Source organism: Mytilus trossulus, chromosome 14 (genome assembly GCF_036588685.1).
Source record: "Mytilus trossulus isolate FHL-02 chromosome 14, PNRI_Mtr1.1.1.hap1, whole genome shotgun sequence".
In the NCBI taxonomy this organism is placed as follows: domain Eukaryota; kingdom Metazoa; phylum Mollusca; class Bivalvia; order Mytilida; family Mytilidae; genus Mytilus; species Mytilus trossulus.
Genome location: NC_086386.1, coordinates 1,370,817 through 1,489,968, shown reverse-complemented (window position 1 = coordinate 1,489,968; position 119,152 = coordinate 1,370,817). Strand labels below are relative to the sequence as shown.

The window sequence follows — 119,152 nt, the reverse complement described above, 5'->3', positions numbered from 1 at the left end:
AGTAAGAATTGTAATCTCATAGTGTCAAGACTCCCCGTAGAAATGATATAAGTGCTGGAGAATCCCTAAAAGTTATAGAAGAGGACAATGAAAGTCTAATATGGGCAGCTCGTTCGTGTAGCAGTAAGAATTGTAATCTCATAGTGTCAAGACTCCCCGTAGAAATGGTATAAGTGCTGGAGAATCCCTAAAAGTTATAGAAGAGGACAATGAAATTTTAAACTGGGCAGCTCGTTCGTGTAGCAGTAACAATTGTAATCTCATAGTGTCAAAACTCCCCCAAGAAATGATGTAAATGTATACGGGACATAATCCTAGAAAAATTGTATAATTTGGCTTGGTTGGTTTTTATACAACAGTATGATATGTATATCAGTGATAGTTTCTTTATAGAGACATCATGTAGAGTTGGTGATGTATAATGACGATGACTAAGTTGAAATATGCATCACATTCACCACCGATCTACAGGAAGGACTAGATAGAATACCTATACCATCAATTTTGCTATTGCAACCATATGGTATCTCGTTCCAAGTTGTCGAATCCCATAGTCATCTTTATATAAAAAGTTAGTTTGATAATTCTAACAAAACATTCTTTGCAACTGATAGTTTCGAGTTACTTGGTAGACAACATATGTGTTACGATTTCGGACATGTTTTCCAACAAACAATGCGCATCCCACGAGAACTAACTTTACTCCCCTTCTTGCAGTCTTGTTCCTTTATTCAAATTAGGTTTTACATGATACAGGAACATTTAAGGAAGAAGTTAGCAGTATCTTTTAACTTCACGTTCTGCTTAAAGCTTTTTAGACGACGTTCTCTCACGAAACAGTTCAATTTGGGGGATATCTTGAATGCATCTATCCGTTCGAACTTGAGACAAAGAATACATCAGATACCGTTACGCCTGTCTCATATCTTTTCCTCTTCAATTTAGAAATTGACAATAATGTTCGGTTGAAAAGAAAATTTACAACAAAAGAGATGGTTTCGGCTTCCCAAGTTTCAACTTTCTATTTCTGTCTTAATTCATTCCAGCAGCGCCTGCAGACAGAGTATATTTCTCCTAGTTGATACGATATTCCAGGGCTTCATTTCCTTGGTAAAGGGTTGCTTCTCATTAGGAAGTTGGCAAACCAGGAGTGTTAAATGGAGAAGTCGAAATTATCACTTTGTAAGTTTTATGGACGTTATTACAAGTTGGTTGACCTTTATGTAATGTATGTTTCACGGATGATGATGGCTACGATTTCAATCGTCGTTACTACAATGCCCTGTCCCATTCCTCAAAATGACTCAAGAATTAGAATCATCACCGGGTTTGTACTTTTATAAGCAACAACACTAGTGTCGCGTGATGTGGAACAGAATATGCTTACCCTTCCGGTGAACCTGTGATCAGCCCGGTTTTAAGTGGGGTTCGAGTTGCTCAGTCTTTAGTTTTCTGTTTTGCGTTTTTTGTACTGATCTGTCTGTTGGCCTCTTTATTTTTAGCCATGGCATTGGCAGATTATTTTCGACTTCTGGGTTTAAATGTCCCTTTGCTATCCACCCCTATTAGTTAATTCCCTGTTGTTGCAATAACTCAAAAGTTAAAAAAAAATCCTGTTCGGACTTGGACGACTCACTTATTGGGTTAAACATTTTCTGAAATAATACTGGATCATATCATGTAAATTCTGAAATAGTACTGAAGCATATCCTGTCACATGATATTCTGGAATGGTAGTGAAGCATATTCTGTATATTCTGGAATGGTAGTGAAGCATATACTGTATATTCTGGAATGGTAGTGAAGCATATTCTGTATATTCTGGAATGGTAGTGAAGCATATACTGTATATTCTGGAATGGTAGTGAAGCATATTCTGTATATTCTGGAATGATAGTGAAGCATATCATGTCACAAGATATTCTGGAATGGTAGTGAAGCATATTCTGTATATTCTGGAATGGTAGTGAAGCATATACTGTATATTCTGGAATGGTAGTGAAGCATATTCTGTATATTCTGGAATGATAGTGAAGCATATCATGTCACAAGATATTCTGGAATGGTAGTGAAGCATATTCTGTATATTCTGGAATGGTAGTGAAGCATATACTGTATATTCTGGAATGGTAGTGAAGCATATTCTGTATATTCTGGAATGATAGTGAAGCATATCATGTCACATGATATTCTGGAATGGTAGTGAAGCATATTCTGTATATTCTGGAATGGTAGTGAAGCATATACTGTATATTCTGGAATGGTAGTGAAGCATATTCTGTATATTCTGGAATGATAGTGAAGCATATCATGTCACATGATATTCTGGAATGGTAGTGAAGCATATTCTGTATATTCTGGAATGGTAGTGAAGCATATAATGTATATTCTGGAATGGTAGTGAAGCATATACTGTATATTCTGGAATGGTAGTGAAGCATATCCTGTATATTCTGGAATATAGTAGTGAAGCATATACTACATAATCTGGAATGATAGTGAAGCATATCCTGTATATTCTGGAATGGCAGTGAAGCATATCCTGTATAATCTGGAATGGCAGTGAAGCATATACTGTATATTCTGGAATGATACTGAAGCATATACTGTATATTCTGGAATGGTAATGAAGCATATTCTGTATATTATGGAATGATACTGAAGCATATCCTGTATATTCTGGAATGATATAACGTGAAGCATATCCTGTATATTCTGGAAAGGTAGTGAAGCATATCCTGTATATTCTGGAATGATAGTGAAGCATATTCTGTATATTCTGGAATGGTAGTGAAGCATATCCTGTATATTCTGTAATGGTAGTGAAGCATATCCGGTATATACTGGAATGGTAGTGAAGCATATCCGGTATATTCTGGAATGGTAGTGAAGCATATCATGTATATTCTGTAATGGAAGTGAAGCATATCCGGTATATACTGGAATGGTAGTGAAGCATATCCTGTATATTCTGGTATGGTAGTGAAGCATATTCTGTATTTTCTGGAATGGTAGAGGCATATCCTGTATATTCTGGAATGGTAGTGACGCTTATTCTGTATTTTCTGGAATGGTAGAGGCATATCCTGTATATTCTGGAATGGTAGTGAAGCATATTCTGTATTTTCTGGAATGGTAGAGGCATATCCTGTATATTCTGGTATGGTAGTGAAGCATATTCTGTATTTTCTGGAATGGTAGAGGCATATCCTGTATATTCTGGAATGGTAGTGAAGCATATTCTGTATTTTCTGGAATGGTAGAGGCATATCCTGTATATTCTGGAATGGTAGTGAAGCATATTCTGTATTTTCTGGAATGGTAGTGAAGCATATCCTGTATTTTCTGGAATGGTAGAGGCATATCCTGTATATTCTGGAATGGTAGTGAAGCATATTCTGTATTTTCTGGAATGGTAGAGGCATATCCTGTATATTCTGGAATGGTAGAGGCATATCCTGTATATTCTGGAATGGTAGAGGCATATCCTGTATATTCTGGAATGATAGAGGCATATCCTGTATATTCTGGAATGGTAGTGAAGCATATCCTGTATATTCTGGAATGGTAGTGAAGTATATACTGTTTATCCTGGAATGATAGTGAAGCATATACTGTATATTCTGGAATGGTAGTGAAGCATATACTGTATATTCTGGAATGGTAGTGAAGCATATACTGTATGTCCTGGAATGGTAGTAAAGCATATCCTGTATATTCTGTAATAGAACTGAAGCATATTCTGTATATTCTGGAATGGTACCGAAGCATATACTGTATATCCTGGAATGGTAGTAAAGCATATCCTGTATATTCATGACTGGTAGTTAAACATATCATGTATATTCATGAATGGTAGTTAAACATATCCTGTATATTTTGGAATGATAGTGAAGCATATACGGTATATTCTGGAATGGTACCGAAGCATATACTGTATATTCTGGAATGGTTGTGAAGCATATCCTGTATATTCTGGAAAGGTAGTTAAGCATATCCTGTATATTCATGAATGGTAGTTAAACATATCCTGTATATTCTGGAATGGTAGTGAATCGTATCTTGTATATTCTGGAATGGTACCGAAGCATATACTGTATATTCTGGAATGGTAGTGAAGCATATCTTGTATATTCTGGAATGGTAGTGAAGCATATACTGTATATTCTGGAATGGTAGTGAAGCATATCCTGTATATTCTGGAATGGTAGTGAATCATATACTGTATATCCTGGAATGGTAGTGAAGCATATTCTGTATATTCTGGAATGGTAGTGAAGCATATCCTGTATATTCTGGAATGGTAGTGAAGCATATCCTGTATATTCTGTAATGGTAGTGAAGCATACTGTATATTCTGGAATGGTAGTAAAGCATATCCTGTATATTCTGGAATGGTAGTGAAGCATATCCTGTATATTCTGGAAAGGTAGTTAAGCATATCCTGTATATTCATGAATGGTAGTTTAACATATCCTGTATATTCTGGAATGGTAGTGAAGCATATCTTGTATATTCTGGAAGGGTAGTGAAGCATATCCTGTATATTCTGGAATGGTAGTGAAGCATAGTCTGTTTATGCTCAGTGGAATGATCCTGAAGCTTATCCTGTATTTTCTGGAAAGGTTGTGAAGCATATCCTGTATATTCTGGAAGGGTTCTGAAGCATAGTCTGTTTATGCTTAGTGGAATGATCCTGAAGCTTATCCTGTATTTTCTGGAAAGGTTATGAAGCATATACTTATATTCTGGAAAGGTAGTGAAGTGGGTCTTATTGTGGTCTAAGCGTGACGCGGGATTGACGATTTTTCGGAAACGTGAAACGTGAAAGTCAAATTATTGTGTCGTGAAAACGGAAACTGAGGTCTTCTGGGACCCGGGAAATGACCGTCAAAAATGAGAATTGCTTACGTACATAGTGTAAGCGGGATACGGGAATCTGACAAATCAGTAAGCGGGATCCGGGATCGGGAGCTCCTAATGAGACCCCCAGTGAAGCATGAAGCATATTTGTAAATTTAGGGGGGGGGGGGGGGCGGGTGGCTGAAGCATATAGAACAGAACATAACAGAACATATTTTATTTCCAATTAAGGGCCCACAAGGGGCATACAGAGCATACATGAATAAGGAAAAAGAATATTGATTTGCATAGATACATAGATGCAAACAATTTTTTACATACAGTTACAATACAATTACTAACTCATATTCACTTTAATAAATTTACTAACAGCATTAAGGACCTGATTGTCTTCACAGTTTAATAAATAAATAAATTTAGTAATGCTGATTATCAAGTATAGAAAAATTTGGAATTCTTTGGCAAACAAAGTCAGAGAGCATCTCTATCTGATTTAAAATGTTCACAGTTAGTTAAAAAATGGATTTCATCTTCAACACAGCCAGAGGAGCATTTTTTGCAAATTCTTTCATTTCGTTGAATATTTGAAAAACGACGGGCCAACTTCAATTAGTAATATTATCAGTTTCAGTTTTCATAGGAAAGCATAGCCTCTATATGCTGGAATGATTCTGAAGCATAGCCTGTATTCTGTAATGTTACTGGAGCATATCTTGTATATTGAATGATTGAAGGCTGCTTGGCTACTCAAGCATATTATTTATGACACCCCCCCCCCCCCCCCTTTTCTAAAGTTTATTTTTGATAGTTTTTTGGTAGAATTTTTGAATGATAGTTAATAAAAAAAAAGTAGGGCAATGGACTCGTATTCTTGCTTATGTTCGATTTTCCCACGAAAGACAGGTTATTCCGATTTATTCAGAGGAGCTGAGCAAAAAAAATGAAAAGATCGTTTCGACGTAAATCACATTTTTGGCGGGAACAGTAGCCTTCGGAAGTTACTTCCGATTGAACCACGTGATGAAGCTTCCCTGTTGTCAAGATACGCTTGAATGTTCATTAGGTGAAAAGATGTATATAAAGGTAAATTAATTGATCTATTATAACCGAGAATTGTTTGATTGCTGTTCCCACAAACAACTCTTACACTTGGAGATTGAATTAACGGAACATTTTGGCTGAATATTTTGACGGGCACCTGTTGTAAATGGAGGTTCGTTCGGCTCACGTCTATAAAGTGTTTTAACTTTTAGTCGGTAAAATTAAACTATATATACGATAACATATAACATATGATGAGTTTTTAATAACTGCATAAAAAGGTGCAATTTTAAACATGTATTTTGATTGACTTCCAATTGATATTTTATAGTGGGTTTTTCTATGTTGTGATTTAGAAAAAGGGAGAAGATTTGGTACCATTTAGAGGGGGGCCAGTTTTTTTTTTGGTTGCTTATATAGGGAACCACCTGAAGCATGACCAGAGCTGCCCCCTCTTTCATTGTCTTTGGCAGTCAATGATCAGCCCTGTTGAAGGCCGTACCTTAATTGATCTATAATGAATTACTTTTATAAATTGTATTTTGGATGGAGAGTTGTCTCATATCACATCTTCCTATATCTATAAACATATTCTAGTGTCAATTTGAGTACACATGCAACCATATGATTGATATTCAGCATGTTAGTTGGTACATAAATATATATATGTAGTCTGAGATTACCCTGAGGTCTCATCTAACGGCTGTTTTGCCAGAGATGCTCAAGGGTCGTACACCCCACCACCTCAGCTTGTCTTGCAAATCATTTTTGTTGAGCCTTCGACTAAGTGGAAAAACCAAGACAGTGGCAGATCCAGAAATGTTCATAAGTGGGGGCCCACTGGCTGCTTAAAGAGGGGCCCGAACAAGTCACACTTCAGTGATTCCCTATATATAAGCAACCAAATTTTTTTCTCAAAAGGGGTTTATGATCATAACATAGTATCCAGAAGTTAATTTTGTAAAAAAAAAAAAAACATTTTTTCCCTATTATACTTTTAAATGGCATGAATGGACTCTGATTTTCTGCCAGGAATCCTTACAAATTTTTCATTTATCACTTCATTTATGTAAGTTTCACTTCCTGCCACCCTTTATTTTCCTATATTTTGAAAATTATCACAGTGACCCATTGATTCCTGCATTTTAACTTTTATTTTCTAATAGTTGAATTGTCAAGTTAGGAGAGACTTATTGTGCAATTTTTATGCTAATTTCTGAATTAAATCTTTAGTAGCCAACCATGATAACAATCAGAATACATTTAGCTTATTTGCATTGTTTCAAAATGAACAAGGTGTTAGATTATGTATTAATATTGACCAAGGGTCATTTTCATAAATCAGCTCTGAGCTCCTATATTATTCAATTATAATGCAACATTGTTTGTAATGGTGAACTATGATTGGATAACATCACCTATTTTCATATGACATCAGTTAACAATTGATGCAATGAAACAGTACACTCAAGCACAAACAATGTAAGACAAATTTTAAATGTTTATGATTTGACATTGTTTTCTGTCAGTTTTTTAATAGAATGATATTGTATTTTAAAATCTTCTTTGTGACCATCAAATCACCAATTGATGTCGTTGGGATTAAATACCAAACAGTTAAAATTAAGTCATCTCTTAAGTCATAAAATTGAGAATGGAAATGGGGAATGTGCCAAAGAGACAACAACCCAACCATAGAGCAGACAACAGCAGAAGGTCACCAACAGGTCTTCAATGTAACGAGAAATTCCTGCACCCGGAGGCATCCTTCAGTTGGCCACTAAACAAATGTATACTTGTTCAGTGATAATGAACGCCATACTAAACTCCAAATTGTACACAAGAAACTAAAAGTTAAAATGATACAAGACTAACAAAGGCCAGAGGCTCTTGACTTGGGACAGGTGCAAAAATGTGAAGGGGTTAAACATGTTTGTGAGATATATTAGCAAATATTGGTACACATACATGTAGAACATTGTAGGATCTGAATATATTTGTCTTGTCAATTTATGGTTTGAATATTTAATTTCAGGATAGTGAATTGTAATCAATTTATTTGACAAAATGGGAACAATGATACTGCAATCCCAGATTGGGGCCCTGGAGAATGGACTGAAAGATTTACGTAAATCTAGGGTAAGGATATTTATGTATTAGTACATGTACATGTATTTCATGTATGAGATTTATAAGTCAAATATAATTGGAACACACATACTACATGTTCATTTCTGCTTAGTTAAAATTGGGTTATCCAAGTTCTGTAAAGTTGTCTATTGATTAACCCCTACACCATGGTTCTCCTATTGATTAACCCCTACACCATGGTTCTCCTTTGGTTATATTGGAAATGCATTGTATTTGCTCTGATTAAGCTTAATAGCTTTAATGTTACTATACTGGTATTACTTGTTTGAACTTGTACTCTGCTTTTAACATGTAGATAATCGTATAGAACTAAAAAATGGGTTTCACCATTAATACAACATCACCAATTGGTGGAAATACATTTTGTGTTACAATTTTATGATTTGTCTTGAAATGAATTATTTTTTAAGAAACTGACTATGAGAATTTTAAATCATTACAGCTGATGCAAATACGAGAATTTAAAGACATGTATGGTGCTATAGAATGTCATCACAGAGACTTAAGACTGGCTCATCTCACTGGTAAAGCCAAAGATCTCATGTAAGTTATATTTCATCTCACTTGTAAAGCTAAAGATCTCATGTAAGTTGTGTCATCTCACTGGTAAAGCTAAAGATCTCATGTAAGTTGTGTCATCTCACTGGTAAAGCTAAAGATCTCATGTAAGTTGTGTCATCTCACTGGTAAAGGTAAAGATCTCATATAAGTTGTGTCATCTCACTGGTAAAGTTAAAGATCTCATGTAAGTTGTGTCATCTTATTGGTAAAGCCAAAGATCTCATGTAAGTTGTGTCATCTCACTGGTAAAGCCAAAGATTTCATGTAAGTAGTGTCATCTCACTGTTAAAGCTAAAGATCTCATATAAGTTGTGTCATCTCACTGGTAAAGCTAAAGATCTCATGTAAGTTGTGTCATCTTATTGGTAAAGCCAAAGATCTCATGTAAGTTGTGTCATCTCAATGTTAAAGCTAAAGATCTCATATAAGTTGTGTCATCTCACTGGTAAAGCTAAAGATCACATGTAAGTTGTGTCATCTCACTGGTACAGCTAATGATCTTATGTAAGTTGTGTTATCTCACTTGTAATGTTAAAGATCACATGTTAGTTGTGTCATCTCACTGGTAAAGCTAATGATCTCATGTAAGTTGTGTCATCTCACTGGTAAAGCTAAAGATCACATGTAAGTTGTGTCATCTCACTGGTAAAGCTAAAGATCACATGTAAGTTGTGTAATCTCACTGGTAAAGCTAATGATCTCATGTAAGTTGTGTTATCTCACTTGTAATGTTAAAGATCTCATGTAAGTTGTGTCATCTCACTGGTAAAGCTTAAGATCCAGTGTAAGTTGTGTCATCTTACTGGTAGAGCTAAAGATCTCATGTAAGTTGTGTCATCTCACTGGTAAAGCTAATGATCTCATGTAAGTTGTGTCATCTCACTGGTAAAGCTAAAGATCACATGTAAGTTGTGTCATCTCACTGTTAAAGCTAAAGATCTCATATAAGTTGTGTCATCTCAATGTTAAAGCTAAAGATCTCATATAAGTTGTGTCATCTCACTGGTAAAGCTAAAGATCACATGTAAGTTGTGTCATCTCACTGGTACAGCTAATGATCTCATGTAAGTTGTGTTATCTCACTTGTAATGTTAAAGATCACATGTAAGTTGTGTCATCTCACTGGTAAAGCTAATGATCTCATGTAAGTTGTGTTAGCTCACTTGTAATGTTAAAGATCACATGTTAGTTGTGTCATCTCACTGGTAAAGCTAAAGATCACATGTAAGTTGTGTAATCTCACTGGTAAAGCTAATGATCTCATGTAAGTTGTGTTATCTCACTTGTAATGTTAAAGATCTCATGTAAGTTGTGTCATCTCACTGGTAAAGCTTAAGATCTAGTGTAAGTTGTGTCATCTTACTGGTAGAGCTAAAGATCTCATGTAAGTTGTGTCATCTCACTGGTAAAGCTAATGATCTCATGTAAGTTGTGTCATCTCACTGGTAAAGCTAAAGATCACATGTAAGTTGTGTCATCTCACTGGTAAAGCTAATGATCTCATGTAAGTTGTGTTATGTCACTTGTAATGTTAAAGATCACATGTAAGTTGTGTCATCTCACTGGTAAAGCTAAAGATCTCATGTTAGTTGTGTCATCTTACTGGTAGAGCTAAAGATCTCATGTAAGTTGTGTCATCTCACTGGTAAAGCTAATGATCTCATGTAAGTTGTGTCATCTCACTGGTAAAGCTAAAGATCACATGTAAGTTGTGTCATCTCACTGGTAAAGCTAATGATCTCATGTAAGTTGTGTTATGTCACTTGTAATGTTAAAGATCACATGTAAGTTGTGTCATCTCACTGGTAAAGCTAAAGATCTCATGTTAGTTGTGTCATCTCACTGGTAAAGCTAAAGATCACATGTAGGTCGTGTCATCTCACTGGTAAAGCTAAAGATCTCATGTAAGTTGTGTCATCTCACTGGTAAAGCTAAAGATCACATGTAAGTTGTGTCATCTCACTGGTAAAGCTAATGATTTCATGTAAGTTGTGTTATCTCACTTGTAATGTTAAAGATCACATGTAAGTTGTGTCATCTCACTGGTAAAGCTAAAGATCTCATGTAAGTTGTGTCATCTCACTGGTAAAGCTAAAGATCACATGTAAGTTGTGTCATCTCACTGGTAAAGCTAAAGATCTCATGTAAGTTATGATGCTATAGAATGTTATCAAAGAGATTTAAGATCTCACTGGTAAAGCTCAAGATCTCTGGTAAGTTGTATTTATGGCCCATCTCACTGGTAAAGCCAAAGATCTCATGTAAGTTGTTTTTATGGAACATCTCATGTAAGTTGTATTTATGGCCCATTACACTGGTAAAGCCAAGTCTCAGGCAAGTTGTATTTATGGCCCATCTCACTAGTAAAGCCAAAGATCCTATGTAAGTTATGTTCTTATTAGAACATTTACAATCAAAGCATAACAGATTTAAGATTGGCCCATCTCACTGGTAAAGCTAAAAACCTAATGGAAGTTGTATTTATAAGTATTAGAAAGATTTGTTTGCACTTGAATGTTTTCTGTAATAAACATGATGTTTTGAAGAATTGGATCAAGAGATTTTTAATTATGCTGATATGATATGGAAGTGTAATTGTGATTTAGAACAATAATGGCTGCTACACTTACAGATAGTGTTTGTGTACCTTTATTTTTTTATCAGGCTACTGAATTTTCTTTTCATTGTTGCAGATTTTAGTATCTTTAATTTTACTGTTAATATATTTATTTTAGGGTACAGGCCGAGCAAGACACAAGATTTTTTCATATTTTGATCAAAATGATGTGTGAAGTCAAACAGTAAGTATCAGTTAGAATATTAGATGAGCTTCATTGTTATCAACTAATTTTTTTTATGAAACTCTGCATATTTACTTTTTTTCGTAACATTTAAATCTTTGTTCTGAATGCACTTTAAAAAAAAATGCTAAAAAGGAAAATCACAAAAATACTGAAAGTCCCTAATCGCATGACAAAATCAAATGACAAAACACATCAAAAACGAACGGACAACAACTTATTAAAGTGGAGATAATTAAAATTCCTTTCTTCAATAAGTTAATAATCTTATTATGTTTGATTAATTGATTAGAGATTAGTGAATCCAATTTTCAAAAGACACTAATCAAGTCACGTTGGGTTTTTAACTTATTCAATTTCCACAAAAATTTGAGAGAGGACTGCACTTAGAGGTTGTTTTGAAGAAGGGGGAAACAATCAACTATTATTTTCTGTAGAAGTGTTTTTATGCAACTTGAATAGCTGGTTTTATTATTATTTTTCATTTTCAGGACTTCTTCAATGAAACAAAAAGACTCCTTGATTAAAGTTCATCATTGGTACACTTCCAACAAACATATTCTCCATACAGCCCCGGTAAGTATTGTAACATCTAAGGTACACAGAAACAAGATATTTTTTCTCTACTTCAAATAGATGCTTGAAGGTATTACAGCAATGTATTTGAAAAATATGATGTAATATTGTAAGTTTAGGAAATAAAGCTATCTAAATATATATATTAAATGCAAGTTTATATTTTCAGCAATAATGAAAACAATGCAAAAATTTTTGAATTAACAGACTGTTACAGTTTGCCATAATAAAAAGGCCTAGGGTGTTTTTGTTGTACGGAGATCAAAGTCAAATCATTGGGTTGACAAATTTGTATGAAGTGTTCCCTTGTAAGCTAGAATGTTAAAATATTTGGCTCATTCATTGGATGTAGCACAATGAATCAATAAGAAATTAGTATGTTGTGGTTCTACAACTATTGATGTTTTAAATACCTTGACTTGCTTAGAAGGTATCAATTGGTCAAAACCAGTATGTGTTGATAATGCAAATTTCATTCCTGTTATTGGGGCATTGTTTTGTCAAATCAAATTAATTAAAATCTAATGTCATTTTTCAGCGATTTGGGAAACAAAGAAAAGATTCCGCATCCAGTAAGACTGCTGCACCACGGGCAAAAACAGCCTCTGCTAAACGAACAAAAAGTACCAAGACACACGCCCCTACCAAACAACAGGAAGTGGAGACAACTACAGTCAGACTAGCATCAGCTGATGGATCTAAAAATAGAATCTTCTGTGAGACTCCATCTATAAGAACAGAATCTCCCTACAAAACAGGAACCTTTGACCTTGACCTTCTGCCATCTAATCAAGATTATGTAAATGATTATTTGTCAACAAATTACCTTCCTGATGGAGATAATAATAAGATGTCATCGCTACAACATTTCCTGAATGACCTACCTGGTCCCAGTGACACAGGTTCTCACCTTGCTGGACAACACTTTCAGGTAATTATTATTATTTCATTAATTTATTGCATCTGGTAAAATGTTTTTGACCTGTCTGTCCGTCCGTCAGTTCAGTACTTGTCATCGTAACTCCTCTGAAACCACACAAACAGAATTTCATGAAACTAAAATTTACTTTGTAGATAATAAAGACATACTATTAAAGTAGAAATGTTTGTACACAGGAAATTATGAGTATTTTTTTTTCAAGGAGTTATGCCACCTTGAACTTGTTGATCTCAATATGCTGCAGCAACAGTTTGTCACCACAACTCAACTGAAACCACACAACAGAATTTCATGAAACTTTGTTGATAATAAAGACATACTATGTAGATGTGCATATTGACAGGAAATTGTGTTATTTTTTTTTCTCCAGGAGTTATGCCCTCAATATGCTGCTGCAACAGTTAGTTATCACAACCCCTTTGAAACCACACAACATAATTTCATGAAACTTTGTAGATAATAAGGACATACTATGTAGATGTGCATATTGACAGGAAATTTGGATTCAATTTTTTCCCAAGGTGTTATGCCCCTTTGAACTTATTGACCTACATTCAGTCCTGTTATTGTCATCGCAACTCCTCTGAAACCACACAATAGAATTTCATGAAACTTTGTAGTTTATGAGGACGTAATATTTCAATGAGCATGTCCACCAAAAATTTTTTATCAGTTGACTTTTGTAGAGTTATGAGCCTTTAAATTTAGGTATCTGGTGATATTTTGTTTTTTGTAGAGTTATGAGTCTTTAAATTTAAGTATCTGGTGAGATTTTGTTTGTTCAGTGACACTGTGGGGCCGTTGGGTATGTAAGCATGCTTTTAAAGTTTCTTTAATTTGTCCTGTTATGTTTTAGAAAATATATGTAAACTTAATAACATGAAGTGCACCATGTATATACTGACGGTATGGCATTTTCAAGAGTAGCATATTTTGTTATTCTATACTTGATATTGTTGAGATTTATTGAAGTAATACCATGAAATTACTGGTCATCTGTTTCTAATGACAAAGAGAATGATAGGCAAAGTCAGTTGGCAATGGTTTTATTTATGTGTTCAGGTGGTTTTTATGCACAACCTACAAAAGTAGAAAGCATTATGTTTTCTGGTCTGTGCATCTGTTTGTTCATCTGTATGTCTGTCACGCTTCAGGTTAAAGTTTTTAGTCAAGGTAGTTTTTGATGAATTGGAAGTCTGAACAACTTGAAACTTAGTACACATGTTCCCTATGATATGATCTTTCTAATTTTAATGCCAAGTCATAGGCATTTTTACTTTTTGATGACATATCAGCTCTATTTTAATGCCCCACCTACGATAGTAGAGGGGCATTATGTTTTCTGGTCTGTGGCTCCGTTCCTTTGTCTGTCCGTCCGTCTGTTCAGGTTAAAGTTTTTGGTCAAGGTAGTTTTTGATGAAGCTGAAGTCCAATCAACTTGAAACTTAGTACACTTGTTGCTTATGATATGATCTTTCTAATTTTATAGCCAAATTAGACTTTTGACCCCAATTTCATGGTCCACTGAACATAGAAAATGAAAGTGGGAGTTACAGGTTAAAGTTTTTGGTCAAGGTAGTTTTTGATGAAGCTGAAGTCCAATCAACTTGAAACTTAGTACATATGTTCCCTATAGTATGATCTGTCTAATTTTAATGCCAAATTAGATTATTACCCAATTTCATGGTCCATCATCCGTGTACTTTGGACACATTCTTGTTCCCTTCTCTTACAGTTCTTGGTTTCAAAACAGACCATGTTCCGGGGGTGTCCCTACTAGAGTATTTGGCAATACTATGTTCCGGGGGTGTCCCTACTAGAGTATTTGGCAATACTATGTTCCGGGGGTGTCCCTTCTAGAGTATTTGGCAATACTATGTTCCGGGGGTGTCCCTACTAGAGTATTTGGCAATACTATGTTCCGGGGGTGTCCCTACTAGAGTATTTGGCAATACTATGTTGCATGGTTTTGTGTTGTCTACTAGAGTATTTGGCAATACTATGTTCTGGGGATGTCCCTACTAGAGTATTTGGCAATACTATGTTCCGGGGGTGTCCCTTCTAGAGTATTTGGCAATACTATGTTCCGGGGGTGTCCCTACTAGAGTATTTGGCAATACTATGTTCCGGGGGTGTCCCTACTAGAGTATTTGGCAATACTATGTTGCATGGTTTTGTGTTGTCTACTAGAGTATTTGGCAATACTATGTTCTGGGGGTGTCCCTACTAGAGTATTTGGCAATACTATGTTCTGGGGGTGTCCCTACTAGAGTATTTGGCAATACTATGTTCCGGGGGTGTCCCTACTAGAGTATTTGGCAATACTATGTTCTGGGGGTGTCCCTACTAGAGTATTTGGCAATACTATGTTCTGGGGGTGTCCCTACTAGAGTATTTGGCAATACTATGTTCCGGGGGTGTCCCTACTAGAGTATTTGGCAATACTATGTTCCGGGGGTGTCCCTTCTAGAGTATTTGGCAATACTATGTTCCGGGGGTGTCCCTACTAGAGTATTTGGCAATACTATGTTCCGGGGGTGTCCCTACTAGAGTATTTGGCAATACTATGTTGCATGGTTTTGTGTTGTCTACTAGAGTATTTGGCAATACTATGTTCTGGGGATGTCCCTACTAGAGTATTTGGCAATACTATGTTCCGGGGGTGTCCCTTCTAGAGTATTTGGCAATACTATGTTCCGGGGGTGTCCCTACTAGAGTATTTGGCAATACTATGTTCCGGGGGTGTCCCTACTAGAGTATTTGGCAATACTATGTTGCATGGTTTTGTGTTGTCTACTAGAGTATTTGGCAATACTATGTTCTGGGGGTGTCCCTACTAGAGTATTTGGCAATACTATGTTCTGGGGGTGTCCCTACTAGAGTATTTGGCAATACTATGTTGCATGGTTTTGTGTTGTCTACTAGAGTATTTGGCAATACTATGTTCTGGGGGTGTCCCTACTAGAGTATTTGGCAATACTATGTTCTGGGGGTGTCCCTACTAGAGTATTTGGCAATACTATGTTGCATGGTTTTGTGTTGTCTGCCATGACAGGTCATGTCGCCTGTCCCATCAATTCTCTGTTTCGGAATCTAATGCATTCTGGGTAATATTTTAAAAGTTTACACCAGAACGTTGTGAATGGTTTAGAATTTTCCAAACAATGGAAATCAATCCAATGGCGTTATTTTCATTTTGGTGTACAAACAATGTAATTACCCATATAGTCCTTTAGATTCTGAAAAGGCAAATTGAAAGTGACTCGGCAAGAGCAATGTTCATGTACCTGTAACCATACTCAAAGTACAGAGAAATCTGTTTTGAAAGTAAGTGATTTGTAATCAATACATGATACCAGTCCAACCAGTTATTCTTTCTATTTTAAAAAAAAATATGTACAAAATCAGTTCAAATTCCTGGAATCCAGGATTAAGTAACTGTGTCTGATGGCTAAGATAAGATAGTGAGAAAGAGATTTTCCACTCTCTATTTGGGAAATGCCAAAAAAAAAGTTTCCTAGTCCCTTTGTGATTACAAGCTTTAATTGCCCATGGCATGGTGTATATGTTCTTGTCCTGGGTGTCGGGCTAGTAGATATTTATATATCTGTCATTATATGTTTTGTTCTGGAAATAAAAAGAAGTCCACATTCAGGTGACCTGTTTTAATACACCCATCAGAGATAGAATACATGTATGGTATATTGTTGTACGAATCTCCATATGACCATCAGTCCACATGTAGAAAATGATGTGGCTGAATTTCATGAAAATTGTTTGTACTATTTACACCAACATGACCAAGGCAGACTTAGAGGAGGGCGAGGGTGCATGAGCCTTCCCTCTTGGGGGAAAAATATGGTTATTTAGAGGATAACTGAATCATGACTTGAACAGGCCCCCCTTTTTAACAAAATATTCTGGATCTACCCCAAATATTTAGTACTTTAAAGTCATTATTGATTTCATTTTTAATAAGAAATTTTAAATAAAGAGATATTTAATTACTCAAAGTCAATGGTGTGTTTAAATTAATTGAAGTATAGAAAATCATTAACTGACTTTAAAGTTCCTTTACTGTACAATGAAATGAATCCATTGATCGTAACCCTGCTTTTGTTTTATAAATGACTTCTGTTTAAACTTAATCATTTGGAGGATTTAACTATGTATTTACAAGGATATACATGTACACTGTGCATTATTCCCCTTTTGGAACCTCCGAAGTGAGAATGCATGATAACTAACATTGCAGGTGATGCCATACCTGAACTAAGATTGCAGGTGACTTCATACCTGTCACAGATGTAATACTTTTACTTGATTAATTGTCTCCACTGATAACCTAACAATTTTGTTTCTTTTCAAAGTTTAAAATTTATTATATTTTTCTCTTTACAATTTGTTTTACCTACACAGAGAAAAATAGATGATTTATTTTAAGTTTGAGACGAATGTCGATGATTATATCAGGATTAATGGTCGGGGAACGTTTGTACACGGTGTTTACAAGAAATCTTGTGTCAATAGTTATAGTTATATAGTGTAAATATGAACAATTATCATTACAATGAAGTAGAAATAATGGAATAGAATTGACAGTGCTTTTAGATTCTCAACATTTAACTATTATACTGTTGGAGTAAATAAATTCTCTATATAGTAAGTTACATGTTAACATTGTATAGTCAATACAAACTATCAATAGACATTTATATATTTAACTAGAATTGGACAGAAAATAAACATTTGTTAGGAAAGGTCTGCTTCAGTGGAACAATTGACAGATTAAGCAACTCTTTCTAAGCCAATGAAGATAATGAGTTTAAAGAATTGGGATAAAAATAAAAAAAGTTGTTTGGTAAAGGTGCTGTTAAGAATTATTTTGGGAAGAACTATATAGATAAATATTTCTAGTTAATGAGTGACTGTAATTGTAGCATTGGTGCATCAATTGATCATCTGTGCATCAATATAATAAATCAATGTCTTCTACGATTGTGTAAAATTGATTCTAATAATATTAATGTTGACTTTACTTTTGAATTCATGCCATGTCAGAGCATCTAATTACTGCTTTCTTTATTGGTCAGCAGTTAGTCCAAAAAATTGTTTTCAACAGATAGGTAAACTTTATTTTGAACACTATCCCTCCTACAAACACTCATTTTAGAGAATAAAGGCATATTAGTCAGCAGTAAGTAAAAAAATATTTTTTTCAACAGATAGGTCAACTTTATTTTGAACACTATCTCTCCTACAAACACTCATTTTAGAGAATAAAGGCATAACTTAAAGGAAGACACATTTTACCTTTGAAATTGTATGGCCAGACTAACCCAAAAGTTTCAGAGTAATAAATGAAAGGCTTTTCAAAACTACTTCATTTTATTCAAATCATACAAAATATTTGTGACAATTGTTTTTTTGGGGTTTCTTGTTGCTCAAAGTTTGAGCTTTCTGTGTTTAGTAGTTTATTGTAGTTGTGTCAAATAATGTCTTGCATCCAAAAGTCATGATGCTCTGAAACTGTTGTCATATTTTACATGTCAAAGTTTATGATAAGTATGATTATAAATAGTTCCCCTAAAATGACATAGTGACACAAATTATATTAAAATGTTGAGGACACACCAATGATGACACCAACACCAATATTTTATAAAATTGAGAATGGAAATGAAGAATGTGTCAAAGAGACAACAACCCGACCATAGAAAACACAACAGCAGAAGGTCACCAACCGGTCTTCAATGTAGCGAGAAATTCCCGCACCCGCAGGCGTCCTTCAGCTGGCCCCTAAACAAATATATACTAGTTTAGTGATAATGAACGCCATACTTATTTCCAAATTGTACACAAGAAACTAAAATTAAAATAATACAAGACTATCAAAGGCCAGAGGCTCCTGACTTGGGACAGGCGCAACAATGCGGAGGGGTTAAACATGTTTGTGAGATCTCAAAGACCTATTTCTGTGTCATCAGTTTATGTTTCCCCTGATTCATATGAACATTTAAAATTTACTCAATATATGTGGGAAGTGTTTCCACCTTAATTTAAATTGTTTAAGACAGTTATGTAATAATGATTGTACAAGCTACCTATTTATCACCTACAAAACCATGTCCACACTTCACAAGGAGGGGAAATTAGTTTTAAATAGGTAAACATTTAACATTGAGTCGTGTCTTCCTAACCCTTATATACTAGTAAACAGTGTGTAATCATAAAACAGTAAACATAAAATTGTGTCTGCCAAATCTCTATATACAAGTAAACAATGTGTAATACCTTATTCAAATTTGGAAAAGTGACCACAACGATGGCCTTGTGTATATATAGGATCGAAAAACAAATTACCCAACATCTTGTTAGAAGGTCCAGATAAAATGCTAAGTGGAAGAAATATTGTATTATTATTTCCACTGGAACAAATATTGCATGTCAAGGGTATATAAACTGATATATGGATTTTAATTCCATATCATGTGGATATCATCAATATTATATCATCATGAAAAAAGAATGCTTAAGGTGGTACCCAACACTTTCACTAAAATTAATTTGGCTCGTTTAATTTTCATAAAATTTTGACAATGTACTTACTTTGACCCTTTAACAAAAATTTAAAAATTTTAAAAATTTTGAACCAACCGTTTTGTCAGAAAAATTACACTGGTTATATAGCAGTTTGACAAACACCAATTTTGATCATTGAGAAGCTTTATATTCCCTTCACAACAGTGTAATTAAAACGTTTAGCTGACTTTACAGAGTTATCTCCCTGTAGTGTTAGGTACCACCTTAAAGTTCATTTTTGTGGTGTCCATGGTTTATTTAACCACTCACAACCCAAATCTGCAGATGAATCATTTCTTTTTTAAGTCATGTTCCAATTACACCAAACATGGAGACATTCTACATGGTCTGCTTACATGTAGAATGTACATCAGTGAATACTGAGTATAATATTCTCCTTATTACAGATACACAAATCTCCTGGTTCTCTTGGTGATAGTGGAGACACGCCCCCTGGATCCCCACGAGAAGATATAGATGGTTCAGCCGTCAGTCCTAACTACATTGACAGTTTAATTAACTACAGTCATAAGAATGAGGATGACAATGAGGGGCCAGAGTTTGAAGTAGAAGTTACTATTGGACCTGACGATTCAGACATGCATGAGTCACGGAGAAAACTGTCACGGGGTAGGACACCATCGGCAAGTTTCAGGAGAGATCAAGTTTTATCAGATCAGGTTAGAAATACAACAGATTTTATCAAAACATTAAAGTTTAACTTTAATCAAAGAGCTTTTTGACAAGGATAGAAGCGTTATATGTTTTGAATTTAGAAGTGTTAAGTAGGCATTATATTAGAATACATCGTTAGATCAGCTGTCATTGCATGTAGATATATAAGAGGATGTGGTATGAGGACCAATGAGATAACTTTCCATTCAAATCACGCATTGGAAAAGTAATCCATTATAGGTCAACACAGGGCCATGGCTCATACCTAACAGCAAACTATAAAAAGGCCCTAAAAATTACTTTTATAAAGCCATTCAAACAGGAAAACCAATGGTCTAATCTTTATACAAAAACGAGAAATGAGAATCACTTAAAAAACCACATCAACAAATGACAACCACTTGACAACAGGTTCCTGACTGGGGACATAACTTTTTTTAAATCAGCACAAATATTATACCTGTCTCTAGTATGTAAGGGATGACATCAAAAGATCAATGAAGGATAAAAAACTTAATCAAATAGTTTGGGGGTGGGGTAAACTTGCTGCAAGTTTTGTTTATCCTACATCGATTTTACATATATCCATATGGGTCAACCAATGTTTCCAAAGTTAAGTTAAGAGGGGGTAGGGGGGGGGGGGGTTCATTAAAAAAACTATCTGAATTAAGTTTTTTTCCTACATTGAACTTTTGATGTCGTCCCTAATACACATGACTCTATGTTTCAGTCATCAAACATATCTATAGCGTTGCCTAAGAAGATGATTCACCCTATAGCTAGCTTGGTGAACCCCCATGCCACCCTAGCAGCAGCAGAGGCTAAGAGGGCTGAGGAGGAGTATCTGAATTCTAGACAGGATGTGTACACACCATTGAGGCCAAGCAGACACACAAGTAAGATTTTATAAGGGAGGATGTATTTATGTCAAGGTCGTAAGATTTTGGTTTTGGTTGAAACACAGTGGATATCTGAGTTAGGTTCTGCATATAAGGGCATATAATTAAAAGATTGAAGATGTTCTGTTGAATCAATAAGATGTACATATCAGGTTTTTCTGATTATGATAAAGTAAAAACTAAAGCATGGATATTCAGTATTAAAGTTAAGTCAAAGGATGAATCTGACATCTTTTTATTTGAATTTAATGATAGCCACACACCAACTGTTCAATATAATCTGCAACAGATATTCTAAAAGAGATTTTCTGACATCTGTTTTGCACACACATATGTATATCTATTGGTTGTACATTTATATTTAAAGCAAATCATGGTGATAGTAAACTTATGTTTTTAGTAGTTTTATGACACGTTGGGATATTGCAAAACACAACACTGCATTTAATTTTGTATACCTGGAGATTGTTCCACTTGAACACAATATACTATCATGGCTATTCCAGAAAAAATGTATAAGGGGTTGGAAGACTGAATTGATTATGATGCAAGGGTGTTCAGTCTGCCAAATAAGAAAACACATTTGATATTTTTATAAATCGTATGAGATATAGTTTATAAAAAAAGTGCCTGCCTTTAACCCATACATTTTTCCTGGAATATAAATCTGAAAATATATAATTTTGTTTACATGGTGGTAGATGATATATACACATTGTTTATAGGTGCACAGATGAGAAGTCACATGACCACACCAGTTGGTGGACGACCTCTGTCAAATACTAGGGCAGAGAATCTCAATCAGTGGAAAAACTTCAATCAGGATTTCTCCTACGGTCAAGATATATTAGGTATTAAAGGATATAAACCTTCGTTTTTAAAGTGATGAATTTTAATTCAGATTTGAAATTTGTTATTTTTTTAAGTTCTCCAACTTTGAAAAGGTTAGAAGGTGGATTTTTACAGGACATAATTTAAGAGTTATCCCCCCTACAACCAAAGAGTTGTCTACCTTAAAATGAGAGTGTTTTTAACTGTGAATTATGAAAGAAAAGCTAAGAAAGCAGCAAATTACAATATGATTTCATAGGAACAAAGTAAAAATATAATGATGATTCATTGAAGTATCAAATTTAAAATGAATAAAATTTGAATTTTGTATCATGTATCAAATATTCAGACATTATATAATTATTAAGCTCATTATTAAATTACATACTTATTATGGTGACTCCACTTAAAAATGCTTAGAAATATAGTTGAACTCTTTCCATCCAAAGTGAGTTGCTTAGGTTACTAAGTGTTGACCAAATCATTTAAAATTTGAAATATTTTTTCTATGAAACTTCTACACTAAAGTATAGTTTTTGAACTTGACATTTTTGCTTTAGGTGTTATAAACTAATCCCATAATGATTGATATAATTGCCAGTTATTTGTAAGCAACTTTTAAGAATTTCTCTTCATAGCAAAATGTTAATATTATATTATACTTTTAAATAAAAAGAGACAGCTTGTGTTAAACTTCCTGTTCTATGCTAACTGTCTTTCTCCTAAGCTTATATTTATCATTTCATTTTAATTATCATTTTGTTTTGTTTGAAAGAAACTGACTTTTTAGATTATGGTTCAATTGCTATGCTTGGTTATCTTTATGTTTATTATGAGATTTTAGTTTGATGGTGGTTCAGTGTGCCACTCAGGTAATACTGCATCATTGGGATCATAGCTTATTACCCATCAGATATGTTGCTTTTTATTTGGGATGGAAATTAAGTTGACCTTTTTCATAATAATGTCATTTGACAAGAGTCAGTTTCTTTCACTTATTTGCACTATAATCCTGATTTTTAACTGTGTATACCTCTAATTTAACCAATGATTTATTTGTAAACAAAGGAAAGCTGAACTTTGTTGGTCGCAGTGGAACAGCGTTAGATGTTCGTTACTCATCACATGGACATGGCGAGTCCCCAGAGAATACTACTCCATATGTACTGGCTTATCTGGCCAACCAATCACTTGGTATACTTTGTTTACTTTTTGTTCAAAGCACATTTTAGATTTATATTTATTTGCATGTGGGATTTAAGGGAATATATTGGTGTGAGACACCTCCAAAGTATAGTATGAGCAGAGTGGTTTTATTGGCTTTTAAGTATATTTTTACATGCTGTATATTCAAGTGAGGCACATCCATGTATAGAAAGCACATTTGGTATTTTGGCTACTGCATTATATAGATAAATGCTGTATATATTCAAGTGAGGCACATCCCATGTATAGTAAACACATTTGGTATTTTGGTTACTGCATTATATAGATATTTAAGCTGTATATCCAAATGAGGGAATTATCAGGTTTATAAAGCACACTGGTTTACAATTCCACATTGTATACAGAAAGGATTGCACATAACCTTTTCAAAAGTCTTAAATGAATTGAGAGAAAACAAAACCAGGCTACTAACTAAAACCGATGGAAAACACATCATCTATAAGAATAAAACAATAGAATAACAAAAACACTAAAGTGCAACAAAAACAAAAAGAAAGTAAATATGATATAGAATGGATAATTTGATAATAACTGCTATTGCATATTACACACAAAGTATTACATATTACACACAAAGTATTACATATTACACAAAAAGTATGACATATTACACACAAAGCATTACATATTACACATAAAGTAGTACATATTACACACAAAGTAAGACATATTACACACAAAGTATTATATATTACACATAATGAATTTCAAATTACATATGTACCTATAAACTAACCATATAACACATGAAGTATTACATAAAAGTAAAACATATTACCCATGAAGTATATTACATTAAAGTTAAACATATTACCCATGAAGTATATTACACTAAAGTATTACATTTTACACATAAAGTATTGTATGCTACCCATAAAACATTGCATATTCTCCAGAAAGCATCACTTATTACCTATGAAGCAATGAATAATTTCAAACATTATGATACAGATTTGCACAATCAAATGCACATACAGGTAACAACACACTAATACACACTAATACACACTAATCACTTTATAACACAACTGACTTCATAATTACTGTTTCTTTTCTTCATCTGATTATAAACAACATAATTTTCATTTAGTAAAAACTTCACTTTATAGTATAATGCTTTCATAGTGTCATGCAATTGAAAATATACTATTAGTAATAGAACACATTGAAAAGATTGCAAATTAGTATTTCAATAAACATGCTTATTTTATGCACTATAAAGATGACAATGATTTGTAATCTAAAGGTATCCAGTTGGAAGGTATGGTCATCAAATTTAATTTTCATAGCAAAATCAAAGATTTGTTTAAATTAACAATGAAAAAAAACAAAAGTGCAAAAATATTACTGCATATATTACTATTATATTAGGCTTTACATAATCTTAGATTATTTTACAAACCAAATTATTTTCTTTGTATTTTTAATTTCATGTTTTAGATAAGTAAATTCTGCTCTATTGGTGTATACTTAATACATTACCATAAAAAGGCCAGGATTTAAAATGTAAACTGTATCATGACTTTAATTTACTTCTTGTTATCTTTGTTAAAAATAAACCAAAAGAATATAGATAACATATACATTTGGGTTGCCATGTTTTAATGTTCAAAAATATTTCTATTACTAAAGATGATAATGATTTCTATCGTGTGAGGTTCAGTGATTAATTGAAATATGAAAAATAACGAAAACAATTTGGTTTACATAAATTTTATGCTTTTACACTGTTTAACAAATATTTATTTTAATTTATCTTGATGATTTCTGTTCGTCTCATAGAACCTCATTTAGTTTCTGTTTTATCTTAAATTAGTGGTCATGTAAGTTATTATTCAGATTATTTTCTTGTAACATTTTTTCTTGAAGTCAGAAATGTTAAATATAATGGTTTAAGTAAAGGTTTAGTAACAATCCAAGCTATGCATTCACATGTAATTAAATCAAGTATTCAATTACTTATTAAGTGATGCAGTCAGCCCCAATCCAAGTGGACAAAGAAAATCGCCTTTTAAATCGGCCACTGGAAGAGTTTTATGAAATGGCGGAGGATTATTGTCCATCTAAACTTCCTAAGTACCATCATCCTGTGGTCAGTAAACCACCGACTCAACCGAAGTCAGCTCCACCAAAGTCTTCACGGTCAGATGGCACCAATAAATCAGCCAGAACTCATCAACTCGGTAGAAATCTACTGGAAAAGTGAGTCAGTCAAACAGTTAAATAGTATTGTTTATATGAAAATCAAAGCATTGATTAACATTTGTGCAGTCATTAAACAGTAAAGATGAGTGCCTTCAGTTAACCCCTGACCTTTAACAAGTACTTAACCAGTTTGAACTCTCATAACTTCTCATTTATCATGTTTTTTGGTCTGTATATTTGTCTGTCCTGCTTAATTCAGGTTTAAGTTTTTAGTCAAGGTAGTTTTTAATGAAGTTGAAGTCCAACCAACTTTAAATTATGTACACATGTTTTTTTATGATATGATCTTTCTAATTTAATGTCAAATTAGAGTTTTTACCCTAACTTCACAGTCCACTGAACATGGAAAATAATATAGGTGTGAGTAGGACATCTGTGTACTGTTGACACATTCTTGTGTACCTGTGTTTTTAGTGAGTTTAAATGTTACCACTGTAAAAACAAATAAGTGTGGTAATTTTCTAATATGAAGGAAAATAGATTTGTGGCATACTTCAATGAGACAACAAACCAACAACACAAATAATTAATCAGTATCTGAAGGTCAACTGAGTCACATTCTGTTAGACCTCAAGTCATCTTACAAGTAATTTTTTTCTTTGAAATACTTTTTATTAAAAAGAAGCCTTCAGCACACAACTAAAAATTGAAAAGCCAAAGATTAATACTGTTGCTAATACTAGAGACAAAATGGCATATTATGTTTATTTTATTACAGGGATGATAAGAAGTCAGAAGTCAAGGACAATGATAACAGAAGTAGATCAGAGGTCAAATTAGATGTGGTTGTCAACATGATAGGGTCTGTTTCTGAAGATATGGTCCATTTTAAGGAAAAGGTAAGACTTCTAATTAAATGCCAAAGTATGAAATTTCAAAGGAAAGGAATTTAAATGATTCCTAGATTTATCTCCCCTACAGTAAAGATAATGATTTAAGATTGAAAGGTTAGTTCATAGCTGCTGGGGTAAAAATTCAATAAAAAAATCTTTTATTGACTTCAATGCAAATCTGTTACTACACTGGAATTATGCCAGGTTTACCACTAAAAATCAGAAACATTCATTCAGTACAATTTTAGCTTTAGCTTCTGCAACAATCCTTAAAACATAGCATATTTATTTAATAAATTTTCCTGTCAAAATATTAACCTAAAAAGAAAAAGAAAATGTGTGTCCCTTAGAGTTATCTCCCCTACATTTATAATTGTAAGTGTTAAAATAAAAGGAATGATTGTCCCCTAGGGTGCCTCACACAGAAATAAACAATAAACTTAAGAAATTTATGCTTATGTCCCTCAGACTTAGTTGTCTGGTAGTGTCAAGGGAACGATATGAAATTAACATGAACAAACTAGAAGTACATTTAACGCAGACACTATTTTATTTTAAACTACTTGTATGGAATACTTGATACATACCAAGGACTTGATCCCTGTGAAGCATTACAACACAACTTGAGGTTGCATAATTATATAAAATGCCTTTTCATAAACCATAGTGAGTACTTTTGTAGATATGCAAACCCCTCTACAATATCCACCTTTATACTTCCAGCTTGCACCTCAGCCTGTTGCAGGATTCAGACAGCCAGCTAGTACAGGAGTGTCTATGAAACCTTTGTCCAGACCAGCAACAGCTTCAGGCATCAGAAGTCCAAGTCCTATGATGAGGACTAATTCTCCAGTGTAAGAATTCTTATACCATCAGGGTCTTTAGACATTTATCACCTGTAGTTTATAAAAAAGAAGATGCGGTATGATTGCCAACGAGACAACTATCCACAAAAAGACCAAAATGACACAAACATTAACAATTTAGCCAATGTTTGTTGAATCAGCTGCTACATAAATTATCTTTTTCAAATTGTTTATCTCTAGTTTTTGACAAACAATTTCAAAACAAATGGTTTGTCTGTCTGTCATCTTTTCTTTAAACCTTGTGTTCAAAACAAATGACATTGGGATGATAACTTGAGGGTCCAAAAATGATACAACAATTATTAAACTTATACAAGTGTTAAAAAGTTGGAAGAGTTAGAAAGCCAATTTTATATTATTTTATGTTTTTTTTCACCTTGGATATATACTCAGTAGTGTAGACTCTGTCTCATTTTTATGACTGAATATGTATTCTAAAATTTGATGAAGATGAGAAAAATTTTATACATCAATAGGTATGTCAGCTTCTTCAACTTTGGTGTATAAACTTTTTACTGTATTTCAACATCATCGCTAGAGTAACAGTATATTTATATTCCACTTTTTCATATGAAAGTAATATCATAATTTATATTTATGACTTTGTAACTTTTTGATAGATACTCTTTGTTTTACAGTGGTAACCATGACAACCTTGCACGTTCTCAGTCCAGTCCATACCTGTCAGAGGATATATTAATTAATGAGGACACATCAAGATCTGCTCGTTCATTACCGTCTAATCGTATGGTACAGGCCATTGATTGGAGGGGGAAGATAGCTCCTGATTCTGTCAGATACAAGTAAGGATGTCATAGAGTTGGATATCATTTGTTAAACTTAGAAATATCTATTGATATCAATCTCAAATTTGATAGTTTCCAATTTAAATTTACAGCTTAATCTTGTTTGATAATATTTTGATAACTGTCCCAGATATATTGGACTTCTGTTATTTGTGATGACTGAATTAAATAAGCTACCATTTGATTTGACAATTTTCCGACCAGTACACTTTCTTTGATTCATGAATATTTTTACACTGTTTTAAACTTGTATTTAAATATACTTTGACAGTGAAAGTCAAAATGAAAGGTATTTTGTATATAATAATAGCTTTATAGTCTCTTTATATATATATATATCTATTTCTTATACACTAACTCAATTAAAAAGAAGGAATTTTGATTGCATGTACATATTAGAGAATAAGAAAATGACAATGAAGACTTTAGAAACAAATAAAATAGAGAACTTACGATTAGATCACATAAAAGAGGAATTCTTGTAAATGAACTTATTTTTTGCCTATACATTTTTTCCATTTCTGCCCTCTTAAGGGCATACGATACAGTTTTGATCCTGTATTTCCAAGTTCATGACAATTTGCATATAGGCTATTTTTTACCTGATTAACTCAAATATGTAATAAAAAATATACCGTCATGTGCTACTTTTTGAGTAAAATGAGGTCGAAATTTTGTATATTTGCTCAAAATTCAGATTTGTGGCCGTAATTTCATTTTCGAAAGAAAGACGTAACTTTTTTGTTAAAAAAGATAAACACAAATTGTTTTTTTGTTAAATTATCGGTTATTTCTGTATTTTATAAATATCCTAAAAAAATATGCTTTTTTTATTCAGAAATAACTCATATTTATCAAATGTTCATGAATTGAGGAAAAAACGTCTTTTTTTACTGCATGTTTATCCAAATTAAAAAAATCCTCTATTTACAGTTTTATAAAATTTGGGTCACATAATCTCCCTGCAAAATGAAACAAAAAGTCGTTTTGAAAAATAGGGGTCCATGAACTTGTTTTCAAATTAAATCAGTTTGAATGATAAAAATCAGACGAAAAATGCATCTTTCCCGATATCTCACAGTTTGACGTCGCGAAAATAACAAATTACGTTAGCAACGCCATTACCTTCCCTGTAACTGTATTGAATGCCCTTAAGCCGACTTCTTGTGTTTAATTATTATGATATTTTTACTTTGTTTATGTATAAGATAAGATCCCAACTTTCATATATACGCGGATATTAATAAAAGTGTTATTCTTTTACTGTAGAAAATATTTAAATCGATTGCGTAAATTAGTTGGTTCAAAGTATGTTGAACCCAATGCTGACATGAGGTGAATGTGAGAATTGGTATGATTAATATTTGCACACAATTATGGAAGCAGATCAAATTGGATAAACTTATTTAAAAAAGAAAATCAAAATGAAGCTAATAAGATTACTGGTTTAATTTTGAAAATCTTAATATTAATTTGATAAACATAACTGCAGTAAATTGACTTCTTTCTGTCGTTATTTATATGCATACAAAAATGACTGATATTTCAACTTCATTATAAATGTTTTTTTGCTTTTACTGTGGATTCATTTATTTGTGTGGGTCCTAATTTTCCTGGATTGAGGAAAACTTGCATATTCATGTTTTTTTTTGCATTTTCTGCATACATTCCCTTAGAAAATTTGTAATTTGAAGAGTATTTAAAATTGTGATTCCCCTGTACCCATGAAATCCACTAAAATTAATATCCAACGAATATTAATGAATCCACAGTATTCATCTTGTAATTTCCAGGACTAATGAATCATGATTTCTTATTCCAATCTCTCTCAATAAAAAATATATTATAGAAAAAAATGTTAAATAGTGGTACTTTAGATATGTTTTCTGCTCTCAAATCTACACACCTGTGTTTAATATGTATTTCTAATACTGTTAAAACCACAATCTAAAACTTAGCATTCCCTTGATTATATGTTTTCATTGTTTAATTAGAGTTATCCCTCCTATATAGTAGAAGAAAATGGTTTTCTTTGTTACCTTAATACATCAACATATATCTTTTATAAGCTTGTAATAACTAATTGTATAAACTACAAACCTAGCCATCACATAAAGGTAATAACATCACAAATGCTTATTGTCAAAACACACTGCAAACAAATTGTTTTAACACACTGAGAATTATTTTTTTCATTGTTTTACATGACACTTTTTCACAATTTTTTTTTTACATTATCTTTTCTACAATATTATTGGTTAAAATATCAACATGTTGAGTATAATTTGTTCTCAAAAGCTTTAGATGTTATGCTGAAAATGGAAATTGAACTAAGAGAGAGATATTGATAAATAAATCTTGAATAAATTTGATAAGAAGAACATTTATTTTCCAGAGATGACCCAAATTTGATGGCCATATTGTAATTCACACATTTTTGCAATGTTTTTATTGATGTTGTTATTGTTACAGGATTGGTTTTTAATGTTTTTTTTTCTATTGGGACAGGATATAGGTTTGCTAAAAATAAAAACAAACATTTTCAATCTTGATAGCATTATTTGTGTGGAGTATTTTTTTTTAATGGAAACAGTGTCTTACACTTCATGGAATTTGATGTGACTGTCATACAAGTGAGAGGTTTAGTTAGCTATAAAACCAGGTTTAATCCACCATTTTCTACATTAGAAAATGCCTGTACCAAGTTAGGAATATGACAGTTGTTATCCATTCGCTTGATGCGTTTGGACTTTTGATTTTGCCTTTTGATTTTGGATTTTCCTTTTTGAATTTTCCTCAGAGTTCAGTATTTTTGTGTTTTTACTTTTTTTTAAATTCATTGTTCAACTATTGTGTTATCAAATGCATGGATACATTTATGATTGTCAAGTTACAGTGGAGTTTATACTGTAAAATTTGTTCAAATTCAATGTTCTGAAGCTGGTGAATGGCTGTTGAAGTAGTCAAATGATATGTGTTTACAAAAACACCATTTCAATGTGGGATAAACATGGTTAATTGATTGTTTTATGCCTACATTTAGAAGAAATTGATAGAAATAGACATAAACTATTGAAATTTTTATACTGATTTGTTAATCAAATATACTGCAGAAATACCCAAAATATAGATAAATGTAATATTTAGGTGAATTAGATGTAACCAAGTAGCATATTTAGGAGACATGTTTGGTTAGAAATTTCGAATTCATATGTAGTGTAAAAATGCCATTCAAATTTTACTGAATAAGTGATCTTTTGCTAAACGATGGATGAATTCTACTTTGCAGAGGGCAGAAAACTCAGTTTGGTGGACATACATATGTGAAGAAAATGCCCAAGGGTAAGAGACCAGTAGGAGCTACCCATGCTGGTAACCGTCCTAAAACTGCTCCTGTCACAGCCAGGGAGAAATGGAAAACTGATAAGGTACCACACTCACTCTTCAAATATAAAAAAAAGATGTGTTATGATTGCCAATGAGACAACTGTCCACAAGAGAACAATATGACACAGACATTAACAACTATAGGTCACTGTACGGCCTTCAACAATGAAAGTATTTTTTTATGAAATTGCCAAATTTTTATATTTTATAACCCATATAGATTGACTTTTAATGAAGTTGTGGTCATATACATATGAATATATATCTATATATCAATCTGTTGTCACTGTGTTGTCATCTGGGTAGCATATTTGGTCTTTTATTGAATCTCCTTAAGCTTCAGCCTTGAAGCAAGCAATTTGTTAATTGGTCTGGAATTATTGTGAGTTGTATGCTGTGTAAGCTATTTGGTAATTGGTCTGGAATTATTGTGAGTTGTATGCTGTGTAAGCTATTTACAGGTAGTCCCTTCCTGTTTTATAATACAGGATATTTGTATAGCCTTTGACTTTTGTAAAAAAAAGGGAGACTAAGCGATCCTACTTTCCCATGGCAGTGGCTGCATCCACAAATATTCACTCTGTGGTTAAAGGTTTTGAAATTTAAACAACTTTCTTAAACTATCATGGGTTTGTACCAAACTTGGACAGAAGCTTGTTAATGATCATAATATAGTATCCAGAAGTAAATTTTGTAAAAAAAAATGCTTATTTCCTATTTTCCTTATAAATGGACTTAGTTTATCTGCCAGTTCACATTACATCCTGTTTTTCGGTATTTGTCTCAATTATGTACGTAATTTTCATTCAGTTAACATTACATGCAATCTGCAGTTAAAGTTCCTAAAACCTTTATTACCTTCATAAAGTAGGCAAGACACTGGGTTCCACAGAACCCTTACAATTTTTTTTTGTTCTTATTGACTTATCAATTCTAAACTTCTTTTTATCTAACAGAATAAAAAGAGGAGACATAACCTAATAAGGCAGCCGCTCATTCAATAACAACAAAAAATTTTATAACTTAAGATGTCTTCATGGATTTTTTTTGTTTCAGCCAAGTGATCACAACACCCGAGTTGAAGGTCAAGCTGCTACCAATACCATGACACAGGTCGACCAGAATGTTGTTGATTCTATGATGGTAGTTAACCATATTCTCGGCTCTAGTGATTCAAGGTAAATAGTCATTATAATACATCCCCCTTTGCTTAACTTGTTTGAGAGGACTTGTGTTTAATAATGAGTCAGTTTAAAGCCAGTAGAATTGGTACCAAAACTGTGTCCACACTTTTCCTACAATTATCTGACAATGTACTGTTTAACTTTCTGTTCTAAAGAATGTTTTAGGATCATCAGAACTTCTTGTTATGATTCCAACCTTTCAAAATTAAATGGAAAAAGAAAGTTCATAATTATTTGAACAAAAAGAGAAAGATGGTTTGTCAGATCCTTGTAAAAGAAGTATGGGCATACTATCTTTACTTTGATCATATGGATTAACTGTTTCTTCTAAAAAGAAAGCAACTAAATATATTTAGTCAGTACATTGTGTTTTACAAAAATATAGGTAACCGTTTGAAATTGTTCGTAACACTTTATTTTGTCATGTAAATTCTGTTCTATTTTTGCCTATAGTTTACAGAGGTACTTTAAGGGGTAAGTCGCATGATCAGTGTTTATATGCTAGTATAAAACACAAGTGGATAGGCTATCATACTTATCAAACTTATCACACTTATCATAGAAATCACCAAAAAGGTATTATCTAATAAACACTTTGTATGAATGGGTGTCAACCATGGCATTAAGGGAATTGTAGTATGCAGACTCAGGGATTTTAGGCTATCATTTCATTACACACAGGCTGTGGACTCCACCCACACATTGAGACTACCATAGAACTGTCCTTACATGGTATCACACATTCTTATGAATAAGTCTACTGGAAACTTTCATTAAAACATTACCCCTGTGTTGTTACATATTTTTATCATTAGGTGAAGCAAAGCTTATTGTTTGTTTGTTTCATATTTTTAATAGAGTTACAATATATATACCTAAAGATTAAAATTACAGGTTTTGGCACATAATTTTATAATATCATGATTTGACAATCTGTAAAACTATTAAAATGTTCATCAATTTTAAGAGACTCAGTAAAAAGAACTTTTCTAAGATCATTATAAACAGGACAATGTAAAATAACATGATATTCATCTTCAACAGTATTAAAACAATTAAAACAACATCTCTCTTTCAGCAGCACATATTCATATCATCCAATTTCCAATACATGTTCAACAAGATATATTTTTCAGTATTTTTCATGAAATGGAACATTAATTGTATAGCAAAGATATACAAAAATGTTTAAAACATATGTTTATCACTGATGACATTACTTATAATTGAAGTATATTAGCAATATAATACATAATTGCATGCTAACTATTGGTTACATTATGTATGAAAATGGTGTTACTCTACAGTAATCAGACAATATTGCATGCAATCATTAATAAAAAAGTTACCTCAAAACTTAACACTGTTGTTCAGATTGATAAAAGGAAGATTGCTTTGTCGTGTTTGTCAGTTTTAAGGCAATTTTTTATGCCCTCGCCAAAGGACATGGAGCATTAAGTTCTTCCCTTGTCTGTACATATGTACGTACGTCTGTCCCAAAGTTGGTTTCTGTTCTCTAACTTTAGTTTGCTTCAACCAAATGATATGAAAATTATTTTAAAAAAAATGCTTATTACCTCAAAACACAGATAAAGTTTGAATTTTAGGGGTGTCACATTTATTTTATATGGCACAAACTAGCTCCAGTAGGCTTGGGTCAATTTACTATAAACTTTACACTGTTATCAGATTATGAATGCCGGCTTGCTATGATTGAGAAAAAAAACATAATTTGGTTTGTAGTCTGAGAGTTATGGAACTTCTTTACAGTCAAAGGAGTAGGGGCATTAAGGCCTAGTTTTGGCCCAAGAAAATTAAATGTTTGATAACTATTTCAAATTGGCACATAATGTTTAGAAATGTATAGGGTCAAGAAATATAAATGAAAAACATTATGATTTTTATCTGATGACGTCAAAATTACGTCATAATATGTACTTATTTCACAAAAACGATGAAAAATACCGAATTTATGCAGTTTTCTGACTTTATTTCCGTTGTGGAAACATCCTGTGCAGCCAGGAAACAACAAAATAATTTGACCAAAGGTTTATTATAATTAATTGCATTATCTCACAAAATATAAAGTTGTTTCTTGGGTGCGCACATACTATTTCAGTCTAAAATATACTTAAAATTTGATGAAAAAACAAGGAAAATCACGAAATTTAACAAAATATGCAAATTAAGGTTATGATTTGTTGTCATGGTAACTTGTTCGATTGTCAAATCTGTTTTGTTTTTCTTAGTACCTTATACCTTAGACAAGTTTTCAGTAATTTAAGAATATGTATGATAACTTTAAAATTTGTAGTAATTTTTGGGCCAAATAAGGGCCTTATTGCCCTACTCCTTTAAGGCAGTAATTATACACCAATTGATATCATCTTGCATGTTGTCCTATACATGCTATAGTGCCATTTTACTAACTTCTAATAAGATGGACTCCTAATTTCTTCTGACACAAATTCATTATGGTACATTTTACAATCATGATTTGAAATCTGGTGAATGATAAATAGAAAGATTTCTGAAAGACAGTATTTATTTAAGATATTATATATGACAATCATGTACAGTTAATCTTCAGGTATTGTTATACCCATGAGAAAAGGAAACAGTCAAATTTAAGAACCAAAAATGCTGTCTAAACAGTTTATGTTAAGAATATAAACAATTAATAAAAATGCAATTGAATAATCACCATATGTTTTATAGGTTTACATATATTTACATATATTTAACCTACTCCATTGAATTTAAAACACTGATATTCGGTTTTTAATTTAATTGTATTTGGTTGAATTTAAATTTTAAATTTGTATTTTGAAATGAGGGAAACAAAAGGGGTGTTAATTTTCATTAGTTTTTCTAAGTTAAGTGTGAAGTCTAGTTTTGAAAGCTTAACTGTAAAGATGGATATATCTATATTGAAGTAAGTAATAAACAATTATATATTAACACTCATACATGGGGGAAGGTTGTATACTGTAAATTCAGAAATTATTGCGTGCATTTATATTTGCTATTTTGTCATTTTAGACTAAAATGCCATTTTAATTTTTGCGATATTAAGAAAAATCCTGTTGGATTTATATAAAAAAATTCAAAATGTGAATTTTAATTATTGCAATGATAACCCTGTCGCAGTTTTCGCAATAATTTCTGAATTTACAGTATTCACCGCTAGATGTCTTTAGATTATTTGTGTAGTTGGGTTAATGTCTCATTGAAGTGATAGCTGTGATCTCCATTTATTCATGCTACAAGTGTTGTTGATATAGTAAGACAAGCCTGATAAGCATCTATCCATCAAGAAAGGAGATCTATGTTCCTTCTAAGCAGTGGTTCTGTTACACTTATGTTGACTTAGCAGAAAGTAAAATATTAAAAATGCCCAGCTCCGAGGAAAATTCAAAACAAAAAGTCTGTCTGCAAATGGCAATATCGAAAGTTTATCGACTTGGTACAGACATTTTCTTGTGTATAAAATAGTGGATAAAACCTAGTTTTATAGCTAGCAAGCCATGGTCATAAAGATGCCATATTTCAGTCTTACTATCTAAATAAAGGTTAGACCTTTAAATTCATTCTAATTTCCAATGCATACCCATGTATCACCTGATGAGCACCACAATCCATTCCAATTATATTTTTAAGATTTTATATAAACTTGCCAAAATTGTCCAGAAATGTTTACCGATTGGTTTTAGAATCTACTAATTATTGTAATGTATGATTCAAATATGGAAAAATTCCTCTGCATAAACTTACAAAGATGTTTAACTATTTATTGTTTTGGTTTTACATTTTTTAGGTCTGGATCGTTTAATTCGCTGTACTTAGATGAGGTGAGTGTTTAAGGGCATACGATACAGTTACAGGGGAGGTAATGACGTTGTTAACGTAAAATGTTATTTTCGCAACGTCAAACTGCGACTTATCGGGAAAAGATGCATTTTTCGACTGATTTTTATCATTCAAACTGATTTAATTTGAAAACGAGTTTATAGACCTCTATTTTTCAAAACGGCAATTTGTTTCATTTTGCAGGGAGATTATGTGACCCAATTTTTATAAAACTGTAAATAGAGGATTTTTTTTAATTTTGATAAACATGCATCAAAAAATTACGATTTTTCCTCAATTCATGAACATTTGATAAATATGAGTTATTTTTTAATAAAAAATGCATAATTTTTAATGATACTTATAAAATACAGACATTGACGATTATTTAACAAAAAACAATTTGTGTTTATCGTTTAAAACAAAAAAGTTATGTCTTTCTTTCGAAAAAGAAAATACGGACACAAATCTGAATTTTGAGCAAATATACAAAATTTCTACCTCATTTTACTCAAAAAGTAGCACATGAAGGTATATTTTTGATTACATATTTGATTTAATCATGTAAAAAATAGCCTTTATGCAAATTATCATCAACTTGTAAATACAGGTTCAAAACTGTATCGTATGCCCTTAATGAACTGATGGAAAATAGAATATTATAATCTCAGAACATTATATAGAAACCCAAGAATATTATTAAAATTGTTAGTACTGAAAGGTTTGTAACATATTTGAATTAGAGTGAAATAAAATTGAAAAGGAAATGGGGAATGTGTCAAAGCGATAACAACCTGACCATAGAGCAGACAACAGCCGAAGGCCACCAATGGGTCTTCAATGTAGCTAGAATTCCTGCGCCCCTAGGTGTCCTTCAGCTGGCCCCTAAAAATATGTTTACTAGTACAGTGATAATGGACGTCATACTAAACTCTGAATTATACACAAGAAACTAAAATTAAAAATAATACAAGACTAACAAAGGCCAGAGGCTCCTGACTTGGGACAGGCGCAAAATTGTGGTGGGTTTAAAGTTGTTTATTGAGCAGTTATCTTGATGTTTGTATTAAATCACCAAAAATCAGTATGATGAGATGTATAACTATTTTATTTTTAGCCTCCTTAACCCCCAAAATATGTTAAATCCTGCAATAGAATGCTTTGTATACTGATTAAAAGTATAACTACCTTGAACTTAATTATTACTAACAGAAACTTGCATGTTATGTTAAAGAAGTAAAAGAAATTTAATGAAATATAAAGCATATAATTAAAAAGTATGTTTTATTTTCAGAATTTCCTAAAGACTTTTAATTCAAGAGTTATGTCTGCCAGTGGCACAACAAATACAAACACACCTGTACCTATGGAATATGTTCCTATTGTAGCTAATGCTCCAAGGTCACTGCCAGGTAGGTCAAAGTTTTCTATAATACCATTTTAGATATGTTTTCCTGACAACCAAAAGCTCCCAAGGGCACTGCCAGGTAGGTCAAAGTTTTCCAAATTACCATTTTAGATATGTTTTCCTGACAACCAAAAGCTCCCAAGGGCACTGCCAGGTAGGTCAAAGTTTTCCAAATTACCATTTTAGATATGTTTTCCTGACATCCAAAAGCTCCCAAGGGCACTGCCAGGTAGGTCAAAGTTTTCCAAATTACCCTTTTAGATATGTTTTCCTGACAACCAAAAGCTTACAAGGGCACTGCCACAAAGGTCAAAGTTTTGTATAATACTGCTTTAATATGTTCTCTTGACAAATAAAAGCTCCAAGGTAATTGCCAGGTAGGTCAAAGTTTTCTATAATAACTTTTTGGTATGTTCTCTTGAGGACCAAATGCTCCAAGGTCAAATTTTTCTATAACATCTGTTAAGTTTCCTTGGCAACCAGTGCTACAATTTTGTGACTAGGTAAGCAATAGACACTAGTTATGTCAAGTGGCACCATGAAAACATACACATTTAACTATGGTGTGATCCCATTGCAGCCAATGTTCCCAGGTTGTTAGCAGGTAGGTCAAAGTTTACCTTAGTACCTTTAGATTAGGTTTCCATGGTAACCAAGGGTATAAAATCATTACCAGGTTAGCCAATTGAGGGATTCTTCTTTAATGATGAGTTCTTGAGAAAATTGTACAATATGAATTTCTTTTTCACCCCCATATAAAATAGAAACAAGATTGCTACAAATTTTGTGGATGTTAAAAAAGTGTATATAAAAAGGGGTATCCATTCAGTATTGCTAGTTTAATGTGCTGCAGTTTTATATCAGTATAGAACTATTTGTAACTCTGTTTTTTTTGTTACCAGGATTGCTAGGTTATGAGAAGTTATGGGGTATACACATTTAATGATATTTAAACCCTCCTTCCTACATTGACATAACATGACCCTATTTTCTTCACAGGATTATTCACATCCTCTGTTTAAAGTGAAATGAACATCACAATTCTAAAGTCAATGACAATGACTTTCTAGAGTGTACTAACAAAGTTCACACTGATACGTTTTGTTTATATTTTGTCACAAACTAACAAATTGCACATTAAAATATGATGTCACGTACACTAAAGATCATGGGGCCTCAGTGGCCGAGTGATCTAAGTAGTCTTAGTGAAAGTTTTCTAATTGTGATCACCCATAACCAAGGGGTCTTTGTGTCAACAGTTTGATTTTCAGGGTTTTTTGTTTGATTGAAGTTCTAACTTATTGTTGTTTATCCCCTCTTTTTAAATATTTAAATGAGTGCCATGACTTTTTGTGGTTTATCCAATCTTTTCAATTATTTAATTGAGTTCCATGACTAAGCTGTGAGTAAACATTATCAAAATCATAAATAAATACAGGGGGTGAGGACTACACATAACTGCCTAATATGCACGGCAGAATACGGTAACAGCTGCTGGTAGTCTCTTTTTTAGGATGAATGTGTCTTTAAATTGATATAGAGACAGATGTAAAAGAAGATTGGTCACTAAGGTTTTGTTCATTGAAATCATTGTTAGCTTAGTTAAAGTATACCTTATTTATTGCTTGTATTTATTATCACATGCAATTGTGATTAAACCTTCTAAATTTGATTGATTGATTGTTGGTTGGTAAACATCCAGTCTGCCTTCTAAGAAGGGACAACTTTCAGATCACATATGCAATCTATAATTTGAACAAGTTTAAAAGTTCAAAAGTTAACATTTCTCTGACGTGTTAATTGTATTCAGACATAGATAATAGTATATTTATTTTACCCTTAAAAATTTAATAAGATGATCCATGGCACATGTATATCAACCACCTTAGCAAATAATTGGGCAAAAATGTTAAATAAATCAATATGGTCATCGATGCTTTCATTTCTATCATGTTAATCAGTTGATCTTGATACAAAATATTTTCTTATATATATTTAAAAAAAAAAAAAAAAAAAAAGCCTGATTTTTTAGAGTTAATCTTAAAAGGAAATTTCTGTTATTTTGGCCTAGATACTTGTTCTATAAATATATAAACATTAAATTTAAAAGAGGTTAATGCTTAAAAAACCTGTATAAAACAAATGTACATTTAATTTTAATAGATTACTGTATAGGATTAATGGTTCAATAAATGCCAATTATAAATTCATTTGTGCACTAATCCATTTCTTTCTTTGTGTCAACCCAGGATTAGTTCAGAACCTAAAATTCTCAAGTAGAAACTCATTTAAATGTGATTTACGATAAATTGATTTTTAACAAATGCATCTTAAACACAAATTTATGATCGTTCAATTTTTCATTTTTGTGTTTGTAAGTACTTATAGGTGATTTGTGTAATCAATTTCTATTTCACGCTGAAGTAGATTGTGAACGTCTATTTAGGACTTGTTACTTGGCACGAAATTTTAAAGGTAAATTTTCACCAAATGCAATTTAAATAATTTGTAGTACTTAGTTTCAAGAGAAGTGCACATGCTTATGATTTATCAGGAGGAATAAAACTTAAAGGGTCCTCCAGTTGAAAATCTGGACAAATTTACAGTAATTATATAGCAAAAATCGAAAGTATAAATAAGGAAAAGTGTTGACGACTTCTTGTAGAACAGTACACTCTCATTACTTATGCACTTTAAAGTTAAGATATACATATGTTACCTTAGATACTTTCAACATTGGTAATTCTGTTACTTATTTTATAAAAGATGCTCAGGCCTTATATGCTGAAAGTTTCAGTGTGACATATTCAGGAGTTTTTAACCTTATTTCATGGTTCAAAGACTTAATAAAACCTGTTCCAATTTCCTCAATTTGTGATCTTAATAGGCATTATAAGGGTTCACCTGACCTTGACCTCATCTTTATCATTATCTTATGATAAAACTTCTACTTAAAAGATCAATTTCTTATGTTCTGATGGGTAGGTTTTAGTAATAGGTCAACTACTTTTCAACCTTCAAATCATTGTAATATATGCTGGGGTTATTTTTTATTGTCACTGCAAATGTTTTGCTTGACCTTGACTTATAAGATATTCTTTAAGTGTCTGTCCCAAGTCATGACCCTGTAGTTCCATGGTTGATCTTGACTTATTAGATATTCTTTAAGTGTCTGTGCCAAGTCATGACCCTGTAGTTCCATGGTTGACCTTAACTCATTAGATATTCTTTAAATGTCTGTCCCAAGTCATGAGCCTGTAGTTCCATGGTTGACCTTGACTTATTAGATATTATTTTAGTGTCTGTCCCAAGTCATGAGCCTGTAGTTCTGTGGTTGACCTTGACTTATTAGATATTCTTCAAGTGTATGTCCCAAGTCATGAGCCTGTAGTTCCGTGGTTGACCTTGACTTATTAGATATTATTTTAGTGTGTCCCAAGACATGAGCTTGTAGTTCCGTGGTTGACCTTGACTTATTAGATATTATTTTAGTGTCTGTCTCAAGTCATGAGCCTGTAGTTCTGTGGTTGACCTTGACTTATTAGATATTCTTCAAGTGTCTGTCCCAAGTCATGAGCCTGTAGTTCTGTGGTTGACCTTGACTTATTAGATATTCTTCAAGTGTCTGTCCCAAGTCATGAGCCTGTAGTTCTGTGGTTGACCTTGGTTCATATATGTCATATTTGTTTTTCTGAATTTCTGTAAATCGACTTGTTATGAATTCGGCTGTTAATTTCTGTTTGAATTATTTCACATATTTTTTGTCAGGTCCTTTTATGGCAGTCTAGATGTTGTTCTTTTTCCTCATTGTTGAAGGCATTGACCTATCATTGTTTACATCCAATTCATTTTAACTCTAATAGATAGTTATTTCATTGGCAGTCATACCACATCTTCTTTATATGCATTTTAACTCTGATAGATAGTTATTTCACTGGCAGTCATACCACATCTTCTTTATATGTTTATATTGTAAGTTATTCCTTTTAGCAGGCAAGATTTCTGCATGTCCACTCATGTTCCTGTTTTGTTTTGATTTAAGACATGAAGATTTATGGTGAATATATCTAGGAAGTACTCTCATACGTATTTGCCCTTTAAAATTCCATCCTGTTTACATTTTTTTTTCAAATTTAATTTGCGCTACAGGCTTCTGTTATCCTGAAGACGAACAGGATGTTTGTCAAATTAAATTCTATCTTTTAACACTTTTTGTCAAATAAAATCTATATTTTAACCATATTTGATGAGTTATTACTGCTATATCAAACAGTGAACTTTATCCTCCTAATATGTCTAAATACCAATAGATACCTTTTTAGATAAAATAAAAGTATAGTATGATCAGTATTGGTATTGATCTAAGTAAATCTGACTTCAGAATAAAACAATGTTAGATAAAATAGAGACGTTATTACTAATTTATTTATATTAATTTCTTATTCAGAAAATATAAGTTTCAAGTTTTCGTCCGATCGATCATATATTAGGTGAAATTGGCTGCTTTAACTTTGGGATTTATAGTTTATGTTTTATTTGAGAGATTTAATAAGATTCTTATTCAGGTAAATTCAAACAATAATTTTTAAGTTAGAAGGTCTGAAAAAGACAAAACCCATGTTTGAACTTTTGTGGATAGTTGTCTCATTGGTAATCATATCTCCTTATTTTTATAGTATACAATATTTGACTTGTTTGAGGAAATATTTTAGTCCTTTACTAATATCATCTACATAAATTAGGTTTATAATATGCAAAGTTTATTTCTGCCTTGTATAATTGCAAGATCAGGTTAGAGGGTAGAGGGCATATACCCCTCGGTTTTATCAGAGAAAAACTTTTGGGGGCATGAAATTATTAAAAAGTGTTGCCTTAATATTTTAACCATTTCTGACATTAACGCCCAACTTTCCTTAAAAACTGTGGATTAGAAAAATTATTGAACAAATCTTAACAATTGAGAAATGAGTACATAGATATAAGAAGGTGGTGTATGAGTGCCAATGAGACAACTCTCCATCCAAGATATTATTTGTAAATGTAAACAATTATTGGTAAAAAAAATCTTAAACACAGAGCCTTGGCTCACACCGAACAGCATTCTATAAAGGACCCCAAATATGACTACCAGTAGTGTATAACCATTCAAACAGGACAACTAACGGTTTAATCTATATATAAAGAAAAAAAGTTAAAACACAAAAATAATGAACTCTGAGGAAAATTAAAAAAGGAAAGTCCCAAATCAAATGGCAAAATCAATAGTTCAAACACATCAAACGAATGGATAACAACTGAGAAACACTGAACAACATCAACAAAACCCAACCACTAAACATCATCTTCCTGGCTTAGGACAGGTGCAAACAAATGCAGTGGGTTTTAACGTTTTAATAGATACCAACCTTCACCCTTACCTGAAACAAAGTGTCAACATCACAACATAAATTTTACTTGTTTCATTGTTTTTTTGGATTTTGATTTATCTGCAGTGTAAAACTCATTCATCTAAAGTGTAACTATTTTATTTTATTTTATGTAAATTTTCGTCTACAATAAGCCCACATTAATAAACTGGGCAGACAATTACAAAGTAATGAATTAGTAGTATCTCTACTGCTAAGTGCAATCTGTTATTTAAAAGGATTTTTTACGAATAAATTTTGTCACTAAGATTTTTTATAGTACTTGTTGTACAGTATAAATTACTTAAAGTCATAAGACTATGTTTATAAAATATAAATCTGTGATCTTTGTTGAAACATGGCAACCAATCGTCATTCTCTAATCAGACCTATTGAATAGACGGAGCACTATTAAGTCAGAAAATCTCCGACTTATACTGCTCAGGTGTTTAAGGTTTAAATTAGTGTACAATCTATTACACATTGTCATAACCCTAGAGAGATTTCACATTCAAATTTAGGTAATGTAATCAATTTACTTATAAAATGTATTATTATTATTTATAAAATAAATTCACAGCAGAAATAGATTTGAATAATTTGTATCTTCTTATATAGGTAAAATTATCTGCAGTGCATTTATTAAATGGATAATATTTGTATTAAGAATAAATTTAGAATAAATTTTGTTGACAGTTGCATTAAATACTGATGTAAATTATTCTGCCTTTGGTTTTGAATAATACTTTTATTTATTTAATATTAATTTGTCTCTGAATGTTAAGCAAAGTAACAATCAAACATTCAAAAGAATATAGGAAATTGAACCAACAAAACATTCTGTTTTACTGACAGAAAAAAAAATACCTTAAAGGACCTATTGATAAGATTATTTCAATTGTAGCTGACCAACCATTGGTTTCATTCTGTATTCTATTTCCTGAGTGAAGGTGCATGGTCCAACCCCCAACTAAAATAGTGGTAATAATTGACTCTTAAGGTCATGATCAAGCTACTGTTAAATCTGACAGCACTTTTATGTACTGAAAGTATCACAGAATAAATCATATAACCACAAAAAAAAAAAAAAATTTGAATAAAAAAAGTAGAGAAGATGATAGGTCGACTAAGGAGTAATATGCTTGAATAACTTGTGATGTTAAACTATTGTTTCAGGTAAGGGTGAAGGTTTGGTACCATTTAAACGTTTAAACCTGCTGCAATTGTTTGCACCTGTCCATGTAAGGAATCTAAGGTTCTAGTTGTCCTTTGTTGATGTAGTTCATAAGTGTTTCTTGTTTCAAGTATTTTATATAGATAAGACTGTTGGATGATTTTACACAAGTTTGGATGATTTTACATAAGTAAGGGACCTTTATAGTTTGCTGTTTGGTCAGGTGTGAGGGCTCTGTGTTGAAGACATACATATAATGTTTTCTTTGTAAATTGTAAGCACATCTTCTTATATCTTTTGAAGATTGAGACTTAACACAATGGACACAACAAAGTTTAGGAATAGCTCTAAACACTGACATCTTCCTGATAAATTATTTAATTTAGAAAGTTCATGACCTATATATTGACCTTATTGACAAGTTTGATACATGTGTGTAGGATTATTAATTAGGTTGCTATCAGTATTTAAGGTTTAGGATAATCTGTGGAAGGGATTAACATTTATACTGTTTAATCTTTGTTTACTCTAATCTTGTTGTCCAAAGGTAATGTATACTGGATCATTGTGACTTCTAGTTTATTTATTTGTTTTATTTCTGTTTAAATATTTAAATGTACAAGTTTGAATTGAGAAAGTGTGTTTGCTTTGAACTTGATAAATTTATTTTGTTATTTAAACAGATCAGCATCACTCTCAATTATAATGAGAAGCTTTAGTAAAATATTGAAATAATAATTAATTTTCTAATGGCTTGTAACAAGACTTTGTAAAATCCAGGAAATTGAATATCAATGGAAATTCAAATTTTTTGTCTCAATTGCACAAAAAAAATGGTACCCATGAAAAATAAATGGAAATAGGTGTCAAAATGGTGATCAGTACAACCACCTAAATATAACTATTATTAACATCTTTAAGTGGACACAAATGGAAGCATGTTTATATTGCCAGTTAAGTCCTGAAAAATTTAGTTTTTGTCACTACAAATATTACCCTTTATCCAAATTGGCAACACTTTCAACTCATTGTTTGATGTCAATTTTACTTCCATATGGACAAAGGTCAACGGTGGCAACTAAAGCTTGTATGTATGACCCAAGTATGCCATCTTTTAATTTTATTTATTTCTAACCAAGTCATCAGTTCAGGATGATCTCACTGAAATATGAATTTGACCTTGTATTATTTAGTTTTGTTTTTGCTATTGAATGTTGGGTGCTATTGGTTTCTTTTTATTTAACTGAAAATAGTCCGTCTTCGATATTTGGCTTTTTATGCTCTTTCGGGTTTTTCTATGAAAATTGTCAGTAATTAAGTAAGGCCACACTTAAAAGGCCTATCTTATTAAAAAAAAAATCCACTTCAGGACAATAAAAGTTTTTAAGTAGGCACCTATATTCTGGGAAGGAAGGGTTTGGGCATTCAAACATTTTTGAATGGCTGTAGTTAATTAGTAGTATAAGGTACTTGTAGTACAGTGTTGTTACCATGACAGTGATTTCACATTCTGATCATTGGTTTATATTTACTGTGGCCATACAATCCATAATTCTGGTTTAAAGCAATTAAATTAAGTATGTGATGTCATGAAATATTCATCAAGTTAGAATTAAAAGTGAATTCTTTATTAACTGGTATCTTGATGATCAGATAAGTCGTTGATTGAAAATGGAAATTTTTATTTTTTATTCCATCAAATAATCAATATTTTGGTTTCACCTGAAGAAATAAACTCATTATAGATACCAGGACCAAATTTAGTATATATGCCAGACGCGCATTTCGTCTAAAAAAGACTCATCAGTGACGCTTGAATCCAAAAAAGTTTAAAAGGCCAAATAAAGTACAAAGTTGAAAAGCATTGAGGACCAAAATTCCGAAAAAAGTTTTGCCAAATACAGCTAAGGTAATCTATGCCCGAGGTAAAAAAGCATGTTAGTACGTCTTTTGAGAATACCTGTTGATTAATTTGTATATGTTGAACTTTTAAATCTTTTTTTACAACTGTTGATTATATAAGAGCCTCATTCTGACTTTGAATGTGGCTAACATCCACAACATTTGGACCTCTGGTGTAAAGTTGTCTGACTGGCAATCTTTCTATATCATTATAGGAAAATAGTCAAGAAATTAGATTTCCCTCAATATTTAGATCTACATTTTTCATTTCTTGTTGTTTGTTCAATGTCCAGTAGCAAATATTTCATGGTTATTCAAGTTGAGTACTGGTTGAAAAATATATGGAATAAATAAAAGTTAAAGGGAGTTTGAGTGATAAGATATTTTGCCTGCTATTGAAAGATGAAGTTAAGGAGTAGGTCCAATAAGACCCCTTTTTGGCCCTGAAATATAGCAGTTTAAGAAAATTGTGAAAATAAAATCTTTAAGCTATATTTATCGAAAGTAAAATGCTTATGCAACATAAATATGAGCTGTTTTTGACAATACCATGCACATATATCGCATTCTAGCATCATTAATTCATGCTAAATTACTGAAATCTTCAAAATTTTAGCATTTTGGTTAATATTTAGACGGTTTCCGTCTTAGATGAAAGTGGCCGCATTTGTGTTCATTCATGATATTGAAATGTAAGTTGTATTTGATGATAATACAAAACATATATAAAGGTTGAGGATGAACACGTATGCGTCTACTTTCATTTTAGACAAAAACCATCAGAAAAGTGACGTTTTTTTGCATATTTGATAGATTTTTCATATTTAAGCTTGAATCAGAGCGTTTTAAATGACTAAATCAGTTAAAATCTTCACATAAACTAATTGAATCAACTGAAATAGACACTTAAAAGTGTTTAAAAAGTGTCTAAAAACTTTCGTTAAGATATTCTTTGCATCACAACAGAAGCTTTATGCAAATTTATTGAAGAGTTCTTTGATTTTCTGAGACTTTCCCTTTCAAATTTGAAAGCCCAATCCTGGCCATGCATTCTAATGGTACTTTATTAGGGTAATTATCGTACATTAGTATTTCTTGCTACAAAGAAAGATGGATCTTTATTGAAAACAATTATCTATCATGAAGATTTTCATTGATGTTTTTCATCAGAATTTTATAGCCATGTTTTCTAAGAATGTCGGCCTTTGATGGTTAATATTAGGAATGTACCTTTAAGTTGTTTATGTGACTATTGCATGTTTGTTTATTAAGTATTTTTACAAATAGAGGATGTTTGAGATTTTATTAGAGAATGGCATGTTTGTTGATAAAGTGTGTTTAATTAAGTTTGGGAGGAAACAAATCAGTAAACATTATACTAAAAAAGATTTGTTTTAGTCCAAAATTATTTTATGGATGATGAAATTAGTCTAAACAATAAAATATTCTTAATACTTGGACGAAAAGGTCAGTAGCCTTGGTTAGTTTTTCTTAATCTTGAAGCTAAATTTTCCTCTTTACTTTCAGAAAATCTCAATTACAGCATTATTCGTATAAATTTTGAAATAATATTTTTAAGACTAAAAAAAAATATTACAATTGTTACTTCAGCAAAATACAGAATTTTGATACACATTTCATTGAACCAAACTCAACATTTGTAAAGTTTATTGGTATCAAAATATTGTTTGATTGTTTTGAGCGATAAGAGTAAAAGTGATTGAGTTACACCCTTCTGTAAGAAGTCTATTTATTTACAGATAACATTAAAGTTTGGTCCTAACATTTACCCTGTAATATGTACAAATTTGTTTTTATATAAAGTTGTATATATACAGAGTAGTGACACGGATGTTTCAGTAATATTTGTGATTTATATTTATAGAAAGTCGTACACAAAGTCGTTTGACGAGGAAATCAGAGAGATCTGACAGTCGCATTCAAGAGTAAGTCATTTGTTACAATTTATTTAGATATGAGTACAGTGGATTCATTTATTTTTGTGGGTACCAATTTTGTGGATTGGCAAAAGATTTCATGTTTGTGGTTTTTTCTCATTGATTTGCCAAAGTCGGCATACAAGCTTGTAGAAAATTTGTACTTCATTAAAAATTATAATTTGTGGTTCATTTTTAATCACGAAAAAAAAATTGGTATCTGACGAATAATAATAATGTATCCATGTTATATGAAATTATGACAATTTCTATGCATCTTCATTTTCTATATACTTTTAAAATTTCCCAAATTTCCAGAGTTACAAAGAACTTCTGAAGATCTTAAATTTGAGGACCTAGTTTATGAAGATGTTTTGGCTGTCTATATTTTGATTGATTATGTTTGATCAAATTGAAATAAATTATTGAAGTTCTTTGGACTATAGAGGTCTTACTTGAAGATATAGGCTATAAAGGTCTTCTTAAGGTAGTTTGACTGTTGTGTCTTATAACACATTTTGTTATGTGTACAAACTTTCACAATCTCATAAAAAATGTTGTTGACTTTTGTATTTCTTAAAGTTTAAATTATGGATGTAAAATAAAAATAAAAAAAAAAATATCCAATTTATAAAATTATTTAATATTGTCTATGTTAATTTTGAATCAGTTTAAATTTTACATTGCACTATTTAATTTTCAATGGTTGTATACAAATATTTTAAAACAATTGTGTTGCTTAGGTTTAGAAAAAAAGAAATCAGTCACTAGTAAACTAAAGACCCTTGCTGATAAAAGGATCCTAAGGATACAAATTTTAAATACTGATGTAATTTTTTCTTCAAAATCTCAATAAATTAGGAAATTACTATTGTTTAAAAAAAATGTTGTTCTATTATGAAACATTGATGGTAATCTTTTTACTGACAGCTATGGTTATATGCCTTGGAAACAGGGCGGACACGGTGGTCATTTTAGGCAGGTATTCCTTGTACAAGGGTGATAGCTCATTAGCTTGTTATTATAAAATCAGGCTACTATTAACACACCATCTAAATAAGTTGTTATTAATTACATTATCAGTGCTGTATACTGGTTGAGCTACAATGTGATAGCTGAGACATATTGCTTTGTATTTATTTATGGTGTATTATGCCTTGGAATTGCAGCATCATTTTAAAACATAAATGCACTGTTTCTTCTGTTAACTTTTATATCATTGTAAATATTTGTCTGTTTCTGTCATCATTTGGTTGAGCTACAATGTGTTAACTGATATGTATTGCTTCATTTTTGTTTATGGTGTATATAATGTTGAATTGTGCCTTGAAATCACAACTACATTTAAAACATAAATGCATGATTTCTGTTGTATCATATCTGATGAAGTTTATGAAGTATAGATTATCTCCCCCTTGTAAACATTCCTGATTAAGTTAATGGGGTAAATTCAGTAAAAAATCTCCCATTGACTTTAATGTTAATCTATGTGTGGAGATAAATTTATACCAGATTTACCTTTAGAAATTAAAATCTTTCATATATCATTCATGAAAGTACAAATGTAGCCCTATCTTTTGCAACAATAAAAACATAGGGTCATGCGGCATTTTTCGGCATTCACATGGCCTTGTTTACAAACAATGTAGATTCGCACTGAATTCCTATACTGACCCCCATTACTTTTCAACCCTGAAGGGAACAAAATTTGTACATTCAGCATTTCTTTTGAATTTTTTTTCAACTCTAGTTTTGATCCATCTACCAAAAAATATTTATTACAAACATTATCTGCCATTCAGAAGAGCATATTACTTCAGTGTTATACAGAAAGCTCTCCCCTAAATGGGCGGTCCCTGATGACGTATATTTATTTACTGAATTTACCCCTATAAGAGACTATTGTACTTCTTTTCCAACTTTTTTTGTAATAAACATGTAGTGTATCAAATTTTCAAGTTCCAGTTTCAATACAACCTTCATAAATGCTGAATTTGTAAAGATAAAGCAAAATTTATACTACAGCCCATACTGCGGCCAATGTATATTTGGTATATAAAGTTGCGCATTGACTGTTTTTAAAAGAATGGTGTAAAATACTATGTTTAATAAATATGAATTGTTTTCTGGGTTTGCTTTGACTAGTATTGCAAGTACACCTAGAAACTAAAGTCTTGGTGTACTCTTAGTTAGTTTTTTCCTTATATGGAATTTTTGGGTTAAATACCATGAAAAGACCACATAAAGACTTTTCAAAGGCTTTTTAAAGCAGTTTCATACCAAATAAAACAACAATTATGTTTCATTATACTAAATCTGTGTTTTAATTACTTGTAAATTTCACAAAATGTCATTGACAATCACTCTGCAGAAATTCCTGTTACCCCAACATCAGGATGGGTTCTTCGCCAAAACTAGACAGCCAGAACTGAAGTAGAAAAAAGTGCCAAATATGAAAAAATAAGATAAGATATGACCAAACTTTACATTTGGGAGATTGAAGTGACAATTTAGAATATTTAAAAGCAATTGTTTAACATAAAAATCCAATTACAAGCATTTCAACACTTGTTTCATAGATGAAGGACCTGTAATCATGAAAACTTGTCTAGTATATTCTTTAAATAAAGAAACGCATGGCGTTGTGTAAAAATAAATGAATATCTTCATGCGGTCAGATTATTCGAGTGTTTAAATACAAGAAAAGTGCTTATTTACCACTTGTTCTACAACTTAACATGGGGAACACAGCTAAAAAAAAAAACAACTATGTCAAAGGGAGGTAATCCATTTTTTCATATGATTTGATACATTATGAGGAGAAATATGTGCAAAATGTGATGTAAATGGGGAGAATATTTATGCCTTTCATTGATATCATAACTCTCAAGTGTAATTTCTATTGCTTCTTTCAATCTGGACACAAAACTGATTTGTGCAATATACTTCATGCTTCTCTCACAGTACACTGGGTGCATCCTGGATAGCCACAGTTAGAGATCGAAATTTGTGTAAAAAACAGCTTTAAATGGTTCCAAAATCCTTCCATTAGATTAACATTTACAGGAAATGAGTTTTGAGATTATTGTGTGGCCTTGGACAAGTACAGTGAAAAAGTGCATATTTTCCTATAGGGGTAAATTCAGTAAAAAATCTCCCATTGACTTTAATGTTAATCTATGTGTGGAGATAAATTTATACCAGATTTACCTTTAGAAATTAAAATCTTTCATATATCATTCATGAAAGTACAAATGTAGCCCTATCTTTTGCAACAATAAAAACATAGGGTCATGCGGCATTTTTCGGCATTCACATGGCCTTGTTTACAAACAATGTAGATTCGCACTGAATTCCTATACTGACCCCCATTACTTTTCAACCCTGAAGGGAACAAAATTTGTACATTCAGCATTTATTTTGAATTTTTTTCAACTCTAGTTTTGATCCATCTACCAAAAAATATTTATTACAAACATTATCTGCCAATCAGAAGAGCATATAACTTCAGTGTTATACAGAAAGCTCTCCCCTAAATGGGCGGTCCCTGATGACGTATATTTATTTACTGAATTTACCCCTATAGAAGTATAGATGATCTCCCCTTGGTAAACATTCATTCATAAGGGCCTGTTTCATACAGGACTCTTTTAGCATAATAAGTCCAATAAAACTAAGATCATATTTCTAACTTGACATTTGAAATATATAGTGTTGCACTGCTAGTTGGCTAAAACTATGTGTATAAAAGATTTTCAAAGTTATGTATTTAAAATGAACTACCTTATTGTAATTAAAGTAAATAGAAAATGACCAAAACTACTAAATTATGTAGGAGAAGAAGAACTATGTTAATTGATTTTGTACCTATATAAATTAGATAAGATAATGTATGTTCACATTTAACTGCTCTCATAATGTTTTGTCAAATCATATAAATCTTACGAAAGCTTATATGAATTAACAACAAATAGAAGGCTTTCGTGTTTCCATATATAATTTGAATTCATTTGATCTGTTTTGTAATTCATGGGGATCAATGTATTGTAGGTTGTTTTTTATTGCGACTACTATATTTTTGGCTTTTTCATTGCGACAATTATTATCCTAGATTCTGTTGGTGGCGTCAACATTTTAATTCAGTCTGTGGTTTAAAGTTTTTTCCGACAACTGATGCATAGTTTTGTTATTATATTTTGATTTTCAGTATTTTTATTGATAGATGGACTAATTAGTTTTTTACAGACAGTCCGGGATTAAAATATTTTGACATGATAAGTAAATCTTCAGTAATGAAACTTGAACAGAAGCTAATCACCAAGACTAAGATATAGCAACTAAAGAAAAAGTTTGATTTTTTTTTAATTAATAGATAAACAAATTCTGTATTTTAGTGATAAACGTACTCACATTTTAAGTCTCTATTAGACTTTTACACTAACAGCAGCAAATGCAGACAAGGTTCTATGTAACCCCTTATCATTTTTTTTTAAAGGGGGACTACAGTTTTGTGTTTATTTGTTGAATAACAGTTTTATGAGTTCTTTATTATTTGTTAGGTCGTGCAAAATATACATTCATTTAAAACAGTACACAATAAATACTTTTTTACTTGAATCCTCAAAAACAACTTTTACTAAAAGGTGTTAATTTAGCTTATCTATTTATAATAATTTTAAACTTAATTTTAAAATCAACACTTGAATAATAAAATTACAATAAAACATCATAATCCTTAATTAATCTCATGTATTAAACTAAAGTCTGTTCTTGACATGTTTGCATAATTCTACCTACTAATTCTTAAATAAAATACTGTAATATAATATATAGCGTTGTGACTTTCTTAAACTGTTTCAATATAATATTTGACCTTTACAATTTGTACTCTAGGCTACTCCCAGAGGATGAACTAGATGATTATGTGACTGAGAAACAAGAGGCCGAAGAAGTTTATTCCCAGACAGGCATAGTAACAACTACTCCCGTAGAACAGGTAATTATATATAGATTATCTCCCCCTGGTAAAGAAGTTTATTCCCAGACAGGCATAGTAACAACTACTCCCGTAGAACAGGTAATTATATATAGATTATCTCCCCCTGGTAAAGAAGTTTATTCCCAGACAGGCATAGTAGTAACTACTCCCGTAGAACAATTAATTATATACAGATTATCTCCCCCTGGTAGAGAAGTTTATTCCCAGACAGGCATAGTAACAACTACTCCCGTAGAACAGGTAATTATATATAGATTATCTCCCCCTGGTAAAGAAGTTTACTCCCAGACAGGCATTGTATCAAATATAGATTATCTTTTTTTTTTTTTTTTGCAACTTTGGCATAAACTTTTTTCTCCTTTTCAATTCCTACAAATGAGATAACTTTGAATGACACATCAAATGGATGATTTTCAGGTTGGCCATTGTTTATTATAAATACCTTTGTTGAGAGAAATTATTCAAACTAAAATTTGTGCTATATTAATGCTAAAGGTTGGAATGCCAATGACCCAATATGTATGTAATGGCCTTGAACTAAAGAAATCTTGCTTTTCGGGTACCATGATTTCCCGAGAAATACGAGAAAAACGTAATATCCCGAAAACAAGATTATATATCCCGAGAACAAGATTTTTATTGGTGTTATATGTGTTTTTTTGCTTAAATTAGTGTAACAACATACAATGATTAAGGTTTATGGCGTTCATAATTAATTAAGTACACGCAATCTTTAGAAAATCGGTATCTTAGTTAAAAACTTTGACGAATCATAATTCATTTCATTTTATTAACAATAACAATAACGATATTTATTAACATCAATCAGTTTTTATATGAATGTTTAAAAATTTTGTTTTTTTAATAGAATCTATTCTTTCAGTACATTTAACACTTTTCTTTTCTGTCAGTTCTTTTAATACATTGATTTTTTAAGTTGTCAATCTTTAGAATGTCCCCCATATTGTGCTCAACAAGGATTTTGCATACAAGACATACAAAACGATTTTTTGACCTGAAATTGCATTTTTATTGAATAAAAACGAGTAATATCTCTCATTAGTATTCTTAATTATTGTGAAAAATTGGTAAAAACACAATAAAAAACACCTGTAACACAATTAAAAATCTTGTTCTCGGGATATATAATCTTGTTTTCAGGATATTACGTTTTTCTCATATTTCTCGGGAAATCGTGCTACCGTTGCTTTTCAAGGTCACATCCAAAAAATATACATCTCTAGCCCTTTCTCTGAATTGGGTCTCAGATAAAAGTAATAGTTCACACAATTTAAATCCATGACCCAAAGTTGTGTCATGACCTTAACCTTAACCAAGGTCATTGCCTGTAAAGTACCTAAATTATGGAAAAGCAATACAAAATAAACTAGGCGTTTACAAGACATCATTATAACAGTTGATAGTATATTCAGAACGCATAACATAAAGTAACCAAGGATGATATTTTACATACAGAACACTAAAGAATAGCATTTACCAGTTCTTCAGCTTAAGTATTTATCATAACCAGAAGATAGTTCCTAATTTAACTTAGGAATGTATACTAACATAATGAATGTGTTTCAATTTCTTAACATTAAACTTGTTACAATTTTCTTAAGGACAAACCAACAGATGAGGAAGTAGAATTACAAGAACAGGATGCAGAATTATTGGAGACAGTAGAGAAGCAATCAGAATCTGTAGATAACTTAACAGATACTGTTGACAAGGCAACAGAATCTGACGAGGAGGAAGTAGAAACTGCAGAGAAGGGAACAGTAACTGAAGAAGAGAATGTAACCCACCAATCACCTCACATTATACATCCCATACATTTCTCACAAGATTTACATAATGGCGATGTTCATTTAGAAGTTTTGGCTATTCCATCTGGGGGTAGGTTACCTTCAGCTCATCCAGAAAAACATGGAACAATCCAAGAATTGTCAGCATCAGAAAGTTGGAATTTTTGCCCTGATGGAGAAATAGTGGATGTAAAAGAGAAAAAGAAAGCCTATTCTAGATTATCCCATCGTGACGGACATTGGTTTAAAGAAATTGTAAAACCAGAGAATTATTGTTTTGAGTGTATACCTGATAGTATGTCAACTAAAGTGGGTCGCCAAGCTGGCAGGATGCCAAACGGAACACAAAGTGCTTCTTCACAGGTGCTACGTATGTCGAGGAAACAGACAGAATATTTTAAACATGCCCCGCCCCTCAGGACTCCTCCCTCTATTCCCAGTGCTTCACATCGACAGTCACAGTTTATAGACCAATCGCCCCGGTACGGACAGACATATAGCTCAGAATTAGAACACCATGCAAGGTCCACCAGAAGTCCAAGGCATTATATGGAACAAGGTAATATTTATGATAAGAATATCATGAAGGTCCAATATTGTCCAAGACATTATTATTTATCTTCTATTCACAAATTTTTGCAATGTTATACATGTCAGAAAAATAAAAGCTAATACATTTTATTATTTTGAAATCTTGGATCTTTGTACAAACAAACAAAAACGAGAAAATATATGCACAAATAAAAGAATTATAAAATGACTTCCCTCTCTCCTATAACTTAACATTAGATTTTTTGTTTCAGTGGTTGATTTAAGGACGAATGGTGTAAGATCAGCCCCTCCTGGCAGTCATTCCGGATTAGATGGTCCATTATCATCATCATTACATGTATCAAGATTGTCCTCCAGACAGAATACAATGATTGGTGAGTAATCGTTTATAAATCACCTGACTTAGAGGGCCATATAAGCTAAGTCACTATCACATCGCATCCATCATGTTCTTATTTAACTTTTCAAAGATTTCCTCTCAAAGAACTGAAGGTATTTCAGCCAAACTTGAACTCAATGATTTAATGATATTTCAGTATTGAGTTTGGGCTTTTTATTCTAGTCAGTCAAGAAACATGGCCGCCATGGCTAAAAATAGAACATTGGTGAAATGCCAATTTAAGCTTATATCTCAAAAATATTAACTTTTTGAGCAAAACTGACTGGGTAAAAATTATTACCTGGTCAATTTCTATAAGTGAGACATATCATATAGTCCAATTTTCTACCATGAACTCTAAGATCTTTTATAATAATCTATGCTCGTATTAGCTTGGTTATATAACTTTCCCCCCTTCATTGTAGTGTCCATGTGATCTTACAATGATTTCTAAACAACAATCATATATGGCTAATGTGTTTGTAATGGAAAAGGTTAAAAAAAATGTTTATTTAACAGGATCATCTGAATCTGTCATTTAAGGTGGTACCTAACACTACAGGGAGATAACTCTCTAAATCAGCTAAACGTTTTAATGATGTTGTGTTGTTAAGGGAATATTAAGCTTTTCACTGATCAAAATTGGTGTTTGTCAATGTGCTATATAACCAGTGTGATTTTTCTGACAAAACCGTTGGTTCAAAATTTTTGAAATTTTAATATTTATGTTAAAGGGTCAAAGTAAATATATTGTCAAAATTTAATGAAAATTAAACGAGCCAAATTAATTTTAGTGAAAGTGTTGGGTACCACCTTAAACCAGTTTTGCTAATCTCCTGTCTTACATTTTACAGAAACCTCCAGAAGTGGTATAGAACATGAGAAAACAATATATCCCAACAATGCTCACATAGAAATAGCAGCAGACGGCACCAGACATGTTGTCTTTAATGATGGTACGAGATTTGTTATATTTTTTAATTTTACTTTATAATGATCAAATATATGATTTCCATTTTTCCCAAACACTAGAACCTTTTTTTTTACTTTACCATTTATATCATGAAAAGTTTGTTTAAACAGAATTTTATTCAAATAAATTGAATTGGATTAGGTAACAGGCTCTATGTAAGCCCTCAAACCAGTCGGTTCTTTAATCTGGTTGTCGTCTCTCTAACATATCCCTGAATTAAAAGTAGGAAAAATCTTATTGAAATTACAATGTGAAAATAGTCGCACATATATAGTTGAAATAGATGTTGCAAAGTTTACAAAAATACACAGCAAATTATATAAAATCTTTTAAACAAATACAGCAAATTGACAATTTTAATTGTCTTTCAAATGAATAAAGTACATGTATAATGATTCTAATGCAATGGATATTTGATATTGTTACAGAGAGATTAGAATCTGTGGCGGAGTCTGGAGTGGTCAATGGTCACGGTGAGGAAGCTCAGGACAGGTTTAAATCAGCAACAACGCAGAAGTCACGAAGATCTAACCAATCTATATCTCGTGTGGGCAGACCTATAGCTCATTATTATAACATTAAAGATCCTGTGAGTATTAGGTTCAAGGGCACTTGCTTAGAAATCTATCTCATCATCAATGATTTGACCAGTTTAACATTAAAAGTAACTAAAAATTAATTCTAGTCAATGCAGAGATGCTCTGTTTAAAAGGATGTAGAAATGAAAAATTTAATGCACATTGATGAGGAAAAAATTAAACATTAAAGAATTATCTTTGTTCAAGTATCAATTAAGTCCCAGATAGATATGTAACTTACATTATACCAATAGGATCTTGATAGGCTTTCATCTTGGTACATCTCTCTTCCAAAGAAATATTACTGTGGATTGATTTTTATTTGTGGATTGCGGAAAATTCTTTACTTTTATGGACATTTAATTTTGTACTTTTTAACATATACTTCATTGAACATTTCAATTTGTGGTTTACCATTACCCACTTCATCCATGAAAATAAGGAATTACAAGAATGTGTCTCTAGTACACGGATGCCTTCTCCACACTTTCATTTTCTATGTTCAGTGGACCATGAAAATAGTATTAAATCTTAAATTATAAAGATAATATAAAAGGGAACATGTTTACTAAGTTTCAAGTTGATTGGACTCAGTGGACCATGAAAATAGTATTAAATCTTAAATTATAAAGATAATATAAAAGGGAACATGTTTACTAAGTTTCAAGTTGATTGGACTTCAACTTCATCATAAACTACCTGGACCAAAAACTTAAACCTAAAGCGGGACAGATGGATGAATGGACATACTAATGAACTCACAGACCAGAAAACATAATGTCAATAAATGGGGCATAATAATGAATCAACAGTAAAAGAATTGAATTGATGTAAACCCTGGCTGTATATAAAACATGACCTTGGTTATGACCTTGCTTAATAACTTCTGACAACAATGTTTATTATCTTTATAGTATGAAACAGCAGCAGCTTTCAAACTTCAGAAAGAGGCTGAAGCAGCTGTGGACATTCAGAGGTATGGTGGTGTTTTATTTAATTAAAAGATTAGAAAGAGGAAGGAGGTCTTATTGATATTATGTATACTGACCTACTTACATAGCCATTCTTTCTAAAACGTTGCTCATTGGAATAAAGCAGTAACCTTTAAGGGCAGTTTTTTTCTTTTTCTTTCAAAGGGGAGATAATAACTAGATCATTATTCTTTACAACTATAGTATAAATAATCTTTAGTATACTCTTATTTGCCATGTACGCTTATCTAATTGATTACAATTATCACTTATAGTAAACATTGAAATTTCTTTAAATTTTTTAGAGCTTATATCCTAATGTTTGTAGACCTGTTTGTCAAGCATTGTAACTAAGATTGACAGCCACAAACAAAATAAATGGTTGAAGCTTGCGCTTGGGTCTCATTCTACATGGAAATTAGCTGTAATAATATTTGTATTTTGAATACCCATATGATATCTTGAGCTACCATTGATATGCTTGTTTACCACAATTATATCTTTATTTATTAAGGTAATTTCTCCAATAACTGTAGTGACAATATATTTTTATAGTACATAAGTTACCATACAGATATCTTTATTTATATCCACAGAATATTCCGAGGATTTGTAGCCAGAAATATGTACAAAAAGTTAATAAAGGAAGAAAGAGAGATATTGGAAGACCAGAGAAAGGCCGCTATAGAAATACAGAGGTAATTAAAATAGTAGTTTGATAGGTTCATAAAAGTCTTTTAAAAAAATTCCATGAAGTTTGACCTTTAAACTGAACCTGTAGGAATGTAGCCAGTAGCTTATTACGCCCCATTCTGATCTTCGAATAAGACCTGTTTAACATCTGTGTGTGAATCTGACATAAGTAACCCAACAGGACATTTTTAAAAAAATAGGCAGATAGGAAGAAGAAAATAGGAAGAAGAAGAAGAACTAAAATAAAATATTAAGAAAAGTATCTTGTTAAAGAATCCATGAAAACTCTTCCTCCAGAAAGGAGAATTTCAACTTTGGATGGATGAAAGATAAGAATTAGACAGTTGTTGTCCATTCATTTGATGTGTTTTATCATTTGATTTTTTCTTTTGATTAGGGACTTTTTGTTTTGAATTTTCCTCTTAGTTCAGTATTTTTGTTATTTTCCTCCTCTTTTTTTTTGAAGTTTGAAAGTTGACACCTATATTTTTTTATGTTACAGAGTATACAGAGGACATTTGATACGCAAAACTAAAATACTGAACCGTCCACCCGTATCAAACGAATCATTAGAATGGGCAAGGGAGCTCAAAATAGTACAAGCGGAGAAAGCTCAAAAACGACAAAACAAAATGGAGGCACTATCCAATTTGTAAGTATTCTTATGCAACAGTATAGTTTATATAAGACTGACTATTTTCATACTCAGGACTGATATTTGAAAATTTCAGAATCTAAAGTTCAATGGAAAATAAGAAAGGTTCATTAGAAATAGTATATATTAAAGTTGCTTTTATTTTATTTTTTCACATCAGCACCTGTCTGAAATAATCTAGGTGTATCAATTAGTGGTTTGAGAAAAAGTTGCCATTTGATACTACATATTTTTTGTTGGTTTATTAAGATGAAAAACTCAGCACATTAATGTATTTTGATAATTTCAATATTGTTTTAGCAGGAAAATATGTTTACATCCTTGTGTTTAGGTTATTTCGTTTTATTTTTTGTTGATTTAAAACAAAATGTACTTTACTATACTTAAACTCTGATGTTTTTTTTATGTCAGGAAAACTCTTTCCACAACTCTTATTATTTATTTCATATTTTTTTATTTAACAGGGGTGACAGTTCATTGAGTAAAACATCTGCAATAATTAAATATGCTTAAACGTCTTAACAAAATGTTTAATGTCTGATATTTCATGCTCTGACAAAATAATGTAAATAATTTAAACAAGATTTTGTTGTACATTTTTTCATGATTGACTATGAATTTAGTTTTGGCATATATAAATTTACCCTTGTTTATTAGCTCAATTGTCTTTATAAATATATGTCCCAGTTATCTAATGATGTGTATTGGGATCAATTTTTAAGGCACATTGATCTACATTTTATGTTACAGTACCTTAATTTCAATTTTGTTAGTAGATTAAAAGTTTTATGCAAAATTTCATTAATTTTAAACCATTCAAAAATTTTTGTGAAAAATATTATTCTTTCAGCATAATATAGGTTGCTGTAATTGTTTTTATACATTTTAAAGGATATCCTCTACATCTTACTGTATCATCATCTTATTTCTTTACAAATAGCAGTTTATTATAAACATAAAACATTGAAATAGCAACTGTAGTGATAATACAAGTAATAATTAAAATATTAATTATAATTCTAATTTCAATGTAAATTACAAATCTGTGTATAATGCTTGATGTCTTGTCATGTAGCATGGGGAATTGTTGTGTGGTTTTAACTTTTAAACTTTGAACTTACTCACATAATCAACGTAGAGTTGATAACTCATACTAAAACTACGAACTGATATCTTATTTTGTCTGAAGATTTAAAACTAATGATAAGATTACACAAATGCAAAGAGGCTTGTCTCAAAAGCCGAAAAATAAGCAGATAAAATAGTGATTTTTGTTATATTTCAACTCTGCAGTCATTGTATTGAGGTTAACTTAGGTCAATGTTACCTACATCTTATGATTGAACTCCCTTAAATGTCTTTGGTTTGTTTTGCATCTATAAATCCAACATTTGTGTGGTACACAATATAATATTTTATTCTACTTTAAGGCAACTCTCAGTACAGGTTTATTTTATTTAACATGAACTAAAAAAAATGAAGCTGTTGTTATTTTTGATTTTGAGTAGAAAATCTCTAAACTGAGTGAATATTTGTGAATAACATAGCTGGCTTTAATTGCTGTATTAACATAAAACTAATAATACTTATATAGAAACACCCTGAATCATCAATCAAGTTCCTCCAAACTGTCAACCATTGGACCTCATGTAGAGATCTACCAGTAAGTATTATTTATATTATTTACTTATATCTTTATGATTAAAATGAGATTTGGAGATAACAATGAGACAACAACCTAACAACACAACACCAACAAAAAAGACATCATGAGGTTGTCAATTATTCTTCAACAATACACTCTTAGTGTATAAACAACAGATAAAGCTCATAATTACCCAAAGACTTGAAAGTAGTGAAAAAAACGAAATATCTACCAGTGTTTTGCTACTACTGTGGGCTCTGTATATATTTAACCTTTTGCAATTTTTTTGGGATCAGAGTTATTCAATATTAGATGAATCTACAGTATGTATATGTAATAAATTGTAATAGTTATACAAAGGATATGGGGTACTCCATCCATAAAACAAAATCAGTACATGTACAACAAAAGAAACACAAAAAGAAAAGAAGAAGTGCTTTTATTGCCATTCTTCATATCAAAGTCACACTGAGGCATTAACACAGAGTAAATAAAAACTTCTAGAAAAGTCTAATGGTGTTGAGCTTCAATTAATGAAACCCTTGCCATTCTGAAACATATCAACATTGCAGGTCAACAGAGAATCCGAATGGCTGGTTTTTAGTATAAATACAGTTTTAATCATTTAGTTCTTTGTATATAAAAGCTACTGAAATTGAGACTTAAGATACTTATGTATTTTGCTTATAGAATATACCACCCTAAACTAACAGGACCAACAAAGAAGGAACTTTATGATGCTGCTACTTCAATTCAGAAAAATGTCCGACGGTTCTTAGTGAGATGTCGATTTGACAGACTCTATAGAAAGGTAATGGTTTTCTGTTTGTAGGTCAGGTTTCCATAACTTTTGACAGGTACATATTTAATTTACCATAAGTTAAACTTGAGTCTAGGTACTCTGTTAGCTGTACTAAATCAATTCTCTAAGAATGCTCTCTTCAACTAAGTAGGGTTCTTTATCTTTTTAGCTCACCTGGGCCGAAGGGCCAAGTGAGCTTTTCTCATCACTTGGCGTCCGTCGTTTGTCGTCGTCCGTCGTCGTCGTCCTGCATTAACTTTTACAAAAATCTTCTCCTCTGAAACTACTGGGCCAAATTTAACCAAACTTGGCCACAATCATCATTGAGGTATCTAGTTTGAAAATTGTGTCCGGTGACCTTGCCAACCAACCAAATGGCCGCCATGGCTAAAAATAGAACATACGGGGTAAAATGCAGTTTTTGGCTTATAACTCAAAAACCAAAGCATTTAGAGCAAATCTGACATGGGGTAAAATTGTTTATCAGGTTAAGATCTATCTGCCTTGAAATTTTCAGATGAATCTGACATTCCCTTGTTAGGTTGCTGCCCCTGAATCAGTAATTTTAAGGAAATTTTGCTGTTTTTGGTTATTATCTTGAATATTATTATAGATAGAGAAAAACTGTAAGCAGCAATAATGTTCAGCAAAGTAAGATCTACAAATAAGTCAACATGACCAAAATGGTCAGTTGACCACTGTAGGAGTTATTGCCCTTTATAGTCAATTTTTAACCATTTTACGTAAATCTTAGTTATCTTTTAGAAAAATCTTCTCCTCTGAAACTACTGGGCCAAATTAATTGAAACTTGGCCACAATCATCTTTGGGGTATCTAGTATAAAAATTGTGTCCGGTAACTTGGCAAACCAACCAAAATGGCGGCCATGGCTAAAAATAGAACATGGTAGTAAAATGCAGTTTTTGGCTTATAACCCAAAAAACAAAGCATTAAGAGCAAATCTGACAGAGTTGAAATTGTTGATCAGGTCAAGATCTATCTGCCCAGGAATTTTCAGATGAATTGGATCATCGGTTGTTAGGTTGCTGCCCCTAAATTGGTAATTTTGAGGAAATTTTGCTGTTTTTTTGTTATTATCTTGAATATTATTATAGATAGAGATAAACTGTAAACAGCAATAATGTACAGTAAAGTAAGAACTAAAAATGAGTCAACATGACCAAAATAGTCAATTGACCCCCTGAGGAGTTATTGCCCTTCATAGTCATTTTTTAACAATTTTCACAAAATTTGTAGATTTTCACTAACATTTTCCACAGAAACTACTGTTATAGGTAGAGATAATTGTAAGCAGCAAAAATGTTTAGTAAAGTAAGATCTTCAAACACATCACCATCATCAAAACACAATTTTGTCATGAATTCATTTGTGTACAATGTTTAATATTAACATAGACCAAGGTGAGCGACACAGGCTCTTTAGAGCCTCTAGTTTTAAAAGCAAGCTTGAAATATTTTTAAACACAAGATAAGACTTAATTCAATAGCAGTCATTCTTATATCTTATTGTTGTAGGCTGTTTGGTATGGATCAACATGGCCAAAAATGGTCAAAGACTACAAGAATTCCTTGAAGAGATGTCAACATAGACATGGAGTGGATAGAGCTAAAACACCCTTTACCATAGAATATATGAATGATTATATGGAGTCTAGGAGAAGTAAGTTAATTAGGACTCTGACATGGAGTAGATAGAGCTAAAACACCCTTCACTATAGAATATATGAATGATTATATGGAGTCTAGGAGAAGTAAGTTAATTAGGACTCTGACATGGAGTAGATAGAGCTAAAACACCCTTCACTATAGAATATATGAATGATTATATGGAGTCTAGGAGAAGTAAGTTAATTAGGACTCTGACATGGAGTAGATAGAGCTAAAACACCCTTCACTATAGAATATATGAATGATTATATGGAGTCTAGGAGAAGTAAGTTAATTAGGACTCTGACATGGAGTAGATAGAGCTAAAACACCCTTCACTATAGAATATATGAATGATTATATGGAGTCTAGGAGAAGTAAGTTAATTAGGACTCTGACATGGAGTAGATAGAGCTAAAACACCCTTCACTATAGAATATATGAATGATTATATGGAGTCTAGGAGAAGTAAGTTAATTAGGACTCTGACATGGAGTAGATGGCTCAATATCTTTAATTGTTTTTCCATAGGCGATAATGGTAACGTTTTTTCCTGTAGCTCAGTCCATATCGTAAACTTGGATATGTATGATAGCTCGTTTCGAAGCTGTGACATTTTCACATATGTGGTTAAATTTTCGGGGTACGAAGTGAGATTACTTTTTCCGTAAATTAGCAAACCCCGAACATCCGTTTGTGATGTGGCTCCTTGTGGTAAAATATCCCCTTTTTAACACAATAAGTTCTTTGAAAATTTAATACTTTGAACACATTCAATAGCTCCATAGTTTTTACACATTTATTCTATGTTCCTCTACTTTCCTAATCACCACAAATAATTAAGTTCAGTCATTTGTTAAAAATAGAAACATGTCCAATATCACTACACAGAGATTTTTTCTTTACACGTGACTTTTGAGTTCCTCATTTCAAGGCGCATTAGGGATGTTGTCCCATATTGCAATCCATAGTTCTGATTTTTCCAAATATTTTTATGTGATCTTCATCGGTATGACATTCTGAATAAATCTGTGTATTTTTGTCCATTTCTGAAAAAAAATAAAGTTGTTTCAGCACTATAAGGCAATGACACTTTTATCGCTATATTTATTTATTTTGAATACAAAGTGTATGCATAATTAATTTCTTACAGTATACCTTCACTAGTCAAAAGAAGGACAAAACATCTGAATGTAACCTTAAATTACAACACACAGACCCTGTTAAAGCATGCAATAAAATTTTCTGGTGCCTAAAAGTGCATTTTGACAGAGAAATTACATTGTATGCAAAAATGAAGATTTCATAAAAAAAACACCAAAATACTTAATTATTCTAGCCAGTGGAAACCTGGTATTTTATACTGTAGAAACCACTATAAACTACTGTAAAAGTCATTTGAATCATATAATTAGAGTGCAATGAAGTGCAAATTTTCAAAACTTGTTCTTTCACATAATTGTATTTGAGAAAAAATGTTTTTTACATGTATTTCAGTGAAAATCTTTTATCAGTGAGATATTGGCATGAGGTTTTAAAGGAAACATTGTGACATCACACGTAATATGGCGTCATTAAATAACGACATATCAAAATAATGCTAATTATAGTTTGCAGAGTTACATGAGGAACAGTTGCCGCAAGGTTTAACTTGAAATATGGAGTCGAAAAGATCAGTAACCAAGCATTTTCATTTAATGCCAAGACCATAGCAACAGTTTTCATATCAGTATATATTTAACATACCGACTGTAATTTGAATTGCATAAATACCATAAATAAACAATTTAGAGCTTGCCAAATAAAACAAAATGCTTACCAGTTATTCAGGACCTTTTAAAACCTCTAGTTTGTCATCTCAGGTTAAAAAGTAATGATATGTCTGGAACTGAAATAAGACAAAAAAATTACTCAGGCTGTGTTATTATTTGGTTTAAATACATAAGTATTATTGAGAGAGCAAAAATCAAATTCTTGAACGTTTTATCACAAAGAAAGAAAAATGCTTCTCCCTTGTGGCTTATCAACCTTCATTTAAATCTTTTATATTAGAAGCAACGAGTGGTAGCTAACTAGCTTAAAAGTTGAAAAGGTGCAGCAATATTGTTTTCGAAAGGTTTGTTGACCCTCCCCCTTTTTCACTGAGAAAAGACAATATCTTGTGATTTACTAGTGTGCATTACAAATAATAATTCATGATTTCTTTAATACATGTACATGTTTGTCTGTTTATTAACTGCATATGATATCTACTGACTGACCATGGGTCAAATTATTGGATAAAAGCACATGATGATGATGTATTTCACTTTACTCGTATGGAGTGTGTTATCTCCCTTGATTATCAGTTATTCCTGTAATCCGTAGTGATAATTACATAACAAAGACTGTATTGTGTCATGTTTACTTACAGATAAAACTATTATGTTAGTTCATGCCTTTTTCAATTCATAAACAAATTCCTTTCGGATCTCTCGGGGGTGTAAACAAAGTTAGAATTGTGCCTAAAAAAAGTGTTCAGCCCCGTGCCTGTAATGCTTTCTAAAAGCGAAAATTTCATTGAGTATCTGCTGGTATTTATCTATAATGGTTATCTGAAATCCTCTGGGATATATAGGTATAAATAAAAAAATACTTACCATCATTTTCACAATTTTCCCGGGTGTATAAGGTGAAATCATCCATAGATCACTCTGGAAACTTCTGATTTATCTTTTTGTAAATTGGCTCAATATCTTTAATTGTTTTTCCATAGGCGATAATGGTAACGTTTTTTCCTGTAGCTCAGTCCATATCGTAAACTTGGATATGTATGATAGCTCGTTTCGAAGCTGTGACATTTTCACATATGTGGTTAAATTTTCGGGGTACGAAGTGAGATTACTTTTTCCGTAAATTAGCAAACCCCGAACATCCGTTTGTGATGTGGCTCCTTGTGGTAAAATATCCCCTTTTTAACACAATAAGTTCTTTGAAAATTTAATACTTTGAACACATTCAATAGCTCCATAGTTTTTACACATTTATTCTATGTTCCTCTACTTTCCTAATCACCACAAATAATTAAGTTCAGTCATTTGTTAAAAATAGAAACATGTCCAATATCACTACACAGAGATTTTTTCTTTACACGTGACTTTTGAGTTCCTCATTTCAAGGCGCATTAGGGATGTTGTCCCAGATAGAGCTAAAACACCCTTCACTATAGAATATATGAATGATTATATGGAGTCTAGGAGAAGTAAGTTAATTAGGACTCTGACATGGAGTAGATAGAGCTAAAACACCCTTCACTATAGAATATATGAATGATTATATGGAGTCTAGGAGAAGTAAGTTAATTAGGACTCTGACATGGAGTAGATAGAGCTAAAACACCCTTCACTATAGAATATATGAATGATTATATGGAGTCTAGGAGAAGTAAGTTAATTAGGACTCTGACATGGAGTAGATAGAGCTAAAACACCCTTCACTATAGAATATATGAATGATTATATGGAGTCTAGGAGAAGTAAGTTAATTAGGACTCTGACATGGAGTAGATAGAGCTAAAACACCCTTCACTATAGAATATATGAATGATTATATGGAGTCTAGGAGAAGTAAGTTAATTAGGACTCTGACATGGAGTAGATAGAGCTAAAACACCCTTCACTATAGAATATATGAATGATTATATGGAGTCTAGGAGAAGTAAGTTAATTAGGACTCTGACATGGAGTAGATAGAGCTAAAACACCCTTCACTATAGAATATATGAATGATTATATGGAGTCTAGGAGAAGTAAGTTAATTAGGACTCTGACATGGAGTAGATAGAGCTAAAACACCCTTCACTATAGAATATATGAATGATTATATGGAGTCTAGGAGAAGTAAGTTAATTAGGACTCTGACATGGAGTAGATAGAGCTAAAACACCCTTCACTATAGAATATATGAATGATTATATGGAGTCTAGGAGAAGTAAGTTAATTAGGACTCTGACATGGAGTAGATAGAGCTAAAACACCCTTCACTATAGAATATATGAATGATTATATGGAGTCTAGGAGAAGTAAGTTAATTAGGACTCTATTGATTAGTCTGTGGAAAGTCTTTATAGTCGCCGTCAGCTGAAATTCGTAGCGGTTATCTGTAAAAATAATCTAAACTATCAACCGCGTTCTCTCGAGATATAGTTTTTCACATTCCATTCATAAATCGGGAAAAGAAAAACCACTACTGACCTACCTTTTAAGTGATTGCACTGTGATAATCCTGACCTTCACATTTTCCAAGAGTATTTTGAATGGTGGAATCCGCCATTGTTTTTTCCAGAAGTGTTTCCGTGGAGTTCAATTTCACAACATTTGCATAAAGCGTGGGAAACTGTATCACATCAATGAAAAGAACATTTCAGGAAACTGCGTAAATGACGAATTTCACATTTGAACAAATGATCCTCATAGAAACGAAGATGGGGGAATTACAATGGAAAACATTCTGGAAAATGTGAAGGTCAGGATTATTACAGTGCGATCACTTAAAAGGTAGGTCAGTAGTGGTTTTTCTTTTCGCGATTTATGAATGGAATGAGAAAAACTATATCTCGAGAGAACGTGGTTGATAGTTTAGATTATTTTAAATGATAACCGCTACGAATTTCAGCTGACGGCGACTATAGTAATCATCTTTGTTGTCCAACATATATTGTGTCCTCTCTCTTTACTTCAGAACCATTTGAATATTCACCACTACTAGAATGTGTATCATGTGTAAGAAAGGAACCATACATCTAAAGTCAATGTCTAAAACTAAGCCATCCCTGTTTATATGTTCAAAATTTGTTTCTGCTTTCTTAACTTTAACTGTGGTCCTCAGTGAGCAAACAAATAACCTAGATTATTCAACACCACTGGAAAGTGTGTGTCACGTGCAGAGGAAAAACTTCATGGTCAAAAACTTAGTTCAACTGAGCAACTTATTGTTCAATTTCTCTGACTTTTAAAACCCTGGAAATAAAACATGACAGTTATATAATCTAATACATTTTCCGTTGTAAGACACACAATACTAAATGTAAATGGAATGAAATTATTTCTTAAACATTTGTGTCATCATAATTATTTTTTTGTTTAGGATTTGAGAGTGTATTTGACAAGAAGGCCTTTGCTGGAGAAATGGAGTTCAGTGAATTAGACCAGTTTTTCAGAGAGAGTGATTTGTACCCATCACAGTCAGAGATTGAGGAAGCTGTGGATGTCGTGTTTCAAGGTAAATATACCTTATGTTAAGTTACATATAATGTTCATTATGATGCTTTATTGTTGAAAATTTCTTTAAATTTTCCACATGTAATCAACTATAATACAGGTTTTGGGGTGTCATATCTCCAACTACAATATTTAATCAGTATGATTCTGTGTTCTGAATCTATCATGCAGACTGCAGTTTTTGTATCCTCACTCATCATTATTTAGTTTGGTATTTCTGAGAAAAGCAATATCACAAAAGTACTGAATTCAGAGGAAAATTCTAAAAGGAAAGTCCCTAATTAAATGGCAAAATCAAAAGCTCAAACTCATTAAACTATTATAACTGTCATACTCCTGACTAAAATGGTACAGACATTTCTTATGTAAACAAGTACTATATATACCATGCTTTTTACAAGTTAACATATTTAAACAAACGAATCCGAAGGATGAGTTTGTTTAAATATGTTAATGAGTAAGACACATGGTATATAAAATTTGTAATATAAAATTGACAGCTTCAAGGCCGTGAACTAATATTGGAAATTGATCACGTTACAGTTTTATCCAATGAAATGGAAGCTTGCACAAGTCACTTTTGCGCCTCTTGTATGATCTTCTGTGTATTTCATGTAATAGAACCCCTAAATTTGCAGAAAGTAAAGAAAATATCGGATTTTCCCGATTTTTGTTAGTTTTGGGCCCCGTGTATGATTGTATGCGCACGGGTAATTTCATAATGTCATCAGACTCACTGAGGTAAACAAAAAAGTCGGATTCCAACGACAAGGATTAAATAATTATTCTAATGACGGTAAGAATTGTTTTTTGTTTGTTTTCCAGGTATCATACAAATTAATCATATTTTCAGAATTTTCATCTCATTGAAAAATGCATATTTATACATTTATAGTTTTCGTACAAACTGTTTTTCTTCCGTTATTTTATTAATTCAATTATTAGATTATTTATTAGAACACAATTTTAATTCATAAAACACTGTATTTAAGCAGTAGCAGATCCAGGGAGCGTAGATAGAGAATGTCCCCCTAATTGATCGCCCAAAAAAAATCATGTTTTTTTCACAGATATTTGTAGCCGATATTTATTCCTTTGTCTATATGTACCCCCTTTTAAATCAAAAATTTAATTGAATTTTCACAAGGGAAATAATATTTTTACATTTTTTTTTTCTTTCAAAAACTGAAAGAAGAATCATTTAGTAATTGTTTCCAAAATTAAGGGAATTCGTAATAATCCTATATAGTTTGAAAAAGGTTTCTTGAGATGTAGTACACATAATTTATTGCTTTGTGTTATAAAATGAAAACAAAATGAAGATCTTGACCTTTTAGTACGTTTTACAGTTTCTAAATATTTTAGAGGCGGATACCTTTCAAAAAGAAGGTGGAGCTTCAGCCATGAAATAACATGAAAATGAATATGTTATACCATGGCTGAAGCTCTGCCTTGTTTCCTTTGGATTCTAGTTGAGTTGCATATTTAATTAGCAAAGTATGGTACAACATCAATTTGCATATAATATACCATGGTTTTCCATCAGCACACCTTTTAAGCAAATTGTTTCATAAAAACATCAAAGGAAAAAATCCAATTTATGTTACAATGGTGGATTAAACCATTTAAATAGTTTGTAAGAATGAACAAGTACAATATTGTTTATTTTGTATGTGGTATGTTACAGGACAAGCCTCATCCAAGAAAGGTTTACGTAAAAGTGATTTATTAGAACTCGTGTGGTACATCTATGTACCCAAAGCAGCAGGTTTACCCAACATGCGACAGTCAACCTGGTTAAATCCGATCATAGATGGGGTGGAGGCTCGTAAACTGATAGGTAGGTATATCAATATATTGTATACTGAACTGTTAATATATAGATATGGACTTCAATGTATATATTTTATATCAAATAAGAAAGAAAACTCAACATTTTAAAACACAATAATACTAACTTAATACATATCTTTTCACCATTAAGACACTTTAATATTCTGTTTATAATTGTTTGAAATGTATTTGACTAAGATCACCATATATGATTGAGTTATACACATATTTAACTATAAAGTAAACACTGCTAAATTATATTCAGATTTTGACTAAATAAATTTACTTCATGGTTGTTATACTTGTACATGTATTTCCAAACTTATACATATAATTGCCACATAGTAATGGATTCACAAATTATCAATACATTAATTTTTTCTGGAAACATGTTTTTATTTCAAATTTCCATATTGCTATTTACTGGAACATTTTCAATATTGAAACCAAAAAATGTGTACTTATCACTGGTACTTAAAGCAATGTTTCCCCATTTCTTTAAAAGCATTCTTGACCATCCTTGAACATGCATACTTGACCATACCTGAACAATCTTATTTTTGGTAATTCATATTTCTATTAAATCATATTTCACTCTTTATGACATTTTAGTCTTGTACACCTCTGCCTCATCTTTTGATGATTTATACTCTGTATGGTATTTTGTACTGAAACACAAAAATTAAATTTAGCCAATGATTGACATTCTCACTCTTAAACACTCACTCACTCCCTCCCAATACACACACACACAACAAACATGTATTATAAGTTACAATTACACACATATTCCCCTTTGACTGTATTTTATACTTGTATATATACTTCACCACAATTGTAACTAATTTTAATGATTGTTTTTATTTAACACCAGCGGGCAAACCTAGTAAAAAGGGAGCCTTCACAAGTATGTTGCACTAGCCGGACCCTGTAGATTTTATTTATATATTATTTTACCCAAAGCTTTTTTCCACATTCCTAATATCATATTATTTATAGATATATATATATCAGTTACCAAAAGCTTTTATCCACTTTCCTAACAATATATTATTTTTTACCCACAGCTTTTTCTATGCATCTAAACTTATACCTTTTTTTAACAGTAGTTTTGTAAAGATTAACTTTTTTCTTTAGATATATTTTTATGGTTCTTCTAAAGTTTCTGTAGTTGATTTCAACACCTTTCTAGATGTATGTTAACTTTACTCTTATAAAAATCTACATATGTATCAATAGTTCCTGTATTGTAGAACAGTAATATTGAAATCACTTTAAAAAATCAAGTTCGAAAACATTTTGTCTATAAAATATGTTAGTAAAACCTGTTGGAAATATTTTTACTCAATTATGTGTTCAGATACTGTAAAGTTATTAAAAAAAAGAAAATGAGTTTTTTTGTGGCTTTGTCAGCATCTCTTTAAAATCCCTAAATTTTTAGTTAAAAGATGAGATAAAGTATTAAACTTCAACCAGAAAGCAGCTTTTTAATCAACTGTCTGTTGTATTATTCATTTCTTTTTAGTATATTTTCTGATTTGCTTTTTTCTTTCACAAAAAGGGGTTCATGATTTAGGTTTAATTAAATGAGGGAAATGATTTTGAAGCAAGAAATATTCTATGATCTTACATGGAATTCTTGAGCTTGTGAGATCTGAAAATATTTTTTTTCTATTTTCTGCAGGAAGTGAATATGTAGAGAAAGCTCCATTAGAAGTTTGTGCAAAACTAGTTATTGACTCAAAACGAGAGAGACGAGAAAAAGAAAAGTTAGAAAACCTTAAACGTCAGGACGAAGATGCTGCCAAACTTAAGAGAGATCTTAGTGCGTTCACATACGAGGAGGAGGATGAAAATGAGGGAATAAAAGGAGAACTGGCTAGAACTAGAGAGAGATTATCCTCTACTAAGTCCAGGGATGATAGTCAGAATTAAAGGAGAAATATCTAGAACTAGAGAGAGATACTATCCTCAATTAAGTCTAGGGATGATAGTCAGATTTAGTATCAGATTAGCATCAGAATATATTTAAGTTTGTTAGAATCATGAAGACCCATGACTTGTGTGCCTTCAGGAATATCAGAATCAAAGATATACATGACATGCATGCCTTCAGTAACATGTGCACACATTTTTAACTGCCAGTTTTGTCAGAACCTAAAGTTCACATGACATGCAAGCCTCAAGCCTTTTGGATTGTCAGAATCATGAACACACATAATTGCATGCCTTTAAGAGTGTAAAACTCATATCTGCTTTCAGGACAATTTGGACATTTGTAATTCTAACAATTGTTTCCTAAAGCATATGCAAGACTTAGACATGTAAATTTCTTACAAATTTATGTAATTTTTTTAACAATGTGGATTTCCTGGTCCATTTTATTATTTGTTTTAATTAAAATGCAGGTTGGTGAGGAGAAATAATCTTTTGACTGTAATCAGAAAGTTAGAAATAAAGCAGAGCTAAAAGTACTGGACAGGATATAAGAAGGATTTAAATTGAAAGGTACCTTGATTTGAGGTGTGCATACTTCATTGTTAAATATCATAACTATTTATAGAATTTATAATATGATTATTTGTTTTAGTAAGCTTGATTTTCCAAAGTTTACATGTTTAGATTGTTCATTTATTTATGAGTCTAGTTAGACTAAATCTCATAAGTTATATGAGTCTAGTTAGACTAAATCTCATAAGTAATTTGAGTCTAGTTAGACTAAATCTCATAAGTTATATGAGTCTAGTTAGACTAAATCTCATTTATTTATGAGTCTAGTTAGACTAAATCTCATAAGTTATATGAGTCTAGTTAGACTAAATCTCATAAGTAATATGAGTCTAGTTAGACTAAATCTCATAAGTTATTTGAGTCTAGTAAGACTAAATCTCATTTATTTATGAGTCTAGTTAGACTAAATCTCATTTATTTATGAGTCTGGTTAGACTAAATCTCATTTATTTATGAGTCTAGTTAGACTAAATCTCATTTATTTATGAGTCTAGTTAGACTAAATCTCATTTATTTATGAGTCTGGTTAGACTAAATCTCATTTATTTATGAGTCTAGTTAGACTAAATCTCATAAGTTACCTATCTGTTTTCTCACGAATAAGAGTAAGGAATACATTTTATAAACAAAACACAGTAAGGTTAAGGAGCTTAAGGCAGTAGTACCCACAAAAAGTCCAAAAGTATCAGAAAATTATAAGAAAATGTGCATAACAGTTGGTTAACAATACATGTACTACTTTTTGGTTTATACCATGACAATAATTATTGAATGTTCCCTGTAAAATTGAATGACTTGTTTAAAGTGTATATTACATTGAAAAAAAGCTTGTCATATGTGCAATAGCAGGGATAAATGTAAATTTATCCATTTTATAGATAAATAGTATCACCGTATCCCTTTTATCCTGTATCAATTTGGCTTGACCTACCTTCCCCTTTTTCATTATTTTTTTCCTTTTCTATTTTGTTAAGATATATATACTATTTTATTTGTCTCATTATACATTATTGTTGATCATCTGTGATATAAAGGGAGATAATATTTTTCCATGTTTATATTTTAGATAATTTTATTTGTGATATTTCAAGGTGTTTTGTAAAATAATCTGCAATTGTTACTGCTGTTATATTGTTATGACTTTGTTAAAGACCATGTAGATTTTATAAGTGTTATGTTGACAAAGTTAATATATTAGGTACATTTATAGTTGTAAGACTTTACTGCTGAAGAGAGCTGTTAATGAGGGTAGGGATGGCATTGTATATCCCTTTCATTATCAGTGTTAGCATCAAATAAGCATAAAAAATGTTTCTTTATTTAAAACATTTACCAGTAACATTTATTTCATCCAAATGTTAACTAGATTGTTGTGTTGGGGTACCCCATTCCAACCCTCATTAATTTCTTATATTTTTATTAAATTTATTCTATTTTATAATGTTTATAGATCACAATTTACATTATTTTAAGGAAAAGTATTTCTTTTCTTTTTTTTATTAATTTTTTAAGCACTAATTGAATATTTGACATTCTTGATAGGTCACAAGGTATCTATTTTTAGAGACAATATTGTTGACAGTATTCCCATTTGTAAATATTTATTTATTTTGTTTTCCTGCTGATAATAAAGCCAAGCTGTGATGTCGATCATTATCTTTTGTTTTGTGTTTGAATGTAAGTGGAATGGCAGATTAATGTTCTATAGATCCTATACCCCGGTAGGTTACAAGAGTGCAATTATTTGTTTACATTTTACCAGCACGTTTTTTTACCCCAAGATGGTACTCAGAATAGAATCCTATATGGCTTCTGATTGGTTGATACAGGATTGGAATTATATTTAATCGAAAGCTTATCCAATTAAATTTAAAAATTGCCGAAAATCATATTCACATTTTACGAAGTGTAGAAAATATCTTCCATTCCTGTACGTCGGACCCATTAAAAATATGCCTTTTTCATTAAGCGAAAAAAGTAGACATTCTTTTTCAACTGCATTTTAAGTCAATTTGAACTGCATGACCCTATATATTTTTTTAGTTGTAATGCAACACTGGCATTTCTAGTAACAGGAACTGCTACCCATTTCCCCTAGTTTGTGTAGTCTTCGAGGGAAAAAAGACAGAACACTAGTGGTACCCTATGGAAAATGCATTACGAATAAATGCGCTCTTGTAACCGGTACTTTTAAAAAACTGTTTTATTTTCATAATTATAAAAAAGGAGATGTGGTATTATTGCCAATGACACAACTCTTGACCAGATACTAAAATGACACGGAACTACTAGGTCACAGTACGGCCTTCAAACAAGAAAAATAAGGTACAAAAAATGACCAAAAAATAAATTTGTAACACAGCAACAAATGACAATCACTGATTTACAGGCTCCTGACTTGGGACAGGCACATGCAAACATAATGTGGATGGGTAAAACATGTTAGCAGGGTTTTACAGTACATCATAAGAAAGAACTAAAAAAATCATTTGAAAAAGGCTGAACTCACCAGAATGCAAATAGAAATACATCTAACAAAAACACAGAGTGGACTTGGCTTGTTACTAGTTCAATGCCAATTAATAACAACTAATTTAAAAAAAAAAAAGGTCATGCATCTAAGACTTGAATAGCAATCAGTACACATCCAACATCCAATGGATTTCGTGTATAGACGTCTAAAGAGTCTGAGAAAAAGCATGACCTTGTGCAATACCAAGATACAGGTATTGACAGATTGTAGATCTATGAAAGTGCATAGACAAGTTTTGTTATCTGTTGTCGTAGCCTTGATGAGATTGGTAGGACGGCAGGGTTAATACAACAATTTTATAGAAGTGAACAACCAAGTCCTATAACTAATGATTGAATAGTACAAACAGGCTTGATATTTTTAAAATTACCATATGTTTTATATACTAGTAGCAAGGACAGTAGATATGTATATTTGAAATAAATTGAAGGCATAGTTCTTAGAATGATTCAGCTAAATGTTAGTCCAGTTAATAGGATATTGTACTCCTCTTACTTTCTATTCCTAATTGTTCCTATTGTGATCATTTGGAGAGAACTTCCCTAAGCCATTAAAATATGCACATCGATTGTATTTTCCATATTGAGAAAAAAAATGTGAAAGATACCAACGGGATATTCAAACTCCAAAAAAAGGTGAAATCTAAACTGAAATAGATATGGCAAAATATCAACAACTGTACACAAGATAGGACACTAAAGACTGAACACGAACCAAACTAAACGGAGTGATCTCGGGTGCTTAGGAAATGTGAGCAGATCCTGCTTCACATGTCCATCCGTCTTGTGTCTCATGTAGTTTATTAGGTCACATATGAGGAAAGGAAACAGGACTGGGATAGTGAGAATTAAAATATATCTGTCGCCATTTGTGAAGCAGATATTCCATAACAGTTAACAAAGTGGTCATGTCTTCTATTAATTTTTCAGTGGTGATTTCAATTTTGCATTCCTTCAATGGAACTCATGGTTTAATACTATAAAAACAGGAACTTTTGCAGTCATTATTTTATTAGAAAGTTCTCACTTGGAAAGCCGTAATCATCTCTTTTGTCCTAATTTTGTGTTCTCAACTGACCTTCATTGTTAATTTCTAGATATAGTTAAGTCGAGATAAGAGACTTTACTGTATCCGTTGTTTTCTTTTTTCCAAATTCGTATTTAGTTGTATTTCTATATATCGGAATGTGCAGTTAGAGGATAATTCTAGCTTCTTTTCATTCCTCCTAAGAAATTCATGTATGATCAGCCTTATATTAATAAATTATTAATTCGACAAGAAGATGAGCATAGTTGGTTCCCATGGGAATGTCAAGTGTTTGTTAAATATGTTGTCATTCTAGCTTTAGAAATCAAACATCTTGAATGTAAGTTTTGGAGATTTTTATGTTTGAATCAGAGTGATATTTTAACAACTGAGGAATTATCCCCCCTATGACAAACATTTGTCAATCTTTTTCAAGTTATGAGACAATGCATGATCAATTCCTTTATTTGGTAAAGGTATTTATTTTATTTTATTGCAGAAATACAAAAATGTATGACTAGAGACTCCATTTCATTCACAAATTTTCTAGACTTACTGGTGTGTTCAAGCTTAGTTGTTCTCAAAATGTCGGTTGTTTACTGTGTGGTCAGGTTATTGTGTAACATTCCCTTGTCTTTAATGAATAATTGGGATGCACATACTACCAAGTAATACATCACCTAAACTATTTCTTGATATATCATCTTTATATGGTAAAGGCTATACATTTGCTGTAGTTTTTTGCCTACATTTTCGAAAGTCAACACAAAGTCTTGGGTCAACTAAAACTTGCCCATTGTGATTTGACAATACCCACTCTTCATGTCACAGGTACTTAAGTAAAGAGATTTCTATAAATTGATTAATATATCTTATTTCATATGTTCATGACTATATATATATATATATATGTAGTTGTTTGCTCACAGTTTCAGAAGTCAACACAAAGTCTTCAGTGAATTCTTTTTATATATCCACTTGTCATGTTACATGAACCTATGTAACTAGCTATCTATAAATTGGTTAATATATCATATTTTATATGGTCAAGGCTAAACATTTTTCGCAGTCTGCTTTGTCTTAGAAGTCAACACATAGTCTTTTGGGTCAACACATTTTATCTACTCATCCATTATGATTTGGCAGTTAACAAGCTTTTCATAGATTATTTAATATATCACAGTAAATAAGTAAAACTGCTCTCAATTTTATGTAGTGTTTGTTTAAATTTTTTAGAGGTCAAGTCTTTTGGGCCACTTCTTTTTATTTTATCGTCCATTATGATTTGATAATACACATTCTTTATGTTAAAGGAACTTTCTCAAAATTAAATAATAAATTATGTCATTTATAGTAAAGGCTTTACACTTTTCGTAGTTGTTTGGTTACATTTACGAAAGTCGACACAAAGTCTTATACTAATCCTTTGCATCTTCATTTTAAACTGGAGAACTCAAAGTTGGTCATAATTTCTGGATGATGTTGGCAGATAAAATGTCATCAACTGCTTTGTCAATTATTTCTCTTTTAATGCAGTAAATGAGTATCTACAATTCATTTAAGAGTTTGGTAGCAAGTAGCAAATAAACTAAGTTTATATGCTTGCTTAAATAAATTCTTTATATTATATTTGTTTAATAGTATATTGCTCATTGGCAAGATTTCAGTCGATAAGATTAAATTTATTTCAGTCGATAAGATTTAATTTTTTTTTTCTAATTATTTGATTCTAAAGCTATTAATAATCGAAAAAATATTTGGACAGTCCCTATCCAGAAGTACTTCAGTATGTTCCAAATGTCTTATTGTACAAGAATACAAGTTTTCAACTCATAAACCTGCATAATAACACATTTTCAACCGACTGGATACGTCTTCAAAATACGTTCATCCTGTAGTTAAATCTATAGTTGATGGTCCGATGATTGTTATTCATCTTACAATTATACTGGATATGACATCACAATGGACAAGGTGGTATGGTCTCAATAAACATATAAAAAAGAAGATGTGGTATGATTGCCAATGAGACAACTATCCACAAAAGACCAAAATGACACATACCTTAACAATTATAGGTCACTGTACGGCCTTCAACAATGAGCAAGGCCCATACCGCATATAGTCAGCTATAAAAGGCCCCGATAAGACAATGTAAAACAATTCAAAAGAGAAAACTAACGTTGTCATCATTCAGTAATACATGACATCATAATGAACTAGGGAGTATGATTTCCATCTTGAAGGTTTATGGTCCAATGATTTCGTACTTCAAAGCCATCTGTAATACCCCCTTTATGAGAAATTATCATTTCTTGGTTAGGGTATAGGTATCGAAGTTAGGACGTAATTTTGAAAGCTCCAAATTGACCAATGAGCCATGAAAATTATATAATCCTGTATGTACACTGTTCAATAATTATCTACACCAAATATAGTGGACCTTTTAGTTATAGAATCTAAGAAACCCAACTAATTAAGATCCTACTGCTGCTCAACGCACCATGAAATGACGTCTTGATAAGGTGAAGCAAGTCTAACCAATAGAAACATCTTCCAATGATTCTTTAAACCAAATATGATCGTTTATTACTTGAAACTGAAAAATGCAAGGGATAAATAACAGTTGAGCCATAAAAATAAAGTCCAAGACAATGAAAATATTCCACTCAGAAACTTCAGACCAAAAGGGATCTGAATACCAAAAATATATTTAAGCCTTATGATATATGAAGCTTTATACAGAAAATACAGAAAGCTCTCTTTGCCAGATTAACATCTCATTCTAATCTAAGGTGAAAATGTTCCATTCTGAGGCAAATCAAAAATAGTCAATCTCACAATCCCTGCCAAATTTAACCCAGAAATATCTTCAACAAGCTGTTCAGCAAGAACTAAAGGCCTAATTCTTATGGGCCAACTAGAAAGCTTTGTCCTGATCAATAAAACAAAAACACTTCTTTTTCTGTTTTTGACATTTTTTTGTTTTTATTGCATGAGAAACTACTGCTACGAAAAATGCAATGATAAGCAAAAACAGAAAAAAATGAAATGGATAGTCCCATCCAAAAATGTATCAATATTATAATATATATATAATTATATAACAGAGGTCACAAGTTAAAGCACCTGCAGGTCAGAGGTCATGTAATGCCTAACTGACCTTTACGATAATTAATTATAAATAGGAAATATAACCATTCAAATCAATCTATACATTCACTTCAATTCAAAATAAGTATATACAAAAAAAATCGGGAAATGAAAATGTAATCTTGCCATTACAGATTTATTCAATAAATAAATTTACTCCTTTTGCACTTAAAATAGTCTTACATAAGTTTTTACTCATTTTATGCTGCTTTTTCATCATGTATAAATGTTAGAATTGCATTTTTTATCAATTACTCATATATGTTATTTCACAGAAATAGAACCAATTAAAATACATTAATGGCAGAACATGACCTCTTGATTCCCGACAGCAGTCAAATGACAGGAAGAAAATTGGAATGAAAGTTAATATAGTGCAATAATATAAGAAAATATTTTTACAGATTGATCGTCCTGATCAAAAATGTCTTCAAAAGGGGGAATTTATTACAGAAAATACTTTGACAATATCCTTTATAAATTATATACAAAGTTCCATTTCCCTTAGGTAGAGTTGACAAAGAAGATTTTGGAAGATTCATGCAGCGCTTTAAGTATATTTACATTCCTGACTTAATGATTTTCAGTTTTGCTGATGAAGGGTAATCCAGAAAAGTGCTTCAGATGCAATAAATTAAAAAGTATTTATTTATTTTTTGGAAAAGTGAGACTAAAATATCTTCAGTTTATTCATAGCTCCTTGTTTATCACAAAACAATTTCCCCAAAACTATTAATAGACATAATTACCTTTCAATAATAGACTGATTAGACTTTAGTAGAATAGATTGGAATTACTTTAAAAGAATAGAATGGAAATATCATTATAAAATAGCTCAATAAAAAACGTTTTAAAATGTAGGGCTCTTGCTTTAGGCAAAATAATTTCTACATATACTTAATGTTTCTAGTAAAACAGGACAACATGAGATACATTCTGTTTAATATAAAATTCATTCATTCAGATTAAATACTTAAATAATGCTGTACACTGATTGAAATAACTCACAATTATGCACATAATCACAGGTTGAAAAAGATTTTAAATTGCGACAACTATTAGAGACAAGACAATAATGATAATTAACTTATTTCATGTCCCATTAATAATCGAGGAGATAACTGAGGGAAAAAAATTGCCATAGGTTATGAATGAAGATGTTTTTATATTAATACAATAACATTGGAAAAACACAATTTCAATGTTGTAATTTAATGTCATGTGAGCGTGAAAATCTTAATTAGAATTTAGTAAAGTTGATTCAATATTCTAAAGTTCTAATTTTGAAACTATTTATAATTACAACTGTTTGAGCACCTCAGATACAACCAAAAGTTTGATTTAAACATAATCAAATGGGAACTCACTAGTTCTGTAATTTGTGACTGGAATGATTAATAATTTTAAGGCTTAATCAAGTAGCTTGTTCAGCATCTATGATTTATAACAATTAAAAAAAACAATTTGGTTAAAAAATCTTTTTTCTTTCAATTTTTTATTTACCTTATCAATTCATTCATTTATACTTTGAACTTTTATTTCATATATTTTTCTATCTAAATAGTTTTCAAATCTTATAGATGATAATTATACAATTTAAGTGTATTTACAAACAATATATATATATTACACACATTAACAACTGAAATAACAATAATAACAAGTAAAGCCACACATCAAAACTTGTACACAGGTCAAAACAAAACTCAATAACATGTCAAAACAAAAACAATAATGCAATCAATTTTCACAATCTGTTGTCCTGTTTATAGGAGATTAACTGTATTGACCAGAGTTAACACATCTTGTTCTCATGAGGAGAAATCATAGTATTAACAAGAATCATCATTGGGTAATAAAGTCTGATGCTGCATATTTAAAAAAACAAAAAAATAGAATCATTGCATGGCATGTTAGTCTCTTGGTGGAGTTTTCTGTAACATTCAGAACCATCATACAAGATCACATGTCCAGATGGTGAGGTTTTAAATTGTATACGAGAACCATTGCAGGGTCAAGACCTTACAGTGAGGTTTTATTGTATTAATTAGAGCCATCCCAGGGTCAAGGCCTTACAGTGAGGTTTTAATGTATTAATTAGAGCCATCCCAGGGTCAAGGCCTTACAGTGAGGTTTTAATATATTAATTAAAACACAGGTTCAAGGACTATCAGGAAGGTTTTATTGTTTTAATCAGAACCACCAAAGGTTAAGGGTCTATCATGGAAGTTTTATTGTTATAATCAGAACTATCACACTGCACATGATCTATTAGGGAAGTTATTTTGTATTCATAAGTTCCATAAAACAAGTAACATGACCTGGTAGGGAGGTTTTATTGCATTAATCAGAACCCCCACAAGGTCACATGTTTTCTTGGCAGGATCCTAAATGATGAACACAAGTTTGAGATGACCTAAAGAAAGAGTAAACCTGGTCTACGGATGTGTATAATATTAGTTCAGGTATCCTCAATGAAAAAAAACAAGATATAAAATAAGTAAACAAGGACAACATGCTGCCAATATTTTGTCAAATTTAAAGTTTACACATGATTTCTGTTTCCTTAACAATACATTCATTCTCAAATCATATATACAAGATGCAGTACACCAGTTAATTCCTCACTAAACCAATTAACAACAGAATCAAGGGATTCAGATCAAATTATCTACCAATGGCAGCCATTATTATATCTACCAATGGCAGAGATTATTATTCTAAACAAATCAATAACATAATTCTTCTCTTTTCATATAATATAGAAAAGTCATGTCTTAAGAATTATGATGTCTGAATTTCCTCCAAAATTATCAACAATCATAAGATTCACAGGACACTGAAAGTGACTCTTTGTGTACACTAAAAACTCGAATAATAAAACATACATAACTTAACAAAATATCAATGAAAAATTGTTTTTAAAATTATTTCGCAACTACAGAGAAAAATCATCAGCAATTTCCTTGATTCGAAATGTAATCTAGAGAAATAATCAAATTGCTTCATTTTAAATCAATTAGCATTAAAACAATTAATATAAAAAGACTACTGATATTCTAGTCTGATTAAGATGAAAATAAATGTATCAACTAACAATGTTATGAAAATAAAACTGTTTTAATATCGAAAACAAGATAAAATGGTTGCCATGACAATCATATTGACCTGAATAAAGATAAAATAGTTGCTACAACAACAAAGCTATAAAACAGACTAGTAGAAATGTTTACAACAAATGCATAGATATGAAAGACTTCGTGATGAATCCACACCCTTATCGTCAAATAAAACACTATTGAATATTACAATCAGAACACATATGCTAGAAAAATGTCTTTCTATTTTAATGATGGTTTAAACAGAATTTCCTTACAATTTTTCTTTGTTTTCTGTGTCATATTTAGTATGCTTACTTTCAATCTCAACTCTCTTCTGTTTCAGCCAATTTAAAAAGTCATTTATTTTATCTTTTTTTTTTTTAAATATTTTAGAAATTAATACAAATTGATGCCCGGCAATAAGTATGCCAATAATTTTCAAACACATATAAATATATATCAAAACAAGTTTCAAAAGGTTTGGAAGTTATATTATAAAATTGTATTACAAACATCTAAGAAGATAACATGATGCCGTCTCCATTGATGTTGACACAGTATTTGTAAACTAGAAACATTGTAACCAGATTGAAGTTACAGTTTAACAATTATAAAATTACTATGGTGATTATAATATATAATTCCCATTGAAATATGATAGAAATGATAAAAAAAAAAAAGAAGCATCAATTAACTTTTTTTTTAGTAATTTTTTATCTTTTTTGAATTTTTTTTTTGCTTGATAAATTAGCCACGCACACAATACAATTATTGTTAACAATGTAATACAATTATTGTCAATGTAATACAATTATTAACACTTTGTAATACAGTTAACACTTTGTAATGATTATTGTTAATGCTCTGTAAAACAACTATTGTCTAAATCTGTATTCCAATACTTATTCTTTCCCGACTTGTGATTTTGATTGAACAGACTTGGCTGTTTCTGTGTCCTTTCCTGTTTTATTTGACTGTTGGGTTTTAGTTGTATCTGCCTTATTTGACTGTTGGGTTTTAGACATATCTGTGTCCTTTGCTGTTGACTGTTGGGTTTTATCTGATAGTTTTGAATCTTTGGCAGTGGGGCTTTGTGGTGTTGTTGGTTTTGAGGCAGATTTTAAATCTGATGGTTTAACACTAGATGGGTGTTTGGAATCGCCACTTTGTGAGGTTTTTGAATCGGTAAATTTCCCCCCTGTTTTTGAAGTAGCAGGTTTTGCACTATTTGGTTTAGAATATGTTCCACCATGCCTTGGTGGTTCGGCTCTGTTAAATGATTTAGTTTGATGTGGTCGACCACTATCTTTACCAGCAGATTTATTTACACCAGAATCTTTAGACATCTTGACATCACTTGATTTAGATGAATGGGATTCAGCTGGTTTAGAAGATTCCTTATCACTCACTTTTGATAAATGTGAATCTCGTCCAGATGACTTAGTCGACTGTGTCTCTACTTTAGCTGAATGTGAATCTCGTCCACCTGATTTTGTGGACTGTGAATCAGCTTTAGCTGAATGGGAGTCCCTTCCACCTGACTTAGTGTACTGTGAATCGACTTTAGCTGAATGTGAATCTCGTCCCCCAGATTTTGTGGACTGTGAATCGGCTTTAGCTGTATGTGAATCCCGTCCACCTGACTTAGAATGACTGGTATCAGTTGATTTAGTCACATGTGTTCCACTGACCTTGGCTGGATTTGAATCTTTCCCTCCAGGCTTAGTAAGTTGTGAATCTTTTGCTTTAATAGAGTCTTTGACACTGGTCTTGTCTTTTTGTTTATCAAATGTTTCTTTTCTACTCTGATCCGACTGGCTAGCACTATGTTTAGGATAAGACTGGCCCCTCTGACCCTTTGACCCTGACGAATGTCTTTCTCTTATAGAGCTTTCTGATATTTGTCTTTCCCGTCTATGAAGTTTGTGACCTTCACCTTTGTCCTGATCTGGAGGAAACATCTGAAAGATAAAACAGATAACATGTGACTTTTGAAAAGAAGGTGGACTTTCCCATTGTAGTCTAGTTTTTCTATAAAATAAAACCCAATGCTCCGCAGGGCGCAGCTTTATACGACCAGACCAAAAAAAATAATTTTGCGGTTGTATAAAAATTAGGTGCACAATTTGTGTTTTCACAACCGAATGCTCATAAAAAAGCCGACATCATAACATGTTGTTGTAAATTTTATAAGTATAAGAAGAATATTTAAAAGATACCAACATGTGAGAACATATATGAATACATCAGAACTGATATTTTATAGTGTGTCTTTTTATGTTGTGATGTTACAAGTTTGTTTCAGGTTGGGTGAAGATTGGTGCCTATTAAAACTTTTAAACAAGTTGCATTTATTTGCACCTGTCTATGCATTTGTTTGCACCTGTCCTAAGTCAGGAAGCTGATGTTCTGTGGTCCTTTGTCGATGTGGTTCACAAATGTTTCTCACTTCTCCCTTTAATATAGATAAGACCGTTAGTTTTTCTGTTTGAATGGTTTTACACTAGACATTTTCGGAGCCTTTATAGCTGGCTGTTATGTGTGAGGCAAGGCTTCATCTTGAAGTCCATACTTTGACACATAATGGTTTACTTTTACAAATTGGGACCCATACCACATCTTTTTATATCTATTTATATTTTCATACTCACTTCTATTCTGAAATCTTCCAGCTTTTTATATTTGGACAACCATTCTTTTAACTTTGGATGGACTTCCACATGTTTACGTGAATATTTAAGGAATGCCCAGAATTTCTCTAATCCATACAACTGACCTGTAATATTTCAGAAAAGGTTACAATTTCTTAAGCTCTTTTTCCTGAAAAACTTAACCTCTCTTAGCTTTTTTCTGTAATTAAATACTAAAAAAACAATTCTAATTAAAGAACTACATTATCCCTTGTCTTTCAACATATTTTATCTGTCCATGGGCAACAACTATAAGACATTTTTCATTTGAGTTCTCTCATAATTAAAAAAAAAATTGAGAACAAATATAAATCTTTGGTAGGACTCGTAGGATGTATGGATAAATCATGTTGCACAGAGGGTGATGAATTTTGATTATAATCAGTCACAACTAATTACTGAAATCTCATTTTAGCTAAATTTTCTACATTCTGCAACATCATCTTTTGAAAGAACTTACAAATGAATGGTACATTTATGTTTCAAACATTTTAACAATAGATTACTTTTAATACTTTTTTAATACTTTTTTACTTAAAAATTATATATACCTAGCTCATAGTCTCGTATTGTTTCTTCTTGGAAGTCTTTATATAATTCTGGTCTAAATCGTTTCTCTAAACCATAACTGAAGTACCGAAACAAACATTCAACACCATATCTGAAAAAAAATCATGTAAAATTATAACTAAGGATTGAAAAAAACATCTAACATCAAATCTGAAGTAAACTTTGGAACTGACAAAAGTATTTAGAAATATATCTGATATTTTAATCCTTGTGTCTACAGGGAAATGTTGCCTTTTATATCACCATTTAAGTCATAACAGACAAAATACAGAATCTGATAATCACTTTCGTAGACTACCCTAAAATATCATTGGTATGTTCCTATATGCACCACCTACCTATATCCTGCTATGGAATCTTCCACTGCCAACGTTTTGAATTCTTGGAACATTTTCTTGTTGAAATGTTGCCTCAAGAAAAATGACCAGAATCTAAAAAGTGTGTTCATTTCCTGTGACATACCGACTCCCGACTTTTTACGCTCTGAAAAATTAAAAACAAATATATATTTTTTATATAGCTCATAAGAGTGACATACTGACTCCCAACTTCTTGCACTCTGAAAAACAAACAAATAGTTTATAGTGTTTCTTGCTTTTATAAAGATTAGACATAGACCTTTGGTTTTCCCATTTGAATGATTTTACACTAGTTATTTGTGGGGCCCTTTATAGCTTGCTTTTTGGTGTGAGCCCAGGTCTGTGTTGAAGGCCGTACCTTAACCTATAATGGTTTTCTTTTATAAATTGTAACTTGGATGGAGAGTTGTCTTATTGGCACTCATACCACATCTTCTTATATCTACATAAGAAAACACACATACTTTTTTCTATTAAACACTGAAAGTCTCATAACTTATTTGACCATAAAATAAACATATTCTTTTTTTTAAATATTTTCAACACAATTACCTCCCCTTTTTATCAAAGTGTTCCTCAATAACATCACAAGTAAAAACACAAGTAGTCACTCATTGTCATCTCTACCAAGAGACAATTATAACTTTAAATCTGTTTAATTCTATTTAATCCATGTAAACTGCACAAACCTTTCAAACACTTGGCGTGGTATTTATGGTAAACATGCCACACAAAGTTGTTATCCTTTAGAAGTTCGTGTGACGGGTGATGGAATGCTGGGAAGGCGTGAGGTGTACTACTGTAACTACCGTAACTGGTCGATAACATTGCATCTGATGGACTGAAAATATATATCACAATTATAACTAACTACCGTAACTGGTTGATAACATCGCTTCTGATGGACTGGAAGAATCACAATTAAGTATTTTAATTACTATAATTTGTATGCATCTGATCAAGATTTAAATACTGACCCACACTTTGCTTACAAGGATCTGAACAACATATTTTCATCTATGTCACAATAAGAGAGCAATTTTTCCATTTGTAAAGGGGCATAACTCTAGAATGACAAAAGAAATGTTACCCAAATTCAAACTTAATCTGTGTTTTGTGGTAATAAGCATTTTGTATAAGTTTCATAACATTTGGTTGAGGCAGACTCAAGTAAGAGAATGGGGTCATACAAACATTTTTATAAAAGTTTTCTTTCTGCTTCATTGTAGTGTTGATAGATAGTATGATGACTGATCAGGATTCAGGAACTAGCTTCATCATCAGGACAAAGTTTATATTTACCTCTGAGACATAGAATTATTTCGAGATCTTGATGGTCGATGCTCCCTGGCGTCCATTACCCAGCCTACATGGCTTTCTATTGGTGGATTACTACTGTGGCGAGTCTTCTTCTTCCTTGGGGTCTGAAAGAAGAGTAAACATTATAAATTTGTGTGTTTACTCTGAAACATTTACCAGCACATTTATCGTGTGTTCAAAGACAAGTGGCACAGAACTTTAACATGTCAAAAATATCTGGTAAGCAAACAGCAGATTTACAAATACAGCTTTTCCTGTGCATTCAAATGAAGGTCTGCATATTTTATTTATTCTTCTGATCAGAGTCACATTGTTTATTAATGACAAATCCTTAACAAATATAAATTCAATATTCCTTTATTTCCAATAATTGATGTCCTCAAACATTATTAAAGAACAATGCAAAAAATAAGCAGATCTTAATTAATATTAGATTGATCATTCAAGTTCAACTTCAGCAAATTTACAAATTTAACTTGAATGTGCATACTAACAAATAAATCTCAATTTCTGCATTGAAAAACTATGGAAAGGTATTTATGCCACAATTTATGCCACAATATTATATCCCTTGATACTTTAATTTCATTAATTGAGAATCAATTTCATTAATTGAGAATCAATATTCCAGTCTTGACCACTGTAAAATTACTTTTCAGATCTCTAGTATGAATCATATAGTTTTTGCCAGACATATCTGATTGAACTTCTGCATGTCTGTCAAACAACTACTGTGGATTCATTTGTTATCCTGGGTATCAATTTTAGTGGACTAAGGAAAACTTACATGTACATGGATATTTAAATTTCATGTTTTTGCTGATCTGCATACAAGCCTTTAGAAAATGTTGTTTATTGGACATTAATTTTGTAGTTTACCTGTACCAACCTAATCCATGAAAATTAGTATCCAACTAATAATAACGAATCCACAGTATAATATGAACAGGGCTGCAGGTCTATTAATAGCCATCAATATGACTAACAACCACAAATATCAACATTATTCCTACCTGGGGATCATGAGGTCGTCCAGAATCTTTAACCACAGGATAAAATCGTGGAGCAATTTCTTCTTTCTTGCTGTGAGGTGTACGAGGGCCTTTCTCTTTCTTGCCCGGTGTGTCAGGTACATAGGCGGGTAAAGATCGGGCAATGTCTGGTTGAGCAATTGGAGGAGTCGTCACTTTCTTGCCAGCTGAAAAGTGTTAAAAATAAAAGTTAGGTTTCAAAACAGGTATTGGAAACTAAATTATTGTTCAATCATCCTCAACAAATCAATGATATTTTACTATTTTATTACTTTGAATTCATATATAACATATACAGTGAAACTTCTCAAAACCGGCCGCCCGTCGGACCATGGGATTCGGCCGGTTTTCAGGGGTGGCCGGTTTGTTGAATTTGAAATATACAAGAGTTACTTCCCTTCAATATAAGAGTTACTTCCCTTCAATATGTGTGCATTTGTTTTTGTTACCATGTATTGTACCTCAATCATAAAGTTTGTTTTGTTGTGTAAATTTAGCTTTGTATTCTAAATTGATTATGAAATAAATATTAAAACATCATTTGTATCTTTATTATTTTTTATTTTGCAGGAATAACAAATAAAATGCAACTGTATAACAAAACAGTTTAAATATTGATATCTTATGTTATTGACTTTTTATCATAACCGACCGAGCAAGGGCTGTATAGCCAGTCAAGGTCGTTAAAAACTTCCATTTGTTGTTGTTATCATTCATTAATCATCGGTACCATACGATGTTGATGTTTACACATTAATACACAAACAATACACAAGTATTTAAGCTGCCCTATTTAAAATATTTAAAGCGTGTAACATTAGTTTTTTATTAAACGTATCTGCAATGTATTTACAATTTAATTTGAAAGATAATTTGCCTAACAATTTTTTTTAAATGATCAAATAAAGTCGCCAAGCTAAAACATTTAATGAAAATTAACAATCATCCTTGATTAGCGTGGGTGAAGATCAAAATCTCTCAACCGATAATATATTCGGGTATTGATTTGACATTGACAGGTAAACACTACTCAGTGGCCATGCAGGTGTCTAATTGACCGGATTAACTTGTTTGTTTATACAACAGTATTATATATGGACTAATGATTACAAATGAGAAGGCCGGTTTTATGAGGTGATATTTTATTGATTTTGATTACACAAATACACAAATTACGGCCGGTATCCGGTTTAAAGGGGTGGCTGGTTTTATAAGGTTACCTGACCGTTTATTTACATACATGCCGGCCGGGACTTGAGGTTTTGGCCGGTATGAAGGGAGAACCGGTATTAAGAGGGACCGGTTTAGAGAAGTTTCACTGTATCAGATAAATGTTGAATATGTGGGACACAGATGATGCCCTCACTTGCCTATGATATTAAGTTTTGTGGTAATAAGTTTTGAGTACCAGTTTAATAACATTTGGTTGAGGCATAATAAAGTAAGAAATGGGAAACAAAATTCAGCATTTTTTTTCCATTTGTAAAAGGGCATAACTCTAAAATGGTTAAAGTGACAATAGTCAAAATTCAAACTTGGTGTTTTGTGGTTATAAGTTTCATAACACTCGGGTAAGGCAAACTAAAGTTCGAGAATGGAAACCAATTTTAGGACCTACAGACGTGCATACAGACATAGTTAAATTAGTATGGCGTTCATTATCACTGAACTAGTATATATTTTTTAGAGGTCAGCTGAAGGACGCCTCCGTTTGCAGGAATTTGTCGCTACATTGAAGACCTGTTGGTGACCTTCTGCTGTTGTTTTTATCTATGGTCAGGTTGTTGTCTCTTTGACACATTCCCAATTTCCATTCTCAATTTTATACAAGGGAAAAATTTAAAGCTCCTTCTGCACTGGCAGGGACAATTTTGACATTTGGCTTACTCGTGTAACAGATAGTTTTTTAAAGTCATAATTGGTTTCTCTTCCACAAGGCTTGACTTATACAATTCACACAAATGTAGATAAGCTCAAATGTTCTTACAACTTTCGAATACTTTTGTTCACTGGCAAATCCTTGATGTAACTGAACAATGTACTTACCTGCTTGTATTGAAACAGGCGGTGGAGGAGGTGGCAGTTTCTGTGCGGCCACTGTAGAATGTGGCATCAAGGCTTCATATTTTTCTTTAGTTATCACAGACACTGTACTAAATTTGCAGAAATCATCCTATATAAAGAATATAAACTGATGTTTTTACTAGAAACAATAAGATAAGATAATTTTTATTAACCAATCATGGTGCCCAAAATTTGAGCTATACAATCAAATGAATGAATTACAGAAAATGATTAAAATGATTAAAGTACATTTAGACAACAACAAAAAAACAAAAAAACAAATAAACACAAGAATACACATTTACACTAATTAACCTGATATAAACCAAGTTATTGACAAAACATAGTTGTTAATGGTGCCACTGTGACCTGGAGAAATTACATAATTCTTTATAGTACTAGGTCTGTGGGAGACAACTCCTGATCAATATGTGGTCACTTTTGTTTTTGATCATCAAAGATGACATCATTGTGTTTGTAACCATAAAAAGGTCAAATAGCTTCCATTTTGCAATAATTACATTAGATGTAAGTTTCATTATAATACGTTATTCTGATTGGCTAACTGTACATCACATGTTATTCCGTAAACAATTGCATTAGACAATAAAATTTATCATGCATAATGACACGAGGTCCCACAATAAAGTGCACAGGTGAATTGAATAAAACTGGATAAAAATCGTGTTTTCATGATCCTAGCTAAACAATGTAATTATAAGTATTGAATGCTTCTTTTTGTAACTTTATAGGGTTGTAAAAGCATTGACCGTGCGTACATTTTTTGAAGTACATACAGCTTCCACGCTTCATACAAAATGAACTTCAGTCAACGTTTTACACCCCAATAAATTTACAAAAAGAAGCATTCAATTCTTAAATATGAACTTTAAATCAAACATTAACAAGTATTTTAAAATCTAAATGACAAATGCAAATTTGGAGTTATCTTTCTTAGTTCATTATTAAGTTGAACTTGGTTGAACCATTTTAAATCTGAATATATATTAATATTCCATGTAACACTTGTGTAATATGTACTTTAACAGTTCACTTGACAGGTGTGGTTATTACATATAAACATCATTTTGTAATCTGAATATCTAATTATATTGTTAATAAATTGCCAGTCATTGGGTAGCCATAGTATCTCATAAACTTTTACTATACTGCACAAAGCAGGTATGAAATAGGCAGGGGCCCACAGGCCAATGGCCCCTAAAACTTGGTGTGGGTTACTGAAATTTATGCCTTTCTTGTATAGGACTATATATATGGGCTACAAATTTAAGCTGTGGGCTACCATTGCCAAAGTCTTAAGTTCTATCCCTGCAAAGTCAGTAACATTTTTTTTTTTATTGCATTTTAAGAAATCTTTTCCAAAAAAAGATCAAGGTGTAAAAATTCTTCATAGAAAAGAACATTGTGTAATAATTTGATACATTGTGTAAAAATTTGTTCAAAGCTCATTCTTTTGTACATAAATAAGGCTGTTAGTTTTCTGGTTTGAATTGTTTTACATTGGTCATTTCGGGGTCTTTAATAGCAGACTATGCAGTATGGGTTTTGCTCATTGTTGAAGGACTTAAGGGTGACCCATAGTTGTTATTTTCTGTCATTTGGTATCTTGTGGAGAGTTGTCTCATTGGCAATCATGCAACATCTTCTTTTTTTAAACATAACAAATTATTGTGTGGCATGCAATGATGGTTTTAGGAATAAAACTGTAAGAGTCCTTACCTCATTTTCCTTCTCCCAGAGATCCTGTTCATAGTAACAAAGTCCATCGTTGATTATTTTAGTCATTTCCGATGTCATTTTAGAACGTCGTACATGGTCCCCTGTCCTGTCACCCTGGGGATGTTTCCTCAGTGAGGGTGGAGTCTGTGTTACTATGAGAATCTTGTTTAATTCATCGTCACCTATTTCATTATCGGACTCATCATCAGACCTGCAATTAATATTAAAATAGACAATTATTTTGAGGGGTGAATATATAGCTTCTTAAAATGCAAAATTTCTACTCCTTTACAGGGAACCCTTTTTTCTGCAGCAGTCAATATTCTTGCACTTCCTCCCAGTTGACCCTATAGCAAAACCTACCCATGAATGTAAAGTTAACTTATTCTGGTAGGAACAATGAAGGAAATATTGGCCACTGAACATTGAATGGATAATCAATCAATCAATCATTTGTTTGTAATAACTTTTAACTATAAATTTGTAAATCATTTGTTTGTAATAACTTTTAACTATAAATTTGTAAATCATTTGTTTGTATTACTTTTACCTATAATTATGTAAATTATTTAGCCTACCTGATACATTTCACTTTTTTATTTCTCATTATGAATGGGGAAGATAGCACAATCCATTTACTGATAGAATACTTCATATTGTCCTTACTCTTCACTTACAATAATGATTATAATGAAATAGTATAGAGGTCAGACCACAATGACCTTAACTCTATTATAGGATGAAATTTCTGATGAAATTGATTTACCTGATGTAATGACAACTTTCAGAAACTTTTTCTTCAGATTATTGCTAAAACTTATCTTCTACAAACTGTAGGAAATTTTACATGGAAAATATTTTATCAAGAGGCCATCATCCTTAATTGATAAGTTAAACAAGCATTTTTTTTTACATTTGTATGGTTCATGTCAATTTAAGATATGAATTAAATAAACTGGAGAAGATTTTCTACTTTTAATGTTTACTGACCACTCAGAGAATTGATTTCTCCTTCCAACATCAAAACCTTCCATTTCTTCATCAAACATGAAGTCCAGTTCTTCTTGTTGGTCATCACTTTTCTTCCTCTTTTCTCCTTTTTCCTCCTGAAAACAATAATTTTATGAAATTTAATAATTTTACTATATTTTGAGATATCATGTTTCTTTTCTCCATATATTTAATGCCTGTAACAAGTCAGGGAATATGACAGTTGTTGTCCATTGGTTTGATGTGTTTAAGCTTTTGATCATGACATTTGACTAGGGACTTTCTATTTAGAATTTTCTTTGTAGTTCAGTATTTTTGTGATTTGACTTTACATTCTTAATCTTGAGATAATTCATTTGATTTTATGTTAGTGTTCTGAGAATAAAGAGGATATAACCCACCTTTTTCTTTGGTGTCCTGTCTTTTTTCTTGACTTGTATCCAGTCCCCTGTCATCTCTGGAGCACTAGTAGATAGTATATTAGGGTTAGGGTATCCTAAGGTATCATTGAACATGTCTTCGTTGTCAGACTTTGTAGTCTCATCATCTCCTTCATTTCCATCATGATGATCTGAAAATTAATCAATAGGTTTTGCCATATTATAAAAAAAATAATTATCATAAAAATAAGCATATATTTTCGTATAACTTTTTAAGCATACTATCAATAAAAGGAAATTAAAGGTATAAATAAACTAGTTTCACAGAATTTAAATTCCCTACAGTGCCTATAAATCATAAGCAGCCATGTTGTATTGTTATAGACATCTTAAATAATTATTTTTGAGGACCTTGATGTACCTCTCCAGAGTTCGCTAAAAGTGGCGGTCCTCTGGATTTTACTACTTAAATTTTGCATATTTTTTTGCATTTTGCATAGGACTGGCACAATTTTAGTATTTTTCAATAGAACTTTCTTCAAGGACCACCAGGGGGAAAAAAGATTTCACGAACTCTGCTTCTCACAATAGGTTAGTAATCAACATTAGCTTTGACCATATTGATTATGCAGACGGTCATTGGTCTTATTTATAACTATTTTAAAAGACTTTTTTGTATAATGTCATTTGTACAAAAATCAACTAGAAGGTCCAAGGATATATTCTTGAATAAAAACAATATGCAATTATGCAAAAGTGAGTTATATACTCCTATACATAACTACAAACACTAGTATATAGATTAGAGGTTGCTATCTGAAATAAGACTCGTCTCACTGCTATATAATAATGAAAGTAATAAGTTTTACCTAATACACACTTATTATAAAGATAGTATAAAGCAGGCCTTCCATAATGACCTTGGACTTACCATTATATACTGGTGTGAAGTTATAAGCTTTGCCTGGTACAAACTCTGGTACATCAGCATGTAGAGTTGATGACCTTGAACTTACCATTATATACTGGTGTGAAGTTATAAGCCTTGCCTGGTACAAACTCTGGTACATCAGCATGTAGAGTTGATGACCTTGAACTTACCATTATATACTGGTGTGAAGTTATAAGCCTTGCCTGGTACAAACTCTGGTACATCAGCATGTAGAGTTGATGACCTTGAACTTACCATTATATACTGGTGTGAAGTTATAAGCCTTGCCTGGTACAAACTCTGGTACATCAGCATGTAGAGTTGATGACACTGGAAGTCCTATAGGAGGGGCCTCTATCGGCCATTTGTCAGGAGTAATTCGACCTCTAACCTTCAACGCATCCTCTGGTACTTCCAATACCTCACTTTCTTTCAAAGACTGAAATAATGAATAAATCAAACTTTAATATATAGTAAGGTCCATATAACAACCTAATAACAAAATCTAGGTCACCAGACCACCCGCATTGCTACAGAATTATCCTGTCCCATTGAGTAAAACCTTCACAGCAAGTGCTACATTCTGATTCAAGACCATGACTTACTCTTAAACTAGTCAAATTTCTCTTTGTTCCCCTTAGGTGTGATGTGTTTCCCCCCCCCCCCCCCCCCCCCTCCAAAACAACAAGAGCTACATGCTGAGTTAGAGCCTCAAGAAATCAGAACTAGCAAAAAATGTAACATTTTGAGTAACATGGGTATCCAGCTATCTTCCAACAACTGAGGAGGAATATAGTGGTACTTTTCCCATTACAATAGATATTATGTTCTGAGATGAACTAGGATCTGTCAATTCATATCTAGCAGTTTTTATCATCAAGGAAGCAAGTTAAAATTACCTTAATTATAAGTGCTACATCCTGAGTTAGAGCTTGAACTCTGTGGAAACTTGCTATGAGACTGATAGGAAGCCAGCCTTCTTTGTCCATTCTCCTTCTTAAGAAGAAATCTCTCTGTAAATTGTCTTCACTGAAGTAGTATTCTCTGTAAACATACAAACAGCAAATTCATTTCTATAATGTCATACAAGTTTGAAGAGGTGCAACAACTTATAGAGGCAGTTTTAGAAATTCACTTACATTCTTTAAATGCATAAACAATATTTTACAATTACCCATTATTACTTTTTGAAACACCCCCGAGTCGTTATGGTGTACAACTACCGAATTACAGTGCATCACGTCTGATATCATACAAAAAAGAATATCAAGTTGTACACCTTCTTTTCCAGACCTTTAAATGAAACATGTCTTGGGACAATTATGTTTAAAATTGAGGTACTCTTGGGACAATTATGTTTAAAATTGAGGTAATCTTGAGACAATTATGTTTAAAATTGAGGTATCCTTGAGACAATTATGTTTAAAATTGAGGTACTCTTCTTAACAACACTATAACAAGAAACACCTACATTTGTTTTTTAACTAAATCTTTCAAGACAGTCTCATCAACAAACGAGGGGTTAAAATAAACTGTCCCTCTAAATCCTCCACCACTTCCTCTCTCAGTGGGCGGGGCTGAAGATGGCTCAGCATAAAATGTCTCATTATTAAATTCTGCACTGAAGTATTTCACATCTTGACCTATAACATAAAATGGAAGACAAAATTATAGAAACTTGTATGGATCAATTTAATGTTATCTAAAGTCTTCAAATAGATTGGTGTTAAAATTAATCTTGCTCAGGTGAAAACAATGGTAACTTATAAACTTTATATTAAAACAATAATTCTTAAGTTTCAGCACACAAAAAATCTAATTTAGCTTATTTAGATAAATTAAAATTGACTTCAAGACTATTTGCATGAAAACTGATGAACACATAAATAGATAAGATTGTAATATAATTTGGCACTTTTTTAAATCAATTTAGCTAAATTAGAAATTCAATAATATGCCTTATACTAGTCTACCATCAAATCAAAATATGTGGTCCAATATCCATTGTCCAAAGGATCTAAGTACTTTTGACAACACTAACCCACTAAGTCACCTGGGCCAAAGTCACGTCCTCGACCTCTTCCTCTGGCTCCACGGCCACGCCCTCCTCGACCTCTTCTAAAGCCACCAAAACCACCTCTGCCATCTCTTGGACTTGGTGGACGCATATCATCTCTCCAGTTTCTTCCATCAGGACCTACAATTATGTAGTGTATTGTATTACAACAAAGAACAGCTTCTTTTTGTTTGCAAATATTTCAAAAACAGGCACATATATATCACTATATTTCTTCAGAAAAGATTGCAAGAATTGTTCATGACTTACATTCAATCTTAGTTGTAAGGTTTTTTTGTGAAACCCATTCCTGGGCCGTAGACTTGTCGTTATGCGTGAAGACTGAAATAGAAGCATGAAACAAGAAAGAGAAAGGACTATTGCCCCATCAGAACAGCAGTAAAGTTGTTGGTAATGTTGACATAGTGTAACATATGTAGTTATACATAACAGTCCTGTCATGACATTAAATGCCTCAGGTAAAACACAGAATATAGGTGCTGTACTATTGCAAATGTAAGTACAGTGAAATCTATATTGTTAGAATCAAGCTGTACTATTGCAAATTAAGTACAGTGAGATCTATATTGTTACAATCCAAGGTATTCTTTGATGTTTATCATTGCAAATGGACCAGTCATAAAGGACTAAAACCATGAGATTGTAAATGGACCAATCATAAAGAACCAAAACCAAGAGACTCCATATATACAATGATGCAACAGTAATTCAGTCTGTATCATTAGCCACTAGACCTATGCCCCAGACTAGTAAAATTATATTCTGTCTAGTAAGTATTGGCAAAACTTTGTTTAGACACAGTCTCTTTACCTGATGTTAATACCATGAGAAATATGTCTCAATACAGGTCCTTTGGACATGAAGATTTTAGGAGTCAGCAACATTAACATATGTCAGAATTTTACCAAGAGCCCTTAAAATAAAACTTATCTACAATATAGTCAAGTCTATTAAAGTAAGGGTGGTATTTCTTCATATAAATTCTTTTTTGATGTCTCAATAATACATGTCATGTATGCTCACTAAATATTTATCATTTTATTGTTAAAATTGATTTTTGTTTTAAATCTAACGACAGATGTGTTTCTGACATGTAATTTGTCATTTTTTATGTACTTATATCAGTGCGAACTAGTTGTTACTGGAATATAAATTACAATGGCATGTAGAGAATAGGTCAATGTCAAAGACAGCAACTAAATGACAAGAAAACATCACAGTGTTGCTAGATTTTTGAAATCTCAACCTTCCCCTTAACTAAAGCAATTTTTTTTAGTGGGAGATTGTTTCCAGGTACAGATTCAGGATTTTGTAAAAGAAAAAGAGGGCCCCAGTCAAGCTTATGTTTGGAGTAATACTTTAAAAACATATTTATCACACATTTAAAGTTCCATTTGAGGGCTATTCCCCATCCCTTAAGTCAGCCACTAGTTCCAGTTAGAAACTTTTCTATAATAATGTTAGTACACTTTTTGTCATAAAAATATAAACATTTGAAAAATTCTTACTCAACATTCTAAAACAATCCTCATTAACTAAAAGTAAAGAGAGCTTGAATGATACCCCAACCAACTCAACTCCTTACATAGTGATTTGATAAAGAAAACACCCAAATTTAATTTGGATTAAAAAAAAATCATCATAAGAGGTACACATTTGCAATGCAAGGTAGATATACAACAAAATATTTTTATAATTTTTATTAGGAATTAAAGAGAAATAAATACTATGTTTACAAAGTACAAATGTGTATGTGCCCTTATTCCGAAAATCTCTGACCATTATGTACTCAAAAATCTGGTTGAGACATTTCTGAACATTAAGACTGAAAAAAATTGTCACAAATTACCAATATATATATATATATACTATTTAGGACTTTTCCTGGTACAAGTATAAATATATAAACCTGTCACTTACAACAAGGAAAATCCTGTAAGATGTGTATTAACAGTATCACAAAAATCATGTTCAAAGTCAGGTACAAGTCCATTGAAAATTGACATACAGAAATGTAGAATTACTTTTTTAAATTTATTAAAGTCAGCATTAACAAAAAATCAAATGTGTTTAATGTTCCCCTTTAAAAATCATCAGATTATTTAATTTGGAATTAAAAGCTTTTTCAAACTTTCAATTAACATTTTTTTTCTTAATTATACAATAAATATTAACAAAATCTGTAATTTTACAAATTATAATTCCCTGAGAGATCTGACAATGAATTAAGACAAGATTTGATAATTTGTAGAGTTTAGGGTGTCCTTACAACACCTCTCTGACAGACATGACAGATATTATAAACATAGTGATAGACACATGGACAACATTAAGGACAAGTCATTGTAATTAACTGACACCTGGGCAGCAAATATTTACTTCAAGTCTTCACATCAGTGCACCTACATTTAAAGTGTTTCTAGAATAAAAATAAGCATGGGTAACCAAGTTTTAGAATATTTAGAAAGATGTCTATTAAAAATCTATATGCATGCAGTATGTAATTGAGAATATTGTAGGACGTGTTAGACCTGATCGTAATTACTGCCCACCTGACACCTCATCAACAAATGACGTGTTACGTACCTTTCGTAGGAACAAGATTTTGTAAGCCTTGATGATAGAGACATAAGGACATCATTTTATCTTAATTCCATATGGTCAAAATTCACTTTAGGTCAAACCAGCCCAGGTAATCATCAAATCATGACCTAAATGTGGTTTCCAAAACCATCAATCAGACAAAAAGACATAAGAGGGACCATCTCATACTGTCAATCATACAAAAGGGACCATCTCAAAACACTATTGTTTGTCCTCAGGGTGAAAATAAGAACATGCATGATTTATCTCCAGGAAATTATTTATACAAAATCACTTCAATTTAAGGCCAAACCAATTTCATTCACACTCTTGTTCTTGTACACATGATTTATGGTGAAGAAAGAAAAAAAGAAATGTGTAGTTTGATTTGTGCTGCTGAAACTGGAAAGATACAACTTTAATAAATACCATCTTAAATACAAGTCCCTGAAACCTCACCTTGTAAAAAAAATTCTGTTTCTATGTTTATATGTATCATAACTGCACATGTTTATGTTTTCCTTAATTTTAAACCTTTCTTATGTCATTTTTGTAATTTTTTTAGATGATACTTGAACAGTTTAAGTTTCCACCTATGTATTTTTGTTTTTGATATAATTGGCATAGTATAAAGATTAGGAGAAAAAAAAAACAATCTTTTCAGAGAAATATCTGATCTCTTGGAACATTTCATATGTTAAGGCCAAAAAAATATATATGTCTGTTTCCTGCTTCCAAGGCCAAAAAAACAGGGTCGGTAGGTCGGGATTTTTTTTTTTTTTTTAATTTTTTTTGCACTTCCTGTCAGATTTGCAGTCGGTTTTATGTCATGTTTGGTTAGGGTCATGTACCCTAAAATGATTTAATCCCTTTAAAAAAGCTTTAATTGAATAATCCTCCAAGTGCTGACGTTTTTAAACTCGTTTATTGTGGCACATTTGTGCTGGGAGCAGCCATTCTTTGTTTTGGCATAGTAAAATACGGATCTGGATCGGACCGGAACCGATTTTTTCCGGACCGGAACTGATTTTTTTCCGGATTTGAATAAAAAGATCTAGGGTCGGGGGGTTTGAGTCAGGGTCGGTCGGAAACAGGAAACAGACATATATTTTTTTTTGGCCTAACAGTTTCTCTCTTTCAAATTACATTTCTGCAAAAAATGCTAATCTGTGTTGAATCGTCATATAATGACAAAACCCCTGTTAATGGTTAATCAACATCTTTGTTTCAAAAACAATTAATCTTTAATATATATTTTTTCTGCAAAAAATGTAACCAGATGCTCCGCAGGGCATAGCTTTATACGACCGCAAAGGTTGAACCCTGAACCGTTGGGGCAAGTATGGACACATCATTCAAGCTGGATTCCGCTCTAAATTTGGATTGTGATTAAATAGTTGACACAGCATAGGTTTCTGACACAGAATGAATGTATTCAAATGAACTTAAAATTTTTGTTTTCTCTTAGAGCAATTCACTATGCTGTTGAATATTAATCCTCTCAAAAAAATGTTTGAAGAATTTTTTTTTTTATTTATGAAATTTCAAATGAGAAAAATTGAACCCAATTTTTTAATCACATCCCCCTTTCCCTTATTCCAAAACTAATTTCAATTAAAATATTCTAATGGAGTTTGCAACAATTACTACTCATTTAAATACATCATAAAATATTAAGATGTAAAAAAACTGCAAGTTATCACTGAATGGTAAAGATTATTTAAATTTATCAGTTGGTAGTAAAAAGTGAATATACATTGTATATTGTATATAACAACGATTTAAGTTGATTCTGGACAAAGAAAGATAACTCCAATCAAAAAAAATTCTTGCAGATATTTCTTGCTTACTATACTGGACAAAGAAAGATAACTCTTAATTAAAAAAAAAATTGCTATTTCACAATATTGTGAAATTAGATATTTCTTGCCATTGCGCAATACTGTGCAATTGAAAAGACTTGCTATTGCACAATACTTAATATAATAATTTTAGATCCTGATTTGGACCAACTTGAAAACTGGGCCCATAATCAAAAATCTAAGTACATGTTTAGATTCAGAATATCAAAGAGGCCCAAGAATTTAATTTTTGTTAAAATCAAACTTAGTTTAATTTTGGACCCTTTGCACTTTAATTTAGACCAATTTTAAAACTGGACCATAAATTAAGAATCTACATACACAGTTAGATTTGGCATATATCAAAGAACCCCAATTATTCAATTTTTGATGAAATCAAACAATGTTTAATTTTGGACCTCGATTTGGGCCAACTTGAAAACTGGGCCAATAATCAAAAATCTAAGTACATTTTTAGATTCAGCATATCAAAGAACCCCAAGGTTTCAATATTTGTTAAAATCAAACTAAGTTTAATTTTGGACCCTTTGGACCTTAATGTAGACCAATTTGAAAACAGGACCAAAAATTAAGAATCTACATACACAGTTAGATTCGGAATATTAAAGAACCCCAATTATTCAATTTTGATGAAATCAAACAAAGTTTAATTTTGGACCCTTTGGGCCCCTTTTTCCTTAACTGTTAAGACCAAAACTCCCAAAATCAATACCAACCTTCCTTTTATAGTCATAAACCTTGTGTTTAAATTTCATAGATTTCTATTTACTTATACTAACGCTATGGTGCGAAAACCAAGAAAAATGCTTATTTGGGTCCCTTTTTGGCCCCTAATTCCTAAACTGTTGGGACCGAAACTCCCAAAATCAATACCAACCTTCCTTTTGTGGTCATAAACATTGTGTTTAAATTTCATTGATTTCTATTTACTTTAACTAAAGTTATTGTGCGAAAACCAAGAATAATGCTTATTTGGGCCCTTTTTTGGCCCCTAATTCCTAAACTGTTGAAACCAAAACTCCCAAAATCAATCCCAACCTTTCTTTTGTGGTCATAAACCTTGTGTCAAAATTTCATAGATTTCTATTAACTTAAACTAAAGTTATAGTGCGAAAACCAAGAAAATGCTTATTTGGGCCCTTTTTGGCCCCCAATTCCTAAAATGTTGGGACCAAAACTCCCAAAATCAATACCAGCCTTCCTTTTATGGTCATAAACCTTGTGTTAAAATTTCATAGATTTCTATTCACTTTTACTAAAGTTAGAGTGCGAAAACTAAAAGTATTCGGACGACGACGACGACGACGACGACGCCAACGTGATAGCAATATACGACGAAAATTTTTTCAAAATTTGCGGTCGTATAAAAATTCTGTGAAAAATTAGACAAAAACATATTTCAAGGGCAATAACACCTATTAGTTGGGAATTGACTTTATCTATAACTGCTTAAGATTTTGAGATATAAGCAATCCACATATGATTGATTTATGTTTGTTGATAGATCCATACAATTTTCAAACTTTATTCACTATTAGAAACAAACAGGACAAATTTGGATAGTTTATCCTAGAACTTTCAAAGCCTTAATTTACAGATACTCCCTTTAACACAGGCTGGTAGCCAGGAATTTCCAAGGGGGGTTTGTTGGACTCACAAACTCGACTTTAACAGTCACAATTCGAACAGAACATTGACTTTAACAGTGCTTATTTGTTTTCAAGGGGGGTTTGTCCGATGTTTGACTCCTTTGTGGTTTCAAAGAATTTCATTCCATATACTGATATTTTTAGCAAATTTGACTTTGACCTTGATTAATTGAAACTTATAATATTTTCTTTCCCTCTCCTTACTTCTATAAATTTTATCCATCAAATGTTCTTTCAAGAAATCATCACAACTCTTACAACTTATACAGATGTTTATATAATTAGTTGGCATTCTTTCTGTCAGTATATTTGGTATGTGTCAGTAGTGTCACTGGTCAGCCCGGCAAAGCTAAGCAAACATAAGGAAATGCTATTTATTGACCCCAGAATTTTTTTAAAATCTAATACCATTCTCAACATTCTTACCATTGAGTAATGTTTTACAGATACATCGAACATTTATTTCAGCAGTTATCGTTGGTTAACAGAGTAGTATTAGTATCAATGTTGAAACAATTTATCTTTGAAAGATAAATAGAAAATTGATTTATTTCCATTAATCAATCATGTGTTGTGTCTGTCAACATCACACTTATTAATATGAATAAATGGACACATCTAGGACTTATTATTTTGGTCCTGAAATAAGCACTGCTTGTTGTGTTATCACACTGACAAACTTCCAACTTAACCTGAAGTCAAGTAGTTCATTAGTTAAGGAGAAAATAGTGATGGAAATTTTCAGACCATTCACCAAAATTCAAAGTATTGTCAAACCACGGGGGGGTCTCTTCCTATATAAAGGTATATACATATGTGCCGCTGGAATGGGCCTTTTTTTGATCCGTCAAATATATCAATGGGGTGCAATTTTACCGAGGAAATATATCAATAGGTAGTAATTGACCGATTGTGATATATCAATGGGTCATAAATTTCAGTTTGTTGTGCAACGATCTTCACTGAATTTCCCAAACTCTTTGTCATTAAAATTTCCACATCTGCTGAAACTTATTTACACAAGTTTTGATATTGATTAAATTTAATTACACTGTCACAATTAATAATCTTCAGTAAATTACCCAGTAGATATGGAACCTTTTGCACTAGTTGCTGATAAATATATGAATGGGTTATGATTTCGCTGTGAAATTTATGTATATGTAGGGATTACACAATTATTCAATATATGAAAGGGGGTGTTTTTAAAATCCCAGCTGCACACCTGTACCCAAAATCCCATGTTGTAGACTTCTTTGGTAAAAGTAAACCACAAATTTAAAATTAAGCATTTCTGTAGAATTGTATAAAATGTAGAATGGAAATGGGGTATGTGCCAAAGAGACAACAACCCAACCAAAGAACAGAAAACAAGACTTTGGAAATTTTGGCATGATAGTTTGGTCTGCATCTTACCTCTGATTTCTCCTCTACTGTCTGGTCTTCGGTCAAACTTTCCACGTCCATTAGGTAGTCTCCCTTGACTGCGACTTCTACGATTTTTTGGTTCAATATCTAATGGAACCCATTTCTGCTTGGAAGCTAAAAAATATTTATATTATAGATAGAGTAAAACTAATCAGTATGACAAAAGCTTTAATCTTTCCATTGTACATACACTCATACAAACTTGTTCTGTTCAGTTTTTTTATGCATTGCTTTGTCAATACTCATTTAAAATAATTGTTCCTTGTTCAAAGGTCTTTTCATTAATGGTTTTATCTTAAATGTATTGGAGTACTAGGATCAATGGATTAGCCTATATACTGTGGATATGTAAATTCTTTGTTTTGGCAAATTCTGCATACATTCCTTTAGAAAACCTGCATTTCGTTGAACATTTAAATTTGTGGTTCCCCCGTCCCCAAGAAATCCAAGAAAATTGGTATTTAACGAATATCAATGAATCCCCAGTACATGATATAAAGTTAGTTGGGGAGTAAATAAGGCAGTCAGGTTTTATTTTAAGTCTCTGTTCCTTCCCCCGAAATTTCACCAGCAATATGTCTGATGTGTAAAAACCACACAAAGTTTGAGTTATTGCTCTTTGAAGGCCTCAAGTGGCTACTAGAGTGAACATTTGTTGAAAGATGGACTAATTCTGACACTTCCAATGTGGGTTTGTTTAAATGATATTGTTTGACCGTTGTCTCGCATCATTTGTTTTCCATGATTCCAATAACTTTTGATCAAAGCCTTTTCCAAGAACTTATTTTGTAATTCATTATTTCAACAGGTAAGTGTACAGTACCAGGGATGTCATTAGAAGCCGGCAACCGGCGAAATGCGCCAGGTATTTCTGCTTTGGCGCCGGCTACTTCAAAATTGTCAAAAATAATATTTTCAAAAAATTTTCAATTTTCGATGAAATGATCATGAATTGATCATGATAGAAATTAAGACATAAACAATTCATTTTCTAAAGAACAAAGATTTAAGCATTGACTTTACAGTGTGAGGCAGATTATTTAATAAAAAGACAACTTTTTATCACTTCCGCAAGATTCAGCAGTACTTGTTGACAAGAGAAGCGTACATCGATCTAAGTTTCGGCGGCAAAATAAGTTTGTTACTTCATTTGAACGTGATGAAAATTGTCTCCGGTTAATGTGTAATCCATTTATTGCATTAAAAACGTCCTATTCCGTTCCAAAAAGCTTGTCAAACATCGTTTATTTTTGTAAATTTTCCCGGGACTTCGTCCGCCATTAATGTGTAAACTAGAGATCGGAAACGGACCAGCTATGACCGGAATCCGTACTTTTACAATAATAACTACGGCCCATATCTACGACCCTCGAATGGAACAGCTGAAACAAGGATTTGTATAGTTAGACTACTACTATACAAATCCTTGGCTGAAAGAAGAAATTTTATCCCAAATGGAAAAAGTACGCATTCGACACAATTTTACAGACTTTTATGTTAGATTTTTCAAAAGCACTGAACTTCATCATGTGTTCATAAACATGATAAACAAGAGTTTTTTTCTTATTGAATTGTAATTTTTATATTATAATTTCTTTCCCTTACTCAAGTGTCATTAAAAAAATCTTTTTAGTGCTATATCTTGTTAGTAGTTTCTAACTAGAACCTTAACTTAAATAACTTTGAATTTGGACTGTTACTTTAATTGTTTACTCAGATATAAATTGAACAATATAAAAAGAACATTATTCACATATGACCCTTTGTACTATACATATTGGTAGCAAAGAACAAACATTGCAGCACAATGTTCGAAGGAGAACTTCTCTTTCAAATCTCACCACTCCTCCCTATCAGTTCCAGAAAGAAAAGTCACTTCTCCCTATGATTATAAAGTAGAGTAAGCCTTGCATTTTCATTCAAGGATGTACTTTGACAAGGTTCTGGAATTTCTGTCAGATGTTTGATCTTCATTGTTTTCCCCTATGATAGTGCAGGGTAAAATATGTTGACCCATGACCATGATGACCCCATTTTTCCTTTCTTAAATATGAGACTCCAATTAATAACTCATAAAAAGTCATTTTAACACCAAAATTTAAGCAGATCTTAGATTTCTTTCTTTCCTTTTGTTTGCTTCTTAACTAATGCTCTTCTGACTTATAGTATCAATTTTGAATTCTAGATTATTGTGATTTAACCAAAGTGCTTTTTTTTTTTGCCTGAAACAGTCCATTGAATTAATCATTTGATTTATTGTGATTAGTATTTGAAATTATTAATACTGAAAAATGTTTTCTATGGGTTAGAACTATTTGAATAATTGCATGTCTACCATGTCTACAGTTGTATTAAAAATATTTTCAACTAATAAAATCAAATTTCCTGAATATCACCATGTCTTAAAGAGTAACGCCTTCATCATTTTCCTCAAAGATCTGCAAACAACTTCAGTAACTTGTAAGCAGAAAGTCTTGATGATATTTATGTGATCAACTTTATAGAAAATATGACCATCTTGCTGCTCATTTACCTTATCATCATTATAAAAATGGTGTTTGCAAAGAACAAAATTAGAGTTCAGGAGCACCCCAGAGTGCAGGATTTTGCACCATTTTAAAAAAAAATTCTGGGGGCCTTGAGCGGCCCCCAGACCCCTCGCCGTGAAGGGCAACGAGCAAGCTCGTCGCGCCGAACGGCTACGCCGTCCGACATTGTTGCCTCCTACTTTTATGATTTAGCCTGCTACTTCAAATCTTATTGAAATCCCTGAGTACAGTCTAGTTAAAGCACTGTTTATTAAATTAATCATTATAATTTTTTCTTTTCTTTCTACTGCTCAGTCAAAATAATTCCATTGCAAATTTACCTTTTTTCCTCAGCTGAGCCTCAGTAGTTCCAGAATATAAAATTATTAATACTGGGATTTGTTAACCAATAAATACTTACTACGGATTCCTCTGCTACGCCTAGGAGTTCCTGGACCATCTCCATTATTACTGGAGGTATCTTTATTTTCCTTTGAGGAATCTTCTCCACCTGAATCACTGCCTTGTGATTGGCTGCCTGATGAGCCAGCAGACGGTTGATTTGTAACAGCAGTTTTCATTGGTTTCTTTGATGTCTGAGTCTATAAATAAAGTATGTTTTAGACAATTATAAACACATGGTATAAATAGACCTTCACTAATGCATGTAAAGGTGTGGTAACAATATTGTAGGCCTTATTTTCCTGAACAATAGTCCTGTTGTATTGGCAAATGACAAAGTATAAGTGAACTGACCTGACTAATAAGAGTATTATTTCCTGGAATATCAGATAACAGGCCTGGTTTATGACAGAGGACTTATTTCAATATGTTGGTAAACAATATTTCATGTTGTTTTTTTTTTTTTTTTTTAAATCTTGCAAGCTGGGCAATAAAAGGTTAGGAGGGAATATTTCTTTCTATATTTTATTGTCTTAAACCTGTTAATTTGTGCTGTACCAAAGCATGCTAAAATGTTCATTAAGTATGTAAGGGTTAGCATGAAATATACAGGTAGGTACGGAGACGGGAAAAATTCCCTTATTGACCAAAGGATTGATACTTTTTATGTGGATCAGAATCATCAGGTGTAATCATTGTTTACTCAGGTGAAACACGGATAGATAACATCATTTCCACAGTTCTACCATGGTCATATTTTACCATGTATTTACTATCATCTTGTTCACAACTTTAAGTATCATCTATTTTAGTGTCTTTTCTATAAACCTGGCTTATTTCATGTTCGTGTACTGTTCATTAGAGTCTTACCTCAGTTACTTCATGTAATGCTGGCCAATTCTCATCACTTAGACTAGCAGAAGCAGCCTACAAAAAAGATTGTTTATTTGATGTTATAGTGATGTGCTGACCTCAATGTGTTCTTACGTGGATACTTTTTACAATTTACAAAGATATAGGTACTTTACTTTATCATTGAACTCGAAATTTTGCATTTCTAACATTCATACATTTGTACATTAAGTTCAGACCTAATTGATATTCCAAAAAATTAAAATAAATTTTAGTGTATTTCAAACATTTCAAGTTCAGCACTGAAGCCCGAATAATTAAGATAAAACTCTTGTCTTGTTATTTTGCTTTGATCTGAATCATTGTCGTGTCAACAGGTTCACATCTGTGTCATTACATTTAGCATTAAGTTTTCAGCTGTCTTTACAAAACTTTATTTTGAGTGATAAAATATTTTTTTAAAGTCTCATAATTCACCCTTTTATTTGCTCTAGTGACCTATATACAATGTATTGATATTTTAAAGAACTTACTATACAGGTTTTCACCTGTGCTTACCTGAGCTGTTTTTTTGACTTCTACCTTTGGTTTAATAACTTTCACTTCATCACCTGTAAATATCAATAGAACAACATGTTATCACTGTTATATCGGGAAATATGTAATCACTATTATACAGAGAAATAATATTGGTATTGCGTAATACTTCTATCAACAAAATTGGAGAATGTGTAAGTCGTCAAACAAAAACAACTATTAATCCTTTTTCTAAGCATTTGTATGGAAAAGTCCTTGTTTTGCTTTCATTGGCTTTGTAAAATCCTAAATTAATTGATTTAAAATAAAATCTCCTATGGAGCCTAAATTACTCATCTGGTATAAATATACTGTATTGATGATCTAGTTCAAAAATAATTATTTACATATGTAACCCAACCTATTCGAATGAACCTCCCTGTTTAAAGCAGTCTTCAAAATTTGTACAACGTATGAGTTAATCAATTTTGTTTGAGAAATAACCTATAGGTTTTACACAAAATATCCCAAATATGCTAAATTCAATAAAATCAACAGAACAAAGCGTTAAATCCAACAAGAAATGTCAAAGCATTTTAGCTTCTGTCTTGATTCTAATTTTCTTACCATTTTTATCAGATATAAGACAATTACTTGCACATTATCTCTTTGTTCAATTCAAAGTCATGGCATTCATCATAACTATAAGACAATTGGCCGGATAAAGTAAACTTGAAGGAAAAACTCTGTTACATGCATGTTTACAGGGACAAATTTAGGGAGGATGAGGCAAGGATGCTCTTGGGGAGCAGAAAACATGGTTAATGCAAACATTTTTTAGAAGTCCCACTCCTTTTTTCCTTGTCTTGGTTGTTTCAAAAACCTGGATCTGCATGTCCAGTGATTTTGCTAGCGCTCGTCACTTTCGTATTTTACGAAAAGGTTTTCGAAATGATGAAAATATTTCATATCAATTTCGTCACTTAAATTTGGAAAGTGTAAAAATATTTACACATCAAATTACTTCTACCCGACTTTATGTTTCTGACAAGTTTATGACCCTTAGGTAATTAACGTTTACCAAAGGTGTTAAAAGTTGTGATGACAAGTAATCCGTCTATCGCCAATCAGATGGGTCACTAATCCCTTAATTATTATTATAAAACCTCATAAATGACCATCATAATAATCTGTTAAAGTTAAATCAGTCAATCAGCATTTCATTTTTATTATTTCTCACAATTCTTTCGTATTTTCGTCATTTGAACAAAATTGATAAACTTCCGGGACATTTCAACTTTATTTTTATTTCAATATTTCCGTTACGATCATAATTTGCAGTTTGCTTGTCGTAGTTTCATCATTTAACGTATTTTCGTCATACTTTATATAAATATTCATCATAAACTTTCGACAACTTCTATTAAAAAAATTAACTTTATTCAAAACGTCAATATTTTCACTTGCAAACAGGTGCTTCCTGTTCTATGTATTGTGCATGCGCAAAAGTTCGTAGATGAATCCGGTTTTATTCTGAAATTATTATTCAATTGTCACTTTCCGTTTTCATTTCTTCATTTCGTTTAAAAAACGAAAGTAAACGTGATCTACAGTCTACATTCATTAAAATCGTCACATTAAATATAGATGCAGATCCTTCAATCCAATATTAAAGAAATTGATTCCAAATAGATAATTCAACGTATTTTTAAGGATATAAATGATTGTGAAGTGAAAAAGTCGTTACAAGTTCATTTGTGCAGTGGTTTAAAAAATAGAGGCACCCATCTTTTGTTGATCAGGGGTGTGCCCTGAAATAAATGAAGTGAAGCTGTGAACCATATTACCAGATCCCTGTTCTTATCTTCATATCTTAGCATCACATCAGTCAATTCATTCAATATTGCCAATAACTGCCTACATTAGCAATCCTAAAGTCTTCAAAGATCCTAGACTATCCCTTGAATGACTTGGACATATATGTATAGCTAGTTTGATAAACATCCTAGACCCCTTGCTATTATAAAAAAATAAGGCTGATTTTTATCACGCGCAAAAGTGACTAAAGCCCTCAAAATCCTAGCTGAAACCCTGTGCATGTCAAATGCATAAAGGAATGAAGAAGACATATCAACTTATGATTATTCTGTACCAGAGTGATACATGTACATAGCAACATTATCAGATGTGGCATGTCTTCTTCTTATTAACAAAAGTTCTCTCTAGGTCACATTCGTCTTTTGGACCAAATACGGTGCAAGATAAAGAAAGATGACAATATATGAATTTTGTTTACTAGAGTCAAATTTGTATAAAACAATGATCAGGTTAAAGTATGAATGATATATTGGACAATTGTGGTGTCATTTTGTAGATGTTAGCATATGGCCAACAATTCCATGCTTTCCAAAATTAGGAGAGTACTAATTTTAGTAGGGTTCTGTGACACTTGTTTTTTTAGGAAGATAGAATGTTGTCAGTGCAAAAAATATTTTTGTACAGCTTTAAAAATTTCACAGACCCTTCAGTCAAAATATTTCAGCATGTACTGGATTGGAGCTAAGCACCTGTCAAATTCTCACAATATAATTCTATCACAATCAATAAACTGTGGGTCCCTCAGAACTAAAATGTAACATGTGTTAATCTAGTATAACCAATCAAATATATGATAAATATTTACCTCACAGCAAAATCAAACTCTGCAGCAAATATTTTGTCACCTGTATGTTGTATTGTTTCATGTATATCTTATTTTAGTCACATGACCACAACATATATGTAGATAACACAAGACATGTTGACCTAATAAATGTACATGTATCATTTTGCAACTTGGATAGGAATATCAGACTTTAAAAATGAGTTTGAAACTTACTGGCCTGTCACAAATACTGCAAACTTCGATTTAAAGCTATTCATAAAACCTATTAAGGATATTTGCTTGTCATGTTTTGGAATTTTTGTCAGATTTTTTAAATCCTCTGGTTTAATCCATTTGAATGCTGTGGCAACCAGTTTTTATTGGTGGAGGAGGCCGGAGGCAAAGAGAAAACCACAGACCTTCAATAGGAAAACTGACTATCCCAGTCAATTAAGATTGGATTCGAGTGCACCCACATAAGCGGGGTTCGAACTCACAACCTCAAGTGTTGACTGGCTAGAGGTTACAGTAGTTAACTTCTTAGACCACTCGGCCACCAAGGCCCCTTTAAGAAAAGAAAGCTTCATTTTTATACTGAAAGCATAATTCAATATAACTAATATTTCGGTGGATATTTCTCTTTTTTAAAATATTCAATTAATTTTTTTTAAATAAATAAGGCTGTTAGATATCTTGTTTGAATTGTTTTACTTTGTCATTTCCAGGCCTTTCATAGCCGACTATCGGGTATGGGCTTTACTCATAGTTAAAGGCTGTAAGGTGACCTACAGTTATTAATTTCTGTGTCATTTTGGTCTCTTGTGGAGAGTTGTCTCATTGACCATGTTGACAACCATACCATATCTTCTTTTTTTAAATCAGCACTGATTTTCAAATTTTTCTGAGAAATATTGCATAAACTTATGGTGCCCTAACTTGCATTTAACGTTTTAAAGGGACATACATGTTAAGATTTGTGAAAATCATTCATAACATTTGGTTGAGACAAACAAAGAACATTAAGAAAATTCAGCAATTTTTCCATTTGTAAAGGGGCATAACTCTAAAAACTGTTTCTGTTACCCCACCAAAATTCAGACTGGATCTGTGTTTAACGTTTCTGTGGTAATTGTATATAGTTTGGAAACATTTAGTTAAGGCAAACTAAAGTTATACGATGTAAATGAAAAATTAAGGATTTTTTTTTTAGATTTCTAAAGGGGCTTAAATCAGGAAAGTTAAAAGTGACACCATTCAAAGAGTTAGTTTCAAACTCAATCTAATTCTGTGTTTTGTGGTCATAATTACAAGCATTCAGTATATACATGATATATAAATTTCATTACGTTTATGATGAAGCAAACAAAAGTTAATGATGAATGGGAACCAATTTTCAGGACGTACAGAAACAGATGGACAAAGGGAAAATTTAATGATCCCTCTGCTATGGTAGGGGTGAATAAATAATCTGGCCAAAATAAGAGGAGACTAAATTATCGAACATCCACACAAGAAAATATACTTGAAAGACACACATTTCTGCAACTTTCAATTTGTATTAATATCCAAAAATTTAGGTTGGTCATAATTTGACATTATATCTACTTTTTGAAAATGGAGGATTGTTTGCAGTTCATAATCAGAATTGTTCAAATTGAAAAAATGTCCTTCCTGAAACTTTATTAAGTATTTTTTCAATTGGTCTTCGAATGTAAAAAAAAACACCTACATGTAAGCATTGTGTGTGTATTGCCATGCATTACAACATGTAGTCCCCAATAGGTTAAAAATTCTTTGAATTAAAACAAAATTCTATCTTGATCTGTAACTTTTTTACAAGTATCGAGTCAATATCTTCAATCATCATGAAACAAAGTGTTGAAAACTGATTTTTTGAGTGAAATTTCTTAAGTCCAAGGACCATAACTCTGCACAAAATCACACATAAATCGAAATTGATCTTTGACTTGTCATGATTAAACTATATACTAATTATCAAATCAATATCTTCAACAATGACAAAAAACAGTGCGGAAAAATTATTATTATAGTGAATTTTCTAAGTCAAAGGACCATATAAAAAAGAAGATGTGGTATGATTGCAAATGAGACAACTATCCACAAAAGACCAAAATGACACAGACATTTATGATTAACAACTATAGGTCACCGTACGGCCTTCAAAAATGAGCAAAGCCAATACCGCATAGTCAGCTATAAAAGGCCACGATAAGACAATGTAAAACAATTCAAACGAGAAAACTAGTGGTGTAACTGGTCACACAATTTTGTCAGACCAAAACAAATTTGGCCTTGATCTGTAATTTGTCATGATCAAACAATAAACCAAATATCAAATTGAATTCTTTCGGCATGAAGAGAAAGTGTGGAAACTAATTTGCCAGACTTGTCATACATGTAAATGAGGTAATCACATGACACAGTACATAGTACACATATACCAGTTACGGACACAGAAATTTTCACCGGAAAGGAGGCCACTGAAAGCCTAAGCAGGGACCTGCTCAAGTCATGCTTCAGTGATTCACTAAATGCATGCATGTATATCAACTAAAGATGCTTTTAGCTACATGTACCTGTGATTTCTTTGTGAAATCTGGTTCACCGCTAGTCTCACAAGTAATAATAGTTAATTCTTTTCGCTGCCGGATCTTTTTCGACACTGGGTGTTTTAAAACTAGGGATTTCAGGATTAGTCCTTTTTGGAATTGCAGAATCCCTTTTTCAAAATTTTGGGATGACAGGATTTATTTTTTTTTTAATTTGGGACTTCAGGATTAATCATTTCATGTTTAAAGCTGTGATTTCGGGATAAGGACCACTCCAACCCAACACACCCCTCTAGGAACAGCGCTTTTCTGAATACAAAATGTACAACTTATAAGTGTAAGGCTTTATTTTCTAATGTTATCTAACATATTATTTACCTGCTGGTTTTTTAACAATCTTGACTGGTGGACTGGTTGGTTGTGCACTTTTATTCCAAGGGTTAGACTTTGGAAGAGGGGCTTCAACATAATTTTTATTGTCAAATTTCTTCACTTTAGTCTTCTCCTTTTCTGATTTTTCATCTTCAACAGCAGTTTCGTTTTCTATACTTTCATCTGTCACCTGTTTTGGTGGACTCTCCTCATTATTATTAACAGTGGTGCCAGAGTCTGCTCTTTCCTCTGAGGCCATGTTGTCAGATTGAAAATGTTCACTGGGAGCATTTGACCCTACAGCTGTAGCCATGTCTGCAACTCCCTTCGAAATGTTTCCACAATATATTTTATTATTATTAATGTGACAGACGATTATGCATCAGTCCATCGCGGAGCAATACGATATTTCAAATTAACAGTAACAAGTAATAGTGAAAAGCTAAAAGTATTTCGTCGACAATATGCAAAAATTATCTCCAACACAGAGCCTCGTTTTAAATCTAGTCAACAGAACGTGTCTATTTACAGATTTTTTGTGCACAACGATTTAGTCGACGTTGACACCAGTTTAAACTAATTTCAAAAGGTTCTCCAATATGAAATCTACAAGAAAACTTTCTTTACAATACTAAAAAGCTCAAATTCATCTACAATACGATTTTTAAAATCAAAAGATGTGAAGCCACGTTGTCTGCAAGAGCACAATGTTTACATTCGAAATAAAACAAACTGATATGAATTTTTCCTTCTGTCGATAATTTTAAATCCTAACACCAGTTCTGAGTGTAACAAACCCGATGACAACCAATTATCTACGAAAACTTGCAGGCTAACATGGCATGAGAAAATATGAAATTCTCATCGAGCACATGTCGCCATTTACAGTTTAGAAAGGACTACGCATGTGTGGCAGTCGAATTAAATCACATATATCACGTTGATTCATCATCGTTACAGCGCTTAAATAGAAAACATAAAAGTATTATCTTTCAAAAAAGCTTGTCGGGATGTGCACCCCTCTGTTAAAATCATAATAGTCTCAAAATTATATGACATCCATTACATGTCAAAAAATCTTTTAACTATAAAGCTTTGATTCTTTTTAACATTTTTATTGAAAAAAAAACAGTAGAGAAAAAAGTTTCATAATTATTATTTTTTTTTTGGGGGGGGGGGGGGGGGATTATAAGTTTAATTCGAACAATTTCAAATCAAATAATAAAGGAACAGCCTAACAGTGTTAGTAGATTTCACTCACTTACAAATGTATAAATTATTTTCTATAACCTTTGCAGTAAAATTAGCCGACTAATATCAGCCGAGTAATAACTGGATTTTAACAAGTATAGTAAAAATAGAAAACATAAAAGTATTATCTTTCAAAAAACTTGTCGGGTATACTTAGTTCGAAGTCCGCTATTAGTCTAGAGGGTATAGCTAGTAGTGCACTTCGTCTTGTGTTAGAACATAGCAGGGGCGGATCCACCCATTTTAAAAAGGGGGGTCCCAACTCATGATAGGTCCAACTATATGTCCCCATTCAAATACATTGATCGGCCAAAAAAAGGGGGCAACCCCCGGACCCCCTCTGCATCCGACACTGTATAGAAATCTCAAAATAATATGACATTCATTTCATACAAAAAAAATCTCTTATTAAGCTAAAAAGCGATGATTTTTTTTTATTTTCTATTGAAGATACCACAGAAAAGAGTTTTTTTCTATTTTATGAAAAATGTTTTTTTCTATTGGGTGGGGAGATGCGTCTTACTCGAGCAATTACAAATTAAATAATAAGGACACAACCTAACAGTGTGAGCAGATTTCTTGCACACACTTACAAATTTATATATACTCTATTACCTTTCCAGTCAAATTTAAAGGTAGACGAATTTTAGCCGTGTAATTACTGGTTTTTAAATATTTTTTTTATTTTTTTGCGAGACAAAAACCAAACTGACTTTAAATTTGATTATTAAGAAAATATATTTCCCGCTATATTCAGTGGAACGATTACTTTTGGTTACTACACAATATGTATCTGTGCAAGTAACGGCCCTTCTATATCGTAATGTAAAATTAAAAACGTTGGAAAAACAAACAAATATCATTTAACCTCCTTTTCTCTGTATTGTAAGCTTAAAATAAAAGATTATCAAAGATTTATGTTTATGTTGTGCTGTTATGCCACTGTCCCGGGTTAGGGGACGGTTGAGCGTTCACGGCCGTGACATGTTAAATCCCGTAGACTGATTACAGTGTATGTAAAGTGCGGATCCTAAAATATCATTTTTACTGTATATGCCATACATGTCTAATGTAGAATGATAAATAAACAGACGAACTTTTTTTAATTTTTGAAGAAAATGAAGAAAATTAGTTAAAATGTATATGTTCAGAAATACATATACTAATAAAACAAAGTAAGAGATACGAGCGGGGTATTATCGCGCCTAAAGCCATCCAGCTGTGAATATATACCAAAATAGGTGAATATTTAGGACATTTCACGAACAGATCGTGCAGGTGCTTTATAACTAACAGGTGAGATGTTGTCACACAGTGCAGTAAAAAATATTCATTTTAATACAATTATTAAAGTTGTATAACGTAGAATATGTTTTGTCATTCAGTTTCTTCATATTTAACTAAATTCCACTATGATGATTTCGTAATGCTAGTCATGTTTACTGTCGAATAATGATACTATTCTTTCATTTTTACTGTGGAGCGAATCATTAGTATTGTATATGCGGTGCATTTTCACTGTATAATTATTTTTTTTTATCTATTACAGCTCATTTCTTTAAGCATGTAGAGCAAGACTTTAGTTGATTTGCTTGCTTTTTTATTGGATAATCATTATGATAACACCCAATTTAATTCAAATATTAAAAATACAGGTTAAACTATGCCTATTCATATTGTTTAAAAATGTCAATCTTATTTACCAAGTTTGTATAAACAATTATACAAACAAAGCAAGCAAGCCAACCAAAGTTTTGCTTAACATGCATTAGGAAATTAGCTGTAAAGCCTTAATTTAGCCGACTTGCTTAAACAATAGATAAAGTAAGAGAAAGATTTGATAAAATTTAACTTACGGAGGAAAGTTTGGTTTTAAAACACTCTAATAAATTCAATAGAAATAACATTTATTTCAAATGCTTATAAAGCGTATAGGGATCTTTATCCTTATTTTTTTTTATCCATTTCCATGACACTTCACCACTAATTACGTACATCTTGATATAGATTGCACATTTGTTTTCCCGTTTAAAAGGTTTTACACTGGAGCCCTTTATAACTTGCTGTTCGGTGTGAGCCAATACTCCACGTTGAAGACCGTATTTTGACGTATAATGGTCTCATTGTCACATACGACATCTATATATGGCTATACTATAAAACGAAACGAGACGGGATAAAAAGGGATAAAAAAAATCTACGCTACTTTTTTAATATATTTATAATGGGCTTAATATGAGCCAAAATAGAGTAAAATAGTGGGTCGCATTTGGGTATAAGCGTCACGCCGGATTGCCGATTTTTTGCAAGCTATATATTTGATGAAGAATGAATGAGGAGTTTGTATTTCAATTTGAAAATACATGTATCATAAATCCTAAAGTCATCAACTAAGTTTTTTTTCATTTGTTGTAAGTGCATTTATCCGTGACATAATTCTACAATAAAAATTCCTCGCATCTTTGAAAATTCTACATTAATAATGACTGCACTGACAGTGATAATTCATCGCAACTATAGTTAAAATGGATCGCTTTCAATAATCGATATGCTATATTATGATGCTTTTATAACACTTATTTGAACTTTAATGCTATGTTTGTATATTATAAAGACATATCACAATGAAAATATGTTAAAACTTTACTTAAAATCTTTTAACTTGATTTTTTCAAAACGTAAACAAATACAGTTTTCCCATGATCCTTTATTCTACAATAGACATACCCGCATATAACAGTAAAAATGAACTAGCTGGATTCGCACTTTATATACACTGGATTATTTATGTACCGATCCCAAGTACACCAGGAGCCTGTTGTAAAGTGGTTGTCATTTGTTCTTAAGGTAGATCATTATACAGGCCACCAAATATCAGAAATCACACAACTACCCAATGAAAACCAGACTGAAACAACTCTCCTCATGTAGATCATGATACAGGCCACCAAATATCAGTAATCACACAACCACCCAATGAATACCAGACTGAAACAACTCTCCTCTTGTAGATCATGATACAGACCACCAAATATCAGTGTTCACACAACCACCCAATGAATACTAGACTGAAACAAATCTCCTCGGGTAGATCATGATACAG

The 119,152-nt window shown here is 32.0% G+C and overlaps 2 protein-coding genes and 1 long non-coding RNA gene across 13 annotated transcripts; 1 reads left to right on the top strand and 2 right to left on the bottom strand.

The window, feature by feature from the left end:
• The first annotated feature begins 5,841 nt into the window (after nt 1-5,841).
• Nucleotides 5,842-75,083, top strand: LOC134696103 (uncharacterized). 10 transcript variants are annotated; one of them, XM_063557698.1, is made up of 37 exons: nt 5,842-5,946; nt 7,940-8,043; nt 8,498-8,598; nt 11,352-11,417; nt 11,909-11,993; nt 12,532-12,924; nt 19,923-20,195; nt 20,921-21,086; nt 21,815-21,940; nt 22,989-23,114; nt 25,115-25,349; nt 26,071-26,191; nt 26,909-27,039; nt 27,690-27,854; nt 28,129-28,146; nt 31,147-31,285; nt 32,301-32,422; nt 32,882-32,902; nt 36,246-36,279; nt 37,572-37,689; nt 38,588-38,614; nt 48,052-48,112; nt 52,997-53,099; nt 54,725-55,469; nt 55,714-55,836; nt 56,696-56,797; nt 57,243-57,403; nt 58,307-58,368; nt 58,960-59,061; nt 59,559-59,708; nt 61,306-61,374; nt 62,047-62,167; nt 63,694-63,838; nt 68,950-69,084; nt 70,771-70,923; nt 71,791-71,823; nt 72,601-75,083. In XM_063557698.1, exons 2-37 carry the CDS (start codon nt 7,972-7,974, stop codon nt 72,849-72,851), a joined length of 5,055 nt encoding a protein of 1,684 aa, XP_063413768.1. In that variant the 5' UTR covers nt 5,842-5,946; nt 7,940-7,971; the 3' UTR covers nt 72,852-75,083. The 10 variants fall into 10 exon arrangements, with proteins under 10 accessions (XP_063413768.1, XP_063413777.1, XP_063413772.1 ...); XM_063557699.1 differs by having other exon boundaries at nt 5,878-6,076; XM_063557700.1 differs by lacking the exon at nt 5,842-5,946 and adding an exon at nt 5,957-6,119.
• Nucleotides 64,569-67,003, bottom strand: LOC134696104 (uncharacterized). Its single transcript, XR_010102896.1, has 3 exons — nt 66,465-67,003; nt 65,645-65,713; nt 64,569-64,874 (listed from the first exon to the last, which is right to left on the bottom strand). It is a non-coding gene; the product is annotated as an uncharacterized LOC134696104 (long non-coding RNA).
• Nucleotides 75,084-80,259: 5,176 nt separating the features above from the next.
• LOC134697320 (la-related protein 1B-like) lies at nt 80,260-115,705 on the bottom strand. 2 transcript variants are annotated; one of them, XM_063559521.1, is made up of 21 exons: nt 114,805-115,705; nt 109,255-109,307; nt 108,715-108,771; nt 107,864-108,044; nt 104,903-105,028; nt 97,357-97,512; nt 96,787-96,958; nt 96,215-96,359; nt 95,645-95,754; nt 95,316-95,389; nt 94,406-94,575; nt 94,005-94,120; nt 93,015-93,225; nt 91,257-91,383; nt 89,193-89,377; nt 88,162-88,283; nt 87,549-87,700; nt 86,839-86,983; nt 86,482-86,591; nt 85,892-86,016; nt 80,260-85,201 (listed from the first exon to the last, which is right to left on the bottom strand). In XM_063559521.1, exons 1-21 carry the CDS (start codon nt 115,109-115,111, stop codon nt 84,143-84,145), a joined length of 3,903 nt encoding a protein of 1,300 aa, XP_063415591.1. In that variant the 5' UTR covers nt 115,112-115,705; the 3' UTR covers nt 80,260-84,142. The 2 variants fall into 2 exon arrangements, with proteins under 2 accessions (XP_063415591.1, XP_063415593.1); XM_063559523.1 differs by lacking the exons at nt 104,903-105,028; nt 107,864-108,044; nt 108,715-108,771; nt 109,255-109,307; nt 114,805-115,705 and adding an exon at nt 99,979-100,112.
• Between the last annotated feature and the right edge of the window lie 3,447 nt (nt 115,706-119,152).

What these genes read in the sequence shown, in the direction of transcription:
- LOC134696103 (XM_063557698.1), top strand. Translation starts at nt 7,972, where the DNA reads ATGGGAACAATGATACTGCAATCCCAGATTGGGGCCCTGGAGAATGGA. An exon ending in TCTGGCCAACCAATCACTTG is followed by an intron (nt 23,115 to 25,114) that starts GTATACTTTGTT and finishes TTACTTATTAAG; the next exon opens with TGATGCAGTCAGCCCCAATC. An exon ending in CTCGGCTCTAGTGATTCAAG is followed by an intron (nt 32,423 to 32,881) that starts GTAAATAGTCAT and finishes TTTTGCCTATAG; the next exon opens with TTTACAGAGGTACTTTAAGG.
- LOC134697320 (XM_063559521.1), bottom strand. Translation starts at nt 115,111, where the DNA reads ATGGCTACAGCTGTAGGGTCAAATGCTCCCAGTGAACATTTTCAATCT. An exon ending in CCTCCTATAGGACTTCCAGT is followed by an intron (nt 95,390 to 95,644) that starts GTCATCAACTCT and finishes GGTAAGTTCAAG; the next exon opens with GTCATCAACTCTACATGCTG. An exon ending in CCACGCCAAGTGTTTGAAAG is followed by an intron (nt 86,984 to 87,548) that starts GTTTGTGCAGTT and finishes TTAATTTTTCAG; the next exon opens with AGCGTAAAAAGTCGGGAGTC.